A 130,035-nucleotide genomic window follows, 5' to 3' on the forward strand; every position below is an offset into this window, starting at 1 on the left:
AAGAGAAAAGTACCTTTTTGAAATTACTGCTTATTAGGTTGCAAACAGCCACAAACAGTGCTCCTATGAAATTCTTCTACTGACTTCTCAGCGTAAATGCATTATGGCACAAGTGGTGTCCTAAGACTTATTCCTCTGGTTTTTATTAGAGGGAGAATAGAAACTATGTCTAAAGACTGGATTCTTAACCAGAAAGTAACAGCAATGATAGCATGGTAATTTTTACCTAGTATGCCCACGCTTACTAGAGTGATAAGACTATTAACATATGGCTGATTTTTCCTTGGGACTATTGTAATATCTTTATCAGAGGGTGCTTTGGGGGGGAATGGGATTTCATACACACCTTTCAGTAAAAGGCCATGATGGAGAGCACACGGGGGCTGGAAACATTACTCTTGTCACTACTACATTACTCTTGTCACTACTACCACAGAGCAGTGCTGGGACTGTCCTGCTGGTTGTCAGCAGTTGAGGACACTGCTCCAGGAGCAGTGTTGTGCAGAAACAGATGCTTGAGAAATATCTGGCTTTGATTTCAGGTAATTATTAAAAAATTTTGGTTTGTTACTTCACTTTAGCTTAACAAAGTAAAATAGTGTTAGTTTGCTTAAGTCTTCTTGATTTAAGTCAAATTATGTCTACTTTGTATTGCATCCTTCAAGTCACAGTTCTTTGCTTAGAGCAAAATATAAGTAAATTTGCCTTTCAGTAAAATAAAGAGATATGGAGGGAAAATGAGCCTGTAATATGGTGCTGTGGTGCTCGATAAAGATGCAGGACACACTTATGGTGCAAAGAAGAAAATAATAGATCTCAGCTTATTTTGTGTGCCTCTTTTTGTAGAGTTTTTAAAGAACATCCCATGTGTATCCCCAACTGGTCAGTAACAAGTTCTTACCCTGTATTTACTGGTCACTCAAACTCCCGGTGTGTACACACAGGAAAAGTTCTTTGTGAGAGATAGTTTTCATTTTTCTGTCTAACGGTATAAAAACAGTTTATACAGGTGGGTAGTGTTTATCACAGTACTAGAGTTCTTTCTCAGGGGAACCAGGTTGTTTGCCACAGCCTTAGAGCTCTTTCTCAGGGAAAACAAGTTGTTTTTCACTGCTGCAGAACTCTGTTCTCAAGAGCTGTCAGCTTTCTCATGGCTTCTGTAGGCTCAAGTCAGAATGCAATTTGTAAGCCTTTGGCCTGCTGTTTCCCCACCACAGTAATCTCCCTCTCCCTCTCCCTCTCCCTCTCCCTCTCCCTCTCCCTCTCCCTCTCCCTCTCCCTCTCCCTCTCCCTCTCCCTCTCCCATGCTATTAATCTAGAAAGAAAGAAGTTAGTTTTCAAAATAAATTTCAAAAAGCTCACAGCATAAGCCACAGACATCAGATAAATTCGTTTTCTGACTATTTTTGAGGTATGTTATTTACATGGATCTACTTGTGAAGATCAAACCCTCTATGGTCATGGATTTATCACAGTAGCTACTCTAAAAGATCAATGAGGTTGTCTCAGGTAGTGCCTGAGACTCTCCGGACTCACAAGGGGAGTTTTAAGATACACTGTTTAATACAGTGGCAGTTTGTTGACATTTTGCTTCCAAATCATTTGGAGCTTGGAACTAGCATATTTGTGTGAAGTCAAAGCAGTTGCCTGTGCCAACAGCCTGGCCTCTTAAATGCACTTGGTATGCATTTAGAAACCTTCTGTTTCTGCCTCCATTATTCTTTAAGCCATCGAAACAGCTGCCTATTCTGGAGTCTTATTTAATTTCTCCAGTGGTGAGGAATCACCTACAGTTCTCTGAAATTATATGGTTTTCTTTGCTAAATAACAAAGTTAAGAGGTGGCCTCTTGGGAACACACACAACATAGGGAACTTTCCTGAGTGCCACTTTTTTTTCCCCTCTTGATTTCATGTCTGTTCCCAACAGGCACTACTAGAGGTGCAGCATTTGTTTATTGACTGACATAGTCATAGCAGAAGGCTGTGCTGCCATTCAGCGGGCTTAGTGGACTGCAGCGTTGAGTGGCAAGAAGTGGCATGAGGTTCAGTGAGAGCAAATGTAGGGTCATGCACAGGAGTAACATATACAGGAATAGCCCCAAGTACCAGCACAGGCTGGGGCTGACCTGCTGGAGAGCAGCTCTGTGGGAGTCCTTGTGGATGACAAGCTGGCCATGAGCTGGCTGTGCCCGTGGCGTCCTGGGGTGCGTCAGGAAGAGTGTGGCCCGCAGGTGGAGGGAGCTCCAGTGATTCCACATCTGGAGTGTTGTGTTCAATTCTAGTCTTGGTACCAGAAAGACGAGGTACTACTGAAGAGGGTCTGGTGGAAGCCAAAAAATTATAAGGGATCTGGAGAGGAGAGACTGTGGGAACTGGGCCTGTTTAGTCTGCAGAAGACTGAGAGGGGATCTCATTAATCTCAAAGTCGGGTGCCAAGAAGATGGTGCCAGATTCTTTTTAGCAGTGCCTAGCAGTAGTACGAGGAGTAATAGACATAAACTACAACACAAGAAATTCCACCTCAGCCTGAGGAAGAACTTTGCACTGAGGGTGGCAGAGCCCTATAACGGGCTGCTGAGGGGGGTCTGAGTCTTCCTCTCTCCAAACCCATCTGGATGTGTTCCTGTGTCACCTGCTGTAGGTGACCCTTGGCATGGGTTTGCTCTTGGTGATCTCCAGAGGTCCCTTCCACCCTAATGATTCTGTGATTCAGGTTTGAGCTGCAGTGTGAATTTAGGACCGGATAAATTCGGCCCTCCGGAATTTAATTTTTTTCCCCTCCGCTTTTTGTGTGCTCCGCAGTAGTGCTGCAGCTCCGGCTGAACCAGAAGCCTACTCTGGAGCACCGTTTGTTTCAAAGCACGTTTTCTCCAGAGGAACCTTCTCCCGCCTCATCCCGGCAGCGCGAGGGGCCGCGGGGTGCGGGGCCGAGCCCGCCTCCCGCCCCGCCCATGTCACGTGGTGCATGGTCACGTGACGGGCGCGCAGATGGCGGCCGGGCTGCCGCCGCGCTGAGGGGAGCCGGCATGGAGGTGTTCATCCCGTCCTTCCGATACGAGGCGAGCGAGCTGGAGCGGGGATACACGGTGAGGTGCGCCGGGGCGGAGCACGCCCGCGCCTCGGGGAGGCCAAGTGCCGGCAGCCAGCGGGGGCTGCGCTGCCGCGCTGGGCAGACATCAGTGTGCCGGGGCCGTCCTGCCCTCCGTGCCCAGGCCGGCCCCGACCTGCCCTGCCCAGCCGTGCCCTGACCAGCGCAGCCCGTCCTGCCCCGCCAGCCTTCTCCCCAGCTCTGCCCAGCCTTGCCCCGCCCTGCTCTCTCCAGCATTGCCCTGCTAACCGTGTCCTGCAGAGCCATCCCAGCCCTGCTCTGTGCACCCCAGCCATGTCCTCCTTGTCCAGGCCGGCCCGGAGGGAGCCGTGCCCTGTCCAGCGCAGCCCATCCCTGCTCTGCCCCTCTCGGCACGGGTAGCATGGCCTCAGCCCACCAGACACCCGCTGCCTCACTCGGGCGCTGTTCTGCGGGGCGGCAGCAGCGACAGAGGCGTGAGCGGCGACGGAGCTCCGGGAGGCAGCCGCTCCCTCGCCCTCCGCCCTGCGGGGTCCAGGTGAAGGGGCTGGAGTATCTCTTGCATGTGGAAAGGCTGAGAGAGCCGGGACTGCTTATCCTCGCGAAGAAAAGGGGCAAGGATGTCTTTTCAATAGATACCGATGACCTGAATGGCCAGAGTGAGAGGGACAGACTCTTCGTGTTGGTGCCCGGTGACAGGAGAGAGGGCAGTGGGAAAACACCAGAACACAGGGAAAGCTCTTTAAACATATGACAAGACTGGCTTGTTGTCATGAGGGTGGTCGAGCACTGGCATAGTTGCCCAGAGGACTGTGAAGTCTCCATCCTTGCACGTTCTCAAAACTTGGCTGGACACTATCCTGGGTAGCCGGCTGCATAGCTGGCTCCCCTTGAACAGGCAGATTAGTTTGCACAGGTTTTAGAGGTCCTTTTTGTTCTCAGTAGTTTTTTCACGTCACAAAACTGTTGGACAGTAGCATATTCGCATGGTGCTTGGTGGAGACAGGTGGACCAAAACCCAAGGTATTTATCTGAAAGTGGATATTCAAAACTTGCTTCCTCTATTAAATAAATTCATTTACTAGCTTAGAAAAAACATCTGAATCCTGTATAACTTCTAGAAGATTAATCCATATAGGTAGTCATAGTTCCTTGAAGCAAGTTCATCTTCCTTATGCTGTATATTATTTGGTCTTCACTGCTAGCAAGTGTTTGCAGGCCTTGCAAAAGGTAAACCACTTTAATTGTGTTAATGTGGGAGTGAGGCAGCATTAATACTTTTGCCTCTTGGGTGGACTTAAATGTAAGTGACTCTCTACAAGACACCTGTGTGATTTTGGGACTTGGCTTTCAAACATTTTGAACTAAATGTGATTGAGTGTAATTACAATAGCACAGACTGATTCCACCACGTCCCAGTTGGGCAGGTTAGTCGAAATGACAGAGTGATTTCTAAGATGCGCATATTACACAAATAGTATTTCTCATAGTTAGATTTATTTTTAGTATTTGCATTTAGTGAGTTTCTATTTCTTTAAATGTAATACTGTCTAGAGGATATGGGTTTTTAAAATTTAATAAATATTAAGCTGTGTAAGCTTCAAAGAAATAAGAAGTGAAACTATATGATTCTAGGAGTCTTCCAAGAAAAGGATCCTGAGAGCAAGCATGTTCTATGACAACACTGTTGATTGTTACAGCATTTTTCCTCTTGAGTCATTTACTGGTGGTGAGTCAGTCTCATGGATCTGAAATTTGCTGTGGTTTAGTAGATTTTGGTAGTTTTTCCTGCATGATTATTTTGCCATTTTATTCAGGTGAGGGGATTCTATTCTACATCCGTACGAGCCATGATCATACTTTATGCTGACCATGAAACTGTATGAGGTAGTATAGCTGAAGTTTGTCTGAGCTGGGCATGCTTGTAGGAGAGGATATGGAAAACTGCCCTGATAATAACGTTGTGTCTTTCCTTTCTGTGTTAAAGGACTGTTCATGAGAAAAACTTATGCTGGTCTAATTGCCAATTTGTGATTATGTAAATAATTTACAAGGGTATTGTTCCAAGTGCAGAAGTTCAAAGGAGTATACTTTATGTCCTCCTTACAGCAAAACTGAGGTTAATGAAAGCTTTCCATTGCTCTGTACTAGCTATGAAATTATACAGGTAGTCCACTTTATGTTCATTTTCATCAGCAGCTTTACAACATTAGCATTTAAAAGTGTGGTTTACAGGCCAAAGAAAGTGTACTGCCTATGAACACTACTGGCAAACTGGTAACAGAAGACAAGAAAAGGCTGAGCTGCTTAACTTTTTTTGCTTCAGTCTTCATTTGTGGATCTCTTTTCCCCACAGTTCTTGAGTGGATAGACTGCAAGGCAGGGAATGGGGAAGTAAGTTGTAAGAGATGATAAGGGTCATGAAGAACCTGAACATACCTGAGACTAAGGATGCTGATGAGATGCATGCCAGAGTCCTGAGGGAGTTGGCTGATATAATTGCCAAGCCACTCTCCTAGATATTTAAAAAGTCATGTGCAATCTGAGGTGACTGGAAAAAGGAGTGCCCATCTTTAAAGGGTATAGAAAGAAGGACCTTTCAAACTACCAACCTGTCAGTGTCCCGTCCATGCCTGGGAAGATCCCGGGACAGATCTCCTGGAAGCTCTGCTAAGACACATGGAGCACAGGGAGCCAGGGCAGCTGCACCAAGGGTGAGTCCTGCCCGACCAGCCTGGTGGCCTTTGGGATGGAGTGGCTGCATCAGTGCCTGAGGGAAAGGCTGCAGGTGTCGTTTTCCTGGGCTTAGTAAGGCCTTGACATGGCCCCCATAACATCCTCCTCTCTGAACTGGACAGGTGTGGGTTCTGCAGGTCAGCTGTTAGACGGACAAGGATGTGTTGGATGGTCGCATCCAGAGGGTGGTGGCTAATGGCTCAGAGTCCCAGAGGATGTCAGTGGCAAGTGGTGCCCTCAGGGGGCTGTACTGGGACCAGTATTATTTAATATCAATGACACAGACAAAAGGATTGAGTGCACCCTCACCAAATTTGCAGGTGACACCAAGTTGAGGGGTGCAGTGACACTCCTGAATGATGGGATGCCATCCAAAGGGACCTGCATAAGCTCCAGAAGTGTGCCTGTGGGATCTTAATGAGATTCAGAAAGGCCAAGTGCAAGGTGCTGCACCTGGACTGGGACAATCTCTGTTATCACTCCAGGCTGGGGGATGGAGGGACAAGAGCAGCCGTGCCCAGAAGGGCTTGGGGGTGCTGGTGGGTGAGGGGCTGGACATGACCCAGCCATGGGCACTTACAGCCCACAAAGGCAAACGTGTCCTGCAACCAAAGCAGGGTGGGCAGCAGGGTGAGGAGGGGATTCTGCCCCTCTGCTCTGCTCCACCCTGGTGAGACTCCACCTGGAAGGGGTCTGCCGCATCCAGCCCTGGGGTCCCTAGCATAAGAAAGGGAACTGTTGGAATCAGTCCAGAAAAGGACCACAAGAAATGAATCAGGGGCATGTAGCACTTCTGCTTTCCTCTTTCAGTGAGAAAAGGCTAAGTGAGTTCATGTGTCCAACCTGGAGAAGAGAGGACTTTGGTGCTCCATTTTTGCAATAAACAGGGCTTTTAAGAAAGGTGAGGACAGGCTTTGTAGTAGTAGGCCTTTTCAGTGGAACAAGGGGAGTACTTTTAAACTAAAGGAGACTAGATTCAGATTAGACATAAGGAACACAGTTTTTACAGTGAGCATAGTGAAATCCTGCACAGATTGCCCAGAGAGGTTTCAAATGGCCCATCCCCGGAAACATTTAAGACCAGTCTGGATGGGACTCTGAGTCAGCAGCCTGACGTAGACGAAGATGTCCCTGCTCATTGGAGAAGGAGTGGATTAAATGACCTTTAAAAGTCCCTTCCTACCCAAACTATCACACAATTCTGTGATCACAGAAGTTCCACTTTACGCAGTTGATCCTTTTACTGTTGTTTTTCCCACGAGTGCTAACTTGCTCAAAATTAAAGTGTTTTGTTGGACTGGAGTAGCTGGAACAAGGAACTATCACAGCTTATGCAACTGTGTATAGCAGAGAAGGATGATGGAAGCAGATGGAAGATTGCTGACTTGCAGACTGCCCACCAGCCCAGTCACATGCCAGTGGGTTTCAGAGGGTGCCTTCCGCCCTGTGACTGCCGGGGCCATTGCAGACAAGCAGCAGCCACGGGTGGTTTTCTGAGAAGCGTGGTGGTAGTTGTCCTGGTGTCTTTGCTAGAAACAGTGATGGTGATGACCTCCTGCATGAAATGAGGGACTGAAGGGAGAGTTGTTCCTCTCTATGGTGGCTCTGCATTGCAACCCTAGCACACTTCCCTGATAATCCCTGTGTTTCTAGTTCCTTATCTTTAGCAGAACCGAATCCAGTTCCCCTGGATGCAGGCTGCTGCTGTGTGTTCTTACTTCTGGAAAAGATAGGACACAAAAGGGGTATTTGTCCTTTTCTTTATGGGAATTCATTACCAATTGGTTTCTTTTCAGCTTAGGCCTGTTGTTTTAGATTATTTTCTTTTTTCCCTGATGTGGCTAGGCATCACTTGGAAAGTGGAATGGCTGGAGATCCATCAGTTCTGCAGAGAGGGAGGAAATGACTTGCCATAGAAAGTGGGAATTCCTGTCTAACTTCAAAGGGAAAATTACAGTGCAATTATGAAATAGAAAGGGAGGTCTTGACCAGAGAAATAAAATACTAGGGATATAAAATATTAGAAAGAAAAATTAGGGAAAAATATAATTATACAATGCTTGAGATTGGATTCTGTCAATAAAATAAATGGGAAACACAGTTCTTTCAAAAGTGTTTGTTTCAGGAGCTCAGCTTTTCTAAAGCTCTGTTCGTCTGATACAAAATCTTAAAGTAATTTTCCCTCATCTCCTACACAAAAAAAAACTCAAGGAAAGACCCCAGAGTAAACTTGCACTTGTTCCAGTTCTGTTTGGAGTGTACATAAAATAATGAAACACAGAATATGGGAAATGTCAGTTTTCTTGGTGGACAATTAAATTTCATTGTCAGTTTAAATTGATGACACTAGCTTCTAAACTATTGAGCCTGTGCTAATAAATGCAACAGTTGTTCATAATTTGGCAGTGAATGACCTTTAAATGTAGGCGCTTACTAAGGATGTCCCTAGAGAACAATTCAACTTCGAAATGACACCCACGTGTTCTTGTTGTCATTTAAATATGCTCCCTTTGTCAATAACAGAATAATAAATACTAGTTAGATTTCTAATGTTGATTCAGATCCCAGGAAACTTACTGAATAAATTAGTGTACATTTGATTTATATTGACCAAAAAAATTTTACAGTGGTATATTGCAGGTCAAGGTGACATACATTTAAATGTGTTGTAGAGCAGAGGGCATACTTGACTGACACAAGTGCTTACTGCACTTTTAATTAACACTTCCAATACGACTCTCCAGATTGCTCCTGGAGTTGCAATTGTAGAAGCAACATCTGACATGTGAGATCGTAAACTAATGTGGGCTTTTTGAAAGTTCATTCGCTTTACCTCCACTGAAGCAGCAGTTTAATTACAAGACTGTACTTCTCTTCATGGAAGTACAAAATCACAAGGATCTAAAGTTTGGTAAAGTTTATGTATTTCTGCATTCTTTGCTGTTAAAATTATTGTACATAGAGTCAAAAAGGAAAGTTTTTAGTTGTTCTTCTATGAAGACCCACAATAAGGCACTATAGCAGATTATAAATATTTATTCATTTTTTTTAATGATAAAGTACAGAGGGAGTAACTATGAGTTTATTATGTAAAAAGATTTCAAAGTATTAGTGTTCTAGCCCGTTAACTTTCAGTTTTCTATACTGTGTAAACTTGATAGTTTTAAAAAATCTGAACAGATTTTGAGTGCCTTGAGTGTGAAATCTACCAGCATGAAGACGACTTGCATACTGGTCGGGCTTTTGTAAGCTCACCATGTATTAACCTTGGGTCAGAAATAGAAATCAGTGACACAGCAGTCACTCCAAGTTCAAGGAAGTTAAACAGAAGTACTCAATCTATTAGATCAAATTAGTCTTTCACAGTCTTAGTGTCTTCATAGAGGGTTTTCAAATGTCCTGGTTTCTCTACCGGCAGTCAAAGTAAGTCTGTACAGATGCATTTCTCTCCTGCAGGGATAATTAAGAGGATAAAAGATAATTTGACAGATGTCAGTGATTCTGTAATGTCAGAAAAATGCTATTTTGGTCATTGGTTTTGGTGAGTTTGATGTTCCAATGAAGGTGGAACATATTAGGGGAGGAAATAGACTAGGTAATTTAAGCCAGATTGCTGTTTCTAAACATAGGTTTTTTTCCTAATTTTTTTTTAGTGAATAACTTCTGCATTTGTCAGCAGTGATGATTAAATTTCTTTCCTCCAGTCAGTTTTCCAGTTTGACAGACTTTGTCAGTGGTATGGAACTGACCACTTGGTATGCAGTGGGAACTTTAAGAGTGTAATGTAAGACCCAAAGAATTTTGCAGTGCACATGATGGCAGCTAAAGAAGAAAGTAGGAAAAGGTAAAGCCAAAGTGAAAACACACCGGACTTTAAAATGCAACATGAGGGAGATGGAATAGGTTTCTCCCTTTTTCTTACTGCAGTGCAATTTTAATTGGTCTTTGAATTTGAATACAGCACCTGATGTAATTAATTCCAGGTTTAATTGATAGTTAGTGACCATTGTTATGGAATTTATTAAGTTATCTTGGAATTTCACTTGGAATATGATACCGAAGAGGTGCTTCTGTGCAGAGTGCTCGGTGGGATAACTTCAGTGTTGCACTTGGGTGCAGTGGAAATGCTTGGTTTAGGTATGCACCATGGAAGTGTGCTAGTGGAGGCTTTCAGGCCATTGTATTCTGAATATTCCTGCTATCAGTAGCCATTATATTTTTGTGATTACAGGAATTATATGAGGACTTGTATCAACTCTTCATTTTCAGTTTTCTATAAGCCTGCATTTTTTGTGGTTTGTGGAAGACTAAAATAGCATTTTGGAGAATGTTCTGTGAGAGGATTTTAAAGACAAAAGAGATGTGTTGTCGTTCCCTTTGAAAGTGGCATTGTATTTTTAATAGAAAATGAAAGGAGAAGTGTATGTTGTCTGTTAATCAACTTATTCTGAGCTGTCGTGATAAGTCTTACAGCTAAAGCATGAATACCCTCTTCCTGTAAACAAAATTGTTATTCAATTCAACCCATATATATTGTGTTATAAATTTCATATTTCATAAACCAATAAATGTTGTAGGGTTTTGGTTTTTTGTTTTTAGTAAAATATTTGGGGCGCAGCAATCAGGCTTGGATATTTTCAGGCATTGAAATGAGACAGAAGGAGTATGCCATGAGTAAGGAGCCCATGTCCTTGCTGGGTTTGAAACAAAGCATGTTTCTTCTCATTCCTCCTCTGTTGGTGCAGTGAGAGCTCCATCTCTTGTTCAAAAAAACCTTTGGTTCTAGGCGTGTATACATAGGAAATCTGAGAAGATGAATTTGGGTATTGAATTTGCCCTCAGTGTAGAGTACTGACTATGCTAAGTAATTTATGAGAAGTGATAGCCAAACCTCCACTGCAACCTCCATCTAGTGTATTATTTATTTAGATGCCATGGTGTTTGTGGGACCCAAAGGACCCAGTTAAGTCCAGGGCCTCTGTGAGAATAATGTACACGCTACACATAGTTTCAAAAGTCACTCTTTAAAGGGGTTGCCTACACTTGAACATCAGTTCTTTCCTGATGAGATGCTGGGAAAAGCATTGCATATCCAAAGATATTCTTACTATTCGAGTACTTAATTCTTTAACAGAGTGCAAACAGTACAAAACTTCTGTGAAAATGTTCTGTCCCACTAGGTTAACTTGAAAATGGTAAGATAAGAATTACTTATCTTCATTATTTTATTTTTTATATATCTTGTCTCTCATGTGATTGCTTCATTTTTTAAAAATGGACCCCCTTTTTATACCAGAGCAGAAGGTATTCAAGTACTGCAGTATCTTCAGATTGGAAAATAATGAAATCTAAAGCTTTCCTTATAATCTTTTACAAAAGGATGAACAAAGTCTTGATTAGGTAGTGAAATAATAAATTGTTCAGCAACAGGTCTGCATTGATGACAATACACTGCTTTTATTAAAAAGGACCGTGTGTGTTGAGAAATACAGCTAACTGCTTCTACTTCTGGTTTTGCACAGGACTCTTTCTTTGTGTATAGATTCCCTTCTCTACTCTTTATTTAGTAATCAGGCTCTTACCAGGAATAGGACTGATCATGTGTCTTCCTTGCAGCTGAGCTGTGATGGTGATTACAGTCTGACTTTCTTGTTCTTTTAAGATGTGGAGAAAGAAAAAAGGGAATATGTCTTCAGTTTAATGGTAAATTAATGGATTAGTAAATTTATGATGATGTCAGGGAATGTAATAAAAATATTAGCTGTGCTTTAAATATATGAAGAAATGGATATTCAAGAAAAATGCACATCAGCATTGAATTTGAAAGTTATGTCATTATAGAATCAGCAAACATATTAGCCTATTATTTTTTCTTATTTGTTCCAAATTCTGAGGAAAATTATCTCCTGTGATGACATACTTCCTATAAAATTTTGAAATGCTTCATTCTTACAAACAAGATGGACAACATTTGAAAATTTTTCTAATTAGGGATTCATTCTCTCAGTAAAAGTCAAAGACCTTGCTTCCAGGTTTATGTTCTAGCAAGGGAGCATAAAAAGTCAGTAATTAGTGACAACATCTATTTTTGGTGTTGAATAGAAATGTCAAAGGCCTTTCCTTTTGCGAAGTGTTCAGAATGTGAGTGTGATTGTGTGATTGGTAGGAATAGTGGTTTTGCACCATTGCCTCTGACACAGTGACTAGAAAGCTCAAGTACATTCTGGGGTATGGCTAAGTTTGGGGTGGATTTTTTTATTGTTTTAGTGTTTGTTGTTTAGTTTGGGGGGGGACGTTGATGGGTTTTGTTGGAATTTTTTATTTAATGATTTCCTTTTCATATTTGTCATCCCTGTCAAAATTCATTCCTAATTTTGGTTTTACCTTCCCTTGTCATAAATGTTTCAATATCAGACATTGAAGTTTTGCCATGGATTCCTTTTGCCATTTGAGAAGAGGGAGACAATATTTTTTTGAAAGAAATTCACTAAGATCTTGATGAGCACATTATTCTGGCATAGTAGTTTTCTTCTCTCAAGTAACCCAGTCCTTATGTTGGCCGGAATTAGAGGCAAAGTAGGAAAGTATACTTTGTAAGAAGTTCAGCACTTGTAGCTAAGAAGTCTTTTAACATTTTGTCTTTTGTTACCTACTTGCTACTATATATTTATCTGGAAAATAAGGAGAATATGATAATGGGAACCAGAAACAGTTTGAGGGTTCTCGTTAGAGTAATTTTTTCTCTACATACATTTAGTCTTAATATTTGAATTTTTTCTTTCCTGGCTTGTCATTGCAATTACATAACTGCAGCTTTAGAAAACCTCTAAACAGAGTTTTAAGGGTGAAAAAACCTTGTACCATCTTGTTCATAGTATAGAACTCTAAATTAAAAGACTGGTTTGTTTTGTCTAACCAATGGGAGAAAGAAGGACATTTCTCCTGAAATAAATTGTTCTGTATACTAAGAAAAGATGACTTGAAGTTAGTTACTTAAATCAGGAAAGTCATTGATGTTTCCTTTTTCTTTTCATTGCTTTATTTTGTTTTGGTTTTGTTTCTTTTTAATAAATTGTGAATGTTAGCATTACTTTCCCTGAATGCAGTGGCCAGGATAATACCACTAACACAAAACTTTCCTAACTGACTAAGTATTTAAACAATACATTTTGTGAAGTGGAAAAGAAAAGGTTAGTTTTGAAGTGTGTTTGGTGTATAGGAAAGAAATGGTAACATGCTGCACATTCAAAGCTTTTTTTTGCTACTTAAATTGTCAAAAATTGCTGATTTGAAAGGGGGTAAAAACCTGCTTAAAGTAATCACAGATACAACCGTTATCTGTTACAGGCTAAGAACTTAATGCCCTATTGCTCAAATGAGTTTTTACAATAACGAGATAGCTATATCACACTCCTAAGTGAAAAGCTCATGAACTTTCCTGCATGGTTATTTCCAACCTCTACTCTTCTAACAACCTCCCAAAGTTGTTGTTGCTTATAAAAGTGGAAAATGGACCTGATAAAAATGTTTAGTCTGCAGGGCTGTGTTTTATTTATCATATCACAAAAGAACAATGTTTTGTTGCATCATGGTCAAAATAGAAGCGACCTTGCTTGTTCATGAGTGCTCAAAGCATAGAGATAAGAGGCAAAGTAATAGAGTACAATAGAAAGAGTGTAGTGTAATTATTTGTGGCTTGTCAAGTGAAGCCCTTTCAGGCCCCAAGTGATTCAAATCTGGGAACTCTGCACAATTCTGTACACTAACCATAGCCAGCATCAGAGAAATCTCACCCAGCTTCTCCGACAGTACTGAAATTGCATCAGTTTGTCATGCACTGAGCATGCCAGCTCCGCACAATATCATTTGCTTGCAAATAGGCCTGGCCCCAACGCCCTGAGACACATTCTTTGGTATCTGACTCTTGGCCTGTGATTTGTCATGTCTCTAGCGCTATCGGCGTAAAGTAATTTTAATAGATTCTGATGGTTTGCTTGTGGAAGGTAAAGAATGCACTACAGATTGTGTCAGGTAGCTTTCTATGGCATGCAGTTTGGTGGAGGCCCTCGTGATGGTGATAGCCAAACAAAGACTATGGAGAAATGAGAACCCTATTTTAAACAGTATTTAACACTGCTCTTCTCAACACCCTGCTGTGGACATCCTTGCTAACTCAGCAGGTCCAAGAACTTAGCAGCTCAGCAAAGCAGGGTTATTTGCGCTTCAGACTTATTTATGGATGAGAGGATACAGCAAAAAAACAGTGGCTTTTTTGCCCCTACACAGAAAGTGTGTAAAATGTATAAAAATATTGATTAGTTTTGAATAAGTAAACTAGATGTACATTTATCTTGGTGTTTACCTTTTTATTATTTGTTTCAAGTATTAGTATTCTCTAAATAAAAATCCCTGGATTTTTTAGCAAGTATGTTACATAATAACATAAAAATTTTTTTAAAAGGCTTATGCAATTTATACTAACATGTATCTTTTATAAAATTATATAAATATGGCCCAAAATATATATTCCTGAACAATTTCTTCATAGATTTTAATTGATATATTTATTTGACAATTATTTGATTACTAAATCTTTGTTTGAACTTTTTTTCTTACACTATGAAGTAAGTATTGTTGCATTATTTTACTCTTCCTTTGACACCACTGAGATGAGATGAGATTATTTTGCCATTGACAACTCTGATCTTTGCATCATTTTTTTCAGCTGACTTCCTTAATTGATTACTACTTTGGTGTTGGAGCCTGTGGCATAGCTCTCCAGAATTCTGCTGACACCAATCGATTAATGTGAAGGTGTTAGTTACTGATTTCATCTAAGAAACATTCAAAACCATGTCAGTAATCGGTTCTTAAAAACTGCCAGATCACTGGATTTTGTTCATTTGAACACGTTAGTTTGGGTTTACAAGGATTTCTCTGGAGAGACAACAGCAATAAAAAAAACCCAACAAAACAAAAGCCAACAAAAATACCCCAAAAAACCAAGCCAACCCCCCGCCTCCAAAAACTAAAAAATCCCCACACTTTGAAGTGAGTCTTGTGGGAAAACAGATTTTATTCAGTTGTACATTAATATAGTATACGTGCACATGCCTTAATAATTAAAAGACTGTTTTAAAATATGTACTTATTAATATTTAAGGTATCTCTGAGGAATTTGTAAAAATGCTTCAGCAATAACTATTTCTTTTTATGTTTACCTGGAGAATTTTTGACAGCAGTGTAACTCTGAGCACCCCGCTAGCAAGGCTGGGCAAGTCTGCCACTTTCTTTTCTGCAGTTACTTCCATGTTTGCTTAGCAGCTTTGCATAGCTAAGCAAATTTTTAATATGAGCCTGCAATTTTTTTTCCTTTTTTCTTCTAAATATGTTCAGAAAAATACTGTTGTTTTATACAATTCCTCAGAGAATTCTGTGTTATGACCGCAACTCACTGTTCAGTATTGCACAAAGGAAAAAAAAAAAGTTTCTTTTTAAGCTTGATATTAACTTTTGAAAGCATGTTTTGCTTTTATTTCTTGGTGGAGTTTTTTGTAGGATGACTTCTTAAAACAACATAGATTTTTCCAGTGTGCTAAGCTTTGTGTGTGCTACTGTCCATCAGTAAAACATCTCTGTCTGATTTCCTAGGGATGGTTGTCGAGTGTGCAAGTTTGCTAAGTCCAGTGAGCATGCTGTGTTCACAGGTTTTGTTTGTGCAGAAGGCAACCTGAATCAGTTGCCTCTACACCAACATCAAAACCAGCAAAGTATTGTGGTCAGTGTAATATGCTTATATTCAGAATATAAGCATAGACGGGCATGCCTACACATGTGTTTGTGGGTGCAGATATGCAGAAGCACGTGCACGTGTCAGCATTGGAAGGATTTGTTGGGTTGTATTGCTGAAGGGTCTGTTTGAGTTCTGGTATGACTTGATGTTTTAGTGATGTGGATGATAGAATGAGGATGTCCTTATTTGAGTTTGCCATTGACACCAAGGTGGAAGTGACTGTGATCATGCTGGAGAGCAGCAGAGTTTAAAATAATTTTCGTAAGTTGGAACGTGTATTTAAGAAAGGAAAATGAGGTGCTAGCTCAATAGGAACTGGTATTAAATGTTATATTTATCAAAAAATAATCAGATAAATGGAGTAACATCTAAAAGATTAGGCAATAGATATTCCTGAAAGGATCTGGGGGTTATCATGCATCACAAGATGGCCGTGTCACAAGGCAAATGCCTATTGGGGCTCCAAAAGAGGAATGTAACAAAAATGTCAGTGATGTGAAGTGTATACTAAGTGTGGAGTGCCATGTCCAGTTTTAGGTAGTGTGTGCTAAGAAACATGAACAAATGAGAAAAATTGTGGATAAAAGAAGGCAATGTAGGAGCACTTACAACAAGTTACATTGCTTTCTGGATCTCTGATCAATGTGAAGGAGCTCTTTAGATTGAAAACAAAACAGTGGAACCACATGACAGTCTCTGGCAACAAAAAGCTGTTGAATAACAGAAGCGGTTGGTCTGTGTATTGACGGTGTTGTGGTCTTCTGCCGTGCAGATATCTGACCTATCCACCAGAAGTACTGGGCTAATTATGAAATGGTCCTGAATCCTAAAGCTACTACAGCTCTAGCACACTCTTCAGGAGCAGGGTATGGAAGCTTGGTATGAGGCTTACAAGTTTCTGTTAAGAGTAAGAAGTACAGTTGGTAAGATGTACAGCTTAGAGACAGCAGAAAGAGCCAGGTACCTCCAAGAAATATAGAGCAAGATTAGTTCTCAGACTCCTTTTTGTGAGCCCTCCATTGACACTTGGCTGTCATCCTTTGCATTATTTCAAAAATTTTGTTTGTATCTTTGCCCTAATCTTTTATCTCTTACAAATTCTTTGGCTTTCTAAAACTCATATTTAAGAGTCCACACTGAGTCGTTCTGTCTCTTTTCCTGGGGAAAGTGGAAGCCTCTCATAAAGGAACAGTTGCTGAAACAATCATGAACATTTCCAACTCTGATTCTTCATGTAAGAGACAAAAATGTGATTTGTTCATTTACTCAGGTAAGCCTTTTTCAAGGTCTTCCTGTGAGGTAAAAATTCTAGATTTTTCCCCATTTTTAGCTAATATTATTCAATAAAGCATTTGTGTTTGGTGTTTATCCTGCTTTCATGCTAGTCTGTATCTGATTCCATAACTGTAAATATACATAGCAATGAAAGGAGGTGTAGAACATCAAGGTTGACATCTCCCTCTATAAGCTAGTCAAGAAAATGCAAAAATTCAGTGCTACTCTTACTTCAGTCAGTATGCTTTTTCCTGTTTCACAAAATGAAAGCTTTCTGAGTGTTTAAATTGCTGGATGTGTGGTGTTTTAAGAGGTGACTAGATTGGTGGTTTAGCTGTGAAGCAGAAAGCAGTGTGGGGACAGGAAGGTTAGGAGTCCGGTCAGAGGTCTGAGTCACTAATCCCTGTCCTGCTCACCGATGTGTTTCTCCTCAATCCTGTCTCATCTGAAGGGCATGAAGATAGACTGTACAAGTTAGAAGGCTCTTCAGGTTTACTAAATGACAGAAATAACAGAAGTTTAAGCAATTTCTTCCTCAGTTTACTCCCAGGTATTTTCAGGAGCTGATGAAAAAATTGTATTTTTAAAAGATTATTTCAGAAGGATTTGTAGGGCAACAGTTTTTTGCCAAACTATATATCTTATGTGCAGAACTTTCTGTAGGTATCACCTTTCATTTGATTAATGGATTATGTACTAATTTTAATTTTGTGGGACAAATTGCTGCCTTGTCAGTGTGTGCTCAAACATCAGCATTATCTCCATTTCCTGATGTTTCTTGCATGTTCAGTGGTAATGCAGAACATTGTCTCTGCCCTGGTGCATGATGTGATGCCTCTCAGTAGTAAGTTCTTGTTTGCCTGTTCTCATGTGCTTTCTTTTAAGCACTGCTATGATCCATTCCATGATGTGATCATATGCCTTGGCAGAAGTCAAAGTCAGGGCAAAGAATAGTGCTCTGCCACTTGCCATTCTAGTTCTCTCTTGCTACTCTTAGCCAAGGACATGCACAGTTCAGCTTCACTTAATTCTTGATGTACGTAATCCACTTATTGCTCATGTGTAGATGTAGCTTTTTATCCTTCACACCGTGGAAATCATCAAAAAATCTTCTGCAGTTTCAGCAAGAATAGTACTTTAAAACAGAAGGCTTGGTGCAAAATATTGGATGCACAGCAGTATGGTGATGTGCCACTGTCCTGAACACTAAATAGAAACCTCTCATATTTCACTGCTGTCTTTCTCAGTAGTTGGGGGTTTGATGATAAGTGATTTAAATATCCCTAGTATGCAAGAATCATGGTCACTGACCAGGAATATGATTACAGAGATTTTTTTTTTTACTCCTCATAGCTCAAATAGGCTATTCCTATACTTCTCAAGGGAACAGGGTGGGGTTATGCTGAGCAGCATGATAAGTAGGCAACGCGAGTCTACATTTACTTACTCCCAGTTATAAACCCATTTTTACCTCCTACATTGCAAGTTTTTAATTTCTTGTTTGTAGACAGTAAAACATAATTCCATTTACAAACTGAGCGCAGACTTGCAGGAGAGCATTGAGGACTAATTTTTCATTCCCCAGAGAATGCAAGTTTGTTGCCAGGTAAGCTATCTTATGACTGGCATATATTGACTGTCAGCCTTTCAGAGGCCCCAGTGCTGGGTCCTGCATGCACCAGAGACGCAAGATTTAATTTTGATTACTGACTAACTTCCTTCTGGGTGTTTTTAACCTGAGAGCTCTGTGCATGCATGGATTGCTTACCTGCTAGAGGAGAGCAGATGAGACAAGCTGCCATGAGAGCATACTCAGAAAAGCAGCTGAAGAGGGAAATCTCCAAGTCAGCCAAATTTGGTTTTGTACTCATGCAGTCAGACCATAGCTTTGCACTGCTGTACAGAGGTCAGGCGTTTGAAACTAAAACAGGTAAAAAACAGTAGTTTGATCAGATAGCCTTCTGTCCTGGTAGTACCTTTGGTACTGAAGCTGGCTTGGCAATAGCTTTGACATTTCACTACTTTTTACTACCACAGAAAGGGAATCGAGGTTCTGAATAGACTTAGGGTCCTTTTCTGGTATAGACAGCTTGGAAATGTAAAATGTGTTCTTGCATAGAATCATGAAGTGGTTTGGATTGGAAAGATTGAATTTAAAAATTATCTAATCCAACTCTTTACCATGGGCATGGACACCTTTCACTACTTCACGTTCCTTGTTAGGCACTTCCAGTGGTGGCATATCCACAGCTTCTCTGCTCACCCTGTTCCAGTGTCTCACCACCCTCATCATATAAAAAGTATTCCTTGTTTCCAATCTAAATCTACCTGCTTAATTTATGAGTTAACGTTGCCACTTGTCCTGTCACTACAAACCTTGGTAAAAACTACCCTGTCTCCATCTTCCCTGTAGCCCCCATTATGTATTGGAAGGCCACAAAATCTCCCTGAACCTTTGTAATCTTGTGCTGAACAACCTATTTTCCTTTACAACCTACTTTCCTTTACAACTCGTCACAGCAGGGATGTTTCAGCTCTCTGGTCAATTCTGTGTCCCTTCTCTTGACTTGTTCCAACAGATCCATGTCTTGCATGGTACTGAGGACCCAAGAACTTCAGGTGAAATCTCACCAGAGCAGAGAGGGAGAGTCTTCTCCTTCTCCCTGCTGACCGTGCTGCTTTTGATATTGCCCAAAATGCAATTGACTTTATGGGATGTGAACACACATTGCTGCATTGTGCCCAACCTTTCATTCACCGTAGCCCAAATCCTTTTCTGCTGGGCTGCTCTCAACCCATTCATCCTCTAGCCTGTGTTGATACTGAGGGTTAACCAAACCCATGTTTGCTCTTGGCCATGTTGAATTTCATGGCGTTGGTATGGGCTCACTTGTCAAGCCTGTGAAGGTCCCTCTGGATGCCATACCTTCTCTTCAGTGAATGAACTGCACTGCTCAGCTTGGTGTTTGGTTCAGTTTTGTGTAGAGGGCACTTACAAGGCTGGGATCGAGCATGAGCAAGACCAACCACAACAATGGCAGATCACTTGCTCGATGAATAATGCAAAGATCTTGAGCAGTAAGTTTTTAATTATCACTTGAGGCAAGCCCAGTGGGATTGATTAAATTGTACATGGACAGGATTATTTCTTGAATTCTGTAACTTTGAGAGTTCTTGACTTTTAACCTCAATGGTTTTGTTGTATTTCCTTTTATGGAATAATGTCTAAATTTATACTTTACTATAGTACTCAGTATTTCGGTAAAAACAATATAAAAGGTCACTGTATAGTTTGGGGGAAAAATAGCTGAGCTACAGGCTTATTAAATGTTTTATAACATGTCACTGTTGGTTTCTTTTTTTCTTCTTTTTATTCTCCTTTGTGTAACACTGTAAATATTTAAATATGGCTCCCAAAAATAAAATCTCTTTAAAATGCTGAGCTCCTGTTGAAGGCTCCAGGGATTTGGTGTACTAAGTTAGAACTGGTTGAATGCGTTTTAAAAATAACTTGTGGCTATAATTATTTGCTTCAACAGCTTGACAAGTGGTCAGAAGTAGAAGCCAGAGTGCAGGTCAGCCTGCTGGTCGCCACTGAAACAGCTGGAAGTCCAGTTTTTGCCTCTGGACCTGGAGGCTAACTCAGCTACTCCTGAGCAGCCTTTTTTTGTAAGCTCCCAGTATGAACACATACTGAGTAACACTGGACTGACTTGGTTAGATGCAATGGAAACTTGCAGTCACTCCAGAATATTCCTTTCTAATTAGCAGAAATTTTGAAGCAGAGAAATTGCTTAAGCTTTTTAAGCAAAGGTTTTCTTCAGAAGAGGAAATCAGTACTATTTTGTCTTACTAGGTTGTTGGGATTACTTCTCGATGAAGTGAAGTCAGAGGCAAATATTTGTTTTGTTTGTTCCTGCACTTTATGTTTTAATCCTGTTTTTGTTACAGTGGTCAAAGAAATTTAGAATTATAGATTATATAGACTATATAAATAATAGATTTAGAATTCACACTTAGCTTAATTTTGCTGTTTTCTAGATGTTGATTCCAGCTGGGTTCTGAACCAAGTATGTGTATGCGTGTCTAATTTGTCTATTTAGAAATAGAGGAGAACATTCAGCAGTTCAAATAAACAGCCATACCCTTTGTTTACTTTCCTGTTAATGTACTCATTTTAGTGCTAAGATCTTGAACAGATTCTCCTAGAGAATTAAAATATTAAAAGAATGTTTTAGTTGATAAATTGTGTGTGTTATGGAGCACAATTGATTACCTCACTTATTTGTTGGGCATTGAAGCAGACAGTATTTAGACAAATAATGAAATGCTCTTATGACTTGCTTTTTATGTATAAAATGAAAGAGTAGCAAGCAAAATCTGAATAATGAGGGCTTGTTGTAATTCACATTAATGTTCAATTGTGAGTGTACAGGAAGTATATATTTTTCTCATTTAGAAACATCTAGTACACTAAAGTTTGTTTCTTCTGGATGGTTTTTAAGTTGCTTTTTTTTTATTTAATTAAAATTCTTCATAATAATATGGTTTTCAGCTATAGATACTGGTATATAGGTGGTGTTCTTTACAAGCCATCTACTTGATAATTTTGGGTGTTTATTATTACAAGAGGAATTAAAGTTTTAAAGGCCATAGGAAGCACTGGAATCTTTTTGCCTCTACTTAGTTACTAGTATTAGTCATTCTGTAGCTTGAATAAGGTATGTGTGCTCAGCGTGAGGGTTGTCCATGTAAGTTAGCTCAGGATCAGTCCTTGTAGTGATGGCTCTTGTCGGTTTGTGTCTTTGCTGGAGTGCCTAACACACCAGTAGGGGTCACTCTATGCATTGAATTTAGGGAACATGTTGGTAAGTTTAATTACTCTTTTTAATTGCATATGCTAGCACTCTTGAAAAGAAAAAATCCTAAAGGAGAATTCTACTCATTGTTTATTAAATTACTGTTTTTTCTTTGAGCTGGGAATATCTGTGCAAAGCACAGTACAATAGTTAACATGTTATAAACTAATATGGCTGTTTCACAGATAACTGATGATAAAATTTCAGAGGAGTTTTTGAAAGAGTCTTCACAGTTTGCTGAAAGAGAGTGTGCAGAAGAGAAAGTGATTCTGGTTGCAGTTACTGCATTTCCATGCCCCAACTCAGTAAAAAAGGCGGGAAAGTGCGGTGAGGCAGGTCAATGTGCCACATAAATATTTCAGTGATATATTCTTGCATTTCTCTCAAACTTTAAGGCTGTTTTTAGTACTCTAGCAGAAGGATATCAAGCATGTGTGCGCCTGTTAAATGAAAGAGATATCCTGGTCTTCTAAGTCTGGCAGTTAATTATGCAACTAGTTGATGATCAATGCAGTCACTTCAAGCCAATATATAAGATCCATCTGTTTCCAGTTTTTCTGGAGTGGCAGTGTTGTGAAATATATCTTTCCCTCCTGTTTCCTTCTAAAATCTGTATCTTAGGATTTAAAAGGTTTTCCATATAAGATGGAGAAAGCATTTTAATACTTGTGAAAGGACATAATCCTTTCTTAAATGGGATTCTTCATTTATCCAATTTTAAATTAAAGACTGAGATTTGTACTTCATAATACTTTCTTTACTAAGATTTCTTATGAGGGATACATTGCACTTTTTGATGGAACTAGATATGCTATTTAGATTCCTATCCTTTCCATGACCTCCTCTTCCACACTTACTGCAGTAGTTTATGTATTTGTGGTTTTCTGTGCCACAGTTGTGTGCAGGACCTCAGCTCTTATTTCAAAAGAACTGGAAGCCACAGAGAATCTTCAATGTAAGTGGTCTGTGGAAAAAGGCTCTCACAGTGAAGTTCTTCCACATGTTCAGGTGGAACTTCCAGTGCGTCAGTTTCTGCCCATTGCCTTTTTCTGTTGCTTGGCACCACCAAGAAGAGCCTGGTCCAGCCTCCGGGCACCCTCCCTTCAGGTACTCATGGACATTGATAAGGTCCCCTCTTAGTGTCTCTTCTGAAGGCTAAACAGTCCCAGCTCCCTCAGCCTTCCTTGTAAGAGATGTTCTCTACTCCCCTAAAAACCTTTGAAGCCCTCTGTTGGCCCTACCCCAGAAATGTCATGTCTGTTATGCTGAGGAATCCAGAGGTAGTAGTGGGGATCAGGCACAGTTCCTTTTGGCCCAGTGTACCATAACATATATATTATATGGTTATAACCATATCATAACACAACACTGGCTTGTCTAACTCCAGATCCCTGCCAAAATTAATTTCAAATTAATTTTGAATACTTTATTATGTTTTATTATGTTTATTGTAACTTTAAAAGAGTAAACATGTGAGTATTTCCACCTCTTTGGTTGATGCATGTAGCAAAATTCTACAGTAGCTTTACAGTATTGTTGCTAACATGATAATACAGAGATTATTAGTTTCAGTTAGGTAATGCTAGTACTTACCACACCACATTACTTAACATGACCACAGATTATTTATTTTAATAATTATTGATAAATGAGTAGTGAGAATTAGGAGAGGATAGGGTTTTGGAGGATTTTTTTGTAGTTTTTTTGTGGTTTTTTGTTTTGTTTTGTTTTTGTTCTTGTTCTTGTTTGGTTGTCTGATTGGGTTTTTTTTAAGGTAGGATTTGGTTACAGCAAATGGTTGTGTCAGTGATTACTTGTATTAATTTATGCACCTTTTTCTTGTTAAAAGCTATCTATTTGGAGCCAGAGTGAAACAAGACTTGGAAAGTTCAGGGCTTTGATGTGAAGTAGGAATATGACAAATATCAACATATTGAATTATATTTTCACACAGCAACCTGGTGGACATAGCAGAAAAAACCCAACCAAACCGTTCCTTTGCTTCTTCATCCATAGAGAAAAGATGGACTTTCTTCAAAATATATCCGAAAAATGTTTTTTAAAGAATGTTGACAAAATCACCAGATTTGTATGTTCGGACCAGATACAGGGAACATGTAATAAGATTTGAGAAGATAAAAATATTTTCTCACTTTATTGACTTAAACAGTATTTCTGTGGTTTCTTTTAAACATGTGATTCTTTTTTTTGTCTACGTACTGTTTTTCTGTAGGTACATTATCAATTTTTAGTCTATTTAGGCTTTTCTTAAATCACAGATTTATCAATTTACCTTTTTTTAACTCAATCTCATTTCCAAGTATACTTGTATTTAACATAAAAAGCTTAAAACGTAACTTTTAAAAAGAGTAAAAGGTAGTACAAAAACAATTTTAAAAGGAAAAATATTTCAAAAGCCCAAGCAGTAATGTAACTGAGAATTGGTTAGTCAGGCCACCTAAAGACAGGGAAAAAACATGTTCTATCATATAGTATTAAATGTCATAGTGGTTTTGGAAGTTACTTGGTGTACACTGAGCTTTGTACAGAAAAAAATTGATAATTTTGTCAAGGAGCAGAGTAGGAAGACTGATGCTGAAGGAGGCATCAGAAAGTGACATTGCTGAAGTTGTCATAGATGCTCAATGTAGATTCCTTTTGAGTGGCATGCCTTCAGTGCAAAGAAGGCTCCCTGCTTTGAAGAGCCCTCCTAAGTGATGTTTGCCAGTGGAAAGATGTAATTATATGGTTGGTGCAGGTTGTACTGTTTCATGCTTTGGAATTCAAAATTACAGCAAGAACTGTGAATTAATTGCAAAATGGTAAATATTGTAATGTTTGTGACTACATGCATTTGTTTTCCTTAGGTTTTCAAAATTCCTTTTAGAAATGTTGGGTTCTTGCTGTATTGTGCACATTTTTTAAGACAACAGTCTATGGCACTACAATCTATACTTATTCACTAACCAGGGAAGATGTCTCTAATGCATAATGAATCCAAGTATTAGTTTTTTTCTTTTGACTTTGGCTTTAACTCCACTGAGTTTAACTAAGAAAACAGAAAAGTCATTGCTTCAGCTAAGTGTGCCTGTCCAGGAAGAAATGGTGATACTGCTACAGGCATGCTTTGAGCAATGGCTTGGGCATTTACCCAGTTCATATATCCCTGTCATAAAGAGTCAGTTTCTGTTCTTTTGAAGCGATGTGGCTTTCTGTGAATTATTCACAGGGAAGAAAAGGTCTTCTGTGCCATCTGAAACAGAAACAAATGCCTGTGATATGATTTTGTGTAAGGAAATCAAGAAATATTAGAATGGTGCCCTAAATGTAAGAAAGCAATTTGTATTATTGCATGATATAGTTAGGATCAGCCATAAAAAATTGAAAGCTGAATCTAAAAGTAATAACATTATCAGATGTAAAGTTGTTTTAGATTATCTAAAGACTGAAAGAGATTATCTAAAAGACTGAAGTGTGTACATCGTAAATCACTTTCAAATTCTGCACATCCTCTATACATCCTTATGTCAGCAGCCTATTATACAGTTTCTCTTTCCATTTCTCTTAGCTCCTCCTCTAATAGGGTGGGCATGTATGGCTTCATATTTTTCGTGAGAGAACTGACTCCAAAGTAGTAGTGCAGTGTGGGAATTATTAATACTGAATAGTGTTTCCTTAATTTTCAGGGTGATTTCACTGAAGGAAGATAGATGTTTCTTGTGCTTTGGACAGATACTTTGCATTTCAAATAAAACAAATTGTTTTAGATCCAGGGTTAAATTAGAAGTAGGTTAACATAGGGATTTTTTGTTTTTCATAATTGGTTAGGAATTGCTATTGTCATCAGTATCAGTGTCAAGGCTTTCAGCCCAGATATTTATGCATATCAGACAACTCAGATAAAGAGAATTTCCTGTTTTCTATATAAGCACAAAGTACAAAGACCAGACTTGGAAAAAACAAAATGTAATTTGTCGTCAACTTCTTGTCTAAAGATACTCTCCTATTCTTCTTGATAATTTTGAGTTCTTATGAGTAAAAGTGTGTGCAGTAGAAGATCTTACAGTAGAATACAGAACACGTCTTTGTTTTCTTTGTTTAAAAAAACCTCAGGGCTAAAATAAGTTTCATAAATATACCTTAAATAGCATCCTATCTATACTTTTCCATTGTCTGGGGTACTTCCTCTTCCCTTTCCACTGACTTCAAGATTACAGGCAGTTTGCTTTTTAGACATTTGTCATCATGTGCATTGAATATTTCTTTATCTTCCATTTTCCCCTTAGATCTGTATATGTTAAATACGCATGGTTTTGTGTATGTGCAAATAGATGCTGACAGCTAGCCACAGCATCTGAGATGACACAGTTTATTTTAGATGCACACTGAGCTAGCTGTGAAAAATGTTAAAGATGTATTTGAAAGCTGTTTGCTATGAATGAGTTCTTGGTTTCACTTAATGTGAATAATTGTAAATATTGGCTTCTGGGCTGAAATTTTCCATCACAAATAATTAGTACACATTGAAATTCTTAAGATTCAGTGATATAATGCATCAGCTTCTGAGAAGAATGAAATAACAAAAACCCCCAACAAAATGAGGAAATTGTTTTGCCAAAATTAATAAAATAAATGTGATCTTGTAACTGTTGTGTTACCTTATTTTTCCTCTCTTTGGAGTGGGAATTAAAAAGTTTTATTAGAGCGGGAAAAGTAATTGCTCTGTACCAGTCTTAGCCAGATGACCTCTGAAAATGTAAGTTTACCCCAAGCTGAGTCTGAAAGCAAAATTCTTCTAGGTTTTTTGGAGAAAGTGCATTACAAGAACTCAAAGAAAAGAACAAAACACTTCTAACCATTATTGGTTTTGTCTGAAAGAAGTTTCAGTGATAACAACTGGACTGAAAATTAGCAAGGCTGCTTTCACATTTTTCCTTTGTTGTTAATGAGTTTGTAGAATTAGTCCATATTGTTTCTACTGTGGAATAATAGAGGATGTATTCTGTTTGTTTAAGACGTTATTCACATGCATTTCTATGTTATTTTCAAAGCTTGGATTTCTCTATTTGTATAAGATATGGATTTAGTCAACCTCTGGTTTCATGCTGCTTGCCTAAATCAAGGTATAGGAAATGCCTTCTCTGAGAACTGAGTCTTTTATCTCTTTCCCCTTGAAATGGAAAGAAATTTCTGTGTCTGAGGTGGTGAATAATTTTGTTTTGAATCAGAAGATTGATTCATTTATATTCACTGTATTCATTTATAAGCAGTTAGCCTAAATGCAAGGAACTTACCTACAGTAAAAGAGCAACTTTAGGACCATCAGCATCTTCTTCTGGATTCTTTCTTGAAAACAAAAACCTACTGCTGCTGCCTTCTGTAAGATATGAAATGGAAAGCAAGTTCTGGTGTCTGTGCTGTACCCCTAGAAGTTTCATTATTTCAAGCCTTTCAGGTACAACTTGTAACATATTGGCTTTTTTTGAATGACTGCAATTTACTAAAATCCTTTAGTTTTCCAGTTAGACTGATAATGCAAACATAGATTCTGTAAGAAATGGTTGTATAGTGTAATTATACTCTGACAGGTTACTCTGGTGGAAAATGAGTTTTCTGTCCAAGATAACAAAAGAAAAAAGTAATGAAAATAAGAAAATTAATATTTTAGCTGCAGGACATTTTGTGTGGAGAGCCTCTGCTCATGAATGCCTCAGCATTTAAATCAATACAGTTTGAAAGACTCTCATACAAGTTGATATAATAACCTCTGAAATACTAATGATGAGTTATCACTTCCACTGGGAAACTGTACCGGTCCCAAGCATAAAAGTGGTCATTTAAAATGTCTTTACTAAGCAGCGCAGTATTCTGTAGAACTAAATCTCAAGTAGATCTGGCTCCCTAAATGGTAATTCCATCTTTTTTTAAAAGGTCAGCTCAATTAGATTTTGGCAAGATTGAGTCTTCAGTGTCTCTTATTATATTCATCAGGACACATTGGCTGGTAGTTTGCAAGTGTTCATGAGCAAAACAGGTTAGTAATATATTGGTACCAGTACAAATAGATTGTCCTCATCACCGCATAGACAAAACACTCATGAGAGCTGTGCAATTCTTTAAACACTAGTGGCATGATATAATGAAGTTGTATTCCATTAAGCACTTGTATACAAGGGAGCAAAATGTCATCACCTGAGTGTGGCTGCATTTCTGTGATACAACCTCATCTGTTCCGTCAACTAGTTTTGCTCTGATCAATAAGCAGTTTTCTGTGGCCTTTCACTACTGTCAGATGTCATTGAGTGATGTAAATACACATCAGAAACTAGAAACTTGACAGCTCACCTAGACTAAAGAGAGAAGTGTGGGAGGGGGTGTACTGCTGGGATAGACAGAAATGACAGCTGATGTCTGCTGTGTATAAATGATTTGATATTGCTGCAGACAACATTTTTCATTTTCCATAAGCATGCAACAAAATGGTTCTGGCTTGTACAAGTCAAATCATTCAAAAAGACCAAAGAGAATAAAAAGGATTTTTATATTGCAGGACAGCACTGAACGGCCCACTTAAAGATTACCTTTATTTTTATTCTTGCCTTTTGGTACTAAATATTGGGTTCTACTTGATGCTAAAATGAAGGAAGAATAAATAAATATTAGAAGTGTTTGCCCAGGCAGTGTACAATGAGTAAAATATCTATTCATGCTCACATACTCTTTCAAAGCATTAGAGAACTCCAATATTTCACTACATAGAACTCCAGTATTTCACTACAGAATCAAAAAACTGGAGGTGGTTTGCTTGCTTATGTTGTTTTTCAGTTGTGAAGAAGCTTAAAAATACTTTCAAAAATCGCGATAGAGGGCTATGAAAACAGTTATATTCCATAGTGGAGAATTGAAACTGGAATGTGCAGGTTTTTTCTAGTTTGAAGTATTTTTCAGACGCTTCATGATTCCAGTGAAGATCAACTGCCTGGAGTTAAGATGAAGAGGAAGGAGTTTAGCACTATTCAGTGTTTCATTTATAGCTGCTGTATTATGGGTCTTGCACTCTGGAACATACTTGCTCCTATTTTACCGTAAGAAATTTACATTATGAGTTCCAGAACAGAGTTTTCTGTGAAGAGAGAAAGTTTCTGTAATAAATGGTTGGCAGTAGAAAAACATTTAAGCTTTTTGAACAGGTGCATGGTATTTGGCCTTTCATCTTGAGTGTTGGTTTTATCCTTCCTATGCAGTATATATATATAATCCTGACATATCTATATATTTCTTTATGATATTTGCTGCTATGTGAGAAGCAAAATATGGAAGTCATGATTTTGAAGAGAAACTAAATATGTTAGTAAAATAAAATCTGTTTCTAAAAAATTCTATGGGTTTTGTAACTTAAAGTAATAGCTACTGATGGCTAATAGCCAGATCTGAACTCTGGCCTACTTATAATAGCAATGTCACTGATACCAGCTTGCACTCTAGCTTGCTCTCCTGGCCACTGGCAAAGCTGCTGAGAAAGTGGGAGTGTTATTTCTGTGTGACGGTGAGTGCATGTGCATACAGGAATGTATGGAATTTCCAGTCTGCACCTCTGCTCCGCTCCAGGGAGACCCAACCTGCAGTGCAGCATCCTGCTCTGGGGTCCCCAGCACAGGAGGGACACCAGCATGTCGGAGTAAATCCTGGGGAATGGCACAAAGATGATCAGAGGGATGGAGCACCACTTCTATGAGGAAAGGCTGACAGAATTGGAGATTGTTCTGCCTAGAGAAGAAGTGGTTCTGGAGTGACCTTCTGGCAATGTTTCAGAACCTAAGGGGAGTCTACAAGAAAGATGAAAAAGGACTGTTAACAAGGGTGTGTAGTGATAAAACAAGGGGCAATGGAATTAAACTGAAAAAGAGTAGATTTAAATATCAGACATAAGAAAGAAATTTTTTGTTGTGAGTGTGGTATGGTACTGGAAGAGGTTGTCCAGAGAGGCTATGAATGCCCTGTCCTTGCAGGTGTTCAAGGCCAGCTTGAATGGGGCTCTGAGCAGCCTGGGCTAGTGGAAGGTGTCCCTGCCCATGGCAGAGGAGTTAGAACTACATGATCTTTATTCTGCTATCAACCCTTTTGTGTTTCTTCAGTATCTTTGCTGCCTTAATAATGTTGTCATGCTTCAGTGTTCTTATCCACTACACTGAAGTATAATTTGTATGGAGAAAAGCCTGTGCTTCCGCTGTGCCAAGATTTGGGCCTGTGCCATGAGGTCAGTGCTTAAGTGTTGGAGATTGGGTCTTCAACAGTTACTGGCCACACTGTTCGTATACACCAGGATGTATACACCAGTTAAGAAGCCTGGATTCAGAGCAGGTGTTGTGATTCCGATTGAATTCTGGAGTTCTTCATTTGGACTCTCAGGCTTCCGTCACCTCTATCTCTAAGGGTTTTTTCTGCACGACTTTCAACACAGACAATAGTTGTCCTCATCTGGAACATTTAAAACAGGTTTCTTGAGACTGGCATGAAACTTGGTTAAGAATAGCCAAGCATAACCACCCTAAATTACATGCATTCCCTGTTTTCTCAGACATCAGATCATACCTCTACCTTTTCTTTATATTGTCAATTATTTGGTGCTTTGTGTTGCGTACAGGGTGCTCATCTGCCATTATAAATTTGTAAGGAGCGCAGTGAAATGCAAAGTATGTGATGCTAAGTCACCAATTGTTACTCTGCTAGCATTTCAGTTAATTTACTGTGAATTATGAACTATTGCTATGAAAGAGACGCTGCTGGACGGCTCTGTGTCAGCTGATGTTTATTTTAAATAAGAAAATTATTTTGAGTTTATTTCTAATTTATCTTATGAAGTCACTCAGAACCAGTAGTGTGTGTCTTGCAAATGAAAAATGTCATTTTTTTCTGATACAAAAACCACCAGTCTTAGTGTGCATACAATAATGTTAAGAAAAAAAATGATGTCATGCTGTAGCTGTTAAGCAGGATTTTGGTAACATTGTGACCAGGATATTATCCACTTTTTTGGGGGTAGAAAGGGAAGTGATTGACTTGTGGAGGAGGTCATTTCACAGCAGGAAGATACTCTATATCTTATAGTAGTCTTATATCTTATCTATATAGTCTTTTATGTCTGGACTCAAATCTTGAAAATTATTCAAGTTCTCTAGAAACTAGCTAGAGAGCTTTAGGGATCTCCTTCAACTTAGCCCCTGCCTGTGCTTTAGAATACTTTATAGGTTTAGACCAATCTAATGTAATTGTCTCCTTTTTTTTACTTAGTTCCTTATACTGGCAAGTGAGATTAGATGTCTCGTAGCCCAATACAACATCTCCAAATACTGTAACCTCCAGAACTCATTGAAACCCCCCCCAAAAGATGGTATAAAATGCTACTTTGCATTGTTCACAGTCCCATTCTGGAGCTGATATTTGTAAGATTCTTTCTAGAGCTGTGTCTGCTGTAGTTTTGAAATACACTTGCAATTATATTGTATGACCCAGTGATAAAAAAGATTAAAACTCATTTGTGGTAAGAGATGGTTGTGTGGTTGCCCCAAATATATAGCGATTTTCCATTCTATTCTTTTTCTCTCTGTTTTATTGTACATAATAAAGTAAGCAAGTAAGCACATAACCTGGTTTGTTTGGGGTTTTTTTGTTTTGGTTTGGCTTTTTTTTTTTAATTTACAGATTTTGCAGTGTTTCTGTCACTTCAACTTCTTGTTCCTTATTAAGACTTCAGAGATACAAACCAGTAGCTCAGTAATTGCTTTCTTGAATCTGCCTTTAATAATTACATTTAGTAAAGCTGTATCGAAAATTAGAAAGGCAGAGACTAATGGAAAACTAGATTTTTCACTGAATTAGAAAGCAAGACAATCCATATATTGACAACATTTCAAGTTGAAACAGATCAGGAAAACTGTTTTGGACTGTCTGTGCAAAGAGGCAAACACAGGCCTGATGTGCAGTGGCATCTGCATTTTATACCAGCAGAGAAACTATAAGAGATTTCATGTAAATAGGTGTCTTGAAGAGGGGACAGTAGAAATCTGGTTTGGAAGTCACCTGAGGTTTTTTTAGTCAGAGAACCTTTTTCTTCGCATTAACAAAAGTCTAGAAAGTGCTAACTTTTCACTGATTAAAATACCTTATGGGCAAGGTGGGAAAAGAGGAAACATAGATCCATAGATGTTGTTTTAGATCTAAGGAAGAATATTTGTTGAGGGTAGTATGACAGCACTGTGAGTCAGCTTGTATGAAGGGGGTAGAGGAGAGGAGGTATTGTATCAGCATTTAGTCAGTAGTGGGACTTTTCATTAAAAATTTATGGCATTTGAATTCCCAGTTTAAGAATGAAAAATGGGAATTCAAATGGGAAAGCATGAAAACTCTTTTCAGGTTTCTATCCCTGATATGCTAATATTTTAAATGCCTCATATTACAAGGAGGCAGGGGATTGCGTGATTGATTGATCGATTGATTGATTGATGTATTAAGCTCAATGTGTTCATTAATTACTAGGTGTTTTGTATTACCTCAAAATTTAAAAAATGCCCCAAAACCTAAACAACTTTGAAATGTATATAGATCTGAGTGTAAAAAGATCATTTCATGGTTGTGTATTGTTAGTGGGATGTAAAATCTTGTGCTTACAAAGATTTGTTTTTTCCTGGTTTTTTTAACTGATTCTGTCTCTTAAAAGCTTTCCTTTTTCATTTTGTAACTGAGCCGGTTTTAGTTGATAGAGGTTATTTGAGTATCTTTGGGTCTTTTGTAGCATATTGAGATTGTTCTTTGCTTCAGTTATCTGCTAAACAGACACTGGGCCTAAAAATTGGTTGAAACTTTCAGTATTTTTGGAGACCCTTATTTTTAACCAACAGTACAATTCCTCTTTCACGCTGCACATTAAATAATAGTTTACTTTGACAGCATAATGCTTTCTTCTGCTGCATTTTAGAATGCATATGCAGAATTAGGCACATTTTCCATGTGTGGTTTGGATTGGTGTGCAGCATAGATCTTGTTATTTTTATTACACTGTGGATCAGTTTTGATAAACATGAACATAGAGTTTTTATTATGTAAATTTTCACAGTTTATTCCATGTTAAACTCATTTAACTGCAAAATGTTGCTGAATTTTCAATTTTTACTATGTCTCATTGAACATAAGTTGATGGTTTGCACGTTTCTGACTGTAGAAGAGGCTTCTTCAGCTAGAAACTTCACCTTAAGTCCTAATCACATAGCATAGGATTAAATAGTAACTTTCATTGTTATGCATGTATATTAATCAGTGTGTAATTTTAAGTTAATTATTAGTAACTCTTGGTAATCTGATAGACTTCAGCACTAATCCAGCAACTTTTATGACGTATGGAAAGCTCCTGTTGTTGCTAGTGTTAGAGGCAGTGTACTGTACTGTATGGTGATAGCAGCAGTGAAGCCACTGTTAGATCACCAGCAACCTGACACATTTCACTTCTGTTTGTAGAACCCATAAAAACTAATATTTTCCTTGTTTGGAATGGAAAAAATAAATGTACAAGAAAGCACTTTAGAAGTCACAGAGGAAATGGAAGGAACCAGAAAGGTGAGGCATGCTTGAGATTCCTTCCTGTGTCACTGGAATTTCCATAAGAGCAAACAAGTATTCTTTGTAATTTGGAAGGAATTTGTCAGTTTTAAATAAATTGCTGGTTTGATAGTAACTTTTGGACCTACAGTTTGGTTTTTTTCTGTAGCTGGTGAGAAAGATGAAAGACTCTTAAAAAGAGAAATAGCATGAAGCTAATGGGAATATCTGTCATTTTCATCCCATTCACCTTCTTCAAAATATTGCAACAGGATCTTCAGAGAAACTTTGCAAACCTAAAGAGCAAATTGCTGGTTGATAACAAAAACAAAAAAAACCCTGTAAAATTTGTGACAGTTGTGAATGTATAGCTGGGTCTTCTCAGTGTCTTCCAAAAACATGAGCATAGAAAAAGAAGCAATTTTTTTCATCTTTCTTCTTTTCCTCCTGCCTTGGAAGGAGCTTTCATAGGATCATAGGGTCATTTGGGTTGGCAGGGGCCCATGGAGGTCCAGGCACACCCCCACCACCCCTGTTCCACTCAGGGCCAATGCAGATCAGATTCCACAGGGTCATGTCCTATCATGTTTTGGCTTTCTCCGCTACTTCTCTGGGCCTCAGCTCCAGTGTTTATCTAATATACACTTTCCAATGAAACTATTAAATAAACCAGATTTGGCACTATGTCTGGTCTTATTTTTCCAGAAAAACTGAGTGATCTTTGCATGCAGTAATTTTTCATTGGTTCTTTAAAAAGAACAGATAGAAGATTTGATAGAAAATGTTTTCAGTGGAAAGAAAGATGTGGGAATAGAGTTATAACAGAATATCCTAATATAATAGAAAGATAGGCATTTAGGGCTTGGACTTCTAACTTCAGGCCTCTGAATTGTGCCCAATCTGAATGGTCTAAGTAGGTTTTTCTAAGAACAAGCATGAAATAAGTTGTTCAGCATTGCAGAAGCACTTGGATTTTCGATCTAAAGTTTCCAGAGTTACCATGATGTTACTGTTTGCCGTACTTTCTGTATGTGTGGTTTTCCTTGTTAAATGTTTTTTTTTAGTTCTTACATGGAAGGACCCCATAAAGACATTGTCCTTTGTTCATTTGTTCCCGCCACAGCTGGTCATGCATGCTGAGCCAAATGGATACTCAGTGGGGAAAAGGAGTGTGTGACTGAGTGCTGCAAGCAGCTATGTGCAGCAGTGTGGCTTGCATTGTGTGAAAAGCTTAAATGGCACTGTGAGCATTTAAATTCACAACCCTTGTTTCTTAGCAGTTTACTTCTTTTACTTCTTTCATCCCTGAGCTGGTAATTGGGAATTAAGGGAAGGGAAAGGAATATATTGTTTGTATAGGTACCACCCCAGACATACGCTGATGTCGACCTTTGAGGTCCCCAGTACAGACCTCTTGACTAAGAGACACTTGGGTTTTTGTCATCCAGCTGCCCCACCAGCTGTGCAGGGAGGGAGAGGAGTACCATCTGTTACCAGTGGGTTTTCAGAGCAAGCAGCTGCAGTGACATACACCTCTGATTCATACACAGTGGAATTGTGCATTCCCTTTAAAAATACAGGAGTAGGAGTATTTCAGACTACAAGCCCCTTATGCTGCCCTTCCTTGGCCACCTTATTTTAACAGTATGGTGTTCTCAGGTGTTGTTTCCCTGTGCCATAGATTCCTGTCCAGCATCTCTTACACAAAACTTTAAAATGTCCTCCAATTACTTTTCTACTTCCTAACATTATAGCTGCTCCTGGATAGAAAAGTGTTCTGTAGGTCTGAAATTTATCCTAACTTTGTAGAGAAGCCATGAGCTTTCAATCAGGTCGGACATGCTGTGAAAATAACAGAGCACCAGCAGTGCCTATCCTGTTGGAAAAACTACATTATGAACATACTCAGTGCAAAGTTTTGTTAGTAGTTAGGCAGTTTTCCAGAAATTTATGACTTGGCCAAATTTTCCTCCCAGATGTCTTCCTGGTCTTCTTGTCTACATCTTGGAGAAATTTAAGTGAAGCAGTTTGGTTTTTGTTTTGGATTGGGTTTTGGGGTTTTGATTGGGTTTTTTGGCATGGATAATGTAAAATGTATTTTTCTTTAAATATGTGTTTGGACTGTCTCGGCTGTAACTTTCTAAAAATATTTTCTGTCTGAATCACATACCTGATACAGAAAATCTAAGCCCAAAAATTGAAGGTTGGCAAAACTATAAGTAACCGAGAACAGTCTTGTAATGGAAAATATTAGATTATTCTAATTGCTCCTGGCTCTGCCATTGAATTCTATAATAATGCATTTTATTAAATTACTTCCATCTCAGTCCTCTTCAGATGTTACTGAGATTGTAAAAAGAAAAATAACATCAGTGTGTCTGAGCTGCAGCATGAAACAGGAGGGTGAGGAATTAGTTGATGCAAGATGAATGTCCCCCTTCATTACCCCTTTAGAATTCTTACCCATGTAAAACATGCAGGTGAAAGAAAAGGTAAGTAGGGACAGAGGCTGTACAGAAAGATGAGTATTTTCTTGCTGAGGTAGTTGGAGATGACTTCTCAGTCACATGTAGGATGCATCTTTTTTTGTCCTATAAATAGAAAAGTGACACTTAATCTACATATGTGGAAGTATCCAACTTTTGCGCAAGTAAGAACTTAGAGTTAGCAAGGCATTTGCATGCCTTCTGCAGGGGCACACTGCAGTTTCCTAATAGAGCCTTTGTAACAGAAAAAATATTAGAAAAAGTTATTTATGGCAGCATTTTGTGTGAATAAAAATGACAGAAATTTTTCTATTCAGTATAAAAGGTAAAACCAGGAAAATTACAAGATTCAAAGGTTTGGATAGGTGAGTAAAGTTTTTGCTGAGTACCTAATAAAGCAAGAAGAAAATTTGAAGCCTCAGAACGAACTAAGGAGTGATACCCGTGACAGTATCAGGTTGTACTAAAATGAGTGTATGGATTCTGTTTCCTCATAATACTGTTTTTATGTAGATACTAGCTTTTGTTACCAAAGTGTTCAAGTCAAGTTAGTTTTTTGGTAGTGTGTGCTGGGCTGTGTCTTCTATTTTTGTCTTCATTGAGGAAAAGGCAGTTGAGGATTTTTAGGCCTGTAAATAGTGCTGTTTGATGCTTTGAGTTAACATTTGAGGAGGCTGCCACATTGTATTATCGTTGCAACAGACAGCAGTTAAAAACAGCACAATTTTCAGTCATCCACATCCTGTTGCTTTTTTTGCAGTATGTATGCTTTTTTAAACATATTTCATGCATCAGACTCAATTTCTAACTTATTTAAAATCTCTCAGAAATGTGCTGGATACATAAAACCTTATTATCTGGCTGAATACTTGTGCAGGCATGTAATTAGCTGATATTTGCCTCACCGTTTCCAAGTGATTGGGAGGTCAGTTGCAAAATAATATAATATTCACTGAATAAAATTTTCGTGTCTTTGAAATATAAATACATGACTGTACAACCGGTGTTCTTGGATAGCTTCAATCTTGTATCGCAAAATTACTAATGGGATACTTTTATAATATATATTATGGTGGATATTGTTTGTATTAGTATTTCTACTGCCTTTGAAGCTATAGAATCTGTTGACACAATTGTACCAAAAGTAGTTCCCATGGTTGGTTTAGATGTTGCCTTTTCTCAGACATGGCTGTTTGAGTCAAAATCTGTGCTGCCGTAGCTCTTCTGCTAATGTCAATGTAGTTCTCTGTTTGAAGTGTCTTTGATTTACGTATTTGCTGTTGTAAGCAAAGGAGGTTGAGAAATATTTGTTTCTCTTGCATGTGTTATTTTTTTATATTCAAGTAACATCCATACCCTGCTCTGTACTTCATGCTCACCTGCTCCCTTTTGTGGTGTGCCTGCACCTTGCTGACTACAGTCCCCATAGACATGCTTTGAACAGACCTTCTTGTCACTGAGCTTTGTCCAAACTTTACAATGGGTTCTGCAGAGTGTGCTGCCCATGCTGCTGCTACTGTTAATGCTGTCACCAGTCCCTGAGCCAGTTTGAATCTGGCTCAGGAATATTTGTATTCACTGTGTCCAAGAAGCCAACTATATAAGTACTGTGTTAGTCACGGTGTGTAAATTTAGAAGCTCAAAACCTTAAATCTCAATTCAGGTGCAATATTTTATTATTTTTGAGCACTGTTTGTGGTAGCTGCTGTTGCATTTTCTTCAGTAGTTGTGCAGAGTTTGTCACTTCTCTCTACCTTCCTTGCGCATGAAGAAGCATTTGATTTTCTGCATCTTGATAACCGCATCCTGGTAACCTGTTTTAGGTCTTGTCTCAGTCACAGCAGGCTTAGTCCAGAAACAAAACTGTCTTATGTCTATTTCAGCTTGTTTCTTTGTCCCACTTTGAATTGCCATTCCAAAGAGATTGACCTGGCAAGGGAAACCTTTGTTGAGCAGGATGGCATTCTTTAATAAATTGATGCAGTGACTTGTCTCTCCAGGAATGAGTGCTAATGTTTGAAACAGTGTTGTTAGTTGTGTGTAAGAGTAATACAGGTGGCAGGCAATTGCAGACGTGATGAGGTTTCCATTTTGGAAGACAGGCCAGTGCCAATTTAGTTGAAGTTTGGATGATTTAACTCAGTCAAAGTAAGTGCCTGAAGGTATTCCAAGAATCCTGACTGCTTATCTTCTTATTAACAGAATAAAATAACCCATTTTGGGTCTGAAAATATGATAATCACAGTATTTAAATGTAATACATGAAGGATATTTGCTAAGTTGCACAGACATTTAGAAAAACAACCTCCTTTGACTACTGCTCTTAAAAATTTGCCTGGATGAACTACTTATGTGATAAAGAGGAGCAGAGACTTCTCAGATGGATTACTGTGGAAATCCTAATAAGAAATGTTGCAAAGTGGATATACATTATATTTTTCCCCTGGTTTTTAATCATCATGATGAATGCGGAGCTGACTTTAATAGCTTGTGTGTGTGGTATCTTGACTAAATCCTGTTGGATTTCGAATCCATTTGTGTTTTGTTAGTCACCAGGAGAGAAAAAGACTAAATTCACGTACTATGGTAGATATACCAAGGGAAACGAGACAGTGGGAAGTCAGTTCCTTTGAAATGCTTATTACCCTGATGCTTGTATATATTTTTATGTGTTCTATGGCACCATTTACATTTCTGTTTGTAAACAAAATATCTGTGCTTTGGAGGCATTAGGTCACCCAGGTGCATTCTCTCCAGACAGCAAATTCAAGTTATTCAAACAGAATAACACAGACTCAATGTTTCTAGGAAAAAACTTAATGTTGTGTCTAACCTCTCACAAAAAGGAGCTTCTTGCTGCTAGTTGGCTGCAATGTGAGGGTACTTTCATTGTGGTTAGGAATTGCATCCTGCTTTGGGAAGTGAGAGGATTCATTACAGACTCTCCAGAGAAAATAGCAAAGGATTTTGTGACAAAATAGAAGATTCCTTGTATTTTATCCAACTTAGATTTAATCCTTTTCTTGTAAGTTTACTTCTGGCATCAGTTATTTTTTGCAGTATTCAAACATTTTATCCCAATTTACTGTTTCTAGTGGAAAGCTAATATTTTCCATAAAGAGGCTCATAGTTTTTCTATTAGTAGATTATCTATGATAAGAGGCATTGAGATGATCCAGATGAGAAAATAGAGCAGATTAGGCTAATTTTATTTTTTGTCTGCATAACTATAGGCTTTAGCATGGGTTATAAACTTTTTCCTTTTTCAGTGATCAACACATTTTCTCTAAAGTCTGACTGTAAGGAAGTTAGCCAAATGTGTAACCACAGTGACAATGCGATTTTGAAAGGATGTCTGTTGTCTATGTAACAGTTGTCCTCTGCAGGGGGACCAATAAAGAAAAATGCCAAAAACAAATCAGATCTTGTAGCATCTTGGTTTGGTTACAAATTAGATTTCCATAGCCAGTGTATCATTGGCAAGGGGTAGGTTTTTTATTTTAGAAAGCCAAGTAAGTTATTTTTCAGGAAATGACAGAGAGGTTCCTATGGGATTTTATGAACCATGTGTTTGGAAAAGATTGGTTTAAAGAGAGTTGAAAAAATCAGAAAACTACTTACTCTTACATGTCAGCTACTCTTTCATTCAACAGTGACAGCTCCGCAGAAGCCTCCCTCGAGCTTCCCATGTTATAAGAATTACAAAACTGTCTGACTGGGTTGCAGTATAAATTGTTTTTCTATCTCTTCCTCCAAACCCTAAGAAATATGACACCTCTAAAAGGCCATCTTCAGGAAGAATATCCCTGAATCCTATGCATGCCTTTTGTACATTATTCCTACTAACACTGCCATTTTACAACTGGAGGAACCTCATACTGCAAAAGAGTGTAGGGGAAGTGTAAGGAAATAATCCTTAACTATTTTCTATTATTGGTGGAAAATATGAGCTGCACACTGGAAAGTTCCTGAAGAGACTGTAATCTGATTTAGGTAGATACTGGTACCATTTAAACTGATAACTGTTTGGGAAGAGAGAAATTTTTTAAATAAACAATTGTGAAGGTTGTATAAATTGGTAAGGAGGCATTTGAATTAGGAGTCACATTCATAAGAATAAGTGATTTTTCTTACCTACACATCTTTTTATTTAGTTATTCTTTTTAGCAATGAAAGCCCAAGTTAGATTGCAGTAACATGAAATTTAACAGAAGGAGTCAGTGAAACAGCAGACTTGTTCTCTTATGTCACAGTAGAAAATCTATTTTTATATGTTAAAAGCAGTAAGGCTGTTTTCCCAGGCCAGAATGGGTCATGGAACTGCTTCACACAGGCTGGAGCTGTTGGGAATACTCTCTGGAAATCCCACAGTGAACATTTCACTTCTCTGTCATGATTTTTCTCCCTAACAAACTCTGGACAAAGCAGTGTCATAATTGGATAATACCAAGCTTTCATTTCCATAGTCAATAAAACTGTGTATTTTTTTCCTTGTGCTGTAACTTAATATTGTATATTATACTTGGGACTAAGTGCAACATCTGATTTCATATAACAGACATGACAGTGCTAAGGGTGAGGGAAGGGACTCTGAGTTTAACCCAACTTTTGAGCTGATTTAAGGTGAGATAAGCAAATCGTGTAACTGATAATGCAGTGGGTCCGAGTCTCATTGGGGCCCCTCAGTAGAAGTGAAATGTGTATTGAGCAGAGCTGTACTGCTGGAGGGCAAGGTGCAGGCGCAAGGAGCACCTGCCCTGGCGAGCAGGGAGGTGGAAGAAGCTGTGAGGACCAGTGCCCAAATGTCTGTGCCAGCTGAGTTGCCCCACTGCAGCTCTGGCACTCTGCCTGCTCTCATAGCCATCAGGAAAAGGTTCAGCATGTGTGAGGATGATACCAGGAAATGTGGAGGACTCTTAGCTCTGTGCCTGTTCATGCTTCCTCCCAAGACTCTCGATTCCTTAGGCATTTACTCTTCCTTTGCTGCCTCTGGCAGACATTCTCATCTCTTCTTTGGGGCCCAAAGCAAAACCACATGGAGCAAACTGGTCTCGTTGGGGCTATACTGCTTTCTTCTTTACTGCGCCCCAACAAGTTCCCCAGTTCTGCAGCAGAAAAGGGACTCTTTCCTTACGGGCAGACTGCAGGAGCTTATGTAAGGGCTGCTTGTGCAGAAGAGCAATTTCTGAAGAGAGGAGTCAACAGATGTGACTATAAGCAACCCACCCAAGGAACAGAAGGCCTTAAGTCTCAGTAACTTGAAATGGTGGCAATAACCAAAGTAAACACTGGGTGCTAGACAAAGAAGAACTAGAACTGGGGGGAATATGTTTGGAGAGCCAAAGGGACATTTCCTTTGCCTCATGCCTCTGTGGCCCATGTCAGCCTCCATGCCCTTGAGCTGCCCTGTGCCCGCTGCAGAGCTGATTTTTGCTGCCCTGCTTTCCAAAAGATGAAGTCAGAATAAGTTAATGTGTTTTCATTTGGGGAATAGTGAGATTCAGTTTTATCAAGGCTACTCTGAAGTTTGAGTTGGCTCTGAATACTGTCCTCGTCTCCGCCTCTGCTGTAGAAGGCATTCAGAAGTATGGAGCATTGCCATGAGACACTGACACTCCCAAGAGGCAGAACTGCTGTTGCAGCTACATGCAGTTACCACAACCACCCAGATGCTCTTGCTGATCATGTAAAATATTGTTTTCCCCTGAAACAGTAGGATGGAAATAGGCTTAAAGTTATCTTTTGATCTGTACTGTTTTCTGCAGTCTTCTAGTCGTAGTTGTTGCACAACCCTGACAAAAAATGTGCCATTGTCTGAGCGATAATGAAACACTAAACACGTGGAAATCCTATTAGTGTTTCATGGACCGTAGCTGTCATTTCATTTGCTCTGGAATTCCTTCCATATGGCCATGGCAAAGGTTTAAGGTTGAGTTTTCTTGACACTTTGAATGCATTAGCTGTTCCTCAGACAAAAGTCTGTCAAGTATACTGAAGCATCTGAAGGGATGTATTTATTTCTGTAAGTAATATATTAAATAGAATTAGGGTCAGTAAGCTTGGTCTTGAGAGATAAAAACATGACACTAGAATTTTGTGGAGTCTTCTTCCTGGTGAATGTTAGACAAATATATCTGGTTTTTGTAAATTTATCTTTTTCTGCTTCTGTTCTTTGTATCTCCTTATTCTAAATGACACTGCCCCAATTCTCTTTTGCAACTATAATTTTTCAAAAGTATTGCAATTCACTTTTTCATGTATCAGTATGCACAATGTGTTAGGATTAATTTACCATAATAGTAAACTATATAGCCGGCATAATTTCTATGAGTGAATGTGACAGTCATCTGTGTATTTCTTGTGTAATAGAAGACCAAACTGAGATGTTATTACATTTGTTAGTTTTCATCCCTACTCATGGTCACATTTATCATTCTTGCCTGCATTTTTTTGTTAAATTGATCATTGCATGATTTTTTGAGATTAAGTTATAGGAACTGCATATTTTTGCATCAGATTACCAGATAAAATATGTCCTTTTGTATCCAGTATACATATGTGACATAGGTAAGAGCTGACGGGAGGCAGTGTCAGTGTTACCCACAATACATGACATGCACTTGTGGGCACCATGGGCAGTTTTTGTACATCTTATTAGTTCCTGTTTTCTTCCTTTTGTGCTTTCTATCTTCAAAATTCCCAGTGATACAGTACCAATTTATTGCCCGTATATAATCCAGTTTAGTTGCTATGTGGCACTGTCAAGCTTCTGCAACAAGAAGAGAAACGTGTATGTTCTTGAAAGTATCTTAGAAGGACCATTAGTTTAGAGGTTTGGTAATGATCAGAAACAGATGAATTCAGTAAAATGGCAAAAATCAGGGATGGTTGCTAACAATAAGAAAAGAAAATGGTTTCCAGGATCTGAATGTAATCCATATAATTGGAACAAAGTGAAGAGGGGAAAAAAATTATGTGTAAATTTGTTTTGTACTCAGACCTGAAAGTTTTTACTATTTTATTAACAAAGACCTTAGGAATTCTTTTTTTGAAAATTTCATCACAAATCTGGTTATGAGTTACGGTGGCAGAGCTGCAATTCTGCCAGTTTAAGAAATCAGCATTATTCATACTGATATCCAATGCAGAGATTTTTGCCCCATACATTGCTAATGTGTGTTAACGTCTGTTGGAAAAATGCTTTTAATGGCTAATGATCTTGTAGCTATGTGCAGACATCACTGATAACTATTGTGGCAGCAACCAAGAACAGTGAGATGTTTTTAGTTTCAAAGTACTCTTGGAGTTTTCTAATTGGTGTCTTAAAATCTGTGGTCCCTTGTGTCCTAGTCAGGATGAACTGCAAATTGATCAGGGAAGTGTAATTTCTGGTATTCCAATGGCTATGGGAAAAGTATTTTGCTTGTCTAATTCAGAGATTAATTCTTGCATTTTTCATTTAAGTATCTTTCACTTATAAAAAGTCATATATCTTTTGAGAGTTATCTGTTCAAGGAACATGTACATTTTTACTAGAAAAGTAATTTCCTAGCACTGTTGCAATTTTTCCCCCATACTTCTTCCGTCTTTATTTTGGCACGTTCATCTGTGTTCACCAGTTTCCTTATATTGTTTTTCTGCCAGGGCCTGCAATTGCACAGTTAAATTTGTGCGAGGTTTGCTTATAGCTATTTTGTATCCATTAAGAGATCCTATCTTTCTCTCAGATTAATGTATTTTTTATTTTTCACACAAAGCCATGTCATTTTATGAAACAGTGGCACAGAAACTAATTCGTATGGTTTTTAATTTGCTCTTGTGAATTGTGATCTGGTAAATAGTGACGAGGCAAACCTGGAATTTATTCAGTCTAAGTTAAATCATGTAATCATGCAAGTTTATAAATACAATTGTGTTATTTCTTGCATTTCTGCTTTACAAGTTACTTTGTAAATCAGTTTAATATTTAGATTTAAATTAGATGAAAACATTTCTGGTTGTCCACTTATTTATCACAAATTTCTTTATATTTCCAAAGTCTAGGTGCCACAATGAGTAGATTAGAAACATCATTTGTACAGTTTTGTTTTCAGTGATACTCAACTTCAAGCATAGCAGTTGCTGTTGCTTTTGTAAATTTTAGGTGTCTTTTAAAGCTGGATCTGAGGCCTCTGGATAGTGGGGGGCAAGTTAAAGCCTTTACACTGGTGCAAGGAGTTGAGGGCGTAAGGGTGGCAGTGTCTGTATTTTGAAATAACATTACTTTTCAGGAGAAGCTATGCTTCCTTCTTTCACCTTCTGTGAAAGTAACTGTCAAATACATTGTTCAATGTCATTACATTAGCAAAAATTATGAAACTGTTATTAAAAGAGAAGGAAGAATAAATGTAGCATAGTTTTTGGTGTTCTGAAACCATTTATGTAGTTCCTTAACCCATGATGAAACACAGAACAAAATAGATACATGCTTTGAAAACAAGGTCCACATAGGGATTTATATTTCATTTCACATAATCCACTCTTCTCCTTTATGAAAAATGAGTTTTTAGATTTCAGAGGGACAGATATTTCTCTGAAGACACACGAATGAATAAAATCAAAATGGAACTTCACGTGCCAGGCTGTGATTCACAAGAAAGTTACCTGCCAAGGGAGTGGTTGTAGCTGAGGGAGGAGCCCCTTAGACTTCTCCAAATTGTTTGGCAAATCCTGTAGCCAACAGAAGTGCAAAAGTTAAAGTGGTGAGTGGGCCTTAGCTGACTGATGTGTAAGTGGGTGTTATAAAGTTCCTCGTAATTCCCAGAGATTTAAAAATCAAGTAAATACAAAACTGTTGCAACACCTTAGCTAGAGACCCATGATCACTTTTCATTTAACTGCTTTCATATTTTGTTACCTATTCTTTCTAACAAGTTATCCTTAAAACTCCTTTGTTCTTGTGCAATCCAAAACAAATTGTTCCTTGCAGAACTATTTCTTTTATGTAGTAGGTAGAATATGAAATGTAAATAATATTTTCCTCTCATTTAATTGATATGTTAAGACTTAACTAAAGAAAAATTTCTCCATTGATTTTCCTTTGCATATGATTCTCTTTACAACTCTGAACCTAAAGTTGTAGGAGTGCCTTGGATTTTTTTCATGTGAGGAGGAAAATTGTATAGCCGCTGGCTGTCCTTCCAAAGTAATCCAAATAGAAGGAGGATGGGGGGTAGGAAATCAATGCACCCAAATAAGATCATCTGCTTGTACTGTTAGGACACAGACATAGTCCTATTCAAAGATGTAGCACAGGTTATTACAGCAACCCAAATGAATTTTGGTAATGTAAATATTACTGTGGTCCTATCCATACTTCATTCAAACAAAGGTAAAAGCATTTCAGTCTGGATTAAATAAAATGCTGTCTGTTTTTAATGTTGTTTGGCTAGCCAGTGAAAACCATAGCATTTTGACCTGTTTGTAAGGCAGGTTCTAGTGGACAATAGGAAGTGTTTATCCAGTATGGTATGTCAGTGTTTGCTCTGATCAATGCTGGCTGGGCATGTTGTGACAGAAACCCCTTTTTTCTGCATTCAGGCATAAACACTGTTTGCAAATTTATTTCAAAGAACATTTTATTTGGCTAAGTTTTGGGTCTTGATGTGATCATCTGTGCTGAACATTGTTTCTCATTGTCCTGAAAATAATTATTTCCAGCATTTTCTGGGCAAATCAGAAAACAAAGAACTCCTAGATAGAACAGGCACCTTTTCTGTATTAATTCTCTGCTGATTTTGTCTTCATTTAATAGACCATATTTTCTTGAGTACCTCGAAATATTTCTCGTCACTTGCCCTCAAAACTGACCTGCTGACCTGAGAATGAAGAAAATGTCATGTTAGTGACTACTAATTAGTGGATCCAGAGAGTTGCTTCTCCTGGCCTTTCAACCTTCCACAGGCAGCAACAAAAGCTGTCACATGTATCATACAAAGAAAACAAGCATTTGCCATGTGTGCGTTTTGTTTTGTTTTTTCATAGAGCGTACATAGCACAAGTTCAATTGAGACTAGAGGTGAATTTGTAGGTTAGGAGGAAATTAGCCTAGAATATAGTGTTTGCATTTATTTCTCTATTTCCATGCATAACATAATGCATATATTGCCCAGCTCTTATTGGACATGTGTGAATGTATTAGTACACTGCATTGTAAGAAGGGAAAAGAATTAAACCCCTCCCTGTTTTCTTTTTTTCTGTCCCTACCAATTTCTCCCTGGTTTTTTTTTTTTTCTGTCCTTACCTTTATTTTTTTATTTTGATTAGTTCAAAGTGTATTGCGTCTTTCTGAAAGGAGATATTTTAATGCTTAGTTTTTAATATAATGCACATAGTCCATGCTTAAGCTGTTTTTTATATGTTTGTTGAAAGAACAGGTTAACAGAAGATTCAGCCGTATTTACCGTTCATCAGTGTTGTACTTCTGCAACTCATGAGGCACATTGAGTTTTTTGGGACTACTTAGAAGAATGACTGTGGTAAAATGTGCAGTCACAGCCATGTCACTGAACTGTTTTGTGCAAGTAACATTACCCTCTTTTTTATTATTTATGATTTTCAGGTCTTTAAAATAGAAGTGCTGGTGAGTGGAAGGAAGCATTTTGTGGAGAAGAGGTATAGTGAATTCCATGCACTTCATAAGAAGGTACTGATCTTTTACTTTATAATATGTTGCTTTGTTTTGCCTCGCTGATGTTTTCCTCTCTCTTGTAATTGTGGTTTTCCTCTCTCATGTACATGGTTTATCATAAATACATCCTGTGATTCATGCCTCTGGAAATTAATTCCTAACTAAATCAATTTCTTCTTTGTTTTGTAGAAGGGAATGATGATTTCTCACATTTACTAAGTCTCTTTTTCTTTTTGATTATTGTTTACATGCTGTATGGCTAAAATACTGTCTGTAGTATGTTTTTGTCTTCTTGTAAAGTCACAAAATAAATCCCATGCCAACCACAAATAGAGTGGTTTTTTCCCAGTTAGGCAAATAATTTGTTAGATCTATACATTTTGTTACTAACCTGCCATATGTAAAGATGAGGAAACAACTTTTGTACTTGAGAAAACCAGATACGAAAGTGACCGAGTAAAGCATCTCAATTAATGTAACATAAAATAAATGCTAAGCTTGTCTACTGAATCATCTCAGTAACATATAGAAGGGAGCTCGGTGCTTTCAAGGCTGGTTTTCCACTAATACTTCTGTAAATTGCTTTGACCATTGTTTGTTAAAGTAAGAATTTTTCTCTCCAAGCTGAACTGAAAGACTTCTGTGCAGCTGAAAGGTGTGGGTTTTTTTTTTTTTCTCTACTTTATGGAGACCAGGTATTGTGAAGGAGAATTCTGGAGGAGCATTGCAGCCCATTACCAGCAGTGGGACTGTCCTGAAGAGCTTCAGTCCTAGGATCTGGGTCAACTAAATGTTTCTTGGTTTGTAGGTCTGAGTGGCAGTGGAGTGTGGGCACAATCAGCTACTTTGTCTGATGCTTCTTGCCTTCATTGTGGATGAGCTTCCTCTGCAAACAACAGAGATCAGCATGGGTATTTACAGCCCCTGCCAGTGCAACTTCAGAGGAGTTTTCTTCCACTATTACGTTTGCTGGTGGTCCTGAATTAGCTCAGGAAAGAAGCATTAACCTGAGGATGATTTTGCCAGGCTTGTAAGGTGTATAAGTTTAAGCAAACTTGTCTGAGCAAAGGGCAACTATTGACCCATCAAAATCTAAAGGCAAGACCCATTTGTTTTGCTGCACCATAATTAAGATGTGCTAGTGCTTCTTGACTATTTGCTTCTTGCCTCAGTAGTGGTGTCATCTGCCATTTATTAATATACTCATTTCCTTGTTTATTGTTTTACTAGAGATATGTCTCAGATATTGTCATTCTTGTGTTCCTATTAAATGTGAAACCAAATAAGCAACAGTGTCAGAAACAGTAAAATAGCTCATTCACCCACCACTAAGCTTTGTGATATATGAGTGCTTTGTTTTACAGATGAAAATAATTCTGCAGTTGAAGGTAAAGCAGATGAATAGAGTTTATACAGTGAAATAGGCTAGGGCACATTAAGGGGCAAAAATCAGGATTTATATTCTTAAAATGTGCCCTCTCCAAGTAGGCAGTATTGTTAGAATAGTATAGTACTGTATAATGTAATGTAGTACAGAATTAGAATTAGAAATATGATTGAATATTTTCAGTTGGAAAAGATGTACAGTTATATAGTTGAACTGCCTAAGCAATGCAGGGATGACCAGAAATTACAGCATTATATTAAGGGCATTGTTCAAATGTCCCTGACAGGCTTGGGACATCCACCACCTCTTAAGGATCTTCTTTCAGTGTTTGATCATTCTCTTGGTGAAGAAGTGTTCACTCTGAACCTCACCTGGCACAGCTATGAGCCATTCCCACATGTCCTGTTACTGAATCCCAGGGAGAAATGCCGAGCACCTCCGGCTCCACTTCCCCTCCTCAGGAAGTAATGACATCATCCCTCATCATACTTTTCTCCAAACTAAGCACACTCAGTATCCTCAGTCACTTGGCATCTATCTGCTGAGCACCTGCAGGTGGGTCCTTTGCAAGCAGAGGAGAAGAAAAGCCAACACCAATGCTGGATATGGAAAAGGGAGAAGAAAGCCTGTGGTTGTGGGCAGAAGCCTTTTCTAGGCTGCTCACCATCTGGGCAGCTGTGCAGCTGTTCCTTCACAGGGGCAGGACTTTTTGATTCCCCTTCTTGGGCTCCTGCTATGGCAGGGTATGACTCTGGAGACCAGCACCAAATTGTGACTCCAGGCAAGAGGAGAGATTTGGATGCCGCCATAGAAAGGCTGCCCCAGGCGTTGCAGGCTGGTAGGAGAGCAGAGCCCAGGGACATGGAGCAGAAGGTACAGAGAAGAGGAAACAGGCCTGGGATGATGAGCAGTGGGTCATGGGCTGGGTCTGGAGACTCCGATCTCGGAACAGGATCAGCTGGGCAGTGCTTGCATGTAGAGGAGCAATGATACAGTACCTGACACAAGTAGAAGGAGCCATCAGGATTAACATTCCATCCTACCTGGCAAAAAAGCAAAAAGGAGCGAGGACAGAATCTATACTGTTAATAACACTGAGACTTTCCCCGTAGATTGTGCATTTATTTTATTTCAAGAGTTTGGGCTGGGAGCTGCTAAGGGCTGACACATACCACTAGTCCTGTTTTAGCCATGTTCCAAGGCGCCTTCCAACATCACTGATATGGTGCTGGCTCTTGTTTGCTGGAGAGGCCTTGGGGGTCTCTTTCCCTTCTCTTTAGGAGTTGCTGTGACCCTTCATGGGAGCATTTACTGTGCCATTTGGAAGTGGCAGACCTGGGCACAGCCTTCCCTGACTCAGCCAGGAACCCTTCTTGCTCTGTAGAATGGCAATGGTGGCAATGGGAGCCAAGGGGTGACTGCCAGGATCCCCACCAGCAGCAGTGGAGGAGGTGGCCCTTCTACTGCTGCATTGCCCAGCAGCACACACACACACACACACACACTGCTGCACGAATGTCACTATGCAGTTTTGGAGGGACACCGCCAGCATCCAGCCCAGCAGCTCTGCATTCATCCTGTGTTTGGTTGGGATGGTTGGGGTGGTGTCTTCCACCATGGCTCATCCAACACTGTTGCCAAATGTCTCCATCCCATGATGGATCCGTGGTTGCAGTGTCTGCAGGAACATACCATGGTTCTGAAAGCAGTTCAATGAGCGCACGGAGGCTGGTTGCCACCCACAGGACACCTGAGCACTCCTTCTTGAAGCCCACCTTTGTGGTGCTCCAGGATGATGGATGTCCCAGAGCCACACCACCTGGTGGTGACTCATGTCATAGGGGGTGTGGTGACATGCTCCAAGCAGTCATCATCCGCTGAAATGATTGCAAGACTGACAGTATCCTCCTCTTGCAGAGGGAGTACTTGGGCTTGTCCACGCCCATCGCAGGATGGACATAAAGCAGAACTGGTGGAGGATCCACATCACATAACTGGCATTCTCCATCTAGCCAGAGAGATGGGACAGCTGGTCTAACTTCACTGTAATTTCTGGAGCTGCACAATTACTCCACGTAAAAGCTGTGGATGACCGCAGTCTCACTCAGATTTGTCTTCTTGTACACCATTTTCACTGCAATAACTCCTTTTGCAGAGATTCTTATAGAACCAGAAAAACCATAAATGATGCCCCCTTTCTCTCTCTGCAGAAATAGCAGCAAATAAACAAATCTGAAAACCAGATATTCTAACCAGGCACTTTGCATCACATTTCACTTTGTTTTGTTTTCTTATTCACTTGCTATTTCTGTTACTCTGCAAAGGAATAGAGACTTTTTCTTATTTGTTCCCTGCACAGATGCAAAACATAGATCATATTTTTGCAACAATATATGTTTCCAATAAGTCTTACTTTTTGAAGTTGTAAAATTTTGGTTGGTATTGTTGAACAGCTCATACTCTGAACCTTAGTGCTTTCAGTGTTACAAAAATGCTAGAGAAGGTATTTGCATCAGTTTGCTATCAGCATGCCAATATGGTCTTTATTCTCCTCTCTTCCCCTTTAATTTGAAATGTATGTTTTATTCTAAATTCCTGCGAGTACATGGCAATTGGAAAGGTGTCTTTAGACTTGCTGCATATTCTAGGTGCCCTTAATGTAGGAGAGGTCTGTAGATAGGAGAAACAAAGTTTCTGTAGAGAACGCCTGTGGTAGAAAATGGATGTAGAGGCTGATGAGGAGATTGTGCCTTTTGCTGGAGAACCATGTGCCTCACTGGCATTGTGGGGAGGAAGGAAGGCTGTTGCTCTTAGAAGACATTATTCATTCATCAGAATGCCAATCAATGTTTTGATTAATTATATTTTTTAAACAAAGCTGTTTCCAAGAATGCATCTGGATTTCTGTTTTGGGTTCAGTCTTTCATAGATTCCAGTTGTATAAGAAAGTAAAGCCCCACTTCCTGTGTAATCTGGCTGTAGTGGAAAAGGTTTAAAATATTTTCAAGACTCCCATGTTACACCAGGAGTACAATTTATACTTTTCACAGAAACGACCCACAGATGCTGGCTTCTATGAAATAGCTGGCATAGACCATTATGCTTTGCCTTGATTATGAACAACATACCTTGCCTGTCAGGCTATGCACCATACCCGTTACAGTATTATATATGTCTGAACAGAAGTTTTATTATTCTCATTTGGAAAGTTTTTTAGCAAGAATTAAATTATTTCTAGGGGTATAACATAATTTAAAATACAACCATTTGTTCATATTTATCCCCAAATATCTTTTTATAATTCTTTCCCCATATGTTAATAAATATTGGTAGTTCTTTTTAAATATAATTGTCCTAGAAGGTCACAATGTTAAAACTATTGCAGTGAAATTTGCAAAAATCTGAAATGTAAAACATCCTTTTTTTGCAAGCTGTCTATAATTTTAGAATATCTAGTGTATACTCTACATCATATTATCTTTTCATAATTGGGCAAATAACCCTTTACTTGATCATGTTCATCATCTTTAGGTCTTGCAGAAAATAGAGACTACAGCATGTCAATAGGCATTAGGTCAGTGTTACAGACAGGAAGGTACTGTGGGCAGTAATAGTCCTCAGAGAAATGTGTTTTGTTTTGTGTTGGAACAAGTCTGAAGCAAGACAGCTAATGCATACATAGTTTTGCTTAATATTCCTTGACATTGTTATAATTATTTATAGCAATATATATGACTGGATTATTGTAAGCATAAGAAAATGGGCTTTTAGTATATCTTTTGTATATCTGTGTAATGTTGGCTTTATACTTACAACCAGTATCTATGCCAGCACATTAAATAGTTGGGATTTGAATGTTTTATATGTAACAGGGCCACAGAGCACCAGGGGATTGTTAATCACCAGCTGAGTTACCAGCCACAGAGTATTTATCTTGTAAGCAGCTAAGTCTTGGTGGACGCTTGTATAGTTTCAGATTTGTCTGCACTCATCTGGCATGTTCTTCTCATTTGTTGCTTGCTTGCAGGTGCTGTCATAGTTCACAACAGCAGTGACTGTAGTTTCTTCAACATCCCCAATCAATTTAGAAGGAAAAATGGGGGGTTGTATTCTGTTTTTAAGATCAGTTAGTAAACGTAGCTGGGTTTGGAGTTTTATTTTCAAGTTGTTTTTCTCACTTCACATTTAATTGTAATTTAGCACTGTTAAGAAATAAGGAAGTTGCAAAATGTTTCCAGAGCAATTGAGATTTCCCGGCTGCAGCTTCGATACTTGTGATTGCAGAGATGTTGATACGTTGCCACTGCTTTTTCCTATAGTGACATCCCAGCAAGCTAACAGATGAAATGTAAATTCTCAGTCTCCCATGGGTATGCATGTCAAAGTCAATTTTGAGTTTCTTTCCTTGCAGTCTTTGCTTCAGATTTACTCAGAGGCAGTATTCAACAGAAAGAATGCCACCTTCTATTAAAATGCAACAGAGTTTATTTCAGTTATTATTTTTGCTCTGTAGTTTTGAGTAAAACATTAATATTTTTTGATTTTAAAAAAATGTGTTGCTCCAGCAAGGGGACTTTTAGTGTTGTCAGGTTGCATGTTTTTGTCTTTGTATATACTATCATATGTATACATATATAAATATATATATGTGTGTGTGTGTGTGTTTGTGTGTGTATAGATCTATATAGATACATGTTATGTATAGATCTATGTAGATACATGTGTAAGGTTTCCTGTGGGAATCTTTAGAGGAATAGTTATGGAGCTGTCTTTGAAATATAATCAGGGACAATCTTGCAGTTTCTCTGTGTAAGATATTAAACACAGACTGTCAGTCTCTTGGTACACTTTGAGAGCATCAATATTTTTGTCTTGATTGCCAACTCTCTAGAGAAATGGTTTGCACGCCTCCTTGTACTTTTCACACCTGTTTATAATTGCCTAAGTCTCGAACTAAAAGCCATTATCGTGTGTTCACTGCACTTAGCAAGGCAATTTCTGGTTATGTTATGGTAATGTTGTGAGGTATTGTCCCAGGTAGACTAATGGGAAAATCTAATTTCAAATATTCTCATGTAGTGGTTGCCATTTCATTATTAGTCACAAAAAATTGTTAGTAGGGTTCCTCTTTACTATCCAGGGCAACTGGAAGTAAAGATTTTTAACCGCATTCTGTAGGTATGACAGCTGTTATTATTTCAGGGAGATGATTGTAAGTAACTTCATTTCCATGCTGTTGTCCTTAATACATAGGTTTTTATGCTCTTTTTTTTTTCTTTTTCTTTCTTTCTGTCTTTCTTTCTCGCAGCTCAAGAAGTTCATAAGAACACCAGAGATCCCTTCAAAGCACGTGAGAAACTGGGTCCCCAAAGTCCTGGAGCAGCGACGACAAGGCTTGGAGTTGTACTTGCAGGTGTGTCTCCTTGCAGCCTGCTGAGAGTAAAAGCAGCATCCATTTCCACAGCATTAGAAAGTAGGAAGTGTGGCATGTTACTGATAGGCAGTTTTAGAAGTGGGAAGTAATCTGTATACTTACCAGCAGCAGTGATTTCTGTTCACTTAGCAGAACTACAAGCTAGAAATCCAGACTGTTTTGCTTTTTTTTTCCTGATTTTTCCAAAGGCTGCTCATTGACTTTGGTGAACCTTAATTTTCTTCTGCCTAAAATGGGGAAAATAATGTTATTCTTTCCAAAGTTGTTCTGTCTATACCAATCAAAAATGTTGCAGAAAAACTATGAGGCTTTAGTTAGCTCACCTCTATTTTGACAGACTAGGGAAGCATCAGCTCATTAAATTCATATCACTCTGCTGTACATGCCTGTATATGAATTGTTCCTCTAGGTGAAATAGGCACCTGTCATCTCATATTAATCTCAGTTGGTTTGGACATTTGCTTTAAGTCCTAGGATCTACCTAGATGGGTCATGATTTTGATAAAGACAATAAAAGGAGTCTTCAGGAATGATGCAATTGTATAGACGTCTAAATATATCAGGAATAAATCCATTCATTTTTAATACCTGGAATTTCTGTTGTCACCGTGATTGCTTTAAAAAATGTCCTGCGGTGTACATTCACAGCTGTTTCTCTGGTGGCAAAACTAGATGAAGGTATTCCTCTAAACATGTTCCCAATTCACTGCACTTTCAGCTACAGTAATCCAAGTGCTGTTTTACTGAAGGGGTTGATAGAAATAATGTGTCAAAACATAATTGTTTTGGGATGAAGGCAAGAATAAGAGTCTTCTATTTTTACTCACACTTGCCTCTTTACTCACACTGGTTTTTCTGGTTTCCATACAACTTTCTTTTGGACATAATCACTACCAAGGCACATGTACCAGTTAGTCTTAAGCAGATGATTTCATTAAAAAGGTAGAGAGGTAATCTGGTTATTACTTTTAATTGCTGATAAACTGTAAAAGAACATCTCCCCCTACTGGAAGAGTTAGTCAATTCTTGTTCTTTTGCAGTCTTGCCCATTGAATTAACTCTTCCTCTATTCTATTGCTGTTGGCTGTCATAGGAACATGCAGTGGTTTAGGTTGGAAGGGACTGCTGGGCATCATTTGTTTAAAAACATGACAAGCCTCTAAGTTATATGCATACCAATGTGTATACTAATTTAAACAAGAAGAAAAGTTGTTAATGCTTTTGTCATAGTAATTAATTTCTGTGCCCACTAGTAGAACGCAGAATTAATCATCAGTAAAATTTTAACATTTAAGATAATTAGAGCCTGGTTCTAGACAATAAAAATTTCGTAATTAGGCACTTCAGTTATGAGACATCTTTTAATAGTTCTAAGCATTTGTCAAAGCACAGTGTAGAAATATATTACAATTTCAGAAAATGTGATCAGTTTTTTATTTAACACCATTTATGTAAAATATTGCAAACATGTTTTCAGGTGGTACTACTGACGGTTTATCTGTAGGAGTTGTTTGGCTACTACTGTCACTAGGCAGTGGTGGTGCTTGTAGCCAGACATTTGTGCAGCAGATAAAGTTTTACGAAGACATGCCAGTCATTAATTGTTTTGTATAAAGCCAGCCAGAACCATATGCAAATACTGAGCTATTACATAGATGTAATGTTCAATGAATTCATACCATGCAGATGGTCATCGAATGCAGACCTGTACCTGACAAGGTCTATCCATATTGGGTTCTTAAGATATTTTCAACTAAATCGTTGTCTGTAATTAAATGCAGATAAAAATATTGACATGAAATGAGGGTAGTAGAATCATTCTCTACTAAGTAATAAAGAAAGCAAGACATTCCTCTGTCTAAGATGGAAGGTGCTGCAGTTGCCAGGACCTTGTTACTTTTTGTGACCTTTTCATGATGAAACCACCCTTTTAAATGCTTTCAGCACAAGTTGTTTGTTTCTTGGAGTGGATGGACAGGAGCTCAGAAACATTTCATTATATCTTTCTGAAGAGCAGCAAAATTACAAATAAATGAAGTATTATTAAATTGTGAGCTACAAAGAATATTTATTTATTTATTATTTTTTAATGTATCAGTAGCCACTGGCAGCTAATTGTCATAAGACTGCTTATTTTACTTCTGTTTTTGAAAGGTTGCGTCAGAACGTTTTCTTGTTATAGTAGACCAATTTTAATAGAATTTTGAAAGAATGATTTATCTACACTATTTTTAAGTAAGACTTTCATATTTTACAAGTTTGACTGGAATGTGCTACTATTGTTTTTTATACTGTGAAACAATTGACTAGAGCACTAATATGCTTAGTAATTCAACTGCATGTTTAATAATATTTACAGAGTCCTTGTGAATACTGAGAACAATCAACTGACTGACAAGAGGAAAGAAGGATTATGTTTAATTTATTAATGAGGAAACAGATGCAAAGATAAGTGAATGACAGATTGTGGCCCCAAACATTAAAGCAAAGTAGTATGAAGAAATAAGCTATTACTACTCTGTTTATCATGGTAAATGTCTCTGTGCATGAGCTTAAACTACAGCACAAAGCACTTAAGCTGGGCTGATTTAGTCTTTGCTAAACAAGAAAAACACAGAATCAGAGAATAAACTGAATTGGAAGGGACTCACAAGGATCATCGAGTCCAAGTCCTGGCCCTGCACAGCAGAGCCCCAAGAGTCACCCTATGTGCCCAAGAGCACTTGGTCCAAACACTTCTTGAGCTCTGTCAGGCTGGTGCTGTGACCACTGCCCTGCGGAGCCTGTTCAGTGCCCAGCCACCCTATGGATGAAGAACTTTTCCTGATATCAAACTTAAATCTCCTTTGATACAAATTCAGACCATTCTCTGGAGTCCTGTCACTGGTCACCACAAAGAGATCAGTGCCTACCCCTCCTCTTCCCCTCCTAAGGATGTTGAAAATGATGCCTCCCCTTGGTCTCCTCTGAATCTCAAAACACCTGTTACTGTCAGTAGAAGAGTACTTAACCAGCTTTTACTGCCTTGTAGTGGCCATTGACTAAGTAACTTTATAGTTACTTACTTGTATATCTGAGCTTGTAGCTTGCAGTACAGCAGAGATGAGAATCCTTGTGGTTTTGATTTTGAAGTTGTAAAATAAATCACTGGGTTACACTATTGCTCACAAAAATCTGTCTTGATAGTAGTTTTAGTACGCAGTAAGATTTGGACTTCATATTTATTTATGGTTAGAAATATCTTCTCTTGATGGGCTTCATGAGGAGCTTTGTGTTGAAGAAAGGTAGAAGATAAGGATTTTAAGCAGCTGGTTGTATAAGGTGCCTATAATTTGAGAAGGGCTGCCTAAAGGATCTGCCCTGAAAGCCTGTGTTCCCTCATAGTAGTGAGTGTAGATAAATGTATTTGCTTTAAAGTACCACAAGGTGAAGGTAAGTGTGGAAGATGATGAAGCACACTGATAAACTAGCATTGTAGCTTCTGGATGGTGTTTGTTTGGTTTGAGTTTTTTTCATCCACTGTCCAGTCTTGGACTGATTGTTTTCACAGAGCAATACAGAAATGTAATTTGGTTTGTATGTGAATTTAAATAAGACAAAAATCACTTGAGAACTCCCACAGTTTTTACTGTGTCTGAGTTCAGTAAGTCATTTTGTACATGGATCAAGTGAACAGGTAGTTGGAGTCTTATTTTGAACGTTGAGGGGTGACACTGGAGGGACTTCATCTAACTGGCTATCAGAGCAGCTGCAGCTGCTTTGGATCGGAGCAGTATTTGTTACAAATACATTTTATATTATATACTATTGCAGGAGCAGTTTTTACAGAGCTTATTTCCTGTGAATTGGTAATGGGGAAGAATTTGATCTAGCCACCTGCTCATTTGGAGTTAGGTCATATCCTTGTCCCAGTAAGCTGACACTGGATGTTATTGCCATCCAGTCTGTCTACCCCAGGGACTTGCCCTTTGACAGGCCTGCCTTTTAAAGTTCAATGGAATAGATATTTTCAACCCCCTTGGGCTAAAGAAATCTCATCATTTGCTGATATCATCAGTCCAACAAGATAACAAGCATCGTTAACAGAATTCACTTTGAAGTGGCACCCACACCTCAGCATGAGACTTGATAACTGCTGCTAAGTCTTCACTGAAGTAATTTGCTTATAGGGAGAGATTTTGAAGGAGGCCCATATTTTTTATTAATTTCAGAGTACTAACTCATTTCATGTGGTCTGGGTGACCTGAAGAAATTCTTCTTCTGACTAGCAAGGCTCTAATATAAAACAGAGAGTTGTAGACCTTCTGAAGTACTCTGTATAAATGTAGGGTCTCTATGTACATACGTTTCTAACCAGAGTTAATATGTAGAGCTAATATTTCTCTCTTGGCTGAGGTCAAGAAAACATACTTGCCTTTTATTTTTTCTTGAACTTTTTTACAAAGAGAACAGTCCTGATTCCTGGAGATAAGATTGGTTAAAGTGCTCCTTGGCTGTGAGACATGAAGACTTGATGAACTTCAACATTCCAGTAGTTTCAGGAATCCAAATCTTAAAAATGAATTATGGCATTTATGAAACTAGACTAGAAATTTGTTTTCCATTTAAGGAAATAATCTGGAGATCTGAGAAGCACTTTGACTATATTTCAGTATTCTTCAGAATGCAGTTCTCTTTAAAAATATTTTAACTACCAATCTTTCCTGAGAACCATAAGTAAAACCATCTCTGTTATAATTTTTCTTTTAAGAAATTAAAATCCAATTCTATACTCCTTAGCTGTCTTAGTTTCCAGCAGGGTGAAGTTAGGAAAACAGTGGATGTAATAATATAATGAATAATGTGGAGTTGCTTTATGAGTAAGCTCATCAGAAATATTAAGAAGAAAAGTACACATTATTATATTGCTTTCTTTTACTCTTTTTGGGGGAACAGTTCAACTGCAATTGCAAAAACTGAGGACAAATGAGCTATTTCTGTAGTTAGACTGCAGAGGACAAACTGTCAATATAGAAAATTTGGCTCCAGCTGTCTTATCTTCATGGGCCACTATGATTTTCTTTAATTACTTCAATAAGCATTGATGCATAATTCCTTGCAGTAAAGTTTAAATAAGTAAATAGCGTTTTCTGATGGGATAGTGGATATGAACAAATTTTTTGTACTATTTTCTTTTAAGTTGATGTAATTTTGTTACATTACTTCATAAAAGTTTTAGATTCTGTTAAAAATACTGAAAGGTTCTTTTGGTGATTTGAAAAGTCTGTTGCAGAGCATTTCAAACTTAGTATGGCATTTCATATTCAGCTGGGGATAAGAATTGTGCTTTCTTCAAGCTTCAGTGATTGTCCCTTTTCACTATCATTCTGAGGGCTGTGTTAATGTGATTTCTCAGGGTTTTTTATCAAATTGTGAAGAAGAAAGTTTTCCATCACCTTATGAGGAGCTTCATTAGATCTTCACTGCTTAACTGATTCAATTTCTGTTGACCTCTTGCTGTTCTAACAAGAAGGAATGCGAATTCAGACATTTGTAACTTTATCCATTGTCAAGAAGACTGGAGAGATCTCTGCTCTAAGATGAGGCATCTGGGCTCCTGATGCTAGTGTGCAAGTACTCCACATAATGTGTTTGCTAGAGCTTTGCTTTTCAATAGCGAAATAGCCTGTTCTGTAACTGCAGCTGAAATCCTGCTTCAGAACTCTGGAGTAGGAGTAGAATCAGAAAAGAAAAGAAATTTATTTGGGGAAAAGAAATGCTTGGTGATGTACACGGTTTTTCATTGTTTCTCTTCTCTTTGAAGTAGTGGAAAAAATGATCCCGTAGTAGTACATAAAAGTTATGTGAGCTCTCTTAAGCAGAACAAAAACTAGGACTTCATATAAAGACAGGAAGATCTTGATTGTGGCTTAAGCTGATACAGACCTCTAGTATCAGATGAGGTCTGTAAGTGCTTTCTAAGTGGAACAGTTTTTGATGTTACATATGTAATAGCTGTAGACGTGACTGGTGCTTTTGGAGATATTTAGAATTATTGAGATCTCTGTGAGTAATAGGTGCACTTTTATGGGACATTTTATTGCCTTTGCCCAACAAAAATGAATCAAATTGCTTACTATTCAATTATGGAAATGCAATGGCAAAATGATCTCAGAATTATTCAATGATCATTCAACTATTTAAATTTTATTTCTGTGCAGTTCACATTCATCACATTTATCCATTCTGTCCATGTTCATTCACCACATTTATCCATTCATTACAATTTTTCTTCATTTGTATTTTCAAAAATCCGTTCTGTATCAAGCATTTAATTGTTCCCACATACCTGTGTACCTTCACCCAAGAGTGTTGTGAACACAAAATTTTGAGTTCGTTCAATTGGAAGGCTGGAAAGGTATATGAAAGGATAGCTTATGGCAAGCATAGAAGGTCCGCTAGGTGGAAATAACTCGTGAAGCTGATTTTGTTTTGAAGAAAAATGTCTTATATGGTAGTCTTGCACATTTATACTCTTCATTGGTGTCCATTTATAGCCATTTTGGGATACAGTCCTAAATGGATCTTTAGTCTGAAGCAATGACCTTTCTTATATAATCCTTAAAGTAGTTAGAGACACACTTGTGTTTCAGTTTGTTACTATATTTGTTTAAACATTAATGTGTTTTTGAGAACTGAACCCTGTATCTATCATGACCACTATCTAAAAAGGAAAAGGAATTAATTATGTGGTTGAGAAGACATATTTGAATAATTGAGATGTATCTAGAGAGAGAGAGAGAGAGAGAGAGAGAGAGAGAGAGAGAGAGATAATGAAGAGGCATGCAGGTGATGTGACTGTGCAAAGCCACTTGAAAGGCTTTTTCAGACCAAATGCTTTACACATGGGAGGTAATTGGTTATATACTTAAAAGCTGAATTCAGAGGTTGAAATTTTAAGCTATGGAAATTTTGTGTAAAATGTGGGCTTATTTTTTTTCTTCTTCACCTTGTCCTCTGTGTGCCTAACCTGTGGGGTTTTTTCCCCACTAGGCTTCTGCTTAACCATTCCCCATGTCTGTGAGCAGGAGTGGATGGAAATGACTTTGACTTCCTTGTATCATTCATTAGGCACCACGAAGGTTCCTGCAGAGGCAGTCCTTTCCTTTGTCCTATATACGCATTCACTGTTAGGATCTATTTCTAACGAATTTAAGATCAAATTGGCTTATTTGCGAAAAAAAAAATTCCCATCAAGTCCAGAAGAGATGATTATCTTCCTGATTGCTGTTTCTGGAAACCAGTTTTATTTTAAATACAGGAGAATATGCTGAGAAGAAAGGGCCCAGCATTAGAAAGTTGCAAAAAAAAGTTGGATTCAGTGAAATAAGATTTAACTAATGTTTTGCTGGAAAGTGTGTTGAATCACCCACATCTATTAATCACATTGAAAATTCTCTCAATTATCCAAAATTATTCAGTGTCTTCTGTCTCTAACTCCATTTAGTGTGCAGAATCAAGGCTGAACAGCTTCTGTAAGGAGTTCGAAAAGCAATGGTATGATAAGTATAAAAAGACAAAATGTTCTTTGTCCTCATTAAAGATTGTGAGCAGAGTGTTAAATAATATTAATGGCTAGGATTGTCAGTACTTAACAGTACTTTCCTAGTACAAGTGATTTTATTGATCGATACAGTCTCAATGTAACAGGGCAGATTATTCTACTGATTTTATCGAAACCTTAACTAAGTTTGTTAGTGTACCACATATCCTTAAATAGATCTAGATGATGATGTAGATTAAGAAAAGCAGACCACCATCCATCTTTTTTTGATCGGTTAATAACTTAAATCCATCATTGCTGTGACCAGCTTTTTTAAGATTCTGTTGTGCATACGTGTTTCTTTGGTGGTAAAGATACATAGCTGGGTCTCGATGGCTGTGGATTTTAAAGGAGTGTGCCTGACACATGCAGGATTGCATATTTGTTAAGAGGAAGCAGAAAGCCAAAGAAAACAGGGAAGCAAAATAATTCTGTAGATAATTTAAAGGAGACCCATTCATTTAGTGTCTGTCTGCAGAGATTTATGAAGAATTATTTAAAGCATTTTTCAAGAATGCTCAGAAAATTACCTGGTTTGTGTTTTAGGAGTTAAATTTTTGCTTTTCAACTTGTGCCGTGTTGTGATTTATGATTAATATTTTTTTTCCTTCATCTTCAATAATCTGTTTGGTTTTGTTCTGTTCTGTGTGGTTTGCTTTATAGAATTGTGCTGCATGAACTCTCTTATTTTACTCTTACATGTTAGAGTGATCAAAATAAATTTTACTCAGTTAAGCACAGAACTTACATTAGTAGTTGTGACAGATTTAGAAACCATGTCTAAGTGCTTGTTCCCTTTTCATTATACTGTGTATCATAATGATATTGTATTACATTCTTTGCCAAAGTTAAGATGAGCATCAAAGTGTACTAATCATGCACTTCCATACAGTGAGAAATGGTCTCTGTCATGACTATACATGCTCAGAATAAGTGGAAAATATTTAAGAGGAGAGAGAAAGAAATTAAGTTCTCTGTCTAAGTCACAGTCTATGAAAGCAGAACTATGAGTACTAAAACTCACAGGCTGGCACACTCCTCTAATCTGCTGATGACTATCCCATACTAAGGTATGAGACAATTCATTTAGCTATGGTAAAAGAAGTCACCTTCCTTTCCCTGAATGCAGCTCCACATTTGATGTGTAGGCAGTAAATTTTCTTTTTCTTTAATAGATATTTAATAGGTTTCCTTAAGGTCTTTGGCAAAGGTGGAGGGAAGTCAAAAAATGTTTGTCCATTGTAATAAAGAAGGAAGAAGGGGGCAGTAATTCCTACAGTATTATTATCACCACCTGAAGTTTGGTAGAATGATTCAGGTTTCCCCCATCTTTTTAATCAATCCATAGCACTTTAAAAACATTTTCAGTTCCTTTTCTGTGCTGTTTTACATAAGGTAATTCTTATATTTAGGTATACAAATGACTATTGCTTTTTTAAATTGGACTTTCAAAGCAAGGTAAATCTTAAGGGCTTTTTCTTCAAAATTAGTCCGTAAGTTAATGAATTGCTAATAAAGGGATAAACTTATTTTCTGCTGAAGGAGTATTTTATTATTGCAGGTGTAGTGTAATGCACTATGTTTCATTGAGGTTGTTCAGTAGTATACAGCACTAAATTAGAATATAGTTTAGACCTTGGTTGCATTGACCTTATACAATCTGGTAGCATTGTTCTGCATACAATGCACACTCTTTGTGTGAGTGAAGATCCACCATTAATATTCTTTACACATTTATAAATTGCACATGAGGGCAAGGGGAAAATGTTCATGAAGAAGTGTAGAATTCTTTTTTTACATCAGGACTTGAATCTGCACATAAGACATAGCCTGTGTTTGGAAGCCAGAGGAGGAAAACAAAATATGAAATAACTGAACCATTTATTATGTGCTTTGGATAAAGAACTCCTTCTGGGGGAAAAAGTAGTGTAGGATCATGCTACATGTGTAAGCAATGTTAAATAAATCCTTATACATAAGGAAGCTGAATTAAAGCTTGATTCTAGTGTGCCATAATAACTTTATTGTCCAATATATTTTGTGTCATTTAACATAGACCATTCTGAAAAAAAAGACAGAAAAACAATCCAACAAAAACCCAACAAGCTGCGGAACTAATCACAGGGGATTACCAGAAAGATACTGAAATAAACAAGCAGTAATTCTTGAACTTCTGGTTTAGATGTTGAAAGGAAAGAGCATAGGAACAGAAGAATTCTTTGCGAGAAGGACTGCTAAGCAAAACATGAGAGCTGTTCTATCAGTAGCTAAGAGAGGTGAGCAGAGGAAGAGGCAAATAGTCTTCCTCAGACTGGTTATGGCAGAGTAGTGAGCCTTCTTCTTTGGTTCTTTAGTAAATTGAATGCTTCTGCATCAGGTGTAATTCCCATGTGTCTGTGTGTGTGCTGCCTTTTCTTGGCATTTATGCAGTCTTAGATGACTCCTTTCTGAAAGTTGTTGAAGGATTTCAAGGTGAAGTAAGGGGGGAAGGTCCTGTGGTCATGGGTAGCTTACAAGAATAACAAATGCTTGTTATCTTCTCTAACATTGTCTATCTCTACCCATATCACTTTTGATTGTCTTTTTTTTTCCTCCTGCTTATTGTCTGTGTTCTCCAAATATCATATAGATTTAGTTACATGTGAAAAAGCTCATTTTAGTAAACCCATTAATTGCAGAATTTTTTGACTGAGATAGTCTTGGATTTCTGTGAAGGTACATTTGCAAACAAAAACACATTGAGTGATGCCTAAATTTATAACTCTGATATGGATTTTTTCTGTAGACTTTGAAAATATGGACATTAAAATAAGAAACCTCCAGGGTTACTTTTGATAAACACTTTGAGTTATATATAAGAAAATTTTCAAGCATTGATGTAGAAATTGAGGCTTGTGGTGCAGTTTCTTCTTTTTAATTTCTTAAAATTGTCTTTATCTAATATACTTTTTCTTCTGCAGATGAAAAAAGTTTGCAGAAACAAAGCATGAAGCAGAAGTAGAACCTTTAATTTCATTAGGCATGTTGTAACTGGCGAAGATTAATGTATATATCTCTTGCTAATTCTTTTCAATTACTCAGTTCATATAAATTCCCAAACCTTGTTAATTATGCTGAAGTCAGGTGGTAATTTTTAACAGTGTTTCCACAGCAAGGGAATTTTCCTGGTCTAACCTTGCCCTCCTGTAGAAACTCTCAGCAGATTAGGCATTCTGACTCTAGTCCATTCGTTTTCAGCACAAGCCTAATTGCTGCCGACTGCCTGCCACAGGTACCCTGGTTATTGTACATTTAAGGGATGCAGGTTCTTCTGAGAACAAATAAGGAAAGATTAATTGTTTGTTTTGTTTCATCCCAAGAGAAATGTGGGAGCTTAATCAAGAAAAATAATTTCTTCTGTTGATTTGGCTTATTTGTGGAAAGGGATAATTGTATAGAGGCAGGCATAGAGCTATGCATTTTGAAAGAAATTTTGCCATTTACCTACTTGGGTGGCAAAGATACAGCAAAATGAATGTAACACAGCATTGGAATTGATGGGGATGGTTCGCATTTCTCATAGTAAGTAATTTGGCTGCTGGGCTTTTATTTTTAACCAATATTGCTAGGTGGTGTTGTCATTTGTTTTGTCTGCTTCTTTGGATATCTAATCAGGTAGGGGGAAAAACGCTTTTCCAAATTGTCCTTAATTGCCAGAGCACGAAGTGAGCTAAGCACTCAGGTATTTCCAATTAAAGAACTTGTTTCCAGCAAGCACCATTAAATCTATCTTTACCAATCTGATAAATAAGCTATCAAAGAGTGGAACAGATTAATTGAGAGCAATTAGTTCAAAGCTCAGTATAACAGTTAGGCTGAACCAACATTATCAATGAATGCAAATTTTACGTAAAGCAGTAAGAAGCACTGATGCAGCAAAACTGAGTTGAGAGTAGCCACTAAGCACAAAGGAAAATTTTATATGTGATACAGAAATAAAAGACATGGAAGAAACACAGATCATACAATTCAGAAACATCAGAAGATTTACTCTAATTGCATCTAAAGCATAAGAAAGCCCTGCATATACTTCATCACTTGTGTTTGTAGACACAGTAATCTCCAAGTGTGCTTTGCTTATGTTAATAATCAGTAACCCCTGTGTTTGGCAGACACTTAGCTTACACACTGTATTTTGATTCCCTTTTAGTACAGGTTTGTGTTCCTTTGCCTTTTGGATGGTTGTTCCTTTCTTCCAGCTGCCTGTGCATGCCAAATTGCAGTGGTCCACATGGTGCAAACATCATTCTGCATCCTCTGGATGTTTCTCTTAATGACAAAATAGAAAAAGCACCTGAATGCTGGTGTCAGCATTTTGACAGCACACATCATCATGAGGAGAAAGTCTCTCTGTCACCTTAGATATTGAAGTAAACTTATACACTTCAAGTATAAATACGTTTTAAATTGTTTACAAAATTTTTGCTTGTTGGTAATTGTTTTGTATACTCTGCTTTGGAGTAATCTACTCCATCAAGAAGGGGGCACATGAAATAGACTGATTTCTTCAGTTTTTGTACAACTACCTTGGCTAGGTAAGTTGTATTGCTGCTCTGTGTGTTGACATCATTCCTATAAATTGACAGCACAAATATACCAGCTGCCACAACTTTTAAAACTGCTCTGTTAGAGCATCAGTTTGTGTGGTGCATCTCTGGCCTTTACAGCAGCAATACAGCTGGAGTCTACTTTTGCAGAATTACAGTTTTAAAATGGTTGGATAAAAATCTTATTTCTTATGCTGTTGCAACCCACTGGGTACAACTATTCTAGGAAAATGAAAAGGTCAGTGATAACTTTCCCAATAAAACCTTCTGAGAAAATGTCATTCCACTTATGTGTATCTGACTGGGAGAGTTCATCCTCCATTTTTTGAACTTCATATTTTTTTATTTCTGGAATATCATTCATCATTAGAGGAATTCAACATTCATAACCATGATAGTATGCTGTCATAGCAGCTCATGAACTGATGATAACATGCATGCTTTGACAGACACAGAACTTTGAATACAGGTAATTTACAGTATTTTTCTTTGTATCCTTGCTGGCAAGTCACACCTGAATAAGATCACAGCTGTACTCTGTGTAACCATAGTATTCTGAGCAGCTTCTCCTTAATGCTGGATTCTGAAAACCTCAGATTATCTCCCAAAAATGATGAAGAAATTAGACAGGTGAAACTTCTCTTAGTTTCTCCGGATGAGGCATTCAGATCTCCAAGTGCACTTTCACTGTGGGATCCAGCTCTCACACATAGTTCAGTGGGAAGGGTTTCTGGTGTAACACTCATAAAGAAAAGCACGCACAAAGCCACGGGAGAGTGTGGAGGAACAATGGCCATGCACAGAATTCAGAGTCTGCAATCTTGCAACCAGCAGCATTTAAGCAACCATCTCCACATTATCCCATCAGACGTTTCTCAGTGTATTTGGACTCAGTCAAGGTCAAACAATGATATGCGCTAATAGTTTTCAACAGCAGCAGTTGTATAACTTCACAGTTAAGAAGCAATTTGTGTTTCTGTAATGATATTGTATTTAAATGCCATGCAGTAGTGCTTACTTGCCTTACAGGGGGAATTTTTTTATAATTAATCAAATTCAGGCAAGTTTAATTATGTGACCTGAATTAGTTATCCAGTTTTAAGTGCTGGAATTACAAGAACAGGTACTGCAGGAGTAAGTTACCACAGAATATTGAGGTCTTTTCATAGTATTGGAAATAAAGATTAGCAGGTTTTATGACAAATTTGCCCTCTAATATTATAGGAGGCTCTTGATAACTGAGTTCAATGCAGAAACTCAGGAATTGTATTATTAATGTAAAAGTATAAACAGCATTTCAGTGAAGAGATCCAGCAGCCAGGCTTGACATCTCAACCCAAATTTTAAGTGGCAAATATTTCAAAAATAATAGAAATTTCTTTAGTTTGTCAATTATTTTTGCCCAGTTTTTCGGAGCAGTGATGTTCACCAAGGAAGTCAGAGAGAAGTCTGTTATTAGACTAGACTGATGGGTTTGTTACTGTGTGTATGGAGACATGTAAATTATTTTTCCTGCAGCATATTTGCCAGTTATAACCACTATATTATCTTTTTTTTATATCTATAGCAGATTCTTTCAACTTCAGACTCTTTCAGCTCTCCATCTTTCAACCTTTTTTTGTTCTGGTTTTTTTTCCCCTGATATTTAATTTTGTCCCTTTGACTTTATTCAATCTTATTCAATTCAATCTACATGTCAGTTTAGTATTGTCTTCTGATGATCATGTATTGAAGGTCATCTCTGTGGCCAGTCAAGAGACAATGATAGGTGTTTTGTGGATTTCAGATCTACTATAAATCCTTTCTGAACTGTTACACTTCATCCACATCTGGTGGCATACTCGCTTTTATTTGCTCATCATGGAGTCTAGAGTTTGATTAATCTTTCTGTACCACTCTATATAGTACTATATTGCCTTTTCATTGAAGCACCACGAGGTGGGACTTAAATAACACTTTTACCTAGCTTCAGATGCCACAGCTTTCTTAAAAAGTATATTAGAGCCTTCAGAGAAATAATAACCACTGGGAAGAAAAGGTGCAACACCACATTTTTTTACAAATTCTTCTTGTATGGAAAACATGGAGACCAAATATATGTGCCAAAGTGAGTAATAGAAATAAGGAAGATTGCTGTGTAAAATGCCAGAATATATGTATGATTCATTAATCTGTGATACTCAGTTTCAGCCTCATTTGTGGGGTTTACTGACCATAATTAAGTAGTTCTCTGGTTGCTGAGTGAGGAACATCAAGTAGTTGCTAAGTGAGAATATAGCATCAAGAATATGGGATTTATAGTGAACATCTTGGCATTCTTGCAGCATTCTAATGTTATGATAATTTTTAATGGAAGTACAGATTACTCTTCTGCTTCTGTTAGCAGGCTAAATTGCAATATTTTTTCTCTGTTTTGGAGAAGTTATCCCTCTTTCAATAACAAGAATGTGGACAGTTTTTAACCAAATCAGAACATTGTTCACAGAATTGCTATGGTGTGACAAGTGCAGCCTTCCAGCTGATGCCACTTGTGTGCCATCAGCACAGAAAGGTAAATACGCATTCGCTGACCAAGTTAGGATGGTCTCTTTTCCCAAGTAATTGCATCGTTCCTCACTTTTATGAAGGACTCTCTTGCTGGTGAGTTTTGGGAGGGACAAGTGTCAAGGAGTAGAACCATAATGAAGTACCTGTGATTGAGCAAGGATTACATTGCTCTGTTAATTCTGTTAAAACTTGTCAGTTTGCCACCCAAATAAATGCCTAGACTGCGTAAAACATGGAGCAGAGTGACCTCTAGGAGAAAAATCAATGGCAATTCATATTTCATACGTCTATAATTGCTTCTGAGAGCATGGCAGCAGTTTGTTTATAGAGCAGCTTGTTCTACCAGGGATTGTTTCCTGACTTTTTCGTCTTTCTAGTGGTGATGCCTCACATGGACTGTGAATTACAGCTAGACACAGCAATAGACAAGTTTTATTGGTGGTGATTTTTTATTATTGTTTTCACATTACTGTCTTCAGAATTGCTGCAATGTGTTCTGTTCCAACCAGTGCACTAATCTATAGTTACATGTAAATCGTGTTCACAGCTGTTCCTGTGAAAGACTCATGAAGCTGTTTTTTACCTTCTCTTTAGCAGGCAAGGCTCTATCCTCCATGAAGTCATCCATTTGCTACTATTTTAGTCATCAAACTGATTCCATTGTATGGCCATCATTTTTAAGCAATTTGTCAGAGAAGCAAGGCATTCTCACAGTCTGCTAATTTAAAGATAGAATTTTGAAAATATCTTTTTTCCCCCTGCTTTGCTTTGTTTTTGTTTTTTTTCTTTTTGAGAAGCTGTTGTAAGATTTGTATCCCCACTGAGGACCGAGATGTCATAGGGATAGAGAAAATGCCGCTCACTTTATGGATTACTGTTAGGTCAACAAAACTTTGGCAGCATTGATTAACTTGACAGTGAGTACAGCAGTACATTTATCACTTATGGCTGTGCTGTAGAAAATCTAATAAGAGGCAAACAATTCCCTTTAGAGCAGTAACAGGTTCACTGTGGCTAACGGTGCATGCACTGGAAATTTCTGACTTTAAATTATACCCTTGCTGCTAGTTGGGTCATTGACTCCAAGCTACTGCACTTTCACTACTATGTTCTGTATTATTAATTTGATCAAAGTTGTTTTGGCTTCTATAAATGTGTGCAAGCGATATATTGAAGTTCATATAAACTCATAAGCACTTTTGAAGAAGGGATGCAGGAGGAACATGATCCAAACTACATTATACAGAAGGGGGTGGTTGCTTGTTACCACTACAAATGTTTGGGGTCTTACAAGGTAATAAAAGAAAAATTTTTAACTGTAGCTTATAAACCTGCCTCTAATTCACCTATTTAAATAAATTCTAATCCCAAATCTATCTTACATTCAGTAAGTTTCATTGATTGTTCAGAGGGACTTTTTCCACATGTGTGAATATGTTATTTTTTAATTACCAGTAATTCCTTAAAAATTCTGTACACATTGATTTACAGATATGTTCTTCCAGTTGCCTTCTTTTTGCAATAATAATGAGAACTGAACTGCTAATGAGAGAATTTTTTTTGCCTTTCCTTTGTAGACGTACTGCTGCTTGACTACAAGTTACTGTTTGGTTATAATCTTAGGGTGAAATAGGGTTTTATTCAGTATTTCTTGGTTTTATTTTAATAGAACTTTTCTCAAAGCCTGTGCATTGGAAAATGTCTTTGCATTGCAAATATTTTAAAAATCAAAGTTTTTTGGGTTTTTTTTCAATTGTACTGATTAGTTGTCTTAAATGAAAGCCCTGCATAAGATACTCTTTTACAGAAGAATATCAAGCTTTTTTTTTCAGTTCAAATAACCAAATGTATGTAAAGGTCACATACCCAGATAATTGTGTTTCTAGAAATATGCAGGAAAGAAGATTGAAGAGAATTTGGTGTGAAGTGTGAATCAGAATACAGAGTGTGCAGCTTAACTTGTGGCTTTGTGATACAATCTGTAAAATTGCTCTTCAAAGGAGAGAGAAATTTTAATTTTTTTTTAATGTTAGGATATCTGGTACACTAAACTAGAGAGCATTTGTGGGGAGCAGCTGTTATTTCAAGTATTTTATGTTATTTTAGGAAACTGTTTAAATTGGAGGTTTTGTTCTGCAGTATCTGTAAAAATGATGTTGTTTTCTTTGTTGGGAGAGAAGTATTCTACTCGAATCAATTGTCAAGAGGCTTAATGTAATAAGGCAGTTTGTGGTCTGACTAAAAGAAACACTGTGCAGAAGAAATTCCCATAGCAGTTTGTTTTTAACAGAAAAACTGAGTTCACCTGAACCATAAATACATTGAAAACTGAGGCTTAATAAGGTAGAGAGCAGCTTCAGAAGGAAGAGGGTTTGTTGTCCAGTTGTAATGACTACAATTTAACCAAATATCTGTGTAATGATAGTGGAGCTCTAGCAACACCATAACAGCTGATTCTTTGCAAGAAAGGATCAAGCAAGTTGACATTAGTAACGTTTGATAGTTAGGGGGAAAACACAACTAAAATAGTGGCTCCCTTTTTTTTTTTTTTTTTTTTTTAATTTCCAGGATAGAAGTTGTGTTGTTCACTCTTTTATTGCGTTTTATAAGTATGAGACACATTTCCACACTTTCTCTTGGGTTCATACAACAAAGGAGTTACCCTACTGGCTGCCTTACTGAACAGAGACCTGGTATTGATTACCTATCACACTGGCATCAGAACTACTCTTAGGATTCAATTTTTTTGTTGTTTTGCATATTTTATTGATCAAAAGTGGTAAATGAGCATCAAGCGTGCAAGAAGACGATGAATTGTTTACTTGCATAAAATAACCTTTCAATAAGGGAAGATGCATTGCTCACACTTTTGGTGCTGTTCTGCTGCCCGAAGCAGATGGCATTCAGCTGCTATTGATTTGCTCCTATAGTTACAGAGCAGCATGTAACAAGGCATGCTCATTTCTCTGAAAGAGAGGTGAGGTTTTTTTTGCCAGGGTGGCAGGAGTGAAAAAAGGAAGAATGGGGGGTTATGAGGATTTTTTTATGGTTGTGGGCTTTCTACAAGAAAAACAGGGAAGTCTTGTGCAAACGAAAAGCAGGAGTTCTGTGTTTGCAGAGGAAGGGAATTACTTTGTCCAGTTCTGGCAGTTCTGATGACATTAATTCCTGATGCAGATTGAAATCTTGAGCAAGCAAGTACTTAAGATTTTTTAAATAGCCAGAATTTAGCATCTCAGGCTCCACACCACTAGTCTTAACTGCTGTGGTTTTTTGATTTATACATGTTTGGTCCTACCTGTGTAAAGACTGTTGATTCATAGCAAGACAAAATCATACTGCAATATGTTGGGATTGATTATGCAAACAGGTAATTTAACTGAAGAATACAGAATTTAATAATTTGCTGCTGGATCTCTCCTGTAATGGAGGACATGCAGGCATGACAAAGTCAGCTTTCTCTGAAAATGTATGTGGAATGATATTTAATGCAGAATTTTGGCATGAACAAGATCTCTAATTCTTTGGCAGATTTTAAAAAAATGCAGATATGTGATAGAAGAGGATGTCAGCAAATGCAGTATAGGCATGTTTGTTCTAAGACAAAACATTTTAATTAATTTGTAGTCTTATTCCTGACAGAGTAGTTTACAGGGTGATGTTGAGGATCAGGGTACAGTCCTTAATCAGTCTCTTTTCACATAGAAATAACCCATCTGTCAAGATCCACAAGTGTTGTAGTGTGAGAGCTAAATTCAGACACGTGGTGACAAAACTGGACAAGTGTTTCATATTAAAGCCTTTCTTGCTCAACTGACTGTTCTGCAGTGACTTACTGCAAGAAATGCTTACTGTTGCTTTTGGACAGTCTTGAGCATTTTCCTGTTCTTAGATTATTTAGGAAAATAAAATTAAATAATTTACTCCATTATGACTGCTCTACTGTCCTCTATTTCTTTTGTATCGTGTTTCTTTTTAATGAAAATAATGACTGAGTAATGACCCCTGGCAAAATATTGTCAAGCAGAGTTAGTTATTAGTGAGCAGAGTTAATTACTTATCAAGAATTTAATTTAAACATGCATATCAGCATCTGTTAAAAATGTACTTCTGTTCTCTCTGGCATTGATTTCAGTTTGCTTGTGTAATTTATGAAATGCTGTCTTATGCTTTAATATCCATATATTTAAGTGTCATTACATCTTGACCATTTCTTATGATGTTTCTATAGCATAAGCAGGCAAGAAGACATTATTTGTATCTTTGACTTTAACCTGTTGGTTCCAATACATAGTAGACATTCCTTATGAGTGTTTTTCAAAGCAAGGAAAACAGATGTTTTTTAATCAATTGCTAATACTATCAGCACAGCATTTATTGCATTGTTCTAAGTTGATTTGGTCTTGCTCACTTGTGGGGCTATGGAAATGTTTGAAACATAAGAATGTTTACAAACAGCAGTTAATACAAAGAACATGGATAAGTGTGTGTTTTTAAACAAGGTTTTCTCTTGCTAGGAGAAGGCCCTTTGCTTTCACAAATTTAAACAAATACATTCAAATTCTAGTTCTATACCTGTGATATCTATCTGTACTCTTAGGACTGATTTCCAGACTGATTTCCAGTTTTGTTTTCTCCATTTCTAAGTTTGTCAGTGGTCACAATATACTTTGTGCTTCTTTGCCATTGTTAGCAATCACCCCTCAAGTACAGAATCAAGATATCAGAGTAAATTGTTAGTATATTAACTATTCAGACGCAAAAAAACCCAACCAAAAAACTCAGCCCTACGCACAGATTTTTTACCTTTCTTTTGCTAATTAAGGTAAGTAAATGTCTTGCACACAGCATGTATTTTCTTGTTGACTAAAATTGAAGTAAGCTTCAGAATTTTTAAAATAAAGCTTGCCAATTTGATTGTAACTACACTTCCAACATTACGAAACAGCCTGGAGTACTTATTCAACACTGTGTTTTGTGCTGAAAGGGCTACCAACACTCAAAACTAACAAACAAAACCCAAAAAACACCACTATATAAACCTAAATATATTTCGCCAGCTATGTTACCCCTGTTTTACCTCTGCAAAAATGACACAATTGAGTTCATTAACCCCAGGTGAAGTGAATTCCCTGGGCTTTCTACATTCTCTTGTTTGGACTTCAGAGTGGGTACCTGCTGCTTAGTCTAATTAGTTTCAAAGGGAATGTAGAATCATTTCTCAAGAGTTTACCCTGACCCAAAACATCTGACAAGAAAATGTCAGAGATACAAAATAAGAAGTTATTGTAGAGTTGAATAGCATTTTTGTTACAGTGTCTTGTAGAAATAATGCAGATGAGAAAATCATGCTCAGATGACTTTTAAATTTTGATACAAGATTTGCATGAAATTGTCATTCTTGTGGAAAGTGAGACTTGTTTTCATAGATAAGTTCCTCAGACCTTAGCAAACATCTGTCTCTTCCCTTCTGAGCCAAGCCAGCAAAATGAGTTAGAGCTGTGGGAGATTCCTCATGAAGCTAAAAAGTGAAACTGCTATTATAGCCATCAGCAACTCACTCCCCCAATTGCTAATGGCCGTTCTAAAGTCTATCATTGTTTTGTTACATTTTTTCCAGTATGCATCACTCGGAGCAGTGTTCTCCTAACCTATCTTGTAACAACTTATTTATCTTTGTAAGGATCTTGTAACAACTTATTTATCTTTGCTGAGTTTGCCTTAAGGCTTTTGGTGGGGTGGGTGTGGTTTGTGGAAAGCTTTTTAGAAGTGAAAGTCGGCTCTGACCTTTCAAGGGCTGCAGTAGGTATTGAAACAGGGTCTCTTTCCTCTGTTGTTATTTATAGTCAGTAACCATATATCCAGAGTCTCTCTGTTTCAGTCACAGCAGTTCCATGATATGTTTCCCTTCACATGTGTATATCTTTGTTGCCAATAATTCTACTCCTTATTGTTATTACTATTTTCCTTGTACAGGGATATCACTTTAATACTCAGTTCTCTCATGGTACTCTATTGCTATCATCATTATTATTATTACTATTGCTATTGTTGTTACTGTCATCATCATTATTATTGTAATTTTTTTAGTTCTCTGGTTCTAATGCAGATATAAACAAGATAGTATACACCATTGTTAATCCAGAAATGAATAAGTTTTCTTTGAAGGAATACTGTGCTCCTGCTGATGTGTTACTGTTAAAAGCAAATACCTTTCTGTGTGTTTTATGATCTCAACAATGGAAATGCTTTGATGAGGATTCAAAAGCAAGGGACAATGGAAGTGTACAGTGGGTATTCTGAGTGTAAATCTCACAGTCATGAATGCTGATAGCTTCACAATGGCTGCTCATGTCTTGAACAGACATACTCTTTGCTGGACAGCCAGGCCCAGAGAGTGGAGGTGAATGGAGTTACATCCAGCTTCTGGCCACTCACAAGTGCTGATCCCCAGGGCTCAGTGCTGGGGACAACCCTGTGTAAAGTCTTTATCCATGATCTGGATGTGGGGATTAAGTGCACCCTGTGTCAGTTTGCAGATGACACTAAGTTGGGTAGCAGTGTTGATTGCTGGAAGGCTCTGCAGAGGGATCTGGACAGGCTGGATTGATGGGCTGAGGCCAGCTGGATGAGGTTCAATAAGGCGAAGATCCGTGTCCTGCCCTTGAGGTGTTACAGCCCCCCTGCATTGGTACAGGCTAGGGACAGAGAAGCTGGAAAGCTACACAGCAGAAAAGGACCTGGGTGTGCTGGTTGACATCAGCTGAACATGAGCCAGCTGTGCCCAGGTGGCCAAGAAGGCCAATGGCATCCTGGCCTGTGTCCACAATAGTGTGGCCAACAGGAGCAGGGCAGGGATTGTTCCCCTGTACTGGACACTGGTGACGCCTTGAATCACAATCACACCTTGAATCCTGCATTCAGATCTGAGCCCCTCAAGTCAAGGACATTGAGGCACTGGAGCATGTCCAGAGAAGGGCAGTGGAGCTAGTGAAGGGTCTGGAGCACAAGTCCTCTGGGGAACAGCTGAAGGAGCTGGGCAGATTTAGCCCAGAGAAAATTTTTCTCAGGGGGCACCTGATCACTATACAACTACATGAAAGAAGGTTGTGGCAGAATGGGGGTTGGTCTCCTCTCTCAGATAAGAAGTGGCAGGATAAGAGGAAATGGCCTCTATTTAGGCAGGGGAGGTTTAGATCTGATGTGAGGGAAAATTCCTTTAAAGAACAGGTTGTCAAGCATTGGAACAAGTTGTCCAGGGAAGCAGTTGAGTCACCATCCCTGGAGGTATTTATTTAAAAGACATAAACATGGCACTTAGGAACTTGATTTAGTGATGGATTCAGCAGTGCTGGGTAAGGGTTGGTCTTAAAGACCTTTTACCACCTAAATAAGTCTATAATTCTAAGATGGTTGTCACATATTAAGTAGACAGGGATGTACACTAAACCCTAATATTTAGAGGAAGAAGGTTAGGACTTGCAAATTTGAAAAATGTAGAACTGACATTTCCACTTTAAAGTAGATTATGTATTTTTGATAGTATTTAATTACCTGGTCAGATGTGTTGCAGGGTTTTGCTTCTTTTTCTCATGCAACGTTCTCGCTGATGCACAAGGATCAGCATAGAAGGAGGGCAGTACCTGACTGACAGAAAGCAAAAACATATCCATTTTGAAATTTCCCTGGTGTTATATTTTGCAACTACATTTCTTACTTATCTTTCTTTTTCTTTTTTCTCTATTTGTCTTGGTGATCTTTTTCCTTTATGTTTTCCAAAATGTAAATTATAGATAATTTATAGATAACTGATGTCTCATAAAGCTCTGGTAGTGAACAGCAGAAACTTCGTGAACAGGGAAAATACATGCACTTCTGGTAATATGAATTGTGCTGTGTGCAGGCCGTTCTCGTGGCTGGTTTGTACCTAGAGTGTTTTATGAGGAAATTCTGGCATTTACCAGTGACTCTGTTGGTCTGGGGGGTTGTGTAAGAGATCTCAGATGCTGTCTGTCTCAGGTGAGCATCCTGGTGCTCCATGGCACTGCCAGTTGGATCTTGCCCTGGGAGAGGGACTGGGTAAGTGAGGCACCTTGCTTCTCCTTAATGTTCAGCGGGGTTTTTTTTAATGATAGCATATTTGTATTTAGTTCTTTTAAGCTTTTAGAAAACAATACTGCAATCTACTGTGTATGGTAATAGTAAATATGGTTGCTTTTTTATAAGCCTTCTTCCCCTGTACTCTTGAGAGAACTTTTCCAAGCCTAACTATAGAATTTCTGTATCTTCCTAGATTTTCTGGATCTACTGATTTATATATATATATATAGTGAGAGAGGGAGAGAGAGTTATCTAAGGTATTCCTGCACGTTTGTTATCACCACCACTATTCACATTGTCTTTATTACTTGTTAATTTTTCACGTCCCCAGTGGTTGATTACTTCTGAAAAATACTTCAATTTACACATTTTGAAATTAGCATCTAATTTTGTGTCTGTCATTAGTGGATATGTTTACTCTTTGTATCACTTTTTCCTGTCACTTATTTTTAAAACCCTTTCTTGTTCCTGCTAAGTTTTTATAACGTCATTAACTTGGCCTGTCCTTTTTTTTTTCCTTTCTGCCTGTTTCTTTTCCTTTTGCTCTGTTGATTTCTTCATTTCTCATCCAGCTTTGTCTTAACCTCCAATCCTTTGAGCAGTGTCTCAGGAAATTGTATTGACCGCTTCCTTTCATTTGTATTTTTCAAAGGAACCATTCTTGCACTTTGTTTCTAATCTTTCAAGGACTATTCTCCTCTTTTACTGAAGAGAAGTTCACAGTTTGCTCCCACTAAATTATGTTCCCAGTTTTCTGGAAAAAAAATTCAATATTTTATTTTCACATGAAATGGGTTATATTTGTAGGCTTAACCACAAGTCTTCACTTAGTAGTTAAATATTAGTTGGAACTGTAACTGTTTTCAGCTACCTTTCTATCTAAAGTGCTCTCATCTTTTGACCTATTTTTAAACAAAAATCAGTAAGCTGCCTTGGGAGTGTAAGTTATAGACACTGTCATGAATTTCTGCATACATATTTCCATTGACAATCTAGTAGTCTTTTAAACTATTTGGCTTCCCTTTCATCTAATTTATCCTTTGCATAGCTTGAGATTACTGTGATAGATGGATTTGTCACTCATGAGATACAAGGGGAGTTTTAAGCTCACAGGAAGTATCCTCCTGTCTTGAGGTTCAGAGATGCAATTCCCCTCTGTCCTTCTTTCTGTAAAGTCTTGTGACTTTACATTATATTTCAGATAGTTCCGTTGGAACTTCTGGATCTTCATTGGATGGATTTTGTCTTATAATCCCTATAGTCAGTATTTTTTCCCTTTCAAAGCTCCACTGCATGGATGTCACTCTTACTGTTGACTTCCCTTTGATGCACAGTGTGAGAGTGTTAATTAGCTCATGGTTAGTATGGAGCCTCACCTCTGTGTTGTTGTACATGTATTTGCATGTTTCTTGAAACTTTATACAGGTTTTAAAGCACGTTTGATAACCTTGTTCTGTTCTTACATATGTGAATACTTGTGGTAGTAATGAAAAGTGGAAATTCTTTTTAGAATAAATCCCAGTTAATAAGCGTTTAACAAGCCTCACTGAACAAGGGAGTGAGTTTCTTCATAGTTCTTCACAATGGATATTATAAACATTATTGTATCTGCTATTACTTTAAAAAAGAAAAGCTTAATATCATTCAAGTCTGGTTCCTTTGTCTACTTGGTTTTTAGCTAATGTGTTCTTTTGATAACCTTTTTACCATTTCATGGGACTGTGTAAAGCAGTTCGGGAAAAGCAGGTTAATAGAAGAATATAGACTCTAAAATGTTCTAAAAGATGTGGATTTTGGTCCCAGTGGAGACTGACACTCCAGCCTACTTACTGTAGCTGGAATGTATTGATTTTCTTTTCCCCCGTTTTAGCTGCACCACTGAATTAGGTATTGTGAAGCATCTTTCCCTGTGAAGAGAGGAAAAACTGTCATGAACTTTTTCACCCTAACAGTACAGCCTTTCAAACTAAACCCGACTGAATAGAAAAGTCTGTAAAAACCCTGTAACTCAGCTCCCACTCTCTTTTCTCCCTTTCCCACAGTTCTTCCAGCAACCTCAAGAAAGTGTGATAGATGACTGTAAGAAATTGATTTTTAAATATTTCTTTATTAAAACCAGCAATAATAATAATAATAATAATAATAATAATAATAATAATAATAATAATAATAATAATAGAAAATTCTGCATATCTGTGGCATGATCTCTGAAGGTTAGCAGAGTGGTCTTGTTCAGGTTTTCAGCAAGATGTTCAGTTACTGTTATAATTGGCTGATGAGTAGGTTTGGGCCTAACTAGAATGCCAGTGTTCGATTTCACAGTGTCCTCTGTGAAGATATGTCACCATTTACCCTGGCTTTAGTGACAATTTTCTAAAAAGGAAACTCATGGGAAATCATTATGCTGTTTATATGTCCCCCTTGTTGGAGAGCATTATCCTGTGATATTTTAGCACTGTTTTCCACTGCATGATGGCATCTAGCTAAGGTTAAGGCAGAACAAGTCCCTTTGCAATTTTGTGACTGTATTTTACTTACTGAAGGAGAAAAGATAACCGACAATTAAGTATTTGAGATGTCACTGAAAGAACATGTGCGACTAATCAATGACATCCTTAGGGAACATGATTTTATGAAACTGATAAGGTAGAAAAATCTGGGATTTTATGATTTGTCTTACATAATAGTAATTGCACCCTTCCAATGAAAAAGACATTTCTACTGATGTAAACATCAGACTTTCCCTTGTGTTGTGTTGTGGGTTTTTCTCCTGAAGCACAGAGTAGTTCATTAAAGTGTGACAGTAAGAGATAAATACCCTTTACAATTTTCTAAGAAAATATGGCACTTTTAGTTCAGCTGAAATCAATGACTTGAAAAATGTATTTCTGGAGTCACTTCCCAAATCACTTGCTAGAGGTTGTATTATGTTTAGTTTTGGGGAAAGAGAGAGTTTTATTTCGTTTAGGAAGGAAATACACATCATGAGGATTTTTTCTTAAATTAGCTTACTTAGCACTCTGGGGCCCATATTTGAAATTCATTGCTATGATCTTGATAGAATTTGGATGCAACAAAAATTCACATTACAAAGAACTAAGTGTGAGTTTTTATTTCTTTGAAAATATTTATCTTTCAGTTTCTGACGGCAGAGCAAACAAGATAGCTAGTCATGCCTACAAGCCAGTATCATATATTCACTTGAACAAATGCTGCAGTTGAGCATATTACATCACAAATTATAGGTAATGGTTGAGGAATTTTACCTGCTGGTTCCTTTTCTGCACACCTATCATGTAAAGATGGTCAGGTTTGCAAAAATATGGATTTCTTTCAGGTTTTCAGACAGAAGTAAAAACCCTCTTGTGTAATGGGTTGTTCCAGGTAACTTAAGCCAATTATAATAACATTTCTGATTTAAGAGTTATTTGTTTTAACTTAAATAGGAAGCTGAGAATGCTTCAGGTTTTTTTTCCTATATGCACATGCCTAATCCATTGTGGCTGGTTGGTGCTTCTAGAGGTTTTATTTTGGTATTGGTTGGTTCGGTGGATTTGGGGTTTGTGTGTTTTTTTGTTGGCTTTTCTTTTGTTGTTGTTGTTGTTGTTATCAGGCTTCTTTTTTTTTCTCCTTTCCCTTGGTTTCCACTGTGTATTTTAAATGGCAAGATTATGTCCTTGCCTCTTGTTGAATCAAAGCCAATAAAGTCAAGCCAGAAGATAATTTGCCACCTATTAGTATAATTAACTTGTAAACTTCATATTTTTATTTTTAATGCTTAAAAGTCCATGACACATTATATTACATCACTTGCAAAATCCTCCTTTGGTCAATGCAGTCATTCCTTCCTTTATAAAATTCTGGAAATTACAATATTCCCAGTCAGCAGAGGTGGTGTAAAAATACAATGCAGTGCAAAATTGCCTTTGCTTCTCTTCAAATTCTACATTTTCAAGTTTAGTGATCACTCAAGCAGAGTTATTGACCACTAACAAACTGTATGGCTTAACAGACTAAAATGGATACTACTTGCTTACATTTTTTGGTGAAAGGTACGTGGTCAGGCCAAGATTAGCAGAGCTTGGGTTGACTCGATACATATTGTGGGGGAAAAAAAAAAACCCCAAACCAAAATAGAATGAGATATTCTCAAGTGAGTGGAAGTAGAAGCAAATAAGCTTGTAAGACCTGTCAGTAGTTTTCCTTTTATAAAATGGTGTATCCTTCTGTTCTTCCCTGCTCCATTCAGCAGCTTCAGCAGGCAGCTCAGCTTTTAGAAAAAGCTGTCAAGAGTTTAGGTATGAAGTTGCACATAAGCACTGGATGCCATTAAACATCTTTCTACAACTTTTTGCGGTTCCTCATCGCATAAAATTAGCAAGATGATTTTATTTGAGCCAGCCATACACATTTCTATGCGATTCACACACTCTCTGAATATGCATCTACCTCCACACCTTCTTTTGTGCTTAACGTGAATGCAGAACGGGATAAATTTTTCAGCAGGAGAGTGCTGATTTTGCAGAATGCAAACAGAGTGGCATTTTTAATGCAGCATCTTCATATAAAGGTGAACTGAAAGGCTTAACACTTACCAACATCTTAGACCTCCTTGTTTGTTATATCCCTTAAAATCTAGAACAGAAAAATTCAAAAGCTGCATTTTTTGCTGAACTTTTATTCAAACATTTTAGTGATGGCCTCAGCTGTTAAGAAAGTATAGCCTCTGAATTCAGACTTGTAAATGTAAAATAAAAAAATATCCAGTTTTCAAATAGTTTTGGTTTTAAATGCTTTTAAGTCCATTGCGTCTTATGTAATTTTAATATTGAGCAGGTTTTCCTTACACAAATAACCAAACCATTTGCTATAAAACCTGCTATAAAATCTAGATGACTTCTAGATGTCTCTTCCAACCCTTCTTTTTTTTTATGATCCTGCTATCCTCTATATACCAGTATCTCCCTTGTGATATTGTAATGTAAAAGAATACACATGCAGGAGTAAGTTACCTTCTGAATGTAAGAGTAATGTGTCTTTCCAGACTTGTTTCTTCTCTATATTTATTTCTTCTATCATGTGATGGGAAAGTGAGCAGGATGAACACAGAAAGCTTTGCTTCTAGGAGTCAATTTAATTTTAAATCCAGTAAAGTTTCTTCCATACATACATTCACTTCAGGTCAGGCCTTTGTGAAGGAAATCTCTTTAAGAAAGCTTATGGCTTAATTTTTCTTGTGAAGTACACGTTTTCAGAATGCATGTCAGTAGGAACAGTAAAGAAATAGGGGCTTTATCTTTCAGGTGAGACAGCTGAATTTATGAACTGTTTTTCTTTGCCTTGTGAAAACTATAGGTCATCTCATCTAGGGAAAAAACAGAGGATGTAGTCTGGGCATTATGTGGCTGTTGTATCATGGTTGTGGAAGAATGTGGCAAGTCTGGCCAGCAGCTGCGTGGTCAGAGCTTTGTCATTCAGAGCCGTAGGGCAGATACGGATGGAGTGTATTGTAAGCTGACCTGTCAAGCCAAGCAGGGAGTTTCCCTTGTTGTCATTTACCAAGACGTGCATTAATAAAACTGCACAAAGTGAAGACGACTTCTGCTCACAAGCCAGATGGTAGTCTTCTGTGAGGTGAACATGAAAGCACTAAGCTGAGGCTGTTTTATATTTTAAATAAACAGAACTTTATTCACAAATGAGCATGCCAGTAACTTAGTTACAGAATCAGACATCTCTGCTTGAGAGGAATATAGGTTGGCACCAGTGATGGCAGGTGAAAAAGAATGTAGTAGCATAAGCTGATTCATCGAGAACTGTGGTTTTCCTATCAAAATTAGGCATTCCAAAATAGGTGTAAAAATGGAAAACTGAAAAGTATTGCAAGAGAGAAATTTTGTTTTAGTAGCTTGAATGGAACTGTGCAATCTCTAAAATATTTTTTTAAACTTCGGTTTCTGTTGTGCCTTTTTTTTTACAGACAGTCATTTTAGAAAATGAAGAGCTCCCTAAGATATTTCTCGATTTTCTGAACGTTCGTCATGTACCTACCTTGCCAAAAGCAGAAAGCTGTGGGTAAGCTCTCCTTTACTGAAAAATATATGGAGCCCAAAAGGCCCATATCCACTCAGTGCTGATGCAATTCCATTGACTTAAAATGGTCTTGCTGCCAACTCTAACACTGTAAAATAAATGGGCAATAGGTTCATGTTAAGTATGTTTATATATCCCCAAAAGGTCGTAAAATAAATCCAGCATGTTCACGACAGAAGGGAAGTTTAATGTAATATTCTTGGAAAGCAAAGGAGAGCTTAGATGAGAAAAATATGACTTTCTTGTAGATCATGAAGTATCTACTGAAATGTAAGATATTCATAAGCACTTAGTAAAATTGCATGGAAAGCCTTTGCATGTGTTTTATGATCATAGTATCGGCACAAAATAGTGCATCATTCCATGATAATTTTATGAGCTCACTCTGTGTGTTCAAAAATGAGGTTTTTTCACCTTTCTGATGACATTACCCCAGCGACCCGATTGCCCATCCCTGGGAGGGGTTCCTAGCCAGTGGCAGAAGGGAATCTTGGGATGACGAATTTAAGGGCTACAGAAATACCCAAACCAGTATAACTGGAAGCTCTGTTACCATCTGCAGCTATGAGCTTTGTAGGCAGAATTTCTTTTACTATGTAAGATGATGTGGTTGACAGTTCAGAAGCATTACCATTCTGCTCCCCAGAAAGCCGCATGGCCCTTTTCCACTTTGGGGCAGGCTGTTTGGATCCATAGTAGTGAAAAGGCAAATTTACCTGAAGATAATTTTGAGGCCCTTTTATCCTTGGAAGTTTCTATGGCACAGGGCAGTGTCCAGAGTGACTCAGAAGCTATCAGGCTTGTAGTTTTCACTTGCAGTTAATGACATCAGCCAGTATCCTCAGTGGAACTACACCTCAGCACTTCACAGATAGATTGATGGAAATTCATCTCTTACAGTAAAACGGATGCTGTCATTTTCAAATAGTGGTGGTTATAAAATGATACAATCTCCCATGTATATTTTCTTATGTGGCATTATGTGGCCACTGACCAGCAAATTGCTCCCTTTGGTGATTCTTAAAGGATTTGGAGGTTTTAATTGTAAAATTAATTTTGTTGTAACCAAAGCTTCCTGTCACTTTACTTGCAGCTCTTTTGATGAAACAGAATCTGAAGAATCAAGGTGAGTTGATTTTTACTTTTTATAGGGCACCTGATTAATAAACTACTTTAATTATTGCCATTTACTTTATTTGTTCCTTGCAGTTAACAAATTAGAAGTAGTTTAGCATTAAAATTGTATTTGTTAAATATTACCATCAGCTGTGCTATATCTATCCATTTTTAGTGTGGCTTGAATATCCTTATGCTAGTGTTGAGAAATTCTTTACAAAACTGACAGAACAGTGCCAGCTCTGAAATATATCTGGGAATGTATTTTTTGTAGCAAGATTTAGCAGAAGGAATTAGAGATCTGGGTTCTTCCCCATGCATTTGATAGATTCATCTGCATCTGGTGGCACTACTTGGAATGTACATGCACAGAACAGAGTGGAGAGGGCTGGGGGAGGCTGTCTGTGCTGTGGCTAAGGGTGAGAGTCAGGCCTGGGGGGCTTCCAACGGCTTCTGTCCACAAGTGATGGATACAGCAACTGCGTTGGGGGCTGTAAGAAAACGGTGGCATTTTGAGTCAGCTTGGTGGCCTGGAGAGTCTGTGGAGCCGGGCTGTAGGTGGTATTGTAGCCTGCATGACACCACGCGCCAGGGAGCAGAGCAGCATCAGGAAGTCTCAGAGCTGCAAGCCAGTCCTCCGGGATGCAGCCCCTTTACTCCAGCTTGACACTGAGGGTATCAGTGCTGGCTGAGGAACAGCGAGCTTTGCTTCCCGGAGATGGAGCCTGCCCTTCTGGGCAGCGCTGGTGTGTGGAACCACACTGCGTGGCTCGCGGCAGCTCGACCACCTCACTTTATCAAAGCTAGTTTGTAGAACAGTCTGTGTGCTGTCCCTTGATACTGACATCCCTGTTCTTGACCTTTCCAGCAAACTGTCCCACCAGCCTGTGCTGCTGTTCCTAAGGGATCCATATGTCTTGCCTAAAGCCAACGGTAATCAAACCTGTCATCTGCTAACAGCACTTCACTGATCTGACCCTGCACTGCATAAACCACATTATTATTATTATTAATACTGGCCTAGTCAAATGACACTGGTCCAAAATCTAATAACCTGCCAATAAAACGATAGTTCTTGTGTAACAAACCATTAAAACACTAAGTGGGGTGGGTGATTTGTAAAAAGGTGAAATTTTCCCCCCAGTTGTTCCCTCAGACAAACCTACTGAGAATTCAAATCAAAAGAAGAACACTGCCTTTCTTTTCTTGTTGTTGACCCTTTGGCTGTTTTGCCTGAACGTCTTGAACTTGGAGGCCCAGTCCTTTGTAAGTGCTTTTGCCCTAAACAACAGCTGCAAGCATGTTTGTATTTCCATTTGGATTATTATTTCTTATCATTTATAATCTCTGGAGCTCTTTATGGGGGAAAAAAGTGTACTTAATTTCACAAGACACTTACATTAGACCTATGTGATTCAAAGGAGCATTCGAAATTGTTATGAACTCTTTTTTTGATATAAAAAGTTCTCTGAATTAATAATTCAGAGAATTTACCCTGTCTCAAATTCAATGCATGCAGGGAAAAAAGTACCACTTTCAGAGTGGGTTCCTCTTAGCTTTGTCATTTTACTTGTTTGAACATGTTATTTCTAATAAATATTTTATTTTAAAAATATAATATGCTTTCAAAACAGAATTTTCTCCCTGAGCTGCACATTTTTTTAATATGGCATTTTGTTTCATTTTACTATATACTGTGTAGAAATATCACACTGCCTTAAAATGAATTAAATTTTTAAGAATAAATTTAGGAAATAACAACTTTTTTGCTTTCCCTAGACAATGGAGTGTACTTCCTTGATATTTTCTCAAGATGTTTCTAAATCCTTGAGGGGAGAGTATAAGGAAGACAAAGCCAATCTCTTTTCTGTGTTGCCCAGTGATAGGACTAGAACACAAGGAATATTTTCCCAAGCCCAGACACAGGCTGTCCAGAGTGGTGCTGGATCTCCACTTTTGGAGACACTCAGAAACTGTGTGGCCATGGTCCTGGGCAACTGTCTGCAGGTGCCTCTTCTTGAACAGGGATTTGGACCAGATTACCTCCAGTCATCTCCCAGCTGCAGTGGTCCTGCTGTTTTTTCAAGCTGTTTACCAAAACCATAGGGATGACCTCATATACTTTGAGAGGGTTAAGCAGTCTCCCTTGCAGGCAGCGACCATGCTAGCTAGTAGTGGGGCCAAACACTATTGACCCTATAAAGTCTCAATGAACTCCAGTATGTAACTAGAGTGAAACTCAGACAACAGAGGTCCAGTGTGATTCAGGTCCACATCAGAAGACACATTACAAGGTTGTTTAGCTTTTACTTTGACTTAGCATTAGTCTACTTTCACAGACTGAATGTTCATTTGAGGCTGAAGTGCAGATCACAAAATCAATGAACCAAAGCACGGTAAGGGGAGGGGGTCACTGCACAGGGTCACATCTGACCCAAGTGACAACAGTAATGAAGAATCACCCACAGAGACACCCCTGTTTAAAATTTGGTCCAGATGCTGCCTATACTAATTCTTCGACTAAGCCACATTGCATGTCTTTATCTTAGTGTTTAATGCTCCTCCTAATTGTATACTTGATTCCTCAAGAGCCTGGTATAAATTATGAACATCATGTAACTCCACACCATTCTGAAGAGAGAAAATGGATTTCATATACAGTTATCCCAAAAAACTGAGATGGTGCTTAGTATTTCCAGCCCACATGTAACATTTTGCTCTAAGACTTCAAGATTCTGCAGTTCTGTGATGGTATTTATCTCCCTTCTATGATGTGTACTCTGAGTAAGGCTCCTTTTTGTGAAATCATTAGGAACTTTCCAATGAATTTTGTAACTGTTTTTTGAAGTAATGCAAAAAAGCATTAAGATAAAGCCCTCTTCTAATGAGTAACATATTTAAATATTGAGGAGGCCTCATTAATGACATATGATATAAAGTACATTTCAGATTCTTGCCAAGGCATTTTCTGACCTTGATCCACAGTATTTAGAATTTTATATGGCAGGTGAATATTCTTTGTATTTGAAAGCCCTAAAACATCAAATTCACTGCAAGTCATTCTTTAACTAAATGAATTAAAACACAAGTTAGAATGTGAGTTATGGTTTAAAAAAGGAAGAAGAAAACCAAGTCCTGAGTCTAGAGCCTCTACTAGTTGACTCAAGTCTAGTTGGAAAGAAACAAAGTTTTTACAAAACTACTATTGCCTTTAATTCTTCTTCTTTGCTTTTAGTTTGCAGCACAGAGAAAATATAGATGAGCTTTCTAAAATTTTCCCTCTCAGATTAGTTCTTACTTTGATAGACTCTGATTCCTTTGTAAAAACAGCCAAGGTTGTTCAACCTACGACCAAAAGTAAGTGTCCGTTAACAAATAACTATTTATTATATGTTGTCTTTGAAGAAGGTGAATTTCAATCAGAAGTCTTTCCTGGATACAGGGATGCCTGTGTTAAGATATTTCAATAAGTAGGAAATAGGGTGAGTTTTAAACAAAATAAAAAAATATTTCTGGAATATAATACTCAAACATTTTTACGCTACAAGTCATTGCATTGTGACTTGTCATTATAAAATACAATCTTGCCATTACTCTAGTGACTGGGCTTTAAGCACTGTTGAATTGCAAGACAGTTTTTCCAGGAATAAGATGCACAGTTACGAACCTCACTGATTTTCAGATTTCCTTTTTCAAGATGTATTTAACAGTGTGAGGGCCCAAGTGTATATTACTTTTTGTGTAAGGGTACAGGGAGAAAGAAAAAATTAATGTTCTCAAAAAAAAATAAAGGAAAAACCTAATGTGCTTCAAACTGGAGATGATACTTTGGAAGCCAAAAAAGTGGGATCTTAGATTTACTGTCAGTTGTTCGAAAATTGTTCTGATGGTTCTTTAAGCCATGCAGGGGTCACAGATCTGCAAGACTGTGCTTTGTTGTGTTTATACTTAAGTTATATATATGTATATATGAATACTTTAGTTGCATTTAACTTAAATTGATATGCTTGGTTTTTAAGCAGAAAAGGCTCACATTAAATCTAATTTTGTGAGGATGCGTAATTTTGAAAATTAATCCTTATTTTCCTATATCTGTATGTTATAGAAGAACCAATAAAAACTGGTTTCTGGAACTGTATCATTTAATCTACAAGGAAAGCATCAGATCACCTTTACAAGTGTATTTTGGTAACATTAATGACAGCTGCATAGGGTTATTCTGCCAGGGTAATTTGGGACAGATGATCTTAGAGGATTTGAGGAAACACTAAATGATTCAAAATATCAGCAAGTCATTTATAATTATGACTCACTATGAGAAGCGGGGTAGAATTATGCATACCTTGTTAACAGGGGAGGTTACCATTCATAAAAACATCCTAAAGTATCTATGTTCATAATATCTGTAATATTCTGAAATCACTTTATTAATAACAAAGAAATAACACATTTAAGACAATAAGGATTGCTTTTATAGGGTCCAAATCTACCTTTGCTCAGTATTTTTAATTCCAAAATTATTTATGTGAAAGAGTTAGGGGCAAACCCTAATTCCCACCCACATTAGATGATCTAATTCATCACATACTAATGATTTTTATAAAAGCTGCATTCTTCCCTTTGTGAACACCTGTAGGCTGATAGTTGAAGCTTTGTTTCATGTGGAAAGTTCCACATCAGGAACCGTCTACTCTTAGCAGGAAATCCATTTCTAGTATACTAACAATTTTAAGGTTGTAAGATGTGATCAGAAATTCTTAGTTTTACTGTCTGGTGATTTAAATAGACCCTTCATTAAAATCTCAGATGATGGTACATTTCAAAAATATTTTTAATTCGACAGTGTATATCCATATACATGGATCTATTATTGTGTTCTATCAGGCAATTCTTTCATGCCAAATGGAACGTGAAAATTAACTGGCAGTTTCCTCTGCAGCTGTGACAACAAAGTAGTGGGAATTTTTTCCTTCAAGTACTGTAGGATGACATTTTGTAACGTGACATTTTATGTTGATTGGACAACCTGAAAATTTCTTCCCTCAAATAATCATTTTTGTACAGGCATCCTCAAGCCTTCTCAGTCTAAACATCGCTGTAAACCACAATACAAAAAACAGCTTTGAAGTATTCCCAGTAGTAATCTAGAAATTTCTTCAAGTATATTGAGATTTTGTTAGAAACTGAATTGCCAGTGTAATCCATCTTCCTTGTGAGAAAAGATTCAGATAAAGAGCTGGAGCCTAGCAGCCTTAAGTATTAGAACATCCCTTTAAATCAATAAGCTACAAATCTGGCAGCGCATTCATGCAATGCCCACTGCTACCCTAAAGTGGCTTTAGTGCTGAAACAGCATTACTAATAGCACATCCTCAACATGGATAAACAGTTGAGTGATGCAGTAACCCAAAGCAAATAAGGCCTTACCTAGTTAAGTTTCACAAAAACATTTGTATTGTACTGACATGGATAAGAAAGTAAGTTTCTTTCTTTTTTTTCTCTTTTTTTTCAGATGACTTTCCAAATGTAGTTATAGATGGCATTCTACATGGAATATTTTATCCTCACTTACTGCCCAGGTAGAAGTAATACGAGGCAAGAAGAAGCTGAAGTCATGGTTAATAGAATTAACAGGAATAAAATTCTGTGATGTGAAAATTATGCTCAGAAGCAAGAGGCACAACCTGAGATTAAGTTCAAGCATTATGACTTTTTAAATAAAATCACTGTCATTACAGTTGCTGCTTTTAAAAAAGATATGGAAACAACAGTATTGAAGTTATTTATACTTTCTATATATTGACATGCTCTGTTTAACACTAAATGTTCCAAGTCATACACTGAATTATGCTAACCTTTGAAAAGTTTTACTAATTATGTCTATAATTTCTCTTAAAGCAAACACTAAACCATTTTGCACCAGGATTTTTCCCAGTACATTACCCATTGCTGGCACTGGATGGATTAGAAGTGCTGAAGAGAGTGTGTGCAAAATTGGAAACATGCTTTCACATTCTGGAATACACAGCACTCTCTGAGGAAATTTTCTAGATTTCAGTTTAAATTATTTGACTTACCAGGAGCTTCTCTATGGCTTTTGCACATTTCCATTCAGTTATGACATCTAACTTGTGTGTTTGTTTACTTTCCACACCAACTTGCTGACTGTATTCCATATATTAACATTTTATAAGTCACAGAACATACAACTCTGTGGTAAACTAAAGCAAGAATATTATTAAGATTATGATCAAACTAAAACTGATACATATATATGTATGTTCAGATTTAACTGGAAATTTGTATGTGTGCTGCTGGACATTATAAAATAAATTACTAGACATGAATGTACCACTTCAGTGTTTTTTTTGTGAAATTTTTCTATAGAAATTTTTCTGAGATTCTGTTCTCTGAGATGGGTCTCAGATGTCTGTCTTCCCATGAAGTGTGAGAAAATACCTGTGTGTCTGCTCATTTAAAGCCTTAGCTGAACATGGTAGCCTTACAGAACCGTATGTCTTGGTGAAAAAAATTAAGGTTAATAGAACACAGAGGAAGTCACTGGGCTCATCATCAGAAGGGAGCATAACACAAAACCAGCAATGGCAAAGCTGGGCACAAACATTAAGTCAGATCCTGGAGACACACAGGTTGCTCTAAATGGTAAATGTGTTTGGAAGCCATCTGGGGAGAGTGGAAAGCCGGGACTTCAAAACAAGGTAGGCCTATGACTGCAGCACTTGCTCAGGTATCGTATCTTTATGAGGTCTGTAAGCTCAGCCTCCAGGAGAGCTTTCAGCTACTGGCAGACTGAGGCATTCGCACTCCTGCTCCCAGAGCTGCTTTTCAGAGAATTTTACTTTAAACAGCTATTAGAAAGAAAAGTGATCAGAGGCAAAATGGAAATCTGATTGCCTAGCCCTAGACAAATTTAGAGGCCCTTGCCAAGTTCTCCTCCAGTTCTGTTTGCAGAGGACAGTAATCCTTTCACAGGTCTCTGAAAAGGAGTGTCAGTATTTACCTTCAGGAGAGGCCCCAGGGCTGTGGATGAAGAACCAGCAGGAGCATCCTCTAACAGCAAATGATATTTCAGGAGAACCTAGGGTAAATCCCTGCCGACAGTTTTTTCCTGTTTCCGTTTGAGTGGAATGCCAGTAGGTACATACAAGCTCTGTGCTGTAGCAGTCTCTTCTGCCCTGAATCACTTTGGCTCTGGATACACCTCAGAGCTCCTTCAGGACACCCTTCAGGAAATGAGTCACTTCAAAGAGGAGTAGTGTGCTGCCTGCCTGTGTTACAGGTGGATGAGCCCTTCATCAGATCTTGGCACTGCCTCTTCCACCTTGAGTCCTAAAACAGTCAACTCAAAACAAAAAAATCCACATATCTGCACTGAACTTAACATAGGTGTCTCTTAAGTGTTACCCTACACTGACCTCCTCTGAAAGCTACCAGTTGTAAGCTTAAGAGTTATTTATTTATGAAGCATCACCAAAAAAATGAACCCAAAATTCTCAAACTTACAGCAAAACATAAAGAAAAAGTGTTTGAGCTTTAAAATAACTAACATTAATTGTTACAAAATTGACCAAAACAAGAATTCTTCTGTTTTAATCAGTTTCTAACAGACTGCCTTATTTAATAATAAGACAGAAAAGCTGCTTGTTCTTGATCACAGAATGGTATCTCAATACTGTGGTTTTCTGAAAGACAGAAGGGACTGACATGTTTAGATTAGGTATATTAGGAAAATTTACCATCTCTGCTCTAACCTTACAACCTTATCTCCTGAAAAGCAATACCCCCTGCATATAATGTGGAATCAATTGAGGTGAGAAAAAAGTTTGGGGGCTGAAGTAAAAAATGCTCTCAAGTATTTATCTGAAAGCAAACTTTATTTATTCAAAACACTTCTATATTTTACCTTTTTTTTTTTAAGTTTTTAGAACTGCTGGTAGTGTTACAGTAAATATTTTCAGTTGAAAAGACAAAAACAAATATTGCTAAAATTTCCAAACAGAACAAAATTAATGTATTTCAAACCCTGGAAAAATGGAATTACTGCTATAATTTTTCATTAAAGACTTTTTCTGCAAGATCTAGAATTTGGTGGGATATGTCTTGCAGCTCCAACAAGTTATTATAGAAATAATTATATCCCTTCTGTATGTGGCAAATGATAAGTACTGCCTAAATGTAACCTCAGCTGTTTTGAGGAGAAAACTTGGTGGATCAGTGAGATTGGTCAAAAACCAGCATTAAAGATAAGTTGTACTTTTCATTCTGACTATTGCTCTCACCAGTCACCAACTTCAACTACAAAGGGTTCCTTCACAGCTATTTTGCCACTGTTCACAATCACACAGTCTTGAAGGGGCCGATCATGTTCATCTGTCTGCTGGAGTTCTATCGAGTGCACCACAGACTGTCAAACAAAAAAAGAACAAACAGAAAGGTTTGGTTTAGCCAAAGAAACTCAGTGGCTGAGGTCTGGTGCCACAGAAATAAAAAAGTGCACCTAACATCATTGCTTATTAACCAGTTTGTGAACAAAGTCCTTTACCCTGCCAACTTCCCATATCCTTTTCTTTCTATATTAGCAGTTGTGCCACTCTGTAAATCAAACACAGTTGACAGAAGCACAGGGAAGGCTGTTTGCCTTCCTAGAAAATCCTCCAGCCAACAAAAACATTTTGAAGAGGTAACTAAAAATGTACATTCAGCTGATTAAGCTGGCACATACGGGATTATATCTGTGGCCTATGAGCAAAAAGTGAATCCAGAGATCACACAAAGGCAAGCATGATTATTTTTCTAATTGTACAGCATAACTGCACTTCCAGAAATCCGGTTACTGCTTTTACCTTTAGCATATAACACACACATACAGATTTTTAGTGTGGTACCAGTATTTTTAAAGGACAAAATTAATTTACGTATATTGACAACTTGTTTTCTATATTTATCCATTAATCTGACTACACTGAAACTTAAGTCTAAATAGTTTATCAGAAATTTACAGCTACTACTGTAGATCATGAAAATGGAATTCAGTACGAATATGGGAGCGAGGGGCAAGTATTCTGATGAAGTTTTCAAACTCCTCAGATTCCAGAAGCTCATGTTTTCCCCAATAATTTCAAAACACAGAATAAAGAGGAGTAATTTGTAAGGAGAACCAGACTAATAAAAGTATAATCACTTGGAAACATAATTTTTAGCTGAAAATTTGATTTGGCCTCTCATCAGTATGTGTTTGCCTGCTTTACATTCACATGTTTCTAAAAACCCTTAACGGTGAAAAGTGTTACCCATAACTACCATGCACTACAAAATTTGATTTTAGCCTGGAGAAAACAGTGTTGCTGAAAGGAGGAACTGAACTCTCTTCACTTGTAATTTGCAAAGGTGTAATTTGCAAAGTGTTGACTTCAGTGCTTAGCAGTCTGAAATAAGGGCAGCGGAAGCCAAAAGCATGGTACAGGTTTCCATTTCTGATATTTCAGTTCTAAATTGTCCAGCTGGAGCTCCTCACAATCATTTCCTACCATGTACATATTAGATGAATAATGAACTGTGTCTGAACAGGGGTAACAGGGGTATAATGGGCACAATTTGTCCAGATTAACCACTACTTTAAACTTACCATTCCATCAAGGACTTTGCCAAATACTACGTGTTTTCCATCTAACCAGGAAGGCTTTGTCACACTGATGAAGAATTGGGATCCATTGGTGTCTGGCCCAGAATTAGCCATGCTAACCCATCCAATTCCATAGTGTTTGAGCTTGAAGTTCTCATCAGGAAATCTTTCTCCATAGATGCTTCTTCCTATGACAAAAAAATAAGAAAGCAGACTTTAAAAAAATAAATAAGAAAAAAAAGCTGCTTTTTGTTCAAAAATGGGGAAAATGAAGTATGAATTCAGGACTTGAAGATTCATTGTTTGAGAAAACACAGCAGCATCACTGTTAAACCATCAGCAACTCCATAACTAAAATCATTTTTTGTGTAAAGGTAAGCTAAACCACCACACATAAGGAAGGAACAGTCAAAGCTGATGATGCTTTACCCCTTGAATTTAAGCACGCTGAATACCTTCAGAGGTCTGGTTTACAGACACCACTGAATAATATATACCTTCATCCTGCTGAGCAAATTAAAGTAAATACTTATGGCCACCAACAATAAGATGTAATTGTCACAAAATAATGGTTTTTTGACAATTTCAGTATTTAAACCTTTCCTTTATGCTAGGAAATTGCTTTAGGCATGTTTACAAGACCAAATGGAAGTTAGACTAAAATATTTGGTATGTATGTGTACAACCACTACATTAAGATTCTGATGTTTTTAAAATAGTTCAGAGAAAAAACACATCAGTCATGGTTAAACCACCATCACTCTGAAAAGAAAAGGCTGTCTGTCTCACTCTTTGCTTGTCCAGTGCCTAGCACAATGGGGACACTTTTTCCAACACCACCAGATGCTATCCCAATAAACAACATCAGCAAGCAAATAATTGCTGCCTACCTTTAATGCTAAAATTATGTCTTTGGTATTATGGTCATCCCCATTGCTGACTGCTATGACAAGGAATGAATGTTTCCATTCTATCCCAGCAGGGAAATCACTAACAGTTCATGCAGACAGTTCAAATTGTAGCATGTGAATGTGCATCTAAAGGAAGAGAAGAAATCTGCATCTGCATCTAAAGGAAGAGAAGAAATCTGCAGCCAGAGTGAGTGCAGTGCAAGAGATGCTGTGCTGGCATTGCCCCCTGAGTGTACTGAACTGTTCTGCTGGAGGCTCAGGAGGAAGAAGTGATACATGCAGCCAGGACTCACAGCACCAGCAAGTTTATGGTTTCAGTTTTAGTAAGAGAAAAACAGGGAGAGGGCATGACCCTCATCTAGTTTCCTTCTCTCTCCCTGTTAAGAAATTCTTTCTCACAGCACATTTCAGAGGTTCCTCAGAACAGACTGAGCTGAGGGCAGAGAGGACAGCCTCCTCCTTCCCTACCTGCCTTCCCTCTACGCGCTTTCACTGTTTCATCACGGATTAGACTTCTGCTGGATGACTTGAATTGGTTCACCTATACATGCAATCAGTGAGTGCCTCAGGGAAGGAGCGCTGTCACAAAGCCAGAGCAGGGGAAGGGTGGAGACATCCATCTTTTGGAGACGGTAAGTTGTAGGAGCAGCTCAGCTGGTCACGTGGCTCCAGCCCAGCACGCAAAGCCATGCTTCTTGAATGGGGACAAGTCACAGACAGAAAAGAGCTATCTGCAAAAATTGAGGACAAAGGAAGAGCTACACATACTTATAAATCAGATAATCCAAATAGCTGCAGCTTAGGCTACAAGACACTTGGAAAAGTACTAGGTGCTCTAAACCAAATGTGGGCTGGTTTGGGGTTTTTTCATTTATCTGAGCAGAAACCATGAAGCAATATGCTGGTTTGCCCACACTTTCAGCAGACACTTGAACAAAGAAAAGGGAACCTGGAAGATACTAAGTATGTTACCTCCTGATCCATCTCCAGCTGTAAAGTCTCCTCCTTGAATCATGAAGTCTTTGATCACACGATGAAATTTACTTCCTTTGTATCCATATCCTCTCTAAGAAAATGAAATAATTCTTTAAATGAATGTAACATCCAGTTCTATATAAAATCATAGGAAGTACACAAGTTGTGAACAGCTAGATTTCACAGAATATACCACTAAGGGATATAATACTGTCTAGAAACACATTAAACCAAGGTGCAGGTAAAAAACATCTAAACTGCACTACCACAAAGAAGGTATTTATTCAGGTGATCAAAGCCATTGTCTTTATTTGACTTTATTGTCTGTATCTGACCACAGTAACTCCACATGCTAGATCTGCAAGGCAGGTACAGATTGAGGTGCTCATATCCAGCATCTCGTAATTACATCTTGCAAACCAAGGACCTGAGAAGACACACAGTAGTGCACATCCCTGGGGACAGCACCTGTGCACAGGCTCCAGTGAATGAAGACTGACAATTCACAACTGAAACAGCATTAAACACACACTGCTTTCCCAAGCCAAACCTGAGTACACAGCGGAAGAAAACCACAAACGTACTTCTCCAGTTGCCAACGCAATGAAGTTCTCCACGGTCTTTGGGACAGCTTTTCCAAACAATCCAATTACAATTCTGCCAACATCTTTGTCTCCAATCTTCACATCAAAGAACACCTGAATATTTTTGTGAAGGGAACAAAAGTGATATAGATGTGAGCACAGCAAACAGCCAAGCTTTTCAAAGAGTAAGGTGGTAAGAAATTACTTCTAGCTGGTCTGTAGTAATAGTATCCTGCAATTCCTAAGGGTGCTGTTTCAGAGAAATCCTTTCAGAGCCACCAAAATCAGGTTATGCAGAAAACTGTTTGAGATATGGTGATTCTATGTTTTGATTCTTACTACTTTTAATGGCTCAGTGAGACTGCTGTATCTCAAGTTTGAAGACAGTGTTCAAAAAGATTTTTCCCAAACATGTAAGCCTTTAAAGCTGAATGGAAAAATTAAATATGAAAGTAAGGAAGAACAACAATTCTATTCCCATATGGGGGAAATAACAAGGAACTATAGTACTGACACTCCCCACAAATGACCATTTGCTATCCACTCATAATCTTCACTGTGTAAGGTATCAGTACGTATACACAAAAGCCTAAATTCCATTGAATTGACAAACAGTGGGAAGAAAATCCTTTGGCTCAACCAAGCAGTTTCCTTCCTAAACATGAATCCAAAACTAGGAGAGAAATAACCAGGCCAGATTATTCAGCTGATTGCCTAAATCTTCAATGTGTATGTCACTGAAAAGCAACTTCAAAAAGACAAATGAGTTACAAGACATTATAATGAATCTATGAATGCATATTTGAATGTGCAAAAATGTTCCAATAATTACTGAAAATAGGAACAGCTGTCAGGAAATGAGGCATTTTGAAGTTCTGAAAAAGTTACATAAAGGCTATTACAACTTCTAGGAAACAGCAATGTGTACTCCTATGATGTGGTATTTGCTGTTCCTTGTGGCACTCAACCAAGTATTACTTGTCTGTAATGCTAAGAAATTAGTCCAATAATGATAATAAATGACCACAGTCTCTCCAACGTGAATGCTTCTTTCACGCTCTCCTACTAAACATTTCTACCATTTCTTGATCTTCTATGTGGTTTTGACTGTTGAACTTTTGGCTAACACTATAAAAGCGCTATAAAGGAAATAAAATTCCTTTTGATACACCTCATTCATTTCCTTGACACTTGGCACTGAATAACATGCTTCTTATATGTGCGGCTCCCAAAGTACTAACAGCACACTCTCACTAACTTTTTAATGGTTCTATAAACAAGTCTCTCTGAATTGTGCCGCCAGAGTTATCTAGGTAAGGGCCATTGCCTTCCTACATTTTCTAAAACCTTTGGCTATCTATTTTGCCTGGAAATGTTGTTCTAGTAGGACTGCCTGAAATACATGGGCACATATAGGTAACAAGACCAAGGCTACCAAACAATCACCCCACAGAGCATGAACATCACACACTTTGTTGACAGCACAAGGAGACAAGTTCGCCATACGCTGCAAGCCTAGCACAGCCACAAGGCTTCGTACGTGGCACTGCTGCTTGCCTAAGTAACAAACCCAGTACTTTTAAAAACGTGTCTCTGCATATTTTAGCCACAAAATCAAGTATGGAAATATTTGGTAGCCCTAGACACTATTTCTGCATAGAAAAGCCATGTTCTCATGAGTGTATTTCCACAGGTTCCCTGGAAATTCAGTGGGCATGTAGACTCTTGTGAGCTGGTTGATACAGTATTTTTAAATCTCAAAAAACATCTGGCCGAATTCTTCACCAAAAACTCTGAAAGAAAATAAATATTATAAATTTTCAGTCTTATTAATACTTTTATAAATATTTAATCGTATTTACAATCTGCAGTTAAGTACTTCAAGACTGAAATGAAAAAAGAACACACCACTAAGAGTGGCTGGTTCTCATAAACAGATTCATATATAATTTACACAAGATGCTGTACATCTACCTGAAAAAATGGACAAGAGCATTCAATTATTTAAGGAAACTAAAGTGACTTTGAAAGGAAGATCTCATGATTCTTAAAGACCAGCTAATGTAATAACCTCATAAATGCAAAATTACTGTATATGGTGTAAAGCCACAATAAGGGGGCCAAAATACATCTGGAATCATCCTGAGTGAAAGGTTTGCCTTTGGGCTTGTGAAGGTCAGAGAAGGAAAAGAAATAGAAATACTAGAAATAATTAAAATGGATATAGTAAAGAGATGGGCATAGCTATATCTGTACTGTGAGTTCACACCCTGAGTGTTGCATGTAATTTTGGTCTCTCTACTGCAGAATGATAAAACCAACCTAAAAAAATGTTAAAAAATGGGCAGAACAGATGCCCAACGGGTATGGAATATCTTTTATATGAAGAAAGGTTATAGAAAGCTACTTAAACTGGAAGAGAGAAAACTGGTGTGATTTGATGAGCTCTGTAAAGTTACCACTGCCTAGGACACAAAAAATTGGCAATGCAATTCTTTAGGTGCCACAGCAGTCAGAGAAAAGCATACCATTATGGCCCAGGCAAAAGAAATGAAGAAGGAAAGTACTTTATTCATAATTAAATAGGAATGTATTTCCAGAAGATTATTTGATGGTCAAATTTACCCTTCCTCCCCCAAAAAAAAATCAAATCTGTGGTCTAGAAGTCCATGGCAATGAAACTGTAAGCAGCTGCAGACAACAGAGGCAATGAAGCACAGAGATAAAGGCACAGTCCATGGCTTAGGATACTGAAGCCATGCTAGAGCAAGCAGTTCAGCAAACAGCCCCTGCTGTTCCCGATCACACTTTCATGAGTGTAGGTGTCTTTCCCAGCATGGGCACACTCTCTCCTGACTACAGGGGGAAAAACACTTGGGGGTTGAAACACAGAATTCCAAAGCTGGACTAAACATCCCACCTCCTGCACCAAACAAACACTTTTTGGAAAGAGATGCTGTCATGCTGCAGTAGTTAGGTGCCTCCCTATCCCGCCAGCCAGCCCCACAGCCCACAATCCATCTCCTGGGCAGTGCCATTGCAATCTGACCCAACCTCCCCACTCAGTAGCGCCCCGTTGGATCCTCTCCAGAGTTTCAGCAGAGAGGAGGAATGAATAAAACCCATGGCACAGACGAGCCCCAGAGCAGTCAAACCTCGTGCCGCTCGGGGCAGCCTGGCAGCACCAGCAGCCACAAACTGCCCCGGCGGCAGCAGAGGCTGCAACAGCGCTGGAGGGGTGACGAATTTAAAAGTTTACATTTCTGCAAGCCAGAGGGAGGCTCTGCTGGCCCGAACTCCGCCATGTGCCAGCGCCTACCGAAAGGAGGCATGCCCAAAGGGGTTAAAAACCAACCAACCAACCAACCAAGAAAACCCAATAAGACGGCGAAGCTCGGGCGTTAGGCCAAGCCCTGTGTGCCCGGGGCGCGGCGCGGGGCCGGCTGTGGAGCGGGCCAGGGCAGAGACCGGCCGGCTGCCCCGGCACGCCGCCACGGCCGCGGGACCTCCCGGCCGCGGGCCCCGCCTGACCCGAACCGAGGCTTCCCGGCGGCGGGCGAGAGTCACCTTGGCTGTCACGCTGGGTCCCCTCCTCTTGAAGGCGTCGGCCACAGGGGCCAGGAAGCACAGACAGGCCACGGCACCGAGCAGCGCCCCGCGGGCCATGGCGCCGGCCGAGCGCTGCGGCGCCTGCGCCGGGGAAGGGCGGCTCCTCCCGCCGGGGCGGGGGGCTCCCGGCAGCGGCTGCCCGCCCCAGGGAGCGGTCATCCATCCCGGAGAAAGGCCAGCAGGCCCTGGGAGCGGCCAGCTATCCCGGGGAAAGGCCACCAATCCCGGGGGAAAGGCCACCCGTCCAGAGGAGAGGCCACCCATCCCAGGGAGGGGTCATCCATCCTGGAGAAGCCGTCACCATCACGGCCGGAGTGATGACCCGCCGGGGCTGAGCTCCGGTCCTGGCGCCCTGGCTGGGTCTGGGGCGGGTGCTGCCCCTTCTGATGGGCGGCGGGAAGCCGGGTGCCCTCCGCCGGGCCGACCTCGCCCAGCGGGAAGTGCGGTACCGGAGAGGGGCACAGCCTTCGGCTTCGGCCGGGCTGTGGGCCCAGCAGGCTCCCACGGGTGGGTGAAGTAGCCAAAAGCAGTAAACGCTTGAGAGATTGAGCCAGCAGTGTGCCCTTGAGGGAAAGGGCAATGGTATCCTGGGCTGCATTCCAAAGAGTGTTGCCAGCAGGTGTAGGGAGGTGATGGTGCTCCTCAGCCCTGCTGAAGACTCATCTGGAGTGATCTGTCCATTTCTGGGTTCCTCAGCATAAAGGAAGTGTGGGGCTCCCAGAGCGGGTCCAGCACAGGGCAAGAAAAGGACTGGAGCATGTCTCTTATGAGGAAAGGCAGAGAGAGATGGGCCTGCTCAGCCTGGAGAAAGGATGACTGACATGGGACCACATCAATGTCTATGAGTATCTGAAGGGAAGGTGTCAGGAGGATGGACCAGGCTCTGCCTGGTGGTGCCCAGAAACAGGATAAGAGGCAACAGGCAGAAACTGATACACAGGATGGTCCACCTGATTACAAGCAGAAACTTCTTCGCTGTGCAGGTGACTGCACGTTGGAACAGATTGTCCAGAGAGACTGCACAGTCTCCTTTACTGGAAATACTGAAGAACTATCTGGGCTCAATCCGTGCTGTGTGCTCTAGGACAACCCACATGACAACCTTGTGGTCCCTTCCAACCTCAGCAGTTCTCTGATTCTGTGATTTTGGGAGTGAGTCGTTAGTCCTTCATATTTGCTGTATTTAATGTGCTAGAAACTACCGGAGCCTGTGAGGCACCTGTAGTACTTTTGGGTTCATTTGTGTTAGCTATGGTGGTGCACTGCTTGTCAGCTTACACCTCTGGCTTTGGACAACAAACAAAAGTGCTGAAGGAATTCATCAAACACAAACATTTCTCCCAAGCCATTATGTGCTAAAAAATCATTTGTATTCAGGACCTGTTTCAAATGGTGTTGCTGCGGCAGTCCCTAGAAAATTTGTAAATTGTAGCACACTGAAATTTTGTGGCCTGTCAGCTGCCAGCATACAAAAGTTGAAATGGATGCCAATGGACTGCAAGCAGGAAGCTGTCAGTGGCTTATGTAAGCACGCTCAGGCTTAAACCCAGCATCACTGTGGTTCTGGGTGTATGGCATATCACTTCCACAGACAATTGTGAAGGCAGCCCAGAGCTCAGGTGCAGTGCCCAAGGGAGTGTGTGCTCTGCACCACGCACGTGCGCTGCATGTCTGCCAAACCCCTCGGCTTCAGACTGTGCCTCAGCTGGCAGGTAGTAGAGACAATAGCCACAGACTCCTAGAATTGTTTAGGATCATCGAGTCCAACCATTAACCCAGCACCGCCAAGCCCAGCACTTAACCATGTCCTTAAGCACCACATCTACATGTCTTTTAAATACCTCCAGAGTTGGTGATTCTATCACTTCCCTGGATAGCCTGTTCAGTGTTCAACAGCCCTTTTCATGAACGAATTTTTCATAATATCCAACTGAAACCTCCTCTGGCACAGTTTAGAGATATTTCCTCTTGTCCTAAGGCTTTCTACATGCAAGAAAGAGGCTAACCCCCTCACTGCAGCCTCCTTTCAGGCTATTGCAAAGAGTGATCAGGTGTCCCCCTGGTTATCATTTTCTCCAGGCTGAACATCCCCAGCTCCCTCAGCTGCTCCTCATCAGACCTGAGCAACAGACTGTTCCCCACCTTTGTTGACCTTCTCTGGACTCACTTCAGCACTTCAACATCTTTCCTGTAGTGAGGGGCCAAAAACTTAGCCCAGATTTTGAGGTGGCCTCACCAGTGCTCAATACAGGGTGACAATCTCTTTCTTGGTCATACTGGCCGCACCATTTTTGATACAGACTAGGATATCATTGGCCTTTTTGGCCACCTGGGCACAGCTGGCTCATGTTCAGCCTCTGCTGACCAGCACACCCAGGTCCTTTTCTGCTGGGTCACTTTACAGCCTCTCTGCCCCAAGCCTGTACTACCGCTTTGGGTTGTTGTGACCAAAGTGCAGGACCTGGCATTTCCTCTGTTAAACCTCATAATCGTGGCTTCAGCCCGTCAATTCAGCCTGTCCAGATCCCTCTGCAGAGCCTTCCAGCAATCAACACTGCTACCCAACTTAGTGTCATCTGCAAACTGACACAGGGTGCACTTAACCCCCACATCCAGATCATGGATAAAGACTTTACACAGGGTTGTCCCCAGCACTGAGCCTGGGGATCAGCCCTTGTCAGTGGCCAGGAACTGGATGTAACTCCATTCACCTCCACTCTCTGGGCCTGGCTGTCCAGCTGGTTTTGGGCAGCCAGGGGTGCACTTGTCCATGAACAATGTCTCTGCTGTGTGTTTTCAGGTGGCTTGTGCAGCTGACCAAAATGCCTACAATGCTTGAAGGGTTCAGGCATGCTTGTGGAACATGTTCTCTCATGTAGACATTTGTCGGGCATCTGGTTCATGTACGGCAAGGCTTCTCTGAAACAAATACCGTAAGCTGGTACACTGGAAAGATCCACTTCAACATTCATTCCCCATCCAATCCAAAACATAGCATACCCTGATGCTCACTTTGGGATCTGTGGGGTGATCACAGACTGTGTTTCACAGAGGATATAACTTTTCTGCTCTTTTCCATTCTGCCCACATGCTGCCTGCACAAGTGTATCTGAGTGTAATGAGATTTCTCATCAGGCGACTACAGTAAAAGTTAATTTTGCGGGCACAGCAAAGGGCATGGTTACAGCTTCTGCCTTACATAGCACACGAGCAGAAGCCCCAAATTATCATCTTGCTTAATTGGTGACTGACACAAATAAATCCTTTTTCCTCAAGAGGTGTAAAACATACTTGTAGTTCCTGAGTCAAAGAGCAATCTGGGCTAATCTAGGGCTTGGCTTTGACATCTGACCTATGTGCTGGCATTTTGTATACAACTGAGGGTTTTACCAAAGCCCTGCCCCTAGGAGCTGCCATCAGCACTAGGGAATTTGGGGCTTCAGGGCATGGTTCAAGACATTTGTCCTGTAACTATTTAGGTCTGTTCATTTTAGTAAACCAAAACTAGTACATGTGTGTGTAGGTGGTTATGGCACTTCTCTGATCCCATTGCTAATGAGCACAATATTTATTGCACAATAATATCCTTTAAATATCAAAGCAGCCCCAAAAGGAAACATATGTCTCATATGATATATCCTTTGCATTGATAATGGTATGTCAATGCATTTTCAGCAGGTATGTTAGTATGTGAGTTTACTCAGAGTAAACTGCATATATATATTCTCTGCCAGTTAGATAAGGTACTGAGAATTTAATATTATGATTCAGCTGCCTTCCTTGTGCTGCAAACACATAGCAATGATGCTCAACTAACTATAGCATTAAGATTTCCTGCGGAAATATAACAAAGGCTTACTGTTTTGTTCCAGTAGTAGGATATAAACTTTAAAAAAACTGTATTGCTTTATAAAATCATTAGACAGTTAATCATTGGACAGTTAAGGATTCTGTCTAATAGCGACAGAAACATTTTCAGTCTACATATGTATCTAATGACATAAGTCTCAATAGTTAAAATCCAGGAGGTGTAAACTTACCATTTCCATCTCTGTTTAGAGAATCATAGAATCCCAGAATGATTTGAGTTGGAAGGAACCTTAAAGATCATCCAATTCCAACTCCCTTGCCATTAGCAGGTACCCCTTTCACTAGACCAGGCTGCTCAGAGCCCATCCAACCTAGCTGTGAGCTCTTCCAGGGACAGGGCAGCCACAGCTTCTCTGGGCAGCCTGCTCCAGTGCCTCCCCACCCCCACCATAAAGAATTTTCTTAATATCTAACTTAGACCTTTTAATCTTTTAATTTGAAGTATTTTTAAGTTTGACATGCATGGGACAGAACATTTTTGTTACCTCAAATGTATGTGGGTCACCAGGTGAATGTGTAAAGCAATAAGGACAAAGGTGGAGCCAAGGCTAATTCCAGATTTTGGGTTTCAAAGAAGACCAAGGCTGGCTGATGAGACTGTATTGTCTCAGAGCAATTCAGTCAGAGTAGTACATTGATTCAAACCAGGAGGTGCAGAAGAATGAGCAAGGAACTGGGAAGACACAAAACTATGATCTGTCTAGGAGGCTCCTTAATTTAATACTCTGTTATACAGAGTGTGTATAGGTATGCTGAATGACACTCTCAAGTCACAGTACTCCCAAGAGTTCCCTTTCACTCTCCCTCAATAAAAATGTTGGTGTTTGCAAGGATGACTTTGCTGTTTATTGACATGTAAATATGTTTCATCCATGTACAAGAGGGCAGTATGAGGCAGAAAGAATGAAAGCAGTACTTGATAGCACTGAAGATCTTTGAAAACAGCAAGATGAGAAGATGAGATGGGATCTGGTTTATATTATCTTGGAAAGTTTATGCATAGTGGTGATGCTGCTAAATATTTTTTGGAAGAAGATAAAACAATGTTTAAAGAGGAAATCTTGAAAAGACACAGAAACTTAATATGTTCAGTGAAAAGTCAATTTTACACAGAAAATCTCTTCCTGATGCTAAAAGAAGTACACGTTCTTTTTGCAGGAGTTTGATGTCATGACTATCAAATAGGAAGTACACAAAAGCCGGACAAGCAGTAAACTTTGTGTAGCTGTGAAAAGAAAGGACTTCTTTCAATGAAGCTAGACAATGTGTAAGAACTTGTTATGAAGTCTTTATTTTTCTGCTTTAATTATTCATCACATTCTTGAAGAATCTGGAGGTCTTTGCAGACTCTTTACACCAGCTGGATGCAGTGTGCTGAGAACTACACTGAATGCACTGTGGCTTTGCAGAGACAACTTCTCCATGTTAAAATTTTAAAAAACGGGGCAAAATCAAGAGAGGGTCTATGACAGAAAACCATTCATTCAGGTTCCATCTTTCCTAGCCATGAACAATTTGTTCACCTCTTCAGTGAAACTGATTTGAAAAAAACTGTTATCATTTCTTCCCTCAGTTTTCTTTCCTGTAGACTAAACAACCCCAATTCCTTCTATCTTTCCACATGGGTCAAGTATTAGAGCAGGCGTCATCTGGATGTATAGCTTTTAGTTGAAATATTACCTTTGTTCTTACACATCAGTGGAAGCTACAGATAAGCACATTTTGTCATGTCTTGCCCTTTCTTTTTTCCTTTATTTTTAAGTAGTTCAAGTGACATAAGGCTGTTGTGGCAAAGATTATGTAGCTCATTCAAAGAGTGTGCTCAGACTGTCTGGTGTTTGTGTTACAGTGTAGGGGACACATTGCATTTTAGAGCTGGCTGATGTGTTATTTGGGTGCTTGTCTCTTGAAGTCACCAACCTTTTAAAAGAATAATTTACTACTGTTTGGCAGTCTTTGATTTAAGTAATAGTGCCTGTAATGAGATGTTTTGTTGTTTCTTACAGGCTTTCTACAGTTTAAAAGGGGTACAGAAGAGAGAACTATTGAACATATAGAATCTGACAGATTTTGAATTCTAGTAGTACTAGCATTGGCAGTAATTCTAGACACCTCTTCATCACTATGGCATGGTATGAGCTATGATTTATTGTAGTTATGTAGAAATATTTTATATCCAAATTGCTCTAGTATATCATGTTATACAGGTAAAAGAATTCTGGTACACATAATAATGCTTTATGGTTCTGTAGGCACTTTCATCGGTGTTAACTGCTTGATAGCTGCCAGGATATAACTTGGAGTAAGCACTGTGTTCCATAAGGCTGCTGTAACTGAGCTTTTATTTTTATTTTGTCACTTTGAAATGGGTTTTGGATTCTCAAGGCTGAATCACTGAAGATGTATCATCCCTTCCAGGACTGATCTTTGTCCATAAAGTTTCACACTGCCGTAGTGTTACTTGTCTTGTTTATTTAATGTATCACTGGCAGAATAAAACCATAGGTTTAAAGCCAAGCTTTAATCCCATAAGGACTAAGAAATGCCCCACTACATCTTATATGCCAGCTAAATTATAAAATGGTTAAAAGTGTTAAAAGATCAGAGCCACTGTGACCTGACATATGATTCTGAGATGCAGCAGTAAAAAAAAAAACAGCTTAAGTTCTGTAAATTGTAAGTCACTGTATATGGCCCTCTTGAATAATGAAGAAAGAGGTTTATGGGAAGTTTTGTTTGTGTTTTTTTGTCTTTTCCTTTATGTGAGTTCAGAAAGATGGAGTGTATTGTATGTGCTGTCTCTTCTATTAAACCACTTGTAAAATGGCTTAGACTGCTCCTGTCATCTGATGCACTTATGCAAAATGAATGTGTCCTATGCTCCGGATAAGTGTCTTCCTTCTGGTGAATAGTTTTTAAGCTTTTTAAATTTTGTATCCAAACACGATTTGAAGTGTCACCCTTTCCACTCTAATGGTCAAAGCATTTATTTAGGTGATACCAGCAATGTGTTTTCAAAATAGTGCAGCTGGAGGCAGAACCATTTTGAGCCTATATGTTTACAGGATATCAGAGCTATCTGTAATTGCACATCTCATTTAGCACATAGTCATTCATTTAAATTCTGGTTTTCATAGCATCTGTGGTTGCATAAGATCCCTTAGGGCAAAACTGATTTTTTTTTTCAGTAAAGCATAGTTGTGAGGAAATGTACAGTAAGATTTCTTTGTTTTCAAGGCAAAAAAGCTAAAATTTAGGAAAAATAAAAGCTGGAACTGCATAAGATCCTATTTTTCCCCTTCCCCAAATATTACTTCCAATTATAGTACATTGTTTATTCCAGTTTTCCAAACACTATTGCATGTCCCTAAATTATGGCTGCCATCTCTTTTCTGTGAAACTACTCACACCTAAAGGTAAGTACATAGGTGTTTCAAAAATATGTCTTTGTCAATAAATTTATGTTCCAATAATCTATACTTCCAGCCTGCTAATGCCCAGAGGTGCAAATCAGAATATATAGTCTGTGTTTCTAGACTCTTAAGAAAAAAAGATAATTCCTTCCTCAAATATGGAAATGGGAAACTGAATAAGTAGCATTCCATCACATGTCTGTGGTGAATAATAGGCACAGGTTTGTTGTTTTCATGTGATAATTGCAATTATTATTTTTACTGCTGTTCTTGGTGGTGGAGCAGAAGAAAGATAGGGAAAGAAGGGTAGGAAGAGTGAACAGTGAAAGCTCATTAATTGTCCAGGAGGTAAATGGCAACCCAGGAGTAGCACTCAGAAGAAAACAAACATAATCAGCAGTGCTAAGGCATGTGAATCAGTTTGGCCCTCACCTTCCAAACACCCAATGAGGTTGTAGTAATTAAGAGGGAAAATGAAACTTGAAGCTGTTAAAAGGAAAGTGAAAATTACAAGAGTTTTTCCTTTACAAATCATAAGGAAGACATTGAATATTTAGAGAGATTTTGCATGAAAACTGATCATTTCAGAAAAGACCTGGGCATCTAGAACAAGGGAAGAAGCTGCTGCCAGGATAGTTTTAAATGGAAGGAAAATATATTGGTGGTTCATTTCAAGATGAGTGAAAGGTGAAGATGCATGATATTTCTCTCTCCAACTCACTCTGGAGCCTGCTGTGCTGACAGAAGTACAAAGCTAGCCTCATTAGTGCAGGAAATATGGGTTGGAAGATACAGGGGGAACAAATAGGTGTAATTTTGGTGTCCCTGAAGTTCTACATTGTTATTACCATGTTAAAAATAGTGTCTGGTCAAGGACCTCATCTGTCTAGTTTCTTTCTAGTTTCTATTCAGTAAGATGCAATGGTTCTGAAAAGATGTATTAATTTGCTATCTGACAGATTACACTGTGTAAAAAAGATATCTTAATTTACCTTAAGAAAGATTTGTGTCTAGTTTTTCACCTCTATATTTACTTTAACTTTTATTATGATTTTATTCTTATGCATACACAGGTAACTGCATACACTTGACTTAGATACCACCCTATTTGTTGCATGTTTCAGGTCTTTCAGAAAATACACACTGAAGAAGGTAAAATATTTCATTAGTGCTGTAATATTCTTCTTGGAGGTCTTGCCAGTCAAAGATCAAGTTTCTTAGAAGTACTTACCATGATCCTTTATCTATAGGAAATAATTTTGTATACTTTTTTGTATATTAAATCCGTGCAACATCTAGAGGAATTCTGCCAAGATTGTGTAAGGATCAAGGAAAGGACAATAGTCCTGCACACAAGGTGGGCACTAAGTGGTCAACTGTTAGCAAATATATATAGTTGGTGTTTTTACTTAGTATCTTTTATTTGAACAGTGCTACAGTCAGTCACAGGTAAAATTCTCTACAGTGATGCTCATTAAGAATCTCCACGTCACAGTATCTAGGAAAGTGTAATGATTTCTCATACATAAAAGCAAAAGAAAATATTCTGATGAGCACGATACAATAAGTCTGCATATATTGGTGTTTGTTGTGTATGTTCAAATAAACACCATTAAAATTATTCTTCTTTCTCTATCCATTGTCTATGCTAAGGCAATTGTGTCTTTTCTAAGTGACTTTTTTCCATAAAAATCCTACTCTCAAGTGCTTTGTAAATGCTATGTTTTCTGTCCAGTGACTTATTTCAGCAGTCAACCTTACATTCATCATTGTAATGCTTGTAATGAATGGAAGTGTAAGTGAGTTATTTTTGAGAAAGGAATTGTAGGTAATTTGGAAATAATTCTGACTCAGAGTTTTGGAGAGCTGCACTGATGGCAGCAGGACCTCTCTGTGGGGAGAGGGCCTTGGCTGCATACAAGATGCCCACCAAGTTGCTCTACCACTCTCCTCAGCAGAATGAGGGGGAAGAAAATAAGATGGAGAAAAGAGCAATGAGTTAAGAAGAGGGAAGTTTAACCAGAAAAGAAAAAAAAAGAAAAAGAAAAAAAAGAAAGTGCAAAGGTTGTGCATGGAAGCAAAGGAAAGCAAAAGATCTCTTGTCTGCTTTCCGTATGCAGGTGTTATCCAGCCGCTTCCCAGGAATTAGGGCTTCAGTACCCCTACCAGTTTCTGGGGTGAGGGAGAAGGCAGAATGCTGGGGAGACAGTGCTGGTGCTGTGCCAGGGCATGACCAGCACCTCTGCAGCCCCAGCACACAGCACAGCAGGGGAAAAGAGCCCGTCCCAGCCAGGGCCAGTGCACCTCCATCCTCACAGTTCTGGTGTTCGGGGACACGGAGAGGATCTCAGCTTGAATTCCCATTGTCAACAGAGAAACCGGGAGGTCTGACATGAAAAGTTGGGGATTTTAAATACCTTCTTCACTTTTGGGAAAGGAGCTTTCAGCCGTGGTGGAACTTTTCAGTACTGCTTTTATATTTTTCAGTTAAACTACTGAAAAAGACTAGCGTTCTAATGATTTTTTAAAAGTGTCACCAACATCCTAAGCCCTGAAGACCACAAAGGCATTTTAAACAAGAATTTCTTACAAAATACTTAGAATATGCATAATGTATGGAAATGCAATGAATGGTCTGGAATGAAATTTGCTCATACAGCTGTCACTTCTCAATATTTAATTTGTCAGAAACTGATCCTGATGGCAAATTTACCACTTGTCATTTGTGTTCTCTGTATTTCCTGTGAAGCAAGACTGCTAAGATGTAAATCTACTTTTTGTTCGTATATTGTCCTTAAATGTTTTACTGATTTTTGGTTTTGTTGCCCACTGATATGAAGAATTGTAAGAAAAAAGTAGGAACAGTCTGGGAAATTTCAATTGGTCTGAGCAAACCAAGCAGGTTTCTGAGAAATCTAGTCTAGTCTAAGGTGTCCCTGCTCATGGCAGGCATTTGGTCTAGCTGACCTTTGAGGGCCCCTTCCAACACAAACTATTCTATGGTTCTATGAAGATGATCAGATTTGTGAGTGCAAGCAAAGGAACCTGGAATAAATAGCTCAAAGATCAGACGTGTTAATAGCACCTCACTGGGAAATGCTCTCAGAAATAAAACTTCACATTGTATTTCATGTGCTAAATTACTTAGTGTAATTGTTAAAACCATTGAAAGCATTGCTTTTCCTTCAGTTTTTAGATTCGTTATACTTTGCTGGATGCCATATTTTCTCTGTGTCTGAAAGCATATGCTAATATCATAATGATTTGGATGGTATATCCCACAGTTTTGGTAGACATAATAATGATTTCTAAGGTGAAACAGATTGGAGAATCTCCCTTATTTAATCCATTAAATTTTAGATAATCTTCATTAGAGACTACAAAGACTTGAGTTGATTACTGGTTTTCAGTTCAAAATAGACATTGGTGGATTTAAATGTAATCCCACAAAAGCTACCTGGAAGCTGACTTATTTTTATGTCAGTTTTTACATATCTTAAAATACAGCCCTGGTTTCTAGCAGAAGCAGCATCAGAGTAGAAACAAAGCAGATGTTTCGCTGATTGTATCTAAGGATATGTCAATGGTATTCTTAGAAAGAGAGAAATTTTGGCTTTGCAAACTAGTGGTGGCATTTTTGTTCTCATTAAAACATCAGATTGATAAAGTCCATGTACTGCTTTGTTCCAAAATGTTCAGCCTTCTTTAAACATTAGCATTCTTATGATTTCATTGGCATTGCAGGCTTCTAGGAAACTCACTTTTTTACAGATCTCTTTCTTCACATCTTTGCTTCCATCAATCTGACAAGCACAAAAAAGTCAGCCCTAAGACTGCCAGTTGTAGCTCCTGCTGCTAAAGACACAATGAATACTTAAAATTTATTTCTAGGAAAGCTTTTCCCTGTTCGGGGCTCTGTCTCTCTCCCCATTGACAACAAAGCCAGGACTTTTTTAGACTCAGCAATGTTCTGCGTCAAAATTCTCTAACTTCAGACAACATAGTCAGGGAAGTGACAGCTTTATATGTATCTCTTGTAGAAGACCACAGTGGTGTTGTAAATCCAGAGTATATTCACAACTGTTGTGCTTAAATACTGCTGTAAAAGCAGATGGATATATCATGTGACATGCAAACTACTGTTTTCACACTTAGGACACCAATCTGTAAATTTGAACCAGTAAATCTTTCTGAACATGAAGACAAAGTTGGTACTTGTTTCATAAACACATTGGCTATGTATATTATGGCTAATGCAGCAAATGTTCCCCTAAAGGATAAACAATGTTATCCACAGCTAAAGTGTTGTCTTTTAATGGCATGGTTCATAAATTACAATGTCATTAAAAAATTAAATTCAAACTGTTTACAAAAGCAAAATAAGTTCTTTGCAAAAGTGAGTGAAATGTAAATTAGAGCTTGGATCTTTATTCTGCCTCTTTAGCATCAGTGTAAATTCAGTTCTAACCACTGTGTTTGCCTCTGTCAGAGCAGGATATTCCAGAGCACAGGAACAGTGTGCTGGTGAAGCATTCCAGCAGGAGTGTCCTTGTTGGCTGACCCTCTCTTCTCTCTGTCTTCTGTCTGTGATGCTTCCCCATTAATTGCATTTTCTGTCTGAGTAGGATTTTTACATTTGCTGGTGTAAGATTTATATATTTGGCAGCCTTTAAGGATCAGCTTGGCTAAGAATGGTTTTCTAGTGAGACTAAGAGTGTCCACATGTGGTCTTTTCTGCCAGAAGATATGAGTGGTAGAAGAGACATTACACAGCTATGATCTGATTAAATGAAGCTTATCCATAGTTGTGTCTGCCTTACCAGTTCAAAGATAGAGGTGTGATTCATGCTTCTCCTTTCAGACCTAGAATAGGACTGTGTGACTACAGATGCTATCAGAAGCTGTATTTTAGCCATCAACTGAATAACAAAAATTGTAAGGTGTCCTAATCCTGATTTCTGGAGGAAAATAAGATGATCATGGATTTCAGATCAAATATTTAGAAAGATTTCCTCTGTGAACACTGGAACAGGAGCAGACCGTCCGTGAAGAAGCCAAGACAAGCTCATACTGTAGCAAACCAGGATAGACATGAAGTTAGGACTTCACCTTCCCTTTCCTTCTCTTCTTTTCCCACTGACACTTTCAGAGATTTAAAAAAACAATGTAGTTCATCTGTCTACCTCATTGCGACATGCACATCAGTGGTTCCATTGCAGATTCCATCAGTATTTTTCAAAAGTTGTGAGAGAAAATGGTGAACTCCCTCAGCAGCAGCTTCCAAGCAGTACCATGACAACTGTGTCTCCGTCCTCCAGTGGATGCTATTGCCTCCCCTATTAAGACATCCAGATGCTGACAAGAAAACTTCTGTGCAATTAGCTCATTCTGAATCACAGTAAGGGCATGAGTGTGCTGTGAGATGATGCTTTGACTACCTGCCTGAGATATTGTTTGCAGTAATGTACAGAGCTCTGTGACACTCATTGAAGCCTTGGCATCTGTCTAAATTGGATAACCAGATAGTGTCAGTATCTACAACTGCTTTATTTAACATTTATCTTTCCTGGAAACTGTCTCTCTCCCTGCTGGGCAAGGTACCTGATAAAGCAAACAGTGAATTTTTCTGAGGTCTTGAACAATCTCAGCTGCTTCAGTTGAAGCTGACTGCCTGAGGCTTTGAGGAGACCATCACTAAGCTCCTATCCAGTTTTGCATCTACTTTTACAGCAGAATCATTTTCAAAGTCATGTATTGTCTGAGTGAGTGGAATGAGGTAGAAAGCAGTTGTCTTTCCCTAAATTCCTGCTTCTATCGCCTGCTAATGTTGCATTTATGTGTCTACCTAGCTGTAATATCAGCAAGACAAGTAAATTTAATGGAAGGCACATTTTCAAAGGGTCTTCACAGGCATTCTGAGTTGCAGAAGTGATGTCTCGTGAGGGAAAGCAACAAAATAAACTAAGTGTTTTGGCATGAGCAATACTGGCTGCTATGAGTAATATCACTTGCTGTCACTAATATTATGCAGGGAATGATTATAAGACTGAGCACATGCTTAGTATTCTGGGCAAACTGTTGAATTCAGTTAAATTACTTCCTTGATTCTAAAATTGTAGTCTACTAACCAGTTGCAAATTATCTGCATTTTGCTTTCAGAACAGCAGATGTGTTGGAAAGGTATTGTACTTCAGATTAATAGAATTTTTTGTTAATAGAACTCTGGATTTCCCAAAGAAGTGTTTTTCAAAATTGCCTAGAGTAAGAAAGAAAATGTTACAGAATCAGCTACAGGTTCCTTCTCAGGAGAAATGATCATAGATAGCTACACATCATTAATTATTAGCTATTTTATTACAAACATTATCTCTGCAAAACTGAAGGAGCACCAGACCTCAGTTGTTGGCAGTTGTCAGTTCTGAAGCAGCAGAAATTATAATAATCCATGTAGGCAGACTCAGACTGAGGAGCAGGAAAAAGGCTTTGCAGGCTTTGCACACTGTCACATCCATCTCTGACCCAGATTCAATTACTTGTAAAACTTTAGAATTTTCAGTGGCAGTTCCATTTCTCTCATAAAAAAGACTGGCAGTTGAAAAAAGAGCTTTGTATTTTGAGGACTTGCCTTTCAAAACAGAGTCATAATTTTATATATCAGCCCAGAAAGTGCTGAAAGAAATTCTGAAAGAAATTGTCAAAAAAAAAGGTAGCCAGGAGATGCCCATGGGACTAGAGAGAGTGAGCGAGCAGAAATCATGAATGCCTGGCTTGACTTCATGTGCCATCAAAGCTGCCTTCACACACAGCTGACTCCAGAAGGCCTTGACTCAGGAATAAAAGCCTGGTGCCAAGAAGTGCATTGTGACCAGTTCAGACCAGTATCACCACAAAACCAGTACAGATCAAATCTGGGGTGCTTAGATGCTTAACAACACTTTTATCCCCGCGTCATGATCAGCGCAGTAAATTCAACAGGAGTTGGAGAACAGACTTCCTCTTGTTTATCCTGGAAATAAGGCATAAGTGTGAAGAGAAGACTCAGTGAAAAGACAAGTAGTTAATGTTTATTTTGTATAAGAAATGCCAACAGCACAAAAAGAAGAACGGATGGAAGTAATAAGAACAAGACAAAAGTACACTAAGAAATATATATTTTCAGCCCAGCTTTCTATTTCCATTTTCACTTGAATGCAAAAGAAAAGTGGTTTTAAAGTTTCCCATTGACTGCATATAGCCTTAGGGGCTGCTGCCATTGACTCTGAAAGGAGTAAGGATCAGAAGGGATGACATAAAATGCAGTCTTTAGTAAAATTCTAGTTAATAGAATACATCTGGGGTGCTTTGTTTTAGGAAAAACAGGTTCATACCGTTTCACAGATTAATATGCTCAAAAGTTGCTGGTATGAATCATGGAGGCATAACCTTTTTGGGGAATGTTATAGATTGCTTAATTGCATTATGTTATGTTTTATTTACTCCATTTTCCTACCTTGGTTCAACTACTTAGGAAAGCAGCACAACTGGACTTGGAGAAAAATGGAGAGATACGGGGAGAAGTCACTTAGATCTGAGTAGAACACTCTTTTGATACTAAAGAAATTTTTTCTGCAGAAGGACTGAAGTAGGTGTTTCAAAAGTTGCCAGTCAGGAGATACCTAAAACCTAATGACAGAGCTATCTTCCTCTTCTTTCAACGTGGCAAAACAGGAGTCTGAGAGATGAGCCTTTTAGATAGATTTCAGCTGCTTTTACTGACCCCATTTTTACCTTCTTGAGTGTAATGTCCAGTAATGACCAAGATCCATCATTATTCAGTGAGGGTTCTTGAAAGTTTTCCTGACTTCACCAGCCCAGCAGGTAATTTTATCATAGCTGCAGGGCTATGAAGTTATCATTGTAACATTACATCCTAAGGTCATCCTACTGTTTCCTACTGCGTTTTAGAGGAAGGGAAAGGGGCATTGCAAGATCAAGACTTTCTGCGTTTACTCCTAATTGCTCAGAATATTTCAACAGATGATCTCTTTTATAGTTAGGATTGTAGAGGAAAAGGTAACAAGTCTGAGTAACTCACTCATTAATGATAAACTAACTTCCCATTTTACATGGTGTCTCTGCGTGTTGCTGTAGGTTACCAAGGGATAGGCAATTAATAACAAAAACATTATCCTTTTTCTGTGTAATTTAAGCTACACTTTTTTCTTTGTTTGTTTCACAGTCTACTCTTCTTAATCTGTTTTTTCTCCAAGGCATTTTCCCTGGTCATTGAAAAGGGGAACAAATTCATGTGTAAAACTATGATATGGTGCAGAACTAACGCATAGCCCATAAGATGGAACTGTCAGTGATAAACCTCTGGGGGAGGCAGGGTCTGTGGTGTGGTATAAAAAAGTCAGACTTCTGGGAGCGCTTATGGGTGCAATAGACTAGCCAGAATCAGAAACCACATTGATTACATATTCAATTTTAGGATGCCCTTTTGTGTTGTGCCTAATCTGACTCAGTTGTGGGCTATTGCCAATAGTGATCCCATTCCTCCTTCTCTTCCTGTGCTTCACAAGTGACAGACTCTATCTGGTCCTTTATGTCATATGAAATACTATTAATACAGCTATGCAGCAGGTCATGTAAAACTGCTGATCCGACAGAGAGTGTACCCTTCTTCTTTGTAGATCAGTTATTTGATGGATCAATGAACCGGAACACCTCAGTCAAAGGCCTCGTTATTAATAGATCCAGTTTTACATTGGTGAAAGAGAGTAGAAACGTAGTTTATTATGTAAGATCATAGAGATCATGTAGATGTACCCTAAAAAATAGCAGGACAGACTCAGTTCTGGGATCTCAAACTCTGTTGGATCCTTCTGTACGCATTTTCTTTCCACTCAACAAGAGCTGACTGGGACAAATGGTTTTGGTTTTTTCCTTGCAAAGCACTGCTAAAACAAATGACTGATTCAACAACATCATTTCTCTCAGAATTTGTTGTAGATCCTTGCAAAGCACTGCTAAAACAAATAACTGATTCAACATCATTTCTCTCAGAATTTGTTGTAGATTCTGGTGTTAGACTGCAGAATGGGACTGGCTGCAGTGGGCTTTAATTCCACTCTCACACAAGTGAGCACTGAGACTCTTTCAAAAGGTTAGGTTATATAGATGTTAAATGGTGCTGTTTGTTTTGGTTTGATGAGAACATTCAGGCAGTTGAGCTAAGGCATGCAGCTATGCTCATACATACAATCCTTGATAACAGCTTTCATGCTGCTCTCGCTTTTTTCCTCAAAACTCTTCTCTGTTACATCACTTAAACTTACGTTAACAACTTCTATTAATTAACACACCAAATCAGGATAATGAGATACTATTTGGCATAATTTTATTTCTAAAACTGATTGCATCCCAGTTGAGGACTTCCCAGTAAAAGAGACCTAGACATACTAGAGATAGTCCCGCCATGAAGAAGATGAAGAGATTGGAGTATCTCTTCTATGAAGAAAGTCTGAAGGACTTCCTCCTGGAGAGCAGGAAGCTCAGGGAATCTCACCAATGCATGTACATACTAGAAAGCACAGTGCAAACAGAGCCAGGTGCTTTTCAGTGGTGCCCATGGACAGGAACAGAGGCAGTGGGCACATGCTGAAATACAGGTGGCTTTGTCTAAACACCCAGAAATATTTTGGTACTGTGAGGGCAACTGAGCACTGGCACTGGTAGCCCAGAATGGTGGGGGAGTCTCCATCCTCATCCCTTGGAGATATGAAAAACCTGATGGGCCACAGTCCTGGGCTGCTGGCTGTAGGAGTCCTGCTGGAGCAGGGGGTTTCACCTGATGATCTCTGTCATATCTGCTCCCCAATACCATAATCTCCTGCTTTTATTGAGAGTTTGAGCTTCTATTACTTACTGCTTGTGACCCTTTCTGATGATAAATTACAGAGTAATATGGTTTCCGAATGTGTCTGATGTTCTGTGTGATTCATCCACAAGAAGGAATACCAGAATTACTGCCATATGCACACTGTCTTTAATCTTACCAAAATAAACACTGAAGGCATCGACGGTGAAGCAAATTGCTCAGTTTCCTAAAATAGAACAAACAGCACCATGTTATCCTCTTCTTCTTCATGCAGAAATAACTGAAGAATTTTCTGTTAGTAATTAATATGGTAAAAATGTAAGAAATACAAGACAAAACTTATATGAATGTCAAGGCAGTTTAGGAGAGGTTTTGGATTATATAGTTAAATCCTAAATCTTACATGTCCCGTTAGCTCCAAGAACAACATTGTGATCTGTTGTGAACAGAATTTTCAGTAGCTTTACCAAAGGCTGTATTCAACAAATTTAGGCACAGAGGCAAAGAAAATATGCCCACTTCTGGACCACTTTCCTCTGAATGTTTAACTGTTCATATGACACTTATTCAATTGGTTTCAACGGATATAATATGTGAGAAGTCTAAAGCCATACTTAATCCGTGTAGGTTTAACACCTATTATTTTCACTGACTTGAGGTCTTCATCAGGAGGATAGCCATCTACAGTTAGTGATACTGATAAGAGGCTTTGTAGATAAAAATTCTGATGGAGGTGCTAATTGCCACTATTTCTTTTTTACTTATTACTACCATTTATTCTTAGCCAAATAAAAAGCCCACACACACACAAATAAAAAACCCAAAACCCATGCACACTCACAGAAGGAAAAAATAACACCAAAACCAACAACACCTCACCTCTCAACCATTAATTAAATAAAACCTAAATAAGGTTCGTGATACCTTAGCTTTCCACTAATTTTTAACTGAATGTAGTTGTCTGCCAGATCAAAGCACCTTCCTTTTGTACTACAGGATGTTTCAGATTTTCTCTTAAATATATAATAGCTTAAACATCCCTATAATGTCCTAAAGGGGATACCAATTCTGTGCACTTTCTTTTGGAAGATGGACTCAAAAGTGAATGTTCTGGGCTGTAAGTTAAATGCTGTTTGAGGACTTCTTGTCTGCATGTACACTTACAAGTTTGTGCTATATAAATGTGTACAGAGATGTTTTGAAACAAGCCAGATCTGCTTATTATTCCAACTTAATTGCTGAACGGGCAGACTGCCCTACTTTCTTGTAACTTTTTATTGCAGGGAAGCTGACTAATCTGGCTCTTCCTCCATCAACAGAACTTTGTGAACCGTTCACATCCCACTTTGAGAACAAAATTAAGATCATTGTGCATTACTTGCCCCCTAACAAAGCTGCCAACACTAACAATTCTCTAATTCCAAATCTTGAGCCTGTCAAAATTTTCAAACTACAAATACTTTTGGCATTTTATGTTCCAAAACCTCAGGGCACTATTACATTTTGCCAAGTCTTTGGTCTAAACAGTTACAGTTTTTCTTCACTCTCTAATCCCACTGAGTTCTCACATTGTTGATCTTTCTTTGATGGTGGGGAATATCTTAGTAATGGCACAGAGTAAAACAATTATCAGTCCAGTTTTAAGAAAAAAAAAACTGCTACCAAGAGAAGATGTTGCATTTGCTATTTAATATTCAATCTTTTTTTTCTTTTTTTTGTGATTGTAGCACACTGTAAATGTGCAGTGTTATTTCAAAGAACATTTCCCAGTTTCATCTCTAGCTGGACCCTGTCCTCTGCACTGGGAAACAGTGTTCTAAAGAGTTAATTTTTGGTCTTTGTACCCTGACTGGTGATGAATTTTTGCTGCTGTTGCTTGACCTCTCAATTTACTTTGACATTATTTTGATCACAATAGAACATTAGGTCTCTTGGCAACTCAGATTGGTTTTGTTCTAGTTTTCATTGAGATTTTTCATGCACATAGTGGTTCTGCCTTTCTCTTTCTGTCCCTCTGTCTCTTGCATGTAGTCACAGGCACGTTCTGGACTATTTTACCCATGTCATGGCACAGATCAGGCAAGAAAAGGGGGTCTGGTGGTAACAACCAGCTCTCCTGGCCAGTGTACAGGCTCATTGTACATTATGCCATTCTATTAACAGATTGTATACCTAGCACACACACCATTTTTCACCAGATGACATCAAAGCTTTTTGCAAATCAGTAATAACTAGTACCTCTGTAGAGACGGCATTGCTGCAGACAGGAAGGTTTGCCTATTACCTTATTGGGGAAAGTAGTTAGCCTGGGTTCAGAAACCAGAGATACAGCATCACGAGGAATGGAGGATCGTTACTGAACTCTCATGGTTTTTCAGCCATCCTGTCTCAACCTATTTATTTGACACAATTTTGTGGACACTATTCAGGATATAAACAGGTTTAAGTCCTGGTTTTCTCATTCTCTATGTCTCACTGCAAATCTTTTGTGTCATTTTGTTAGTTTCTGTGACATTTTATGTGGACAGCACTGTCAACTGGGTGTCCATCTGCCCAGATATAGTTTAATTCTATACAGTGTAGCAGGTCTGCTTAGGTCTTCAGGTGTTAGAGCCCTTCTTTTTGCAAGACAGAGTCTATTGGCACCAGTCTTTTTTTCAGCTTTTCTGGAGATGTAAAACAAAGACATGTAAAGTGAAACACCGATTCTCAGAAAGTTCTTGCACTCAGTTATCTTGATTGCATTTTGTATTGATACTCTGGGTGTTCCTGCCTTATAAACCAAATGCCCTCTTTTACCAGCTCTTATAGACAACTAATTACTATTATCCTCAGCCCTTTTTATTTAAGTTATTCATGGTATTTCTTATGTGCAACAGACCCAAATATCATGTGTTTCCAAAAGGCTACCAAAATACCGGTCCATATCTTTTTATAAAATGTATTATTTTAAATCCTTTACATAACCAAGTCCTCCTAATGTCAGTATCTATTTGCCAGATTGTTTTGAAAGTATGTGGGATATTTAAGGAATGATCTAACTTTCTTCAAGTCAAAAAAGAAGTCTTAAAAGGTTAGAAAAAGGAAAACTTCATTAGATTCTTCTTGGGTCATTGTTTCCATGATTTGTAAGACTGTATGAAATATTATGGATGAATTACATAAAAATATATATTTTAGATGAGTCCAGTGATAGAACACCCTATGTTTATAATATTGGTGATATTTTATAACAGACTCTATGTGGAAAAGTGCTTAAAATATGCATTTTAAGTGACTGTAACTATACAGTACTGACAGTTGTGTTTTATATTATTTCTTAGATTTTCTACCCTGTATTTATTATTTTGAGAAATCCAAAATTGTTTTAATGCAGTTATTCCTGAAAATACTACCTGCAGTTATTCCTGAAAAATCAAAGCTGGAGGTTTTTTTCTGTTCACACCATATCACAGATAATAAAGATTAAAGAATCAAAGTTTAACTAATAATTCTCCTTATCTTACATAAATGGAAAACTGTCTACCTAATTCTCTTACCACTGTGTTGATTCTACACAATTACCAGAAATTAAAAGTGGTGGAAGTATATATTTTAATCACAGAAAAACAGAAGAAGGAAAAGCAGCTATGACTCAGTGAAGACCAGGAGTAAGGCTGTTGGAAGATGTCATTTTTATATAGTCACTTTCCTGATCATAGTCACATTTTGGTTTTAAAATTGTACCAATCTTAGAGTAAAAGGCTTAGGGACAGCTTTCAGCACAGTGTCAAGTTCCCATTAAATGAGCTGAAATTAAGTACACTTAACAGTAATAATTTTCTTTGAAATGGCAATTTTCACATGTCTACTCAAGCCAGGGGATGGTTACATATAAGAAACTAGTCATCTCTATATAATTCAGATACTTTTATATTCCCTGTGTGTGTGTCTGTGTGTGTGTGTATCTATACATCTCTCAGTATAAGTACATACTTTGGTCATTTGGCAAGTGAAAATATGTTCCAAGATTCTACTGAATGCTAAGCCAGATGTAATAAATCCAGTATCATACTCTGTTTTATGCAGAGTCTATTCCTTCTGACTGAATCCCTATTGATTTGCAATCTGCCTCTTAGGGTACAAAGGTAAAATAATGCGTAGCTGTCAGATTAATTTCCAGAATTCTATATCTGTCTATATGTGCAGATTTTAGCAGAAGTGAATGGAGATGAATGTGCTTTGACTCAGGCTCAGATTGTACTCAGGGCACACTATATTGCCTGCTCACATATCAGCATGCCGTTCACCATTCTAGAAAATTCTCTTTTATAGAAGTTATTGCAGAAAACACCCCTTGAGCACCATTCATACACTCCGAAAAAATGAGTTTTTGAAGGTTTTCTAGTTCAGACTAAGCAGACTGTATTGAAAGGCTCAGTTCTCATGCTGAACCTAAAGGAGGTTCTTAGGCCTATTCTGAATTAGTCTGTGAATATTGTCTCCCTTTGTACATGATCAGGAAAATTTCAAAAGAAGTAATAATGTTTCTGTAATTTCTTCAGGTCATGCAGTTTTAGCTGAGGAATCATTTTCCCTCCAAATGACTCAAGAGAATTTCTGCAGTCTTTGGTTATGGCATAAATCTATATTAAAGTGATTCTTACTTCTTTTGTCTAAAGCATGTGATCAAAGCCACACCTTGCAAATCTTCAGTCTTTTCTAGGAATAGGATGGAAAATGGACACTTGATTTAAAAATGCAAGCTTGGTGCTCTGAGTTCCTGGTAGTGTTAATTATAGCACTTGTCCTGCTGCAGTCAGTGAAACTTGGGATGCACTGATGTCACCAAAACTTGCCTGCTCTTATTACTCTTCTCTCTTGATTACCAAAAACTTAAATAGAAGAGAAGAAATTATGTATGGTACATAAGGGAGTTTCTCAAAATGTATGTTTTTTCTTTGTTTGAGATACTTGCTTTCTTCCAGCCCTATAATTTTTTGCTTTGGAATTATAAATATAATCATAAAAGGAGTGTTTTAATGTAACATTTTGTTATGGTCTGTACTACCTACATTGTTCTGCATTCACTGAAGGCAGTCTAATATTGCAGTCCTATGTAAAGTGTGTCAAGCCTTTATTATGATGCTTTGTGGCCTGAAAGAATTAGGAGGTACTCAAGAGTAAAAAAAAGAGTACTCAAGGTACTCAAGAGTAAAAAAACATCATCTGTATTTTTTTTCTAATTTTTTTTCTGGGCAGTACTTCTGTATCTTTACATTTTCTCATGCTGCTTTCTGAAAGTAGTGTCACTGGCTCTCTTGCTGGCTCCTCAGCTTTCCTGCCTCTGCTCTTCTCTAATGGCTTTGCAAATCTGAAGGACTCTCTGGAAATCCCATGAAGAGCAAGACTACATGTTGGACAACCAAATTGGCAGTGAAAATGACAGGAGGAGTACGTTTGAAAAGGTACATGCCAGGGTTGCTCAAGGAATGTGAAGTTTGACAGAGCAGAAGAGTAAGATCAGGAGCGTAGTCACCTCACCTCCTGGAGATGTAACTAGAATCTGCTAGTGAGGAACAGGAAGGACGGCAATCTCTCAACAGACAATGTAAAATTAATTTCTTCCTAGAACCCGTTTGAGCTTTTTAAGTACTGGAGGTTTAGTTTCGATGTTTAGGACATTTCATGGTTTAGATTACACTGGATTTGTGTGATGACTGCATTTGTTTCCTCTCCATGTATTAGTGTAAACATAGTACAGTACAAATACTATTAGCTAAAGGTTAATATTTTTATGTTATCAGTGGGTTTTAGGGCATTTTATCTTAGGTAGTGCCATTGTATTGGTTTGTGTGGCATGTTTTAATAATCCATGCAGGTGCAAAATAGACAGGAAATTACTCTGAGGTACAGAAGTTTTTGAATGTTGGAGGACACCAGGTCAATTAACTTGCCTGGCATGCATTATAAGTCTGTTTCACCAGAGGAATAGGTTGTTTCGTATGAAAAGTAGTGATAACATTCCATTTCACATAACTAGCCCAGTAATCCATTTATATTTAAGTGTGATTTGGTTTTGTATGTCTGAAAAGAGGCAACACAAGTAATGACTTGTGTGAGAACTCCACTGAGCTGAGTATGTGAGTATGCTGCTTGTCCCTTAAATTCCTTATCATAAATGATATTGACAGCTTGACTTTGATTATTTTACATTCCCTGGAAATATAAATATAACAGCTTGAATTTATTAACTTTAGAGAAATTTAAAATGTATAAAGGCTCCAGTGAAAACAATAGTCCTACTAGGAATTTACAGTAAAAAATTAATGCATTTATATGACTAATTAGCTTAAAATATGGTAACAGTAAACTAATTTTCAAGTTTAGCACTAAGTAAATTCTCTCAGTAGAGAGATGGTCTTAGTAGAGTATTTGGTAGACAAGGAAATTTTAAATAAATTCCAAACACTTTTCTGTTTATCAGTAGAGGTAATTTTTCTAATTCTCATGGCCTTCAGTGTCACTCAAAGACCATACACAAAGACTTCCATGCAGCTGAGAAGAATTTACCAACTTTTTATTGTTTTTGTTTCAGCTGACAGCTAAAAATTACACCGTGTTCAACCAGCAGAACAAATAATGTGGGAGGTCCCTTTCACATTAATCTGCCTCTGAGGGTAATTTGCTTCAATCTGGCTGGCATGGACCGAATAAGGATGTGATTCCTTTTCATAAAGCTGATTGTAAGCCCAAGAAGAAATGTGATATAGTTATTTCAGGACAATAGCCCCTCACACTCTAAGAATGAATTTCAAAGTGAAAGTATAATACTTTGGTTAAGTTACCAACATAAGAAACACCTGTACCTTACTACTCAAGTGTTGTCCTATAAGTTTCCTGAAGTAACTGTTGAACCTGTCTTAAAGAGCATCTTCTCATGCTTTAAATTAAATAACCAACATAAAAAGAGCATGAGGAAAACAAATCTCATAGTTTGCAAACTCCAAGAACCTCCAGGCTCTGCTGTCATGAAGATCAGGACAATTGACCTGCAATGAGTTTCTTTCACTGGAACAGAAGAAACAGTGGTGATCCTCTTGGGGTTAGGTGGAAGGACATTTCCCTCCCATACATGTTCCTAGAGGAATACTCTTTGCATGCAGAAATGGAATGTGAGAGGAACAGCATTTCAAGGTTAGCTCTTGGCTTTAGGATGGAACTGAGGTCTTGTGACCACAGCAGTGGCCACAAGGGATGTGTCATGTTCTTGCATGGAAGGTGGCCAGTGGCTCTAATAACTGAGATTTGTCTACAGGGGTTGTCAGGGAAAGCTGAAGCTTTTGTCCATGGTGCTTCACCCAGGCTCCACGTGGAGCAGCACGCTGCCTGAGTCCTCACACTCCAGCCCAGTTCCTCCTGCCCTGCTGGCCTCCAGCTCTTCTGTAGACAGAGAGCCCAGCAGGGGTGCAGATAACTCCTGCCTGAGCCTCTGATGCTCTCCTGCATCGTTTGTTGTCAAGAACTTAGATGGAGCTTTATTGCTTGTTGTTTGACTCTTAGCCCTTTTTTTCCCTCAGTGGTTATACCAGGACAAGTGTTGCCTGATCGCTGCTGCTATAGGCTGAGTCTCATCCCATTTTTTTTCCATTGGATCTTCATACACAACCATGGCTTGCTTTGCATCAAGGCTTTTTCTATTTTTTTCTTGATACAAAGTCATGTTCTGATAAGTTATTTGTGTTTGTCTTTCTTTCAAATATCAGGAATTGATAAAAGTGCAATGATGTGCTTAATGGCTTTAAGCGATCAAGCATAAGTTTCTAAGTATATAAAATAAACCTGACCATTGCACCTTGACATTTTTATTTCCTCTGTTCTCTATGGAGTATTGACTTTCTAAGGTCCCTTAGGCATTTCCACTCTTGTCTCAGTGCAGAGGTCCACAGCATCTCTTGTCTTTCCATTTCTTTGTGTATTCTGAAGTTTATGGTGTTTCTTTCCTGCCTTTTCTACTGAAAGCCCTGAGACTGTTATTGGGTGTTTTCAGGGGAAGAAGGAGAGAGTAGAGTGCTTATGGCATACAGTAGAAAGAAATTATTTCTTTTTAAACTTTTTTTTGACTTAACAGCTGTTCCACAGTTGACTGCAATGTCAATGTACTGAACTCAGTAACCAAAATGTTTCCTCTCAGCCTATACTTTCTCTTCTTTCTAAACCCAAAATATCTACTTGCACTGCCAGTGTAGCAGAACAGCTAACCTGTTCCAGCCAAAATGTAGAATAGCTCACAAAACCATGTGTCTCTAGAGCTTCACCATTTAGCGTTGTCTATTTTTTTAATATCAGTTCAGCTGGATGGAGGCTAAGTACCTATGATAAGCTACAGAAAGCCTACTTGGTTTCTTTTGATCAAGGGGTTACCTCCCAGAATAGCTTTAGCTCAGCTGCACAAGGTGAAATAACAAGGCCAGTCTGATTGTCAGAAGCCAAACAAGAATCTGGAAAAACTGATTCTTCTTAGTCAGAAAGGAAGAGTTTAGGATTTCACAAGGAGGTACTTAGGCAACTCCTGGAGTGTGTAGTCGTTCTATATGTTTCCATAAATCAGCTGTTTTGGTTTTGGCTCCCTGCTTTTAATGATTCACACTGGAGAATGTTAGAATATAAACCTTGCCGCAGAAAATTGCCAGCTTCAGTATGCTTGCTCTCTATTGAAAACCTGAATGTTTTATCTACATCGGTTTGGGGGATTTTTAATATCTGTATCTCTGGATTCAGTTTTGGACTCCTTTAGTTCTAGATAACTTTATGGGAAATATTTAAGAACCACATGAAAAACTGAAATAAACGTCTATCTGGTAAAGCATTGGAAACTGATCTAGAGCAACTGTAGTGGGATGGCAAGTTCTCTACTGTAGTTACTTAGGTATTTCAGTTCTTGTTTTAGGTATTTCTTGAGAATTCATCTCCATATAATGTTCAGTTTTACTCATTTACCTAGAAAACTCGGTTGCTCATGAGGTGCCATCTAGCAATAATGTTGTAGCAGCTAAAATTTTCTTCATGGTGCTAAAGCTGAGAGCAGATGTTTTTCACAGCACACATGGTGCACATCATGGTGCTCCTTAGCAGCTCTTGCAGGACTGTTACCCTCTCCCCAGTTCCTTCTCTATACACAAAACCTGGCCACCGGTCTGGGTTTGGCTGGGATGATTTTCTTTGCAGGGGCTGGCATGGAGCTGTGTTTTGGATTTGTGCTGAGCACATGGTTGATAACACAGAGATGTTTTTGTTGTTGCTCAGCAGGGCTTACACAGAGCCAAGGCCTTTTCTGCTCTTTGTGCTGCCACACGGGTGAGAAGTTGGGAGTGCATGAGAGGCTGGGAGGAGACACAGCTGGGACAGGTGACCCAAACTGACCAAAGGGATTTCCAGACCATGTGACATCATGCTCAGGACATAAAGTGGGGGCAGAAGAATATGCATTCTTGCAGTGATGACATCTGTCTTCCCAAGTCACCTTTAGGTGTCCTGCTCTCCTGGAGATATCTGCCCATGGGAATCAGTGAATTAATTCCTTGTTTTTCTTTCCTTATATGCATGGCTTTTGCTTTCCCTATTAACATGTTTTTATCCCAAAACATGAGTTTTCTAGCTTTTACCCTTCCCATTTTCTCCTTGATCCCACTGGTGAGGGAGGAGCAAGTGGCTGCTGGCTGGGCTTAAAACATAAAATCCAAGGTGGTTATTCCTGAATAATGCTGCCAGATGAACAATTGTATTCAAGAATCCGACTTGCTGAAGCTGGTTTGACATATAGTCTTATTTTAGGCAAAAGGTCATCTACCAGACATAGACCAGTGAGAAACAGTGAGCATTGGCAGGACAGATACTCCAGAATTGCACCCATAGCCTTGTACCTTGTGGTACACAAAGCACAGGAAGATACAATCCTTGCTTTGAACTCTTGTTCCATGGGACTGTCAGTCTTTTCCTTTCCCCATCAATAGATTCAGTGGTGATTTATAAAGAAAAAAAAAAAAAACAGGAAAAACCAAACCAAAGAAACCCCCAACTCCTCTCCCCCCTAAAAAAAACCCCACCAAAACAAGCTACTAGAGTTCAGGCCTGGATAAATCTGTTAGAAAAATAAAGATTTTGGAAAAGTACTTAAATGGAAAACAGAGAATGTGAGGTTTTTCTGTCCAAAATATTGAGTCACGATTACAATCCTGCACCAAAATTGGAAAGAAACCCCATAATCTCAATTTATTTCTGCAAATACTATGGCAGTTTTGTCCAGACCTTATCGTTCTTATGTCACATGCAAACAATCATGTTTAATAGATTCTGTATTTCTGAGAGCTATTTTTAGATAAAGGAAAACTTTCCAGAGTGTTTTGCTGCTTGAAGTAGCCACCCAGAATTGCATTCAAAATGTTGAGTCACTTGATTTGGAAAGATTGACATCAGGGATTTTAAAAGAGGTCTGCCTCTCAGACTGCCGCCTTGAACACTTTTTTAAAAAATTGTTGAATGAATTATATGTAAGAGTGCACACTCAGCTGCAAACATCAAAACCCATAAAAGCTGGGCTTAAAGATGTCAGAAGTGATTAAAGTATTCTGCCTATTAATCCTGTTATTACCCAGAAAATGGATTTTAAGTTCTAGAATTCTATCTGGAAAAACATATTGAAGTACAGCATTATAGATCAAACATTGGTTTGGGGTTTAAAAAGGAAAAAAACAAACAAAAAACAAACAACAAGAACAAAATCCCACAAAAATAACAGCAAAAACTAAAACCCAACCAACCAAAAAAAAGAAAAAAAAAAAACCAAACCAACCAAACAAAAAACCCATAACCAAAACAAAATCAAAAAAACCCTATAATTCTCAATAATTGAGAGCACTTTCAGATGGGTTCTGTGTGAAAGGAAGGAAAGAAATTAACCCAAATTTGTCATGGCAACTTTCTCCATGCCATGACTTGATTTATTTTTAGTTGGTCTTTGCAACTGAGAATTCCTTTTCTCGTCCCATCTGCAGTGTGCCTTGCTTGGAGCAGTTTGTTTTGTTGATGGGCATAAACGTTCGAAATCTGCCTGAGAGGAGGATTTGGTGGCCGGGGGAATTGGAAATAGACCATAGCGCGTTTCTCCCCCAGGGTCACGAGTTCACATCCGCATCAGGTCAATAGTGGCAGAAAGTCATTACGGATCCGGCTGGCATCTGCCTCGTGGCCGCTGCCAAATCATTTAACAATCGCTATCCAGTTCCACGTGCTCAGGTGTTTTCCTTTCTGCCCCGCAGCAGAGCCCCTCGGGCAGCAGGGACACGCTTCCCTTTCCTGGGGGAGCCCCTTCGGCCCCGGCTGCCCCCGGGACCGGCGGCTCCGTGTCACACTGAGGGCAGGGCGGTGTGACCCGTGTGTGTCACAGGGCGGTGTGTGTGACCCGTGTGTGTCACACTGAGGGCAGGGCGCCCGTCCCGGCCCGCTCGGAGGGACACGGCAGGGCCGGGGGGGCCTCGCAGGGGAGGCAGCGACCCCCGCCCGCCCCGGGGGCTCCTCCGGGACTCAGCACCGCCCGCGGACCCGCCGGGCACGATCGCCGGCAGCGACCCCACTGAGACCCCCAATAACACCCTGCTAACACCCCACTGACACCCCGGCAGTGACCCCCACTAACATCCCCGCTGACATCCCCGCTGACCCCCCCGGCAGTGATGCCCATTAACACCCTCACTGACACCCCACTAACACCCCACTAACTAACACCCCATTGACACCCCATTAATAAACACCCCACTGACACCCCAGTAACCCCCCCACTAACACCCCACTGACACCCCACTAACACAGCACTGACACCCCACTGATAGACACCCCACTGACAGACACCCCACTGACAGACACCCCACTCTGTGGTGCTCCCGCTCAGCGCTCTCGGGCCCCACGCCGGGCCCGGCCCCGGGGCGCGCTGCCCGCGGCTCCTTCGGGCGATTTCCCCGACTCCTGCCGCGCCTCGGCCGCTGGCCGATTCCGGGGATGCAGCAGTGGGGGCGGAGGGCCGCGGCTCGGGAAAGGCTCGGGAGACGCCGCCGGGGCGCCCTGCGCTCGGCCGCCGCTCGGGCCTGGGGCTCGCTGCTCAGGCGGGGTTCGCGCTGGGAGCGCCACGTTTCAAACACGTGTGTAGAGCATTGTGTAGAGCCTTCCCCTATCCCTTCTCCTCCCCCTCTTCTTCTCTTCGAGGGGAACTGGAATCCGAACGGTGAGATGTAGAAGAGCGCGAATCCCCGTGAATCCCTTCTGAATAAATGTCTATATTAATGAATTATTAACTCGGCCGCTCGTGACCTTAAAACTGGAATGAGGAGACGCCTAGGGCAAGAAAGAAAGCTGCTGAATCCTTTATCGGACTCCTGTCAGAGGTAACCGACCATTTGTCTTTCCCAGATCAGGAGAATTAATTAATATGAAAGGCAAACTTTTTAATTGTGTGTCAAACGAAATCAGATAGGGTGTCCCCGATTCAATCCCTTGCTAAAAGGGTTTTAGCTCCCTTTTCTAACTCAAGCCTAAAATAAAGCCTTCGAGTTTTCAAAGAGAAGGACATCCTTCATAAGTGTTGTTTACAAGACAAAATCCAACCAAGCAAGAGAAAAAAAAAGAAAAGGAAAAAAAAAAAAAAGAAGAAAGAAACCAGAAAACCCCACAAAACACAACCAAATACCCTAAAAGGCAAAAAAAAATCGCAGGGAAAATGATGAATTTGGGTAGTTAATTTATCGATCTTGACTCCTCTTCCCGCTTGTTTTATTTTAGAGGTCATTAATCAATGAAGAAAAACACCACCGTGTTCCCCTTTGCATTTAATACATTTACCCTCCTTATTTATTTCTTTTGAACAAATTCCTAGCAAATATTCACCAATCGATTCGTAGGCGATGGATTTTTATAAAGGTTTGATCGCCTTCTAAACGGTCAATGTGATTTGTTTCAGCTCTCGTCCTCTAAATAATGAAAAAGCCTGAGAGAAGAGGAAGGAGATGGCAGCAGTTAAAGCTTCCTTTCTTTTTTCCCCTCTCATCTTTACATCCAGGAGCAAAGAAATTAAACAATTTTTTAAATTAATTAAAAAAAAAAAAAAAAGCCAAACTCACAGCAAGAGCAAACCCAAGAAACAGCAGCAGATAGACCAGTTCCGGGCAGCCGGCAGGGACGCGCACGAACCGCTCTGCCTGGGGAAGCGAGAGCAGAGGTCAGGGCCGGCCGAAGCAGCCCCGGGGAGGCGCAGGTTCAGGGCTGGGAGCCCGGCTGGCGGATTCCCGAGGGAGCGGAGGGGCCGGCAGCGCCGGAGATGATTTGGAGGGACTGGGCGAGAAACCGTCCCCTGCCCGCCTGGCCGGCCCGTCCGTCTGTCCCGTCCGTCTGTCCCGCCCGCAGCTCGGCACCGGCGCTGACCCGCGCTCGCCGGCACTGCCCGTCCGTGCTCTCGTCCCGTCCCACGCTGCTCCCGCGGAGCTCTCCGCGGCCGGGGACAGCAGCCTAAGGACGAGCCCAGCGTGCCCGCCTCAGAGCCGGCCCGGTGCTGAGGGCAGCGGCTCCCTCCCTCCGTGCCCTCCGCGAACCCGGCACGCCGAGCCTTCCTCCTTCCTCTCCTCTGGTCCGGCAGGGTCTCGGAGCGCCAAGGGAGCCGGTAGAGCTATCTGCCACCTTGATCGCTCAAAGCGCTACTTCTCTGTCTGCTAAAAAAAATGGCAGAAGTAACAGATTGAAGTACTCCTGAATATGAACCCTCATGGAATACTTTTGTTAACAAGTCGAAGCAAATGCAGGTATTGACAATGTACTTAAATCCAT

General features: G+C 38.8%; 2 protein-coding genes across 3 annotated transcripts; one reads left to right on the forward strand and one right to left on the reverse strand.

Annotated features, from left to right (window-relative positions):
* The first annotated feature begins 2,958 nt into the window (after window positions 1-2,958).
* On the forward strand, window positions 2,959-89,674 carry SNX24 (sorting nexin 24). Of its 2 annotated transcripts, none has more exons than XM_064735395.1 (7): window positions 2,959-3,087; window positions 46,410-46,493; window positions 53,174-53,278; window positions 82,095-82,189; window positions 83,301-83,333; window positions 84,192-84,256; window positions 88,836-89,674. In XM_064735395.1, the coding sequence occupies exons 1-7, from the start codon at window positions 3,028-3,030 to the stop codon at window positions 88,904-88,906; spliced, it is 513 nt and encodes a 170-aa protein (XP_064591465.1). In that variant the 5' UTR covers window positions 2,959-3,027; the 3' UTR covers window positions 88,907-89,674. The 2 variants fall into 2 exon arrangements, with proteins under 2 accessions (XP_064591465.1, XP_064591467.1); XM_064735397.1 differs by lacking the exon at window positions 2,959-3,087 and adding an exon at window positions 4,703-4,797.
* Window positions 89,675-89,683: 9 nt separating this feature from the next.
* On the reverse strand, window positions 89,684-99,128 carry PPIC (peptidylprolyl isomerase C). Its single transcript, XM_064735394.1, has 5 exons — window positions 99,004-99,128; window positions 95,437-95,550; window positions 94,850-94,943; window positions 92,970-93,154; window positions 89,684-91,748 (listed from the first exon to the last, which is right to left on the reverse strand). The coding sequence occupies exons 1-5, from the start codon at window positions 99,100-99,102 to the stop codon at window positions 91,620-91,622; spliced, it is 621 nt and encodes a 206-aa protein (XP_064591464.1). The 5' UTR covers window positions 99,103-99,128; the 3' UTR covers window positions 89,684-91,619.
* Window positions 99,129-130,035: the final 30,907 nt, after the last annotated feature.

The sequence above is a fragment of the Zonotrichia leucophrys genome, chromosome Z (assembly GCF_028769735.1).
Source record: "Zonotrichia leucophrys gambelii isolate GWCS_2022_RI chromosome Z, RI_Zleu_2.0, whole genome shotgun sequence".
NCBI lineage: Eukaryota > Metazoa > Chordata > Aves > Passeriformes > Passerellidae > Zonotrichia > Zonotrichia leucophrys.

What these genes read in the sequence shown, in the direction of transcription:
- PPIC (XM_064735394.1), bottom strand. Translation starts at nt 99,102, where the DNA reads ATGGCCCGCGGGGCGCTGCTCGGTGCCGTGGCCTGTCTGTGCTTCCTG. An exon ending in GACCCAGCGTGACAGCCAAG is followed by an intron (nt 95,551 to 99,003) that starts GTGACTCTCGCC and finishes AAAAATATTCAG; the next exon opens with GTGTTCTTTGATGTGAAGAT. An exon ending in GCAAAGTCCTTGATGGAATG is followed by an intron (nt 91,749 to 92,969) that starts GTAAGTTTAAAG and finishes TTTGTTTGACAG; the next exon opens with TCTGTGGTGCACTCGATAGA.
- SNX24 (XM_064735395.1), top strand. Translation starts at nt 3,028, where the DNA reads ATGGAGGTGTTCATCCCGTCCTTCCGATACGAGGCGAGCGAGCTGGAG. An exon ending in GCTTGGAGTTGTACTTGCAG is followed by an intron (nt 53,279 to 82,094) that starts GTGTGTCTCCTT and finishes TTTTTTTTACAG; the next exon opens with ACAGTCATTTTAGAAAATGA. An exon ending in TGTCTTGCCTAAAGCCAACG is followed by an intron (nt 84,257 to 88,835) that starts GTAATCAAACCT and finishes CTTTTTTTTCAG; the next exon opens with ATGACTTTCCAAATGTAGTT.